This window comes from Myxocyprinus asiaticus, chromosome 15, assembly GCF_019703515.2.
Source record: "Myxocyprinus asiaticus isolate MX2 ecotype Aquarium Trade chromosome 15, UBuf_Myxa_2, whole genome shotgun sequence".
Taxonomy (NCBI): domain Eukaryota; kingdom Metazoa; phylum Chordata; class Actinopteri; order Cypriniformes; family Catostomidae; genus Myxocyprinus; species Myxocyprinus asiaticus.
The window spans coordinates 24604412-24736984 of record NC_059358.1 but is presented as its reverse complement, the minus strand read 5'-3'; the positions used below and the strand labels follow the sequence as shown (position 1 = coordinate 24736984).

General features: G+C 38.7%; 2 protein-coding genes and 2 pseudogenes across 2 annotated transcripts; 2 read left to right on the top strand and 2 right to left on the bottom strand.

The window, feature by feature from the left end:
- The first annotated feature begins 48127 nt into the window (after positions 1-48127).
- LOC127452662 (engulfment and cell motility protein 1-like) lies at positions 48128-57413 on the top strand (annotated as a pseudogene).
- Positions 57414-59823: 2410 nt separating this feature from the next.
- On the bottom strand, positions 59824-72570 carry LOC127452444 (serum paraoxonase/arylesterase 2-like; annotated as a pseudogene).
- A 3066-nt stretch (positions 72571-75636) lies between these two features.
- LOC127452457 (14-3-3 protein beta/alpha-A-like) lies at positions 75637-99613 on the top strand. Its single transcript, XM_051717905.1, has 6 exons — positions 75637-75792; positions 81493-81798; positions 91708-91831; positions 96971-97134; positions 97264-97359; positions 98510-99613. The coding sequence occupies exons 2-6, from the start codon at positions 81505-81507 to the stop codon at positions 98567-98569; spliced, it is 738 nt and encodes a 245-aa protein (XP_051573865.1). The 5' UTR covers positions 75637-75792; positions 81493-81504; the 3' UTR covers positions 98570-99613.
- A 1923-nt stretch (positions 99614-101536) lies between these two features.
- negaly6 (neuromast-expressed gpi-anchored lymphocyte antigen 6) lies at positions 101537-104510 on the bottom strand. Its single transcript, XM_051717910.1, has 5 exons — positions 104462-104510; positions 103650-103763; positions 103400-103546; positions 103102-103212; positions 101537-102083 (listed from the first exon to the last, which is right to left on the bottom strand). Exons 1-5 carry the CDS (start codon positions 104508-104510, stop codon positions 101872-101874), a joined length of 633 nt encoding a protein of 210 aa, XP_051573870.1. The 3' UTR covers positions 101537-101871.
- Between the last annotated feature and the right edge of the window lie 28063 nt (positions 104511-132573).

Sequence of the window (132573 nt, the reverse complement as noted above, 5' to 3'; positions counted from 1 at the left end):
ATCAGACCTACCACCATCGTATCATCAGCAAACTTAATGATGGCATTGGAGCTGTGTGTTGCCACACAGTCACGTGTATACAGGGAATGCAGGAGTGGGCTGAGAACACAGCCCTGCGGGTCTCCAGTGTTGAGGGTCAGTGATGAGAAGATGTTGCTGCCCATTCTAACCACCTGGCGTCTGCTTGACAGGAAGTCCAGGATCCAGCTGCACAGTGAGCTGTTTAAGCCCAGAGCCCAGAGTTTCTCATCAAGCTTAGAGGGCACTTTGGTGTTGAATGCTGAGCTGTAGTCTACAAACAGCATTCTCACCTAAGTGTTCCTTTTTTCCAGGTGGGAGAGAGCAGTGTGTACTGTAGATGCAATGGCATCATCAGTGGAGTGGTTGTTGCGGTATGCAAACTGCAATGGGTCCAGTGAGGCAGGCAGCACAGAGCAGATGTAATCTCTGATTAGCTTCTCAAAGCATTTGCTGATGATGGGGGTCAGAGCAACAGGACGCCAGTCATTTAAGCAAGTGATTTTGGATTGCTTTGGTACAGGCACAATGGTGGACATTTTGAAGCATGTGGGGACTACAGACAAGAAGAGGGAAAGGTTGAAAATGTCCGTAAAAACACCAGCCGGTTGGTTCGCGCACGCTCTGATGACGCGGCCCGGAGTGCCGTCTGGACCCGTGGCTTTACGGATATTCACCCGTCGGAAGGATCGGGTTACATCTGCTACAGAGACAGAGAGAAAACTAACCTCTGTAGCTTCGGCCGCGAGAGCTCTCTCCACGAGGGCGGTGTTATTTCCCTTGAAACGAGCATAAAAAGTATTTAGCTCATCCGGGAGAGAGGCGGTGGTGTTCACGGCGGAGTTTTTATTCCCTTTGTAGTCCGTGATGATATTAATTCCCTGTCACATGCTTCTAGAGTCGGTGGTGTTGAACTGTCCTTCAATCTTGTCCCTGTACTGGTGTTTTGCTGCTCTGATAGTTTTGCGGAGGGCGCAACTGGCTTGTTTATGCTCCTCCACGATCCCGGAATTAAAAGCGGAGTGCACATTAAGTGCCACGCGAATGTCGCTATTAACCCATGGTTTCTGGTTAGGGTAGATCCGTATTGTTTTGGTCGGAATAACGTCCTCTACGCACTTTCTGATGAAACACGTTACGCTATCAGTGTAAACCTCGATGTCGTCATCAGAGGCGGACCGGAACATCTCCCAGTCCATGTGATCAAAACAGTCTTGTAGCGTAGAATCTGATTGGTCCGACCAGCACTGGAATATTCTGAGGGTGGGTGCTTCCTGTTTCAGTTTCTGCCTGTAAGCGGGCAGAAGGAGAACGGAAGAATGGTCTGATTTGCCAAATGGTGGGCGGGGGAGGGATTTGTAGCCATTCCGGAAGGGTGAGTAGCAATGGTCCAAAACCCGGTCCCCTTGTGTGTTGAAACTGATATGTTGGTGGTATTTCGGTGCGATTGATTTGAAACTGGCTTTGTTAAAGTCCCACGGTCACAATGAACGTGGCCTCAGGGTGCACGGTTTCCTGCTCACTTATACTCCCATACAGTTCCTTGAGTGCCCGGTCTGTGTCGGCTTGTGGCGGGATGTACACAGCAGTGATAATGACCGCTGTGATTTCCCTCGGTAGCCAGAATGGTTGACACAGAAGCATGAGAAATTCCAGATCAGGAGAACAGAAAGACTTGATAGAATGTACGTTCCTCTGACCACACCAGGATTTGTTGATTATAAAACATACACCACCACCTCTGCTTTTACCTGAGAGGTCTTTCGCACTGTCCACTCGGTGCACAGAGAACCCAGTGGGTTCGATGGCTGAATCTGGAATCTCCACAGACATCCAAGTTTCTGTAAGGCAGATAATGCAGCAGTCTCTCATTGGAAAGAGATCTGCGCTCTCAGCTCTCAGAGCTTGTTGTCCAGAGACTGAAGATTTGCCAGTAGAATACTGGGTAGCGGGGGTCGATTTGCATAACGTCTTACACTGATGAGAACGCCGGCTCTATTTCCCCTTTTCCTTCTGCATTTCCGTGGCCGGGCAGCCCAGACAAAGGCCTCCGCTGGCGTGTTTGTAAACAGCAGGTCGGCACTGAGGAATTGGAAGTCCAGTTTTCGGTGTGCAATTGCAGAACCAATGTCCAAAAGTGTTTGTCTATCGTATACAATAAGGCAGACAACATCCAAGACAAAAAACAGAAGAACTGTAAACAAAACAAACAAAAAACTGCAATGTTGTGTCAGAGCTCGCAGCGGAGCAGCCATACTCGGTGCCATCTTGAGTCCAATTTTGTAGTGCAAGTAGTATGTTTACACTGAAAATGCAGCAAAAAGAAGTGTGCTTTAAGTACCCGGATGATGCACTTTTTCAACCATCAAAACGGAGTGTGGAATGTTGGACACTTCATGCACTCAGCGCACACGGCTCGCCGTACATAGTGGGAGGAGCAGAGTTACCTGGCTGTGCTGCTAGTCTGACAAAAAAATTTTAAATAATGAAGAATATAGCAGCTAGCAAAACCTCAGTGGATACAGCACCTTACAAATGTGAGTTGAATGCTTTAACATCACCCCAAGCTGTGTGAATATGTACGTTGTTTAAGATACAAGTGTTGAACTGAGGTTGGCTAATGTGCTAATGGTAGCAGCAAAACATCATGTGTGTTTGAAACGTCACTTCCGTCAGCTGTTAAACGCCGGATGCTTCAGTGTAGTAAAAGAACATTAAGTGTTCCATTTGGGATGATACTACACTTTGAAAATTCATACACTACATGACTGAATGCATAGTATATTTTGACAGCTTTTGTTTTGATTCAACTCTTTTTTCTTTTTTACTTTAATAACAAATTTTCATTGATTCATGCAGCAAATCACACAGACATAATAGAAAATACAACCTCAAACCACATGAAATAAAAAAAAAAATGTTTTCCTCCCCAAGCAATAATCCCTCCACCCCATCCCACACAAACAAACACTCTAGTGATCGAAAGTCAACTGATAAAGACTCACAAATAAACAATAAAACAGGAAATATTTAGACATAGAAATAAAAAAAAATATACAAAATTAAAAAATGAAAAATAAATAAATAAATAAAAAACTCTAATCCCTCTCCACTTCCCCTCCCTGAGAACCCTCCAAAAAGGCCAGATAACCACCCCACTTCCTAGTGAAAATATCCATGTTATCCAGCCTTCTGTACACCATCAAACGCCACCACCCTACCCAGCTCAATGCACCACTTACGAAACGAGGGCGCATCAGACGACTTCCATCCCTTGAGAATTAACCGCCTGCCAATCATCATGCCTGTCAGGACCCAAATCTCCACATATTTATCACCCACATGCAGGACCGCTCCATCCCCCAAAACACACAATCTGGGACAAAACGAAAACCGTGTGTTGACCACTTCACATACGAATCTCTGTACTTTCAACCAAAACTCTTGTATCCTAACACATCCCCAAAAAACATGGGATGTGTCCCCGTCTTCTGATTGGCATCTCCAGCAGGTGGGTGTGTCTTTAAGACCAAGCCTATACATTCTAGAGGGGGTCCAATAAAATCGATGCAAAATCTTAAATTGCATAAGGCGCACCCTTGCATCTCTAGATACAGACTTGATGTTTTTTAAAATCCCAGCCCACACCCCATCCTCCAACACCAAATTAAAATCTTTCTCCCATAATCTCTTAATAGAAGTTAAAGCTCCATCCTCCAAACTCTGAATTAGCAAAGTGTAATACACTGATGCCTCATGTCCTTTACCAAAAGCAGCAAGCACCTCTCCCAAAGTATCTGCCGCTCTAGGGGGGTGTATGCTACTCCAAAACATATTACAGAGCAGGTGGCGCAACTGTAAATGCCTAAAAAAACTGAGATCTGGGAATCCCAAAATGTTGAGTCAAATTATCAAAGGATCTCAACACTCCGTTCTCATATAGATCACCGAGTGCAGCAACCCCCCTGATAATCCACTCTGACCAGCAGAAGGGGGATTTATCAATACATAATTTGGGGTTCAACCATATGCTCGAAGCAACATTCAAATAAATGTACGAATTAAACACTCTGGACACTTTTGTCCATACTGAGTTCAAATGCGAGATGACTGGGTGTAACTTAATTTCACTGGTTAATTTGATAGACAGGCCCTGCAATGGCAAAACAGGGGCAAGAACTTCTTGTTCAATACAAAACCAAGGAGGGGCCCTTTCAGGTGGAAGCGACCAATGAGCCAAATGTCTGAGACCAAAAGCATAATAATAAAACAAAATCTTGGGTAGGCCTAGTCCACCTTTGTCAATCAGCCTATGTAATTTGTTGAAGTGCAATCTAGGACGCTTACCATTCCAAATGAAGGACTTTGCTATACTTTCAAATTGCTTAAAATAAGAGAGGGGGACATTTATAGGGAGCGACTGTAGCAGGTAGTTGAATTTTGGAATACAGTTCATTTTAATTACATTGACTTTCCCAATCATCGATAAATGTAGTGAAGCCCACCTGTCCACATCGCTCAAATCTTTTTATTAGAGGGTCAAAATTAACTTTAAGTCAGACAAATTTAAGTGGAAATAAAATACCTAAATATTTAATGCCCTGTTTGGGCCACTGGAAAGCGCCCGGCTGGAAAGCCACTACTGGACAGTGTGCTGTCAGAGCCAAAGCTTCGGATTTAGACCAATTGACTTTGAATCCTGAGAACTTGGAGAAGGAATTAATAATTCTGTGGAGGCAAGGCATAGATCTAGAAGGGTCTGAGACAAATAATAAAATATCATCTGCATAAAGCAAAAGCTTATGCGCCACACCTCCCGCAATCACCCCTGGAAAATCATCCTCTTTTCTAATCGCAGCTGCTAATGGTTCCAGGGCAAGACACCGCACAAATTCAGGGAAATTGGGCGGTAACTTTTACACTCGCTTGGATCTTTGTCATTTATAAGAATCAGACTGATCCGGGCTTGTGTCATGGTTGGGGGAAGATTTCCATTCTTTAATGCTTCTGTATAAACTTCTAGCAAAAGTGGAACCAATTCTGTTGCACAAGATCTAAAGCAACCCATTCAGCGGCAAATCCATCTGGCCCCGGAGCTTTGCCTGTAGGCAGGGACTTAATTACCTCATCAAGCTCCTCCAAGTTTATCTCAGAATCAAGAGAGTTTTTTTGCTCGGTCATCAGTTTAGGGCGTTCTAATGGATCCACAAATTTTCCAATATCTTCATCAGTAGATGAAGACGTGGAACTATAGAGATCAAAATAGAACTCCCTAAAAGCATTATTAATATCACTGGTCGAGGTAAATATTTCACCGGCAGAAGATTTTATTGAGGGAATGGTAGAAAAAGACTCTCACTGTTTTATATATCTAGCTAAAAGCTTCCCTGCTTTGTCCCCCTACTCAAAGTATGACTGTCTTGCCCTGAATAACCAAAACTCCACTTTCCGTGACAAAATAGCATTATATCTATATTTCGATTGGGTCAGTTCTCTGAGGCCATCAGACAACATACGACATTTTAGCTCTGCCTCTGCCCTTTTAATATTCCCTTCCAATTCCACAAGTTCTTGTGCTTTGGATTTTTTGAGGAATGAGGCATACTGTATGATCCGACCCCTAAGAACCGCCTTAAGTGCCTCCCAAGCCACGCCCACAGAGGATACTGAGGACCAGTTGGTCTCCATATAAACATTGATTTCAGCCTTTAACATTTGTTGGAATCCAGGATTCTGCAAAAGGGATACATTAAAGCGGCAACTATATGATTTCTTTTTCTCCGTATGTGGCAACATCTCTAAACTCACCAGGGCGTGATCTGAGACTAAGATGTTTCCAATTGAGCAATCGACTACAGATTAAATGAGGGACTTAGATATAAAAAAAATCTATTCTAGAATAAATCTTATGGACTGATGGAAAAAAATGTATAGTCTCTACCAGATGGGTTCAAAAGTCACCAGACATCTGCAAGACCAAGATTTTTACACATCCTGTGAAGTGTCACTGTTGCTCTAGGGGGCTTACACACTTTCCCTTCACTATGATCAAGAACTGAGTCCATCAAAAGATTAAAGTCTCCTCCCAATATTATATCATAAGGGGTGTCAGCGGTTTGCAACATCCCTTCAAGATCTATAAAAAAAGCCCTGGTCATCAGCATTAGGTGCATAAATATTAGCCAAAATCAGCCTTTGTCCATGAATTTCAACTAAAACAATAATGACTTTTCCTAATTTATCCTTAATCTGTTTGAGATATTTGAATTGTAGATGTTTATTTATCAGTATAATAACTCCCCTGCTTTTACTTGAGCCAGCACTAAAAATAAATGTCCACCCCATATCTTCCCATATTTTTCAGCTTCCTGTGGGGAAAGATGTGTTTCTTGAAGAAACACTATATCGTATTTCTTACGCTTAAGAAAAATAACAACCTTTGTTGTTTTTATGGCGTGCCCCAACCCATTCACATTCCATGTGGAGAGGGAGAATCCATTCATATTAACGATTAACATCTTGATATAATAGAAAGAAAATAAATGTGTATCAAAAACAAGATTATACAGACCACAATCCCCATTAGTGCAACATTCAAATCCCAAACTCCCCCCTGAACCAACCCCCCCCAAAAAAAAGAAAATGTGCGGATTAACCCCGCGCACGAGAGTGTCAACCGGCATCAATCCCTCCAAACTCAAAAGGTCCATGCACTCCTGCAAGAGCCCCCGCGACAACTTTGCCATCGGATTGCTCAATTTTGCCTCACAAATTTGTAAGGCAAAATTACATAACAGAAAATACTTTGTAAAACAAATCTCTGCCAATAGGAATCATAAACACACGTAACGTATAGATTCATTCAGAGAACTGACTCAAAGATGTGTTCTTCCACAGAACAAAATTCCAGCTGCTATAAACTGTTCAGTGTCCTCGAACAGTCAAACAGATGAACGGTGAACCGGTTGCTTATGAATGCAGTAGATGATGTAGTCATTTCAATGTCCCGCAGAAAAACTCCGCAAATCAAACCCCAGCCAACAAGAGGCATAAGAACAAAGAACATGCAGGTTCATCCACAAAATTGTCCCAAAGTAGTGTTACTCCACAAAGCAAACACCAGCCGCTAGGTGGAGCCATCATAAACAGCAGCAAAACAGGAATCCCTGTTCCTCGGGTGATCAAGAGTCAAGTTCACTCAGAGGGCACATGAAAAGAATACACCAGACATCCTTTGTGTGGGCATGTAAACATTTTGCAGTCATCCATAGTATCTAATCTCAATCTGGCCGGGAACTTCAGTTCAGAAGCAATCTTCCATCAATGCAAAAGATTCGTTAAGGAAAAGTGTTATTCCACAAAACAACGCAAAAAGAAACAAAAATGACGCCCAACTTCCTCCAACAGCAGAGTCAATGAACAGCGAGTCGATCCACTTACATGAGAAAAACCCCAATGGTTTACTCACTCATAGATTGTATAAAAGACAGTGCTTGTTTCGGACACGTGAATGCTTTGCGACCGTCCTTCATCTCTATTCTCAGTCTGGCTGGAAACATCAGTGCAAAAACGATATTTCTTTGATGCAAGAGTTTCTTACACTCCTTGAATCGCTCGCGTTTCTCTCTTGTCGAATTCGCAAAGTCCGGGAAAAAGAAAATACTGTGATTCTTCCAAGAAAGCCTTCCCTTGTTCTTCGCCTGGCGCAACACAAGATCTTTATCGGATAATCTCAGAAATTTAACCAAAATCGATCGGGGCCTGTTCCCTCAGTAGATCTACCCACCGGAACTCTGTGAGCTCACTCGATTTCCAGCCCACAGCCCGCTATGTCGAGCAGACTCGGGAAGAGTTCATCCAAGAATTTCACCATATCTCTGCCCTCCTCATGCTCAGGAATTCCAATAATTCGGACGTTATTCCTGCGATTTCTATTCTCAATATCTTAAATTTTTCCAAGAACACATTCCAAATCAACTTTGGTCACAGGTGGATTAGCGGGTAATTCCCTCTCCGATGACTCAAGACAATCGATTCTTCTCTCAACATCCGTCACTCTTGTGACTAACTCCAAGAATTTGGTTTCCATCGCCGTAATCGATCAACTTATAACAGCGAGTTCCTCCAAGTCAGCAAGAATCCTCGTCAGCATCACCGACATGTTGGACAGTTGATGCTGGATCTCCTCTCTCGTCGCACCAACCAAATCGAGTCCCTGGTCTGTAGGCCTGACGGGGCTTTCATCCTGAGCACATAAGTATCTTTTAATGTCTCCAGAGCCTGAGGATTTTGACTTCTTTGCCATATTTTACCTCAAAGAGCAAATGTGTAACTGACTGTATCGAATTTCACCAGGTTATCACAAAAAAATTATAAAAAATTTAGCAAAGTGTGCAGAGCTCGTTGCTCACATGTCTGCTCCCTGCATGACGTCACGTGACCTTCGACTCAACTCTTTGACCATACAGCTTAGTTGGTGAGTTTAAAAAATTGAAAATTCTGTTATTGTTATTTTTTAATTGGAGCCGTTTTTGAACTTATACAAAAAATCTAACAAAATAGACTTACCATCTCTTCAATGGGCTACACTGCTGTTTAAAGTGTTTTTGGATCGTTCCGCAGACAAAATATTGATAAAATATCTGTCCAAGCACATTTAGTATACAAAGAACTCCAGACATCAGGAGTTGTGGAAAATCACATGTGATCTACGAGCGTTATACCATTCTAGCTATTGAAGAGACTGTAAGTTTATCCCTCACAGCCTCATTTTCATTACTATTAAAAATCAAAGATGGCACACATTGGGGCCTTTCCCACAAGCGGTACTTTTAGGTATTTTTCCCTAGGACTAGTGCTTTTCGTCACTTTAGCACCTAAGGAACTATAGCTCCTCTAAGCCGTTTTAGGGGACATTTTTTGCGTTTTTACGTTTTGGGCGTATCCACAATATTTTCAGTGAATTTCCAGTTAGCTAGCTGAAGTTTGTGTGTAGCTGGTCACTGTTTGCTTGCGTGTCATGCGGTTGGATTCTTGCTTTTTAAATGTTGTAAGATGTCTTTAAAATTTCCCAGACAATGTGTGCAGTTAATGGTTATCCTAATAATCATGCGAAACTAAAGTTTTATCTAAAACAGCAATGTTAAGATCAGAAACCACTCAAAGCAAAGCGCTTCAGTCGCAGATGCTGCTTCTTCCATTGGCTGCCTACTAGGGGTGTGACGAGATCTCGTGCCACGAGTTCTCGCGATATTAAAACGTGACGATATTTCTCGTTGAGGTGAAAAGCTGTCTCACGATATGAGCATGATGGAGTGTGAGGGTGAAATTAGCATAGAAGATGCCCCCGCCACTTTTAAATCGTTTGTGTGGCAGCATTTTATGTACCCAGTGGAAACAATAAACGGCGACAGAGTGACAGACAAGACACAAACAAAGGCTGTGTCTCATTTGGAAGGCTGCGTCCTCCGGAGGTCGCATTTATCGGCCGCATACGTCTTTGAGGCTGTCTCGTTTCCTTTTTTTTTTTTTTTTGTCTTTCTTTTTCTTATTTTTTATCTATTGTCAATGCCTTTTATGTATATGCACTTACATTTATACAATTGTTAAAATTTTTTGCATTCCCAATAAAAAATAAAAAAATGAAACGAGACAGCCTCGATGACGTATGCGGCTGATAAATGCAACCTCCGGAGGACGCAGCCTTCCAAACGAGACACAGCCAATATGTAAGCACTGTAAGAAAATAGTGCCGTACACCACGGCTAACACAAGCACTATGCAAAGACACCAACAGAACCACCGCAGCTCTCAGCTAAAATCAACCAGGTCTGAAGAGACTCATGTGAAATCATACAGGAGAGAAGCCAGTCAGTTGAGTTTGTGGCAAAACCTTTTACAGTGCTTGCATATTGTTCTGTCTTTTACTGCATATGATAATTCATACTCAGAAAGTAGAACTGAAGTGACATTCATTACAAGATGATTAGTTAAAATATTTCAAAATGCACCTGCATTGTTTTGCATTTTGTGACTTTCAGTTGAACAAAAGACTATTTTTCCAGTCATATACACTACCAGTCAAAAGTTTTGAAACACTTGCCTGAAATGTTTCTTATGATCTCAAAAATCTTTTGATCTGAAGGCGTATGCTTAAATATTTGAAATTAGTTTTGTAGACAAAAATATAATTGGGCCACCATATTAATTTATTTCATTACAAAACTAAAATTTATTTAAAAAAAGTTTTTGAAATTGATGACTTGGACCAAATAATAAAGAAAAGCAGCCAATAAGTGCCCAACATAGATGGGAACTCCTTCAATACTGTTTAAAAAGCATCCCAGGGTGATACCTCAAGAAGTTGAGAAAATGTCAAGAGTACATGTCTGCAAATTCTAGGCAAAGGGTGACTACTTTGAAGATGCTAAAATATAACATAGTTTTGTTTAGTCACAACATAGTTCCCATAATTCCATTTCTGTTATTCCATAGTTTTGATGACTTCACTATTATTCTAAAATGTGAAGAAAAAAAAATTATAATTAAGAATGAGTAAGTGTTTCAGAACTTTTGACCGGTAGTGTATATAGTGTTAAAATATCATCTCGTCTCGTTCTCGTGAACCCAGTATCGTGTATCGTCTCGTCTCTTGAGCTAAGTGTATCGTCACACCCCTACTGCCTACAGAAGGATTGACTTAGCAGCATCTGTTTAAAAAAGTTTGGAATAATTTGTGTGCCCTTTTCACTTTATTGGCAAGAAGTCAACAGCGGGGATTACTTATTTTATCCACCGTTATGGTCCGGCTGCTAAAGACATCCAGAAACGTATCGCAATGAATTACATAAATGATAGCATTATTGTGCTAACAGGTGTGTGTACATGTGCTGAAAGTTCATTAGAAATTTTGAGAGTTTGTTCATTTCTATTCAGCCCTGGCCTTTGTGAATGCTTCATGTTTTGAAATGGCATTATTACTTTGTACAAAAAGGAACAGTGCTTTACCTGAACTGTCTGTGAGTAGTGACAATGTTTTCAACTGTTTTCAAGCTGTGATGCTAAATGGATCTATTCTACAGTGAAAGACCATAATTATTAGATGAGACGTGTACAGTAATGAGATGTTTTATCACATTTGAAATTGATTGTATTATGATTTCCCTCTTTTGCATTTTTCATTTTTCTTTTTAGTGTCTTTGCAGAATGCGCTTGGCACCGAGTATGGCTGCTGCATTGCGAGCTCCGACACAACATAGTAGTGTTTTGTTTGTTTTGTTCACAATTCTTATGTTTTTTGTCTTGGATGTTGTCTGCCTTATTGTCTACGACAGACAAACACTTTTGGACATTGGTTCAGCAATTTCACACCGTAAACCGGACTTCAAATTTCTCAATGCCGACCCGCTGTTTACAAACACGCAAGCGGAGCCCTTTGTCTGGCAGCACGGCCACGGAAATGCAAAAGGAAAAGGGGAAACAGAGCCGGCATTCTCATCAGAGTAAGACGCCGCGCAAATCGACCCCCGCTACCCACTATTCTACTGGCAAATGTTCAGTCTCTGGATAACAAGCTCTGCGAGCTGAAAGCGCGGATCTCTTTCCAACAAGATACAAGGGTCTGCTGCATTATCTGCCTTACGGAAACTTGGATGTCTGCGGAGATTCCAGACTCAGCCATTGAACCCGCGGGGTTCTCTGTGCACCAAGCGGACAGAGCCAAAGACCTCTCAGGTAAAAGCAGAGGAGGTGGTGTATGTTTTATGATCAACAAATCCTGGTGTGATCAGAGGAACGTACATTCTATCAAGTCTTTCTGCTCTCCTGATCTGGAATTTCTTATGCTTCTGTGTCGACCATTCTGGCTACCGAGGGAATTCACAGCGGTTATTATCACAGCTGTGTACATTCCCCCACAAGCCGACACAGACCGGGCACTCAAGGAACTATATGGGAGTATAAGTGAGCAGGAAACCGCGCACCCTGAGGCCGCGTTCATTGTGACCGGGGACTTTAATAAAGCCAGTTTAAAATCAGTCGCACCAAAATATCACCAGCACATTAGTTTCAACACACGAGGGGACCAGGTTTTGGACCATTGGTACTCTCCCTTCCGGGATGGCTACAAATCCCTCCCCCGCCCACCATTTGGCAAATCGGATCACTCTTCCGTTCTGCTTCTGCCCGCTTACAGGCAGAAACTGAAACAGGAAGCACCCGCCCTCAGAACGATCCAGTGCTGGTCGGACCAATCAGATTCCATGCTACAAGACTGTTTTGATCACACGGACTGGGAGATGTTCGGTCCGCCTCTGATGACGACATCGAGCTTTACGCTGATAGCGTAATGTGTTTCATCTAAAAGTGCGTGGAGGACGTGGTTCCGACCAGAACAATACGGATCTATCCGAATCAGAAACCATGGATAAATGACGATGTTCGCATGGCACTTAATGTGCGGACCTCCGCTTTTAATTCCGGGAACGCGGAGGAGCATAAACAAGCCAGTTATGCCCTCCGAAAAACTATCAGAACCGCAAAACGCCAGTACAGGAGCAAGATTGAAGGACAGTTTAACACCACCAACTCTAGAAGCATGTGGCAGGGAATTAACATCATCACGGACTTTAAAGAGAATAAAAACTCCGCCATGAACACCGCTGCCTCTCTCCCGGATGAGCTAAATGCTTTTTATGCTCGTTTTGAGGGAAATAACACCGCCCTCGCGGAGAGAGCTCTCGTGGCCGATGCTACAGAGGTTAGTTCACTCTCTGTCTCTGTAGCGGATGTAACCCGATCCTTCCGACGACGGCATTCTGGGCTGCGTCATCAGAGCGTGCGCTTACCAGCTGGCTGGTGTTTTTACGGACATTTTCAACCTTTCCCTCTCTTTGTCTGTAGTCCCCACATGCTTTAAAACATCCACCATTGTGCCTGTTCCAAAACAATCAAAAATAACTTGCTTAAATGACTGGTGTCCTGTTGCTCTGACCCCCATCATCAGCAAATGCTTTGAGAGACTAATCGGAGATTACATCTGTTTTGTGCTGCCTCTCTCTCTTGACCCGTTGCAGTTTGCTTACCGCAACAACCGCTCCACTGATGATGCCATTGCATCTACAATACACACTGCTCTCTCCCACCTGGAAAAAACACTTATGTGAGAATGCTGTTTGTAGACTACAGCTCAGCATTCAACACCATAGTGCCCTCCAAGCTAGATGAGAAACTCCGGGCTCTGAGCTTAAACAGCTCACTGTGCAGCTGGATCCTGGTCTTCCTGTCAAACAGATGCCAGGTGGTTAGAATGGGCAGCAACATCTCCTCATCACTGACTCTCAACACTGGAGCCCCGCAGGGCTGTGTTCTCAGCCCACTACTGTATTCCTTGTACACACATGTCTGTGTGGCAACACATAGCTCCAATACCATCATTAAGTTTGCTGATGACACGACGGTGGTAGGTCTGATCACTGACAATGATGAAACAGCCTACAGAGAGGAGGTGCACACTCTGACACACTGGTGTCAGGAGCACAACCTCTCCCTCAACGTCAGTAAGACAAAGGAGCTTGTGGTGGACTTCAGAAGAAAAGACAGAGAACACAGCCCCATCACCATCAATGGAGCACTGGTGGAGAGAGTCAGCAGCTTCAAGTTCCTGGGTGTCCACATCACTGAGGAACTCACATGGTCCATCCACACTGAAGTCATTGTGAAGAAGGCTCATCAGCGCCTCTTCTTCCTGAGACGGCTGAGGAAGTTTGGAATGAACCGCCACATCCTCACACGGTTCTACACCTGCACTGTAGAGAGCATCCTGACTGGCTGCATCTCCGCCTGGTATGGCAATAGCACCGCCCACAACTGCAAAGCACTGCAAAGGATGGTGCGAACTGCCAGACACATCATCGGAGGTGAGCTTCCCTCCCTCCAGGAAATAGATACAAGGCAGTGTGTGAAAAAAGCTTGGAGGATCATCAGAGACTCCAGCCACCCGAGCCATGGGCTGTTCTCACTGCTACCATCAGGTAGGCGGTATCGCAGCATCAGGACCCGCACCAGCCGACTCCATGATAGCTTCTTCCCCCAAGCAATCAGACTTCTGAACTCTTGATCTCCCATGATCCAAATACATCAGCACTGCACTTTATTACCCTTACTCTTATATCTCACACCGGCCTGTCATAAATTATATTATTATTATATTATATTCTCTCTTAACAACTGACTATCAACCGACAGCCTGAATGTCAATACAGTACAATACTGTACATTCTATATATACTATATATACTTTGTTATATATATATATATATTTTTTTTATTGAATAATGTGTATCTATATAGTGCGTATTGTATACTGTACATTGTATGTTATTATTTGTATAATGTTGAGTGTAATTATGTGTATATCAGATGTTTAAATTGTGCTGTGTTAATTAGATGTTATTGTAAATTGGTATATGTCTCATCACTGTCACGACTGCTATGTTGATCGGAACTGCACCCAAGAATTTCACGCACCATTGCACTTGTGTATATGGCTGTGTGACAATAAAGTGATTTGATTTGATTTGATTTGTCTTCCCTTAAGGGGTAAGGTGATTTGGATAACAGTGTGGACATTAACTCGGTATCAATTAAATTTATTTGTACAGTGCTTTTAATAAAACATACTGTTTTATAGTTGCTTTACAGAGAACATTGCACTTTTGTGTACAGTGTTTATAATGTATGTCCAAATAAATAAATGTTTATTTGTATTGCATGTAGTTGTTTTTGTATGGTGCAGTTTATTGTGTGGCTGCTAAGACATGGTTATTTCCTACACAAAACAATAAATTCAGTCTATCAACAGGATCAGCTGTTCAATCAAAACTAAAATATTTAATGTAAGTTATAGCATTTAGATACTGTGATTATGTAAACTAACAATCATAAGGCTAGATTGAGCTTACTACATATTCATCTCCCGCAAAATAATTTAATTTTATCCGAAAAACGGCAGCAAGTCAGTCTCATCGCCTGAGTCCTGTAATACACGAGCATCCTGCTGCCTGGACCTCCCCTGTACATAATCTCGGTACAACAGACTCTTCAGGTTCTGACTAGACTCAATATATGCTTTAAAATAACCTAATTATCTACAGTTCTCAAAACATGTCCAACTTTACAGCTGTGAAGGCGCTAATAGGCTACAAAGCTTTTCAGGTTAGTCTGCTCAGGTTCTTCAATCAATGGATAAAGACTCAATAAAATAACTAAAAAGGCATCTATTTGCCATATATTTATTTGGCCATCATACTGAAATACATAATCATTAACAGATAGGTGAGGAAGAACAATATCGCCTCGCTATAATTCTGTGAACATTTGTTCTCAAGTTTCTGTCATTTTAATGCTGCGTTTCTACATAAGATAACAATTGTTTATGCTTAGCCGGAAGTTCCACCCACATCTCCCACAAAGCGTCATGGGACTCAGGAATATTGTGGATAGGGACTTTAGGAGGTGCTGCAGCATGTGATTGGTCAAAAACCTGCATTGAGAAAGGAGAGGAGCTTCATAGCCACCACTGGTAAACAACTAGCTGCTAGCCTGCTACTCAGAGGACTGCGCTAATTTTACAATTCCCTTAACAGAAATAACAAAGTATCCAAAGAGAATCACCCGTTTCACGTGTGTGTGTGTGTGTGTGTGTGTGTGTGTGTGTGTGTGTGTGTGTGTGTGTGTGTGTGTGTGTGTGACTTCATGGGGAGACACGATGAGTTTTCATTGCATCTGTACTGTGTGACACAGAAAATAAAGTGAGATCTGGAGTACTACATCGACTTTTTCCTGGGATGACAGATAAATAATCAGATGTTTATCGAGAGTGGGTAATTGAATTTTATTGTACATTAAACGGTCATTAAATCTAGTTTACATGAGGGAAGTATTGCGTGCCTGAGACTGCATGGTTAACTTGGATCAAGACTTTTTTTTAAGTCATTGAGTAATTCGAGGGGACACCCTGGACGCCATGCAAGGAGCAGACGTGTGAGCGACGAGCTCTGCGCACTTTGCTGAATTTTCGATTATTTTCATATTATAATCTGGTGAAATTTGTTACACCCAGTTACACATTTGCCCTTTGTTGCAAAACATGGCAAAGAAGTCAAAATCCTCGGGCTCGGGAGACATTAGAAAACACTTACGTGTTCAGGATGAAAGCCCTGACAGGCCTACAGACCGGGGACTTGATTTGGATGGTGTGGCGAGAGAGGAGATCCAGCGTCAGTTGTCCAACATGTCGGTGATGTTGACGAAGATTCTTGCTGACTTGGAGGATCTCGCTGTAATACGTCGATCGATCACGGCGATGGAAATAAAATTCTCCGAGTTAGGTACAAGAGTGACTGATGTTGAAAAACGAATTGATTTTCTGGAATCTTCGGAGAGGGAATTAACCGCTAATCCACCCACGACCAAAGTTGATCTGGAACATCTCCTTGAAAAGCTTGAAGATCTTGAAAATAGAAGCCGCAGGAATAACGTTCGAATTGTTGGAATTCCTGAGCTTGAGGAGGGCAGAGATATGGTGAAATTCCTAGACGAGTTTTTCCCGAGTCTGCTCGACATAACAGGCCACAAGCTGAAAATTGAGCGAGCTCACAGAGTCCCGTCTCACAGATGAGGGAGACAGGCCCAGATCGATTCTGGCCAGATTTCTGAGATAATCTGATAAAGCTGGAGCTTGTTTTATGAATAACACTTTTCCTTAAAGAAACTTTTGCATTGATAAAAGATTACTTTTGCATTGAAGTTCCCGGACAGATTGAGAGTGGACACTATGGATGACCGCAAAATATCTACATGCTGCTCACACAAAGGATGTTTTTTATGAAGCCGACGGATTATGTAAGTCATGGTATATACTTTTATGCAGCCTCCGAGTGAATTGACTCGACCATCCGGGGAACTGGGATGCCGGTGTTGTTTCTTTTTGTATTGGTTCCGCCTAGCGGCTGGAGCTTGTTCTATTGAATAACACTCCTTGGAACAGCTGTGGATTAATCTGTTCGTTCTTCGTGCTTATTCTTCCTGCTGGCTGTAGTTTGTTTTGTTGAGTTTTTTTTTTTTTATGGGACATTGGAATGATTACGTCATCTGCTGAACTCATAACAGCTGGCTCACTGAACATTCGTTTGTCTGTCCGAGGAATATGAACGGTTTTATATCAGCTGGAATTTGTCTTGTGGAAGATCACACCTTTAAAACAGTTCTGTGAATGAATCTACACATTCTTAGTGTTCATTCTTCCTATTGACTAGGTTTATTTTACAAAGTATTTTCTGTTATGTAATTTTGCCTCACAAATTTGTGAGGCAAAATTGAGCAATCCGATGGTAAAGTTGTCATGGGGACTCGTGGGCGTTCATGGACCTTTTGAGTTTAAAGGGATTGTCGCCGGTTGGCGCTGTCGTGCGCGGGGTTAATGTGCACGTTTCTCTTTTTTCTGTTTGTTTTGTTCGGGGGTTGATTGTTTCACTATTGGGGAATAATTATAATTATAATTTATATAATTATAATTATATTTATTTATCACACATTATACATTTGCACATATACAGTGAAATTTTTTTCACATATCCCAGCTAAGCTGGGGTCAGAGTGCAGGGTCAGCCATGATATGGCGCCCCTGGAGCAGGTAGGGTCAAGGGCCTTGCTCAAGGTCTATATCATTTTGTTTTTGACACACAATATATTTTTTCTTCTATTTCAAAATGTCAAATGTTAATATGAGTGTACTATCTCTCTCCACATAAAATGTGTATGGGTTGGGTCACCCCATAAAAAGAAGAAAGGTTATTACTTTTCTTAAACGTAAGAAATATGATATAGTGTTTCATCAAGAAACACATCTCTCCCCGCAGGAAGCTGAAAAATTTGGGAAGATATGGGGTGGACATGTTTTCTTTAGTGTTGGCTCAAGTAAGAGCAAGGGAGTCATTATATTGGTAAATAAACATCTACAATTCAAATTTCTCAAACAGATTAAAGATAAATTAGGAAGAGTAATTATTGTTTTAGCTGAAATTCAAGGGCAAAGGTTGATTTTGGCTAATATTTACGCACCTAACGCTGATGATCATGGCTTTTTTATAGATCTTGAAGGGATGTTGCAAACCATTGGCACCCCTCATGATATAATATTGGGAGGAGACTTTAATCTTTTGATGGACTCATTGCTTGATCATAGTGAAGCAAAAGTGTGCAAATCCCCTAGAGCAACATTGATGCTTCACAGGATGTGTAAAAATCTTGGTCTTACAGACATTTGGAGACTTTTGAACCCATCTGGTAGGGACTATACATTTTTTTCATCAGTCCACAAGATTTATTCTAGAATAGATTTTTTTTTAATATCCAAATCCCTCATTTCATCTGTTGTTGATTGCTCAACTGGAAATATCTTAGTCTCGGATCATGCTCTGGTGAGTTTAAAGGTGATGCCACATATAGAGAAAAATAAATCTTATAGTTGGCGCCTTAATGTGTCCCTTTTGCAAAATCCTGATTTCCAACAAATGTTAAAGACTGAAATCAGTGTTTATATGGAGACCAACTGGTCCTCGGTATCCTCTGTGGGCGTGGCTTGGGAGGCACTTAAGGTGGTTCTTAGGGGTCGGATCATACAGTATGCCTCATTCATCAAAAAATCCAAAGCACAAGAACTCGTGGAGCTGGAAGGAAATATTAAAAGTGCAGAGGCAGAGCTGAAGCGCCGTATGTCATCTGATGGCCTCAGAGAATTGACTCGTTTGAAATACAGATATAATACTGTTCTGTCACAGAAAGTGGAGTTTTGGTTATTCAGGGCAAGACAGTCATACTTTGAGTCAGGAGATAAAGCAGAAAAACGTTTGGCTAGATATATAAAGCAGAGAGAGTCTTTTTCTATCATTCCCTCAGTGAAATCTGCTTGTGGTGAAATATTTACCTCGGCTATTGATATTAATAATGCTTTTAAAGAGTTCTATCTTGATCTCTATAGGTCCACGTCTTCGTCTACTGATGAAGATATTAGGAACTTTGTGGAACCATTAGATCTCCCTAAACTGACGAATGAGCAAAAAAACTCTCTTGATTCTGAGATAACCTTGGAGGAGCTTGATGAGGTAATTAAGTCCCTGCCTACAGGCAAGGCTCCGGGGCCTGACGGCTTTGCCGCTGAGTTTTTCAAATCTTATGCTACAGAACTGGCGCCACTTTTGTTAGAAGTTTATACTGATTCATTAAAGATTGGAAAGCTTCCGCCAACCATGACACAAGCCCGGATCAGTCTGATTCTAAAAAAGGATAAAGATCCAAGCGAGTGTAAAAGTTACCGCCCAATTTCACTGATCCAGTTAGATGTAAAAATGTTGTTCAAAATTCTGGCTAATCGATCAAGTAAAGTTATGACATCTCTTACCACGTTATCACCATCTATACATATAGATCAGGTGGGGTTTATTCGAGGCCGTAGTTCTTCTGATAATATTAGGCGTTTCATCAATATCATGTGGTCAGTAGCAAATGATCAATCTTCGGTTGCTGCCATCTCTATTGACGCCGAAAAGGCGTTTGATATGGTAGAATGGGATTATCTTTTCAAGATTTTGGAAAGGTATGGGTTCGGGAATACATTTATTGGTTGAATTAAGTTACTTTATAGACACCCTGTAGCAGCGGTACAAACAAATGGGTTAATTTCAGATTATTTTACTCTGGATAGGGGCACCTGGCAGGGTTGCCCTCTTTCCCCATTATTGTTCTGTCTTGCCCTGGAACCATTAGCAGCCGCGATAAGAAAGGAGGATGATTTTCCAGGGGTGACGGCAGGAGGTGTAGCACATAAGCTTCTGCTTTACGCAGATGATATTTTATTATTCGTCTCTGACCCCACTAGATCCATGCCTTGCCTCCACAAAATTATTAACTCCTTTTCCAAATTCTCAGGATACAGAGTCAATTGGTCTAAATCCGAAGCTTTGGCTTTGACAGCGTACTGTCCAGTAACGGCTTTCCAGCCGGGCACCTTCATGTGGCCCAAACAGGGAATTAAGTATTTGGGAATTTTATTCCCAGCAAATTTGTCTGATTTAGTCAGAGTTAATTTTGATCCCTTAATAAAAAGGTTTTCGAATGATGTGGACAGGTGGGCTTCATTACACTTATCGATGATTGGAAAAGTTAATGTCATTAAAATGAATTGCATTCCAAAATTTAACTATCTGCTACAATCTCTCCCTGTAGATGTCCCTCTCTCTTATTTTAAGCAATTTGATAGCATAGTGAAGTCCTTCATTTGGAATGGTAAGAGTCCCAGGTTAAATTTCAGTAAATTACATAGGCCGATTGACAAAGGTGGGTTAGGCCTACCCAAGATTTTATTTTATTATTATGCATTCAGTTTTAGACATTTGGTTCATTGGTCGCTTCCACCTGAGAGAGCTCCTCCCAGGTTTTGTATTGAAAAGGAAGTTCTTGCCCCTATCTCGCCACTGCAAAGCCTTTCGATTAAACTAGCTGGAGAGGTTAAGTCGCACCCCGTTATTTTGCATTTACACTCGATATGGACAAAAGTGTCCAGAGTGTTTAATTCTGATATTTATTTAAATGTTGCCTCGAGCATATGGCAGAACCCTAAACTATGCATTAATAAGTCCCCTTTCTGTTGGTCAGATTGGATTGTGAGGGGGTTAATGCACTTGGTGACCTATATGAGGGTGGAGTATTGAGATCTTTTGAAAATTTGGTTCAACATTTTGGGATTCCCAGATCTCAGTTTTATAAGTATTTACAGCTGCGCCACCTGCTCTGCTCTGTTTTTGGGAGTAGCATACACCCCCCTAGAGTGGCAGATACTCTGGAAGTGGTGATTGCTGCTTTTGGGAAGGGTCATGAGGCATCAGTGTATTACTCCTTGTTAATTCAGAGTCTGGGGGACCGAGCTTTAAATTCTCTTAAAAGATTATGGGAGAAAGATTTAAACTTGGTATTGGAGGAGGGAGTGTGGGCAAGGATTCTAAAAAACATAAAGTCTGCATCTAGAGATGCAAGGGTTCGCCTTATGCAATTAAGATTTTACATAGATTTTATTGGACCCCCTCTAGATTGTATAGGCTTGGTCTTAAGGACACACCCATCTGCTGGCAATGCCATACTGAAGATGGAGACACCATCCATGTTTTTTGGGGGTGCCTTAAGATCCAAGAATTTTGGCTGAAGGTGCAAAGTTTTGTGGGTGATGTGTTGGGCACTCAGGTCTTGTTCTGCCCCAGACTCTGTATTTTGGGTGATAGGGAGGTCATGGATTTAGTAGATAAGCACATGAAGGACTGGGTTTTGACCGGTGTGATGATTGGTAGACAGGTTATTTTGAGGAGTTGGAAGTCGGATGGAGCACCCTCGTTCCCGGAGTGGTGCGCGGAGATGGGGAGGATGGCTGCCTTCGAGGAGGGGTCAAGTATTAGGATGGGGGTTAGGGAAACTTACAATAAGAAATGGGGCAATTATTTAGCATTTTTGAGGGAATCTCGAGGTGGGGCGGTGGAGGGAGTAATTTAAAGTTTTATTTATTTATTTATTTATTTATTTTTATTATTATTATACTTGATTATTGTATGTTATTTTATGTTGTTGTTTTAGTTTTCTGTGTGTGTGTCTATATTCTTTTGACCACAGGGGTGTTCGTGGGGGGGTCAGGGTGGTTTGAGAGTTTGGTAGGGGGAGGGGATATAGTGGGGGTTTTATGTTGAAAGTTTTTGATTCATTATATAGATGTTGTTGTATTTCTTGTGTTAATTTATGAATCAATAAAAAATTTTAATAAAAGTCATTGAGTAATTCAGTGCAGTAATTTATGTTCAGTCATAAAATCTTTATTGTAAAAGATCTTGTTGATAAATAGGTTTATAGTGCATTTTCTTTTTTTTCTCTCTTCTTTTCTTTGGGATTTTTCTCCCCTTTTCTCCCCAATTTGGCATGCCCAATTCCCAATGCGCTCTAGGTCCTCATGGTGGCGTAGTGACTCAATCCGTGTGGCGGAGGACGAATCTCAGTTGTGTTGGGCCTCATGTATTCAGATAGAAGACAAAGGCAGGCCTAACAGTCGTAAAGCCTGACTGAGGCCCACACACAAAGTCATAAATCTTACTGATAAAAACCGTGCCAAAATCAAACAAAGGGAGTCCAAAACAGACTACAAATCCCATGAAGCCTTGCTCACTAAAGGATCGAACTCTCAACTCCTATTGGATGATGCACACGACAGAACGCCCCTCAATCATGACGTCATCAGGAGTAGAAATACCTCTGAGATCCTTCTGGGCATTGCTTCCAGCAACTTTGCTTGTCGTGTGTAGATGCAGCTCATCCCTGCTCTCAGGTGTAGCCTCGTGGCACAAGGAAGTAACGTACGACTTGAAACTGTGAACGAAATTTTGATAAAAAATGAAAAAAAAAAAAATCACATGTACATAAGTATTCACAGCCTTTGCTCAATACTTTGTTGAAGCACCTTTGGCACTAATTACAGCCTCAAGTCTTTTTGAGTATGATGCTACAAGCTTGGCACACCTATTTTTCGGCAGTTTCTCCCATTCTTCTTTGCAGGACCTCTCAAGCTCCATCAGGTTGGATGGGGCGCGTCGGTGCACAGCCATTTTCAGATCTCTCCAGAGATGTTCAATCGGGTTCAAGTCTGGGCTCTGGCTGGTCCACTCAAGGACATTCACAGAGTTGTCCTGTAGCCACTCCTTTGTTATCTTGGCTGTGTGCTTAGGGTCGTTGTCCTGTTGGAAGATGAACCTTCGTCCCAGTCTGAGGTCCAGAGCGCACTGGAGCAGGTTTTCATCAAGGATGTCTTTGTACATTGCTGCATTCATCTTTCCCTCGATCCTGACTAGTCTTCCAGTTCCTGCTGCTGAAAAACATCCCCATAGCATGATGCTGCCACCACCATGCTTCACTGTAGGGATGGTATTGGCCAGGTCTGTGTTATACAATCCTCGATACAATCCTGTCTCAGAGGTCTACAGACAATTCCTTGGACTTCATGGCTTGGTTTGTGCTCTGACATGCACTGTTAACTGTGGGACCTTATATAGACAGGTGTGTGTCTTTCCAAATCATGTCCAATCGACTGAATTTACCACAGGTGGACTCCAATCAAGTTGTAGAAACATCTCAAGGATGATCAGTGGAAACAGGATGCACCTGAGCTCAATTTTGAGTGTCATGGCAAAGGCTGTCAATACTTATGTACATGTGATTTTTTTTTTTGTTTTTTATTTTTAATAAATTTGCAAAGATTTCAAACAAACTTCTTTCATGTTGTCATGAAGGGGTATTGTTTGTAGAATTTTGAGGAAAATAATTAATTTAATCCATTTTGGAATAAGGCTGTAACATAACAAAATGTGGAAAAAGTGAAGCGCTGTGAATACTTTCCAGATGCACTGTATCAAATCATGTCACTGTTTAGTTTGTAGTTGTAAGTCGGAAGTTTATTGACTGCATTGTATTGATTATAAATTGATATTACTGCATCAATAAACTTTGTTGTATTTCAAAGAGAAGTGTTTTGGCTTGTTTTGCATACACCTGTGTCAAAGGCTGGCAGTGGATGTCAGTGCTCGGATTCAAGCCTTCATTGTTTCTTGTTGAAGGTCGATGTTCTCCGGATGTCGATTTTCCTAAGAGAACAATCTAATATTGAGACTGTTATACTGTCTGGTTATTAGTCCCTGATTCCAGGGTGGTGCCCCGGTGATATTAATCCTTATTAATATTCTATTGATTTTTGATAATTGATAATTATCTTTGATGATTGTTGAATTTGAAGGATCAATAAGCTAGTGTTAATTCTAATCAATGTTTCATTGATTTTTAATAATTAATGATTATCTTTGATAATAATTAATATTCTGTTGAATTTGATAATTGGTATAATTTGATTGTTGATTTAAAGGATTAAAAAGCTAACATTGATTCTCATCAATGTTCTATTGATTTTAATAATTAATAATTATCTTTGATAATTATTGATTATGGCTAATAACCAAACCCGCTCCTGAACGTAGCGCACAACATTAATGGTGCCCCATGTGAGGCTTTAATGAGTTAGATTCTATTATTGAATTTAAATATTAATTAATAATTATTAATTATTACTGATAGTAACACTGATCTAAACAACCAGTAGCACCTACAGTTGCCTCCGCGTCTGAGACCGTCAATCAGCCATCTTATCACGTGGCTTGTTGAACGCGTTACCACAGAGACCTAGCACGTGTGGGGCTCATGCTATACTCCGCGGCATCCACGCACAACTCACCATGCCCCACCGAGGGCGAGAACCACTTTATAGAGACCATGAGGAGGATAACCCAACGTGACTCTACCCACCCTAGCAACCGGGCCAATTGGTTGCTTAGGAGGCCTGACTGGAGTCACTAAGCACGCCCTGGATTCAAACTTGCGACTCCAGGTGTGGTAGTCAGTGTCTTTACTTGCTGAGCTACCCAGGCCCCCTATAGTGCATTTTCAACATGTCCGCTGAGTTCAGCACGGTTAAACTGTTTCACCGCCTCGTCTCATCTCTCTGGCTGCAGCACAGAGCACCGTAGGCACCCAGTTTAAACTGTAACCTGAAGACACAGGCTGTGAAAACTGGAAAGTGCTGCCTTCGGAGGCTGTATAAGGTTCAGAGAGTATTTAGCAGCGACAGGTCACTTTATTTAAATTAATGTGAGAAATTGGAATGCTGAACCAAGAAGTTCTAGCACCCAACAGGTGTAGAAAGGAAGTTCCCCCTTACAGGTAAAAGAACCAATCACCTTTAAGATCCGGACATTGCCTGTCAATGAACGTGCATGCGCATTAGCTATACAAGCCAGGAAAATTGCGTGTTTTAGCGTAATATGCGGTAAAGAAGCACAAGTTCTAATTCCAGTATTATCACATTTTTTTGCTGATTTGAAATGTTATTTGATCATAATCTTGACCAACTGTTTTTGAGATTTCTGTCTTTTTTCCATTCAAGTAGATAGGAGCTGCACTGGAATGACTGGAAATATCCTCCCAAGAGCATTCCAAAATGGCCAACAGTGGACTGACCTGCTAGAAAGACTTTGATAAGAATGAAGGTAGGATGAAATAATGTGCCTTTTAAACTGTTCAGAGAGTACCATTCATCCAAAAACATTGTTGTTTAAACCATTAACTAGGGTGACCAGACGTCCCCGTTTTTGACGATCTGTCCCCGACTTGAGCTCTCCCCGGAAATGTCCCCATTTTTACTGTGCATTAAAAACAGTAAATTCAAGAAGCCTAATGGCAACAAGGTTAATCGTGTGCTGTTTATTTTGACCAACAGAGGGGGCTGCTCCCTATAGCAGCTATAAGTCATTCATCTTCCTTTACTGATTACTTGTTCGTGCCAGTTTTGCCATTTAGAACTGGACCAGGGAGCAAACGCACTTGAAAGAATCATCATCGTCATCATCAGCATTATCAGCTTCGAGGTGAGGCACATACTAGCTATGTTATAAAGAAGTTATATTATGTATTATATAAAATTAATGCATTTAAAATAAGAATACAACATTAAAAATAAATGAAATGTATAATAAAGTATCTGCAAGGAACAACAATAAATGTAAGTCAGCACATTACAGCATAGATTACATTGTGCCTTGCTGGGAAACAAGTGACTGAAAAGAAGCATCATAATGCATAAGAGTTGATCAAAATAGAAGGTATAATTAAGAAAAACAGGTCCATAGGAGATACCATATGAGATAACTGATAGAAACAGTTAGGTGAAATAGTGTAATAATAATAATAATAATTATTATTATTATTATACAATATTGAATATTTTTGTGTCAAGACTACAAAGTGGAAAAAAAATCCCGAACAATATGAGGCATCTAAGTGGGGCAATCCCCCCTTCAGAAATGAATTTCAGGCCCTGATATTGTGCATAGTGTAAGTGTTTCATATGATTTCAGTTGTAAAGCTGAGGGAAATGGTAGTCAAGTGAGCTCATTTCAGTTTGCCAGCAAGCAAATTAGTAGTCTACCATCTTACTTTTAGGAAAGTGCCAGGTAAAGGTGAAGGAAAAGAGGAGAAGAGAATACATTTTAGAATAAAGTAAGAAGAGTGATGTAAAGAGTGTGACCAAGGGCAGGTGTCGCTGTGCTGTGGAGTCAGCTGCAATAGTTCCTATATTCAATCATTGTTTATATATTTTTGTTTAGTTCACTTTTATGCCACAATATCATCTAATGTATACAGTGTATAAAAGAATGAACTCATGTAACAGAAGGCAATTAAAAACATATCAACTTTACCTCTGTATTGGAATTTCATTGAGACATATTCAACAGAGTATGATATACCATAGTTCATCACATTACTACATTCACCATGGTCAAAATACATAACATCCGAATTGTCCCCCTTTTTTAATTCATAGATAAGTAACGTGACATTTCAATGACATATTTGCCACTGAACTAGAAATGTCCCATTTTTCATTTCAGAAATCTGGTCACCTTACCATTAACTGATAAGGCAGCTGCCTACGTCATCTGATGCAGCCAAAGATAGTATAAAACAGTCCTAACAAAAGTGTAGCTCCGATCCCGGCATCCTCCGTCGGTATTGTTGATTTTGTTGTTGTTGTTATTGAAACGCACATGCAAATAACGTCAGAATAAAAATGGGTGACACTACGGTGGTTACTTTGTGAGTGCAAATGCAACAGGGGAAAAGTCTCCTCGGTTGTCCCGTTCCTCGTAAGAATTCACATCTAGATAGTTACAAAGGGAAAAATACCAGGTCTGTAGGTGGGAAAGGGTTTAATAGTACCTAGATTTCAGACTCCCTGGACATTTTAGTGATACATTTGGGAGTTTGACCATGACATTGACAACTTCCTCTCCTTGTCTAATTGTATGATTACTACTGGATGCCGTGGAGAAAAGCGTGAGCCTCCACATGCGCTAAGTCTCCACGGTAACGCGCTCAACAAGCCATGTGATAAGATGCATGGATTGACGGCCTCAGACGCAGAGGCAACTGAGATTTGCCCTCCCCCACCCGGATTAAGGCAGGTCATTATGCCACCACGAGGACCTAGAGCACATTGGGAATTGGGCATGTCAAATTGGGGAGAAAAAAACATACAACAATGACAAACCATGGTTTACAGCAGGATTCAGGCAGCTTCATCAGGCTGACTGGCAAAGGAGATTAGAGCAGCTAAAAGAAGCTATTCTGAAAACAACTTTTCAGTTTACGACCCTGCATCAGTGTGGAGAGGCCTGATGGACATTACCAACTACAAGACACCATCCCCCAACTCTAAACAATCAACAACTGGCTGATGATCTGAATGTGTTTTACTGTAGATTTGAAAGCCCAATCTCACACCCCTCACCCACTCTGACCTTTACTTCACACAAACACCAACACCTCCTGCAACCCCCCTCCTCCCCTCTCCTGCTACTCAACCTGCACTTAGGATCTGTGAAGAGGATGCGTGCCGGGTCTTCCAGAAACAGAAGACAAGGAAAGCACAGGACCCAGATGGTGGTTCTCCCACTTGTCTAAAATCCTGTGCTAACCAGCTGGCCCCCATCTTCACACAGATCTTCAACACATCACTGGAGCAGTGTGAAGTTCCCTGCTGCTGCAAATGCTCCACCATCATCCCCGTCCCAAAGAAACCCAAAATCCCAGGACTTAATGACTACAGACCTTTTGCTCTGACCATCAACCCCGCTCTCCTATGGACTAAATTAACCCAGCTCTCTGTTCCCACCTTTATCTGTCAGTGGTTAAACAGCTTTCTGACAGACAGGCAGCAGCTAGTGAGAATGGGGAAATTCACCTCCAGCACTGCCAAGGACCCCTCTGTTAAGCTCCTGAATTTCGCAGACGACACTACTGTCATCAGCCTCATCCAAGATGACGATGAATCTGCATACAGAAGGGAGATTGAACAGCTGGCTGTCTGGTTCAGTCAAAACAACCTGGAGCTGAACATGCTCAAAACAGTGGAGATAAAGTGCACTGTGGCTGAAGTGGAGTCATTCAGGTTCCTGGGAACTACCATCTCACAGGACCTGAAGTGGGAGACCCACATTGACTCAATTCTGAAAAAGGCCCAGCAGAGGTTGTACTTTCTTCGCCAGCTGACGAAGTTCAACCTGCCACAGGCGCTGCTGAATACAGTTCTACTCAACAGTCATTGAGCCTGTCCTCTGCACTTCTATAACCATCTGGTTTGTTTCAGCTACTAAGTCAGACATCAAAAGACTTCAAAAGATGGTTCAGACTGCTGAGAGAATTATCCCACCCTGCTAGAACTGTACACATCCAGAGTGACAAAAAGCACTGGTAAAATCGCTCTTGACCCCATTCACCCAGCACACTTGCTTTTTGAACTGTTGCCCTCTGGCCAGCGCTACAGGCCATCCACCTCATGAACAGTTAAAACTGCCCCCAAATACTTTCCTTTGTCAACACAACCATGTGCAGTATTCAATCCATCCATTCCTATTTGTATCTATATTTCATTTATATTTTTTTAACATATCCTACCTCTTCTTCAATACATTACATAAACCTGCACATAACTGTATATCTGTATATAAAATATTCGAACAACATTATTGATCAATTGTATATTTCTCTTTTTATTTCTGTTATATCATTTTTTTTAATATATATTACTATGTATATACAGTTGTGCTCAAAAGTTTGCATACCCTTGGAGAATTGGTAATATATGTACCATTTTTAAAGAAAACATGAGTGAGCAGGCAAAACACATTTCTTTTATTTCTTATGGGATTCATATTCAACTGTAGGTTATAACAGAATGGCACAATCATAAAACAAAACATGGCAACAATGAAAAAAATAAAATGACCCCTGTTCAAAAGTCTGCATACCCTTAGTTCTTAATACTGTGTATTGACCCCTTTAGCATCAATGACAGCGTGCAGTCTTTTGTAATAGTTGTCTATGAGGCCCCAAATTCTTGCAGGTAGTATAGCTGCCCATTCGTCTTGGCAAAATGCCTCAAGGTCATGCAAAATCTTTGGTCGTCTTGCATGAACCGCACGTTTGAGATCTACCCAGAGTGGCTCTGATGATATTGATGTTGATGATATTAAGGTCAGGAGACTGTGATGGCCACTCCAGAACCTTCACCTTTTTCTGCTGTAACCACTGGAGGGTCAATTTGGCCTTGTGCTTATGGTCATTGTCGTGCTGGAAAGTCCAAGAGCGTCCCATGCGCAGCATTCGTGCAGAAGAATGCAAATTGTCTGCCAGTATTTTCTAATAACATGCTGCATTCATCTTGCGAATCAAGTTTATTTATTTATTTGCCTGTTTATTTATTTTTTTATTATTAATTACAAACCCAAACCCGAGTCCAACTCAAACCCATACTTGAAAAACTGACCCGAACCTCACCCGAAGCCCAACCTCTAAAGTGAGATGCTTCAAAAGTGCCTGTCTGACACCTTGGTCTGATGCACAAGTACACAGATCAACAATTAAAAATAGGGCAGACAGAATTAGGCCAATAATATGATTAAGTTCAATGATATGGAAATATAAGACAACAGCAATATTTTTACTTTTAAAGGCACTTTTTATATTGTCTAAATGCTTTACTTGTTTGCTGCCACAAAATATGTGTAATGTATTTGAATTATTTTCATTATAATATTTATGATATAGTCATTATTATAATTATCAGAGTGACTATTTTCACTAGATGTAGGCTAAATAGCACCTGCCACACAGCACGGCTATTTCCACTCCAGTAGCCTGGTGGAAATGCAGAAACTGAGGACAAACTGCACCCCTAGTGTCGCTGCAGCGGTGTGGGGTGTTACGTTGGTCTGGATGTGCTTTTTTGTGCAGAGGACCCGGGTTCAAATCCGCATTTTGTCCCACTTTTTCCCATCCTATTTCCTGTCTCCACTATTAATACTTCCTTTTGTACTACTAAAAACAATAAATAAGCATGAATATAAAGGTTGATTTCCTCGCTGTGATTTGGTCACGGAGAAGGTTGAATAGTTGAGAGAAAGGTTTGATCTGGGTAAAATTAACCATGGTTTTATCATAGGCTAGTAATATTGTAATACCCATGTTTTTCGGTGGAAGCCATAGCTTTAATTCAATTAACCATGGTGTTACTACAGTATGATGCTATTAATATAAATTAAAACATGTTTAATTTTGTGGTAACTATAATTTTACTACAAAAAACGGGGTGCAAATAGCTTGTCATACTATTTGCACTTAGTGCAAAGAATATGCTTTTTGTTGGTATTTACACTTATTGTCAATAGCCTCTATCGATATTTGCACTTCGTGCAATTAGCCTCAGCCTTTATTTAATTTGTTAAATTATCTTTATTTGGGGGCCTTTCTCAGTAAATATTGATATGCGATGAATTAATCGGAATGTCATTTTAATTTTTAAAACAATTTAATCGACTGGCTGTTGATTGACAGTCCCTTACTCTACCCCCACAGTCTTTTTTAATTGTACCCCGTTGTCCCTGTGTCATGAATCCCGCCTTTGTTGTTCCTCCCGCTCACCACCAGAGGGCTCCATCACCTGTGGATTAACTTTAACTCTCTGGACTCCATTTCCCATAATCCCCATACCTGTCAATTATTACCTGTTCACCTGTTTCCAATTCATGCAGCAATTTAAGTCTCACTCTCACTTGCTGTCATTGCAGTCTTGTTTTGCCCAGACTGACATTTCTGAGCGTTTTCTGAGTTTGTTGCAGTTTTATCCTGGACTGTTTACTCTGTTTTTGATCTGTTGCTGCCTGCCTAATATTACTGCCTTGTTTATCTGGATTTAACCTGTGATTCTCTGCTGTCTGCCCTGACCTCTTGCCTGGTTGTTGAATATCCCTCTGGACTGCCTTTGATATTACTGCTGCTGGTGATTTACCACTGCCTGTCTGTATTACTACGTTTATTGTTATTAAAAGCTGCACATGGATCTCAACTCCGTTGACTCATCATTACACCCTGTAAATCCAAGGGTAATCGAGACTTTACTGTGGTCGGTCCTAAATTCTGGAATAGTCTCCCCTTCCATGTGAGGTCAGCTTCTTCCTTAGCCATTTTAAAATCATTGAAAACTTATTTTTAATCTCTAGCTTTTGATAATGTTTACATGTGAGGCTATATTTATATCTCTGTGATTTTTTTTTTTTTCTTTGTCGATGCATTTTCATTTGATTTTGTACAACACTTTGGGCCAACTTCTGTTGTTTTTAAATGTGCTTTATAAATAAGGTTGACTTGAAGGCTGCTTTATCAAATTCAGCAATGATTCCTCAGTAAAAAGACGTGCATAACAGTAAGGCAACCATTTTTTAAATTGTATTACAAGGTCTTCTACTTAAAGAAGAGCACAGAAACTTCACCAGAAGTCAGTAGACATCTAGTACACTGCATACAACAGTATTTTATTTTTTTCAGCAAAGTTTTGATCTTGTTGATGATGTAGAGGCTTAAAGGGATATTTCATTCAAAAATGAAAATTCTCTCATCATTTACTCACCCTCATGCCATCCCAGATGTGAATGACTTACTTTCTTCTGCAGAACACAAATTATGATTTGTAGAACAATATCTCAGCTCTGTAGGTCCATACAATGCAAGTGAATGGGTAATTTGACACTCCAAAAAGCACAAAGGCATCATAAAAGTAATCCATATGACTCCAGTATTTTAATCCATATCTTCAGAAGTGATATGATAGGTATGAGTGTGAGAGAGATTAATATTAAGTCCTTTTTTTTTTTTTGCTAGAAATTCTCCTCCCTGCCCAGTAGGATGGCGATATGCATGAAGAATGTGAATCACCAAAAACATAAGAAGAATGTCAAAATAAAGTGAAAGTAAAAGTGGAGATTGATTGAGCAGGGAGGAGAATTTATAGTAAAAAAGGACTTAAAGTCACCATGAATTCAACTCGACAATTCTTATTTTCTTATTGGATGTTGCTGTTTTTATTATAAACGATTTATCAGTGCATGTAATTTTTTTGAATAAATTTTTTATTATTTGTCCTCCTTAATCTTTAATAAAAAACAATAACTTGCCCCCACCCCCACTCACAATGAATTCTCTTCTCAGATGACTATGTCATGGCCAAGGGCTTGGCAGTAAGGTTGACTAATAGCCAGATGAGTCTCAACCCTTCCTCTCCAGCCACCTGACAATCACATGAACGATCGCAGCAATTAGCAAACAGCATGGTGATAAGGTATATTTTATGTTGTTCCCCTCCCCGAACCCTCTTCGCGATCTGCAAACTTCCCTGTTTGCGTGCCCTCAGTCTTGAGTTTTTACATTTCGAAGAAAGAAGTATATCAGAGAATTCGGGTTTGTGTTGCGAGGACAAGTGGCTGGAGTTTATTTATATTTTTTGTGCAGCTGGAGATTTCTTGGGAAGAACAGTTTGAGTAACTGTTCTTTATTCATTATGTTTGGTGTATTGTGATTAAAAAAATTTATATATTGTTTTTTTTACTCACTTGTTTCTCATTAATCTGTATTGGCACAACAGCTCTCATCTCATCATAAGCAAAGGCTGTGATGTGCTGTGTGCGTTTGTGGGCTGGTTATGTTATAATGTTGACAGTTAGATAATTCCATTCTCAAAACTTCTGAAAAGCTGGCCGGTATTGCAATCACTTTTCAAGTCTTCCCACCGGTAAGTGACTCTGACATGAGCAGCACAGTGGAAAGGGGTGTGCATGCGTGTGTGTGTGAGGCTGTAAACTAAAGCCTATTGCCTATTTTTAAAAGTGGGACGAGTCATTTGACATGTTCTGCCCCCCAATTCCTGTTTCAGTAGGTAATATGCCAAAACAGCGAATCGAACAGCACTCATCAAGGCACTTCAGTGCAACTTTAAATATTGATCTGTTTCTCACCCACACCTATCATATCGCTTTTGAAGACATTAATTAACCACTGGAGTCACATGGATTACTTTTTGGAGGGGGATTTCTCCCCTTTTCTCCCCTGGTCTCTATTCTCATAATGTCATTTTTGAAAGCTGTTATAAACTCAGCAAAAAAAGAAACGTCCTCTCACTTTCAACTGCTTAACATGTTTTATTTTCAGCAAACTTAACATGTGTAAATATTTGTATGAACATAAAAAGATTCAACAACTAAGACATAAACTGAACAAGTTTCACAAACATGTGACTAACAGAAATTGAATAATGTGGAGGGGGGTGGACAAAATCAAAAGTAACAGTCAGTATCTGGTGTGGCCACCAGCTGCATTAAGTACTGCAGTGCATCTCCTCCTCATGGACTGCACCAGATTTGCCAGTTCTCGCTGTGAGGGTTACCCCACTCTTCCACCAAGGCACTTATATAGCAAGTTCCCAGACATTTCTGGAGGAGTGGCCCTAGCCCTCACCCTCCAATCCAACAGGTCCCAGATGTGCTCAATGGGATTGAGATCCAGGCTCTTTGCTGGCCATGGCAGAACACTGACATTCCTGGCTTGCATGAAATCACGCACAGACCGAGCAGTATGGCTGGTGGCATTGTCATGCTGGAGGGTCATGTCAGGTGAGCCTGCAGGAAGGGTACCACAAGGGAGGAGGATGTCTTCCCTGTAACGCACAGCGTTGAGATTATCTGCAATGACAGCAAGCTCAGTCCGATGATGCTGTGACACACCGCCCCAGACCATAACGGACCCTCCACCTTCAAATCGATCCTGCTCCAGAGTACAGGCCTCGGTGTAACACTCATTCCTTTGACGATAAACGCAAATCCAACCATCACCCCTGGTAAGACAAAACCGTGACTCATCAGTGAAGATCACTTTTTGCCAGACCTGTCTGGTCCAGCGAAGGTGGGTTTGTGCCCATAGGCGACATTGTTGCCAGTGATGTCTGGAAAGGACCTGCCTTACAACAGGCCTACAAGCCCTCAGTCCAGCCTCTCTCTGCTTATTGCAGAGCAATAAACAGGAGTGCTCTTGTCAGATGCTGGGTCATTGTTGTAACAGCCTCCTATGTTTGTGTGTCTCTTTGAGAATGTCACAGATGAGGCTGCTGGAAATGACTTTCCATCTCACTCCAATACCGAGGTCCACTAGAGTGAGACGGGGGGCAAAAACTGCCCACCAATTTCTCGAAAGGGTCAGAATAAAAACAAAAATGCACAGCAGCACAAAAGCAAACATCATACAAAGTTCCATGATACACTGAACCTGACCCATGTAAATTAGTTCTTAAACAGATATTAAATTCTACTTTGGTCACTGTCTGCTCTGTAGGAGAAAAGACTGACAGGATACATGTACATCATGATGGCGCTGCGGATGGCCGTCTCGGTGTGGAGCGCTTCTCTTGTTTTGTTGTTTTTGTTTGTTTGTCCTGTGGTTAGTAATCTTTTTCCAGTCAGTTTTACCAGAGATGAACGGCTGAACATTCGACAGCATATACCAGTCAATCTTTTCCCGGATTTTGAATATTCGGACGTTTTGTTTGACATTTTATTTGGAGGCATGGCTGTGTTATTTAAACGCGTTAGGCGAGAGAGATGAGCAGACGCGCTGGTCAAACTCCGTCGGCGGGGCTTTCGAACAACGCTGCCGAGCGTTCATGTAGCGAATCTCCGCTTTCTCCCTAACAAAACAGACGAACTACATCTCCTCACCCACACAAACAAGGACTTTGTAACCTCTGCTGCCTTGTGCTTCACAGAAACCTGGCTGAGTGAAGCCATTCCAGACAGTGGGTTACATCTGCCGGGTTTTCAGCTGTTCAGAGCGGATCGCATCGCGGAGTTAATGGGGAAAACGAGAGGTGATGGAGCATGCTTTTACATCAATGAAAGTTGGTGTACAGATGTAACAACATTAAAGAGGATGTGCTGTCCTAATTTGGAAGCGCTCTTTATTAACTGTAAGCCTTTCTACTCACCACGTGAGCTTTCCTCGTTTATTCTGGTGAGTGTGTATATCGCGCCAAACGCGTGTTTGAATGCCGCGCAGCAACAGCTGGCTGATCAAATCACAGACACAGAACAACAATACCCGGATTCAGTTATTATTATTCTTGGGGATTTTAACAAAGCAAACCTCACACATGAACTGCCCAAATACAAACAGCACATTACATGCCCAACCAGAGACAGAAATATACTGGATCACTGCTACACAACAATACAGGATGCATATCGCTCTGTTCCTAGAACAGCTTTGGGACTATCTGATCACTATCTGGTTCATCTTCTTCCAACCAGACGGAAATTAAAATCTGATAAACCTGTAGAAAGGACTGTAAAGAGATGGACCAATGAAGCAGAGCTGGAACTACAAGCCTGCTTTGACTGCACTGATTGGAGTGTTTTTGAGGCTGCAGCCACAGACCTGGACTAGCTCACAGATACTGTTAGATCATATATCCGTTTCTTTGAGGATATGTGCATTCCTACTAGGACTTATTTAAAGTTCAACAACGACAAACCATGGTTTACAGCAGAGCTCAGGCAGCGTCGTCAGGCCAAAGAGGATGCTTACAGAGTTGGGGATAAAGATTTGTACAATCAGGCCAGGAACACACTGAATAAGGGAATCAGAGTGGTTAAAAGAAGATATTCTGAGAAGCTGAAAAACAAGTTTTCAGCTAACGACCCTGCATCAGTGTGGAGTGGCATGAAACAACTTACGAATTACAGGGCACCTACCCCCAACCCTGTGGTGGACCAACAACTGGCTGACAACCTGAATGTGTTCTACTGCAGATTTGAAAGGCCCAATCTCACACCTCACACCCACTCTGACCTTCACTTCACACAAACACCAACACCTCCTGCAACCCCCCTCCTCCCCCTCCTGCTACTCAACCTTCACTTAAGATCTGTGAAGATGATGTGAGCCGCGGCTTTCGAAAACAAAGGATAAGGAAAGCACAGGGACCAGATGGTGTTTCACCTGCATGTCTTAGATCCTGTGCTAACCAGCAGGCCCCCATCTTCACACAGATCTTCAATAAATCACTGGAGCAGTGTGAAGTCCCATGCTGCTTCAAACGTTCCACTATCATCCCCATCCCAAAGAAACCAAAAATCACAGGACTTAATGACTACAGACCCGTCGCCCTGACGTCTGTGGTCATGAAGTCATTTGAGAGACTGGTGTTGGCCCACCTGAAGGACATCACTGGACCCTTTCTAGATCCCCTTCAATTTTCTTATGGAGCAAACAGGTCTGTGGATGATACAGTCAACATGGGATTGCATCATATCCTGCAACATCTGGACAGACCAGGGACATATACAAGGATCCTTTTTGTGGACTTTTTTTCTTTTTTTTTCCCCCCACTACTCTTCTCCCTCTACACCAATGACTGCATCGCCAAGGACCCCTCTGTCAAGCTCCTGAAGTTTGCAGACGACACCACTGTCATCGGCCTCATCCGAGATGACGATGAGTCTGCATACAGAAGGGAGGTTAAACAGCTGGCTGTCTGGTGCAGTCAAAACAACCTTGAGCTGAACACACTCAAAACGGTGGAAATGATTGTGGACTTTAGGAGGAACCCCCCCCCCAACACTGTCCCCCCTCACCATTGTAAACAGCACTGTGGCAGCAGTGGAGTCATTCAGGTTCCTGGGCACTACCATCTCACAGGACCTGAAGTGGGAGACCCACATTGACTCCATTGCGAAAAAGGCCCAGCAGAGGTTGTACTTCCTTCACCTGCCACAGGCGCTGCTGATACAGTTCTACCCAGCGGTCATTGAGTCTGTCCTCTGCACTTCAATAACTGTCTGGTTTGGTTCAGCTACGAAATCAGACATCAGAAGACTACAAAGGACAGTTCGGACTGCTGAGAGGATTATTGGTTGCCCCCTGCCCCACCTTCAAGAACTATACACTTCCAGAGTGAGGAAAAAGGCTGGAAAAATCACTCTGGACCCCACTCACCCTGCCCACTACCTTTTTGAACTGTTGCCTTCTAGCCGACGCTTCAGAGCTCTGAGCACCAGAACCATCAGGCACAGGAACAGTTTTTTCCCCCAGGCTATCCATCTCATGAACAGTTAAAACTGCCCCTTTGAGCAATAATTAATGTGCAATACACAGCTTAGTCTTTTTATATTATCCAACAGCTCCTACCTCTTCTGCCATTACATTCCTTGCACTGTACATAACCGATTTGTATTTAGATTTGCACTACATATGTGTGTGTGTATGTATGCATGTGTATGTATGTATGTATGTATATATATATATATATATATATATGTATGTATATATGTATGTATATGTGTATGTGTGTGTGTGTGTGTGTGTGTATGTATGTATATATATATATATATATATATATATAGTCTATTGTGTATTCTATATATACTTTTTTCTTTTCAACATTTATCTATTTTTTATTCAATTTTAATTATTTTTTAAAAGTCTTGTTGCTGTTTTTGTATTGTTGTGTACTGGAAGCTCCTGTCACCAAGACAAATTCCTTGTATGTGTAAGCGTACTTGGCAATAAAGTTCATTCTGATTCTGATTCTTCTGATTCTGATACAACAATGTGATGCTTCAGTTTAAAGAAGAGGAGCAGAGAGACTCGGATGCATGTGTGTAGTGACCAGAAGTAATGGGACTTATGTAACCTGGGATGCAAAACAGACAGTACTGCGTCATGGATAAAGAATCCCCAGAAGACCTTTTCTGTTTTCCAAGCTACAGAGCAAACAGTTAGGAATCACCATTTACGTATAGGGGGATGAAAATGGCAAAACCCGTTGACTTTTCACCACATCAAAACATTATTTTACTACTGAAACAACCAGTATTTTAAAAGAAACATTATTATTTCAGTACCACACACAGTCACAGACACTCTACTTGTTAGTTTGCCCTAATTAACATGAAGAACATTCCATCAAATACACACAAAAAAATTATATCTATTCAGATTAGTAATTTCACTGAAGCTTTGCAGAAATTATTTGGCTGTCACAAAATATCTCTATTAATATTGTGTGGTTAGCATGCTTGATTTTACATTTTCATTTCATCATTTAGCAGCTGTTGGGGCTCTGGATGGTTTAATACTCAAATCCTCACCGCATTCCTTGATCCTTAACAGTGAAATTGCTCCCTGCATCCCTGAAAATGTCTGAATTATTGAACATAAATCCACAAGTCATTAAAGCGACAGGACACATTCAGCCCCCAAGACAGCAGCGAAACCAAAGTATTGAATATTTTACCAAGCCCTGAAATCAGTCAATTTCAATTTCATCGCTACAATGACAAGGAACCTTGGCAGCATGTGTGTAAACTCTCATTCTGAAAATCCACAAATGAGCAAATCCATAGATATCAGGTTTGATTTGGTTATCAGGACAAAAGTTATTGAAGCTATGTTTTGGGTTATGGGTTTTTGGTAGTTGTGGGTTAAGAAAGTCTTGCAGTAAACATTCAGATTAGTTTAACTTCCAGGATTGTTAGTGTAGCTGGGGGACCTTCCATCACCTGAAGCAAGAATGCAATTTTTTTGCAATGTCTCTTACTGTTAAAACAAAGATCTCGGAGTTACAACAACTGTTAAATAGTGACAGGTTTGTTCTCACATTTACAGATGTGAAATAGAGGTGGTCGGGTGCTCTGTTTGGGAAATGTCAGCATTCTTAAATAACATTTTTCCTGTTATGAGTCTTGAGACTATAGCTAATTAGAAGGGAGAATTAATTAGTGCTGCTGCAATGGGATTTTCTGCATTGTAGATTAATCTAATTAGATATGGCATATTTCAAAGCACATTTAAGACAGGCCAGTCAGACATTTGAGGTTGTTTGAAGTTTTTAATTAATGGTACTGGTTTATACAGCAGCACTCAAATTGCTTCTTACAGGGTTATTTATATGTAGGATTACACCAATATAGAATGTGTTAATAAAAATGTATTAGTAATAAAACATGTATTAGCACATGTTGAAATTATCATTAAGCAAGATTAATCAGTTCTGTAAAGGTATTGGTCATTGTAAATTCATGTTAACTAATGTGGTTAACTAATGATAACAAATGGAAATTTGTAAAGTGTTACCATTAAAATCTTAATCTGGACTTTTACATTCCATTTCTAACAGTGAATTCAGAAATCAAATCATAATGGAAAACTGCTTATTCCTTTCATAATCTGGTACAGAATAAAAAAATACAAAAAATAATATTTAAAAAAAGTACTACACCCGATTATTAATTTATGGTTTGAAAAAAAAAGCCCTCAAATTTATTGGCTTTGATATTAAACAAATGGCAAATTTTAAAGGAATATTCTGGGTTCAATACAAGTTAAACTCAATCGAAAGCATTTTTGGCATAATGTTGATTACCACAAAAACATAATTTCAACTTGTCCCTTTTCTTGAAAAAAACAAAACAAAACAAAAAAACCATTGAGGTTATAGTGAGGCTCTTACAATGGAAGTGAATGGGACCCATTTTTGGAGGATTTAAATTGCAGAAATGTAAAGCTTATAATTTTATAAAAGCAGTTATAAAGTTTAGGGTTTATGGCGTTGTATCGTCATGGCAATGAAATTGTCAAATTGGCTATAACTTAACACAGAAAAGAGCTGCTTTTCCACCATTGGACCAACAAGTTCTCATCACAAAACTGTAACGTTCCATGCCGATCCATGCCAGTTGCCATGATTTCACTTTCTTTTTCCACTGTGGTGAATGTACGTAACAGATCCGTCTTTTGGCGATGGCGTGAGAGTTAAACATTAGAAGAAAGAGCGCTATTGAGGATGATCGAATGTTCCAGTTTTTAGGACTGCTTTTTTCCTTGGTTTTACTCAGCTAATACACATAAAAGACACGGCCCATGTCACAAAAGGAAAGCAAAGATAAAAAAGCAAGAGGTTTTCCATTTGCTGAGGCTTGTATGCCACCGGACATGAACACACAAAGGTTAAAGTTCCCAGACTAGCTAAAAAAGAAAATGTATTGATAAATTATAAAATAAGTATTATATGAAAATATTATATTAGAATATATTGATACGTTAAGTTTTAATGAGCTAGTAATCTACTGTCCTGACGAAAAAGGCTTGTCGAAAATAAATGTAGGCTACAATACTAGTTAAACCATCATCATAAAATCATGAAGATACACTAAACATACACTTTTTAATTTTATTAACTTTTATTAACTTCAGCCAAATATTAGCAAACTTGGCAAGCTAGAAACAACTAAAAGCATTATTAGTTACTTTGGCATTGACAAATTGACAATCATGAGTCAGCATGTACTAATGCCATTCCACCATTATTGTTGAGCACAGTTGAGTACAGTTAGCTAACCATGCCGAGAATTCCGGGCCGAGAACAGTTTATAATCGTGCCATGCCAAACCTTGTCTAAGTGGAAATGCTACTGTAACCGTTTCGTACTGTGCTCAGAACCATTCGGCCCGGCAATGGAAAAGCTGCTATTGTTAGTGATTTTTATCACATTTAAATCATGTTAACACACATATTGTTAATGTCTTGTGGCTATACTTTTGAAACAGTGAGTTTTTAAACATTTACAGATTGGCCCTCTTAACTTCCATTGTAAGTACCTCACTAGAACCCAGATTTTAGCTTTTTTTAAAAGGAGGGGCAAGTCAAAATTAATATTTTTGGTAATCAGTATTATGCCACAAATGCTGTCAATTGAACTTAACTTGTATTGAACCCTGAATATTCCTTTAAGTCACTAATAATGACTGACACACTCATGTTTACTTATTGTAAAAGATGAGGCGAGGAGCAGTTTTTCCTTCTTCAGGTGAGGCTTTATTTTCCCCTCTTGGCGACACCACTTTACAGTTCACCTTCACACACTAAACTGACACTAACACACACTGCTTTCATAAATAAACTTTCACTACTAGAAAAATCCTTGCTCTGGCTCGGCTCTGTCGTATCCAGTCTCTCTCTCGACTGAGTGTTGTGTCGCTCTATTTATGCCGCTCTCCCCGTGCTCACTGAAATTAGAGACAGGTGTTAGACATAATTTAGCTCAGGTGTAAGCGCCCTTACTGCTTTCTCTCTCTGGAGAGATGCTTGACCACGCCCCCACTGCCACACTTATATATTGTGCTTTTTAATTATTAAGAGTTTTGAGATTACATTATTATATACTTTTGTTGTCTAAAACAGAAACGGATTGATAGCTGTTTTTGAGGAACTGAATCTACCAGAAAACACTCATGCCTGTGTTCAGGGTAGTACTGTTACATTATAAAAGTAATGAACAGAACGATAAATCAGCTGGGGAGGATTTTACAAAGACTGTTGACATTAAACATACTGATGCTGCAAAGAATGGCCTGCAATGCGGTGAAAACGTGTATGGATTTGTAGTAATGGGCAAATTGGTGAGTTTGTGTTTTCTTCTTGAATAGCAAGAGGCATATCATTGCACATGATGCCTTCCCTACTTCAGCAACTGCGAAAGAATGCAAGGAAAGTTTTTCCTTGCTAGATATTTCCATTTTTAAAATATTTATTTCACACATCTGCCAGGATTTCAGACATCAGTCGTTTTGATGCTGTGTATATATACATTAATGATCAGGTTGCATAATGATTTTATTGTATTATTTTTTGCATAACTTTTTATTTAAAATTGCATAAAATATTGGTCTATGTGGTCCCACCCTCATGTTATGTGTTTCTTGTAAATAGATTCTGAAATTAGATTTGTGGTATTAAAGATACTATACAAAGTCTACATGGCATTTAATCAGACTAATTAAAGCCCCCCACACACTTAAAGATAAAACACTAGTAGCCTATCTGGTTTCTACAACTGCGACAATTAAGATTACAGAGTTTTGTTGAGAACTATACAATCTATTTTTTTCACTGTGTGTATCATTTCATTTTTCTCTATTTAGCAATGGGGCCTTTCAGCAAACTACAGAATAATTCCTTGCTTATAAGGGAACATACAGTGGACAGTAAAAGAACAGAATAGAAAAAAATACAATAATAACAAACAAAAAAACTTCACCTCTATACTAACCCTCATGCCATCCCAGATGTGAATGACTTTGTCTTCAGCAGAAAACAAATGAAGACTTTTAGAAGAATATTTCAGCTCTGTAGCTCCATACAATGAAAGTGAACGGTGATCAGACCTTTATAGTTCCAAATATCACATAAAGGAAACATAAAAGTAATCCAGTTGTTCAGTATTCAATTGTCTAAATTCATATCTTCAGAAGCAATATAATAGGTGTGGGTGAGTCCTTTTTTTAAATTCTATATCTCCATCTTCACTTTTACATCTGAAAGTCACACATGATGCTTGTTTAGTTTCACTTTCACATGTGAAAGTTAAAGTTGAGATTTAAAGTAAAAAAAAAAATAAAAAAAAAACAGGACTTAAATATTGTTCTGTTTCTCACCCACACCTATTATATTGCTTCTGGAGATATTAATTTAGACACCTGAATACTGGACAACTGGATTACTTTTATGTTTCCTTTATGTGATTTTTGGAGCTACAAAGGTCTGATCACCATTCACTTGCATTGTATGGACCTAAAGAGCTGAGATATTCTTCTAAAAGTCTTAATTTGTGTTCTGCTGAAGAAAGAAAGTCATACACATCTGGGATGGCATGAGGTTGAATAAATAAGATAATTTTAATTTTTGGGTGAACTATCAAGTATTTAATGTCCATTTTTAGTTTCATAACGCCATTGTTTTCCAAAGTATGCATTTATGGAGAGTGTTTTCGAAAGTCTCCGTTTTCAGTGCTGTGTGAATGAGAGCCATAAAAGTATTAATGTGTATGTGGCCAAAAGCAATAGTGTTGTCTTCTTTTAGATTTACTCAATGTCATGTCATTCAAAACCTGTATGACTTTGACCTCCTGTGTGAGGAGAAATTTAGCCAAATGTTCATGCTGCTCTTTCCCATACAATGAAAGTGAATGGCAAGTCAACTGTCATGAGAGCACTCGACCAAGATCGCATGAAGAGTTTCCTGCAGTCAAACATGTCCAGTTCATATACTGTATTTTTTTTACTGATGGACCTAAAGGAATTGCCTCCCACAAAACAATTAAATAATTTCATGTGCCAAGGTAAGTAGACATCTCTCTGAAAAGAAGCAACAAAGAATTGGGTGTAAATTCAGTCCAAGCACTCAATGCACTCAGCCCTGCGGTGACCACCAGGCCATTTGACTACAGTAGTGTCTCACCGTACATGAATGTTGATCAAAAGGCAAGATTTTCAATGAATAACGACTTAATTTTTGGAAAGCTATTGTATGGCCTTAAGACCTGGAATATTGTGCACACGTCATATGGGCTACTTTTATGGTGACCCTTTTAGGCCAGGGTGGGGAACGTGTTCCTATTAAAGGCCATTCGAGTATTTACAAAATAATTTGTGGGCCATACAATTGCTTGCAATTTCTGATTGTGGGTTGAAATTAATGTACACATTCCGTCACATGCTCACGCAGCAAGAAAAAATAATAAAAAGGTCTTTCTATCATTCAATATTATGTGTTTTATGCATATGTTTTGTATTTTCAATTATTTTTAATCATTATTTAATTTTTTTCCGACAGTTAAATGTAAACAAGGCCCTTTGTTTGCTTTTCAAATTATTTCTCCAATGGCCTTGTGGGTGTTATACGGCCCTGAGGCCGGACTTTCCCCACCACTGTTTTAGGCACATGACAGCCCCGTTCCCATTTATTTTCAGAGCAGCTTGAACATCTCGTTTGTCTGCCACAGAAGAAAGAAAATCATACAGATTTTGAACAACATGAAAGTGGATGGATGAAAGAACTTTCATTTTTGGGTGAACTATTCCTTTAAGCATACATTTGTTATATTTTACACCTTTATTGAAGCACAGAGTGCGTATCTGATATAATAATCCAAAAAACCTGCAACGTGTCGCTTCAAACCTGTATGACTTCTTCCATGAGACACAAAAGGAGACATTTCAAAGGGTTTACTTGCCATAAAATGAAAGTGAAAAGTGACTCCAGTCTGTCAAATAAAATAAAAATAATAATAATAATCTTCTGAAGCCATTCAATCACTTTGTGTGATGAACAGAAAAAAATAAAGTCAATATCACTTTAAAATCAAATCATTAATGAAGCATGGAAATCAAAGATGGAAGGTATGTCGATAACATCGAACCTCATTAGTTCTTGCGATCATGTGTTATGACGTTTGGTGAAACACGATGGGAAGCAATGAGGTTTGATGTTATCGACTTTGCCGCTATTTTTATTTCAATGCTTCATCAGTAGTTTGATTTGAGTGAATAATGACTTAAATTTCACTTTTCAAGCTTGAACCATGGAAAGAAAAATTATATGGGTTTGGAGTGACAGGGTAAGTAAATTTAATTTATTTGGGTGAACTATTCCTTTAAGCTAAACATCTTTTACCACTACAAACAGTATGACACTGGTATAATGTTGTGTAGACTCTAATGCATCATGGAAGGCAAGAGTAAATGAAAATGCTCATCCCTAACCTGGTGCCATCATAATCCAAAAACAACTGCAGCAAATGCTAGTCTGTCCTCATACAAACATTTCCTTCAGAGCATACAATGAATAGCAACGTGTCTGCACACAGGGCTGATCTGGACTTGACAAGCTTTCTTACATACTACATATAAAAAGAACAGAGAGATTGAGAGACTGTGAGGAAGAGCTTACGAGGCTCTTATTGTGTAAGGCAGAGGTAGTCATTGAGTCCCGCCACCAGACCAACAGGCCACACTGAACCGGTTTCCATGACAACAAAATTCTATTGACTACTTCTGCTTTGACGAATAGGGATTGATGCTATTGAATCCTGATGTTTTTACACTTCAACACACTTTTTCCCTTCACAAACATTGTAGAGCTCTGCTCTTATCAGGACCTCTCTTGAATCTCTCTAAGGTCCCAATATAAAGAGGCACAACTCCACCGCAATTTAACCAGACAGACGGTCTCTTAAGCCATCATCTTTTGGTCCTTTCCTTCCCCCATCCCTCCATCCAACCTGGTTTTCTCCCTCTGTAATCTACCCATGGTGACCACAACCAGCAATTTATTGGCTGGCACCACAAGGGCATCTGTCCAATCAGTGCCGTTCACTCACATAAACATAAGCAAAGCAGCGTTCTTATGATTCAGAAATTATTCTTTCATTCAATGGGAAATACTACACTGGGTTCTACTACTTTCATTCACCCATTTCACACAGTTTGTGAGATAATTATTCTTGCTGTAAGACCATCTGCTGTTGCCTGCACTTGCCCTCACCCTATTGCCACTGTAAGCAGCTAACAGTGTCTTTATGATTCACCTCTCTTCACAGCACTAACATGTAAGTACAGTAAGCCTTTACCATAGCTGACTCTAATAGTAACCCAAGAAATACAAGAACAGTGGAAGTCCTGAATGATCATATAATGTTAAGTTATTGTAAACATTGCTGAGCGTGTACATTAGAATGGAAATTGCTGGCAGGTTAAATGCAATTTGTTGATTTAAAATAATATTTCATTTCAAATATTTCAATTTGAAACATCAAGTTATCATTTTGTAATGCTTCAGGGCAAATATAGCATCTTTATATCATGAATGGAGCTAATATTAGATCTGAGCTTTACAATACAAACCCCTGATATTTGGTCTACTTGCAATTACCACTTTCTGCTGTGAACTTCAAATAAACAAACCAACTTTTATGGTCAGTGGGATCAATTTATTGCTCTTCAATACTATTTTGCTTTCTATGTCAAAGTGGAGGAAAAGCATTATTGCTCATTGCGTAGTTTGATGTTGTGAAATGCTCCTTTCCTTTTTTTACCCTAGTGACTGATCTAAATATCACACACATACAGATATATATGTGTGTGTGTGTGTGTGTGTATATATATATACATATATATATATATATATATATACACATACATACATACACACACACACACACACACACACACAGAGAGAGAGAAAAAACAGGTTAGAAATATACATTTTATATAAATGTTAATATATGGCGACAAAATGTTTTCAATTATATAATTGTTGTTTTATGACCTTGTAATTGTAATCACCATAATAATTCAGTATGAAAAGCATAAAATTTATATTAGCAATGCAGAGTATAGGCAAAGCTGACCTAAGCAGAGAAGTTCCAAGTAACATCACTTTCCAGACATATCTTGTGTGTATTGAGGAACAGTGTAACAATATTTAACAATAACACCAATTATTAATTGACTGAGTACAAGTGCTCATTACTCAAAAATGGTTGTTATACTCACTATACGTGATATGACAAATTTAATTTGTACATTTCATATTGCAAATACAGCATTGTCTTATTACAACAAAAAAAACAGAAATTTCTGGAAAATATTGTACATTAGCTTGTATAAAAATGTGTAAAAAAAACAGCTTACAAAATATAAAATTCTGTTATATGGTATATTTGGTCAATTTGTTCTTTATAAAAACTTCCAAACATGTTTAGACCCTTTTATTCTCCTTGGTTTTTGTTTTATTAAAGTGTAGCCTAAGTGTATAATCATAAATAACAAAAACTTATCGCCATTTACTCACCCTTGTGTTGTTCCAAACCCATATGACCTTTTCCTTCCATGTCACACAAAAGGAGATGTAAAGAAAAAAATCCTTTTATGATTTGAAACAACATGTGTGTGTAAAATGACAATTTTCATTATTGGATGAACTGTTCTTTTAAATTGAAAATACTGACTGGATGACTGGATTACTAGGAAAACGATTATTTTGGTACCCAAGCAATTAGTGTTTCAAACAATATTATACACAATATTATTTTATACACACAGTCTGATTCCAGATGGGCAATAACCCCCTCAGAACGTTACTTCCCTCCTGTCACCCAAATCCAAGTTCACAGTCCAAATATCGGTATAGCATATCTATTTGGGTTTAAAGATCTCAGAGACTCAAATGAGTCACTAAAACACATTTCCAGATTGCCATCCAAATGCTTTCCGGAGTACACTCCTTGCCCATTGCTGTGGGAAAAAGTTGCTTTTTATGTATTTCATAAGTCAGTGCAATATGACAAAACACATGGCAACCATTAAACTACCATAACAAATGTGTACTCTATACAGACATTATCTGGCCTACTCTCTTTAGTGTACTGTCAGCATGTTTCTACCCAGGCTCTGACTGTGTCACTGCACTGCTGGAGATTTGACTAACAGTGCCTTAATCCCACAGAACTCCTCAGTTCCCCCGCCAACCCACAATGTGCCAGGCCTGGTGGTACCCTTTGTTACCACATAGCTAATCTCACCCTCAGACAGCATGCCTACAGTCCATTCACTAACAGTGTGACACACATGATTGGAAACAAACTGAAAAGAACTTTCTTGATCTCATAAGATTTGGGCAACTGCCACAAGTGAGGCCGCATAAAAAGCCTGTGAAATAGTTAGCTGCATTGTACTTACTGTACTTAGAGTCTCTGCGTGTTTTTTTTTTTTTTTTATATTTTTCTGTGCGTTTTCTGTATAATTGTTCACAAAGACCAATGTACCATTTACATTTTTCCACACTGGTCTATTAATGCAAGATAATAATTTATCTCAGATTTAATTCTTCTCTAAACAAACAAACTCTTGATTCCGTCACATGTCAGTCAGATGCCTTTTCCAGTCTTAGTGGGCAGTTCATGGCCAGAATAAGCTTCAGTACAGACTAGCCCTTTTGCCATTTTGTCAAAGGTCTGGATATGCAAGACTACACCATGGCCAAACAAGTCACACATAGGGAAGCAAAGTCTAAGACTGATATCTGAAATACAGAACGACTCCATTAAGTCCAAGTTAAGAGTCATAGACAATGAAATTGCAATGTGGCCAACAGCACTCACACGATATGACAGAAAACACCAAAGTGGACATTGGAAAGGACTCACATGCCCACACTGAAGTCAGAGATGATGAGCCAGGATGACCCAAAGTCACGCCTAACGCTGTAAGCACATCCTCTTGTAGCCCAAAAAACACATTCAAGACTTCATAAACGAACCAGATCATTGCGGGTTCTCAGTGTCCCATTGGTTTCTCTCAGGAATTATTCATTTTCACATGCAGAAGGGCTATACCTACTGTAAGGTTTTGAGTCTGTAGGTTGGTTTGAAATTAAGAAATATTTCTGTGAATTCTATCCTCCAAACTCAAATTGTAGTATCATATTTTTGCTATAGCTGTAAGTGAACACAATAAAACTACACTAGCATATACAGTAAGGATTTACTATGTAAGGAAGATTTCAACTTAAAGGTTGAACTATATTTTTTTCCCTAAGAAACAACAGTGGAAATGTATAAAAGATTTTTGTAGCTAAGACTTTAAGGTATGTGCCCATGCAGAAATGGACAAAAGGAAAAAACTACACCCTAAGAAATATTTACTGGTGTAAAAAATGTGACAACTAGCTCCAATATTCTGTAGTCATGTATCTCTCTGTCTCTTTGCATGTGTGTGTGTGTGTGTTTAGGGATCTACGAGAGAAGCTCCAGCCAGAGGTGAGTGAGCTGATTAAACAGCAGAGGTTGAACCACCTCTGTGACTAGATCTGCTTTAGGAAAATTAGCACCTGTCACAGACAAGGTCAGTTACTCACCCACAACAATCATGCTCCCACAACTACATGTGGGTGAACAACATCCACAACTGTGGTCTACTCCACTTACACAAAAGCATCTGACTGTGTGATTCCGAGGACAACAAAAACTAAAGCTGTTACAATCAGCACACAAAGATCAAATGAGATCAGATAAGATAAATGAATTGAAAAGAATGTGATATACAGTTATGGTGTACTGCACTAACAATGACATTATTTACAATCGTATTGGATGTACGAGTGCTAAAGGCAGTCACTGTATTAGAACTCCCTTACTATGGCTTGACATACACAACTACTCAGCTCTCTCCCTTTCTCTCACCTAGACAAGTCCTTGTATTGTCATTCATCATCAAACCACAAAGTGTTACAATATGGGGATGTAGGGGAGTTCTCTCAAGGACAAATACTGAATGACTCTCTTCAGGAGAAAGGTTAGTTGTCTAAGCAATACATTTTGATTATAAATGACAAAATAAAAAATAAAAATTAAATATGAAAATGGCATATAATGGTTTGTAGTTTGTGATGGTGCAAGTAATATAGCATGGCCACCATTAAGTTGGGGGCACAACTCACATTAACTTCTACATTTACAATTCAGATATTTAACACATTTTCTTTTCGACTAACAAAAGTGTATTATTTTCAGTTATTCAGTCTGGCTCTTTTGTTGTTTATTGATGCACACCGTCTTGACCCACAAACTTAAAGGAAAAGTTCATCCAAAAATGAAAGCTCTCTCATAATTTACTCACCCTCATGACATCCCAGATGTGTATGACTTTCTTCTGCTGAACACAAACAAAGACTTTTAGAAAAATATTTCAGCTCTGTAGGTCCTCACAATGCAAGTGAATGGTGGCCAGAACTTTGAAGCTCCAAAAGCACATAAAGGCAGCATAAAAGTAATCCATATGACTCCAGTGGTTAAATCCATGTCTTCAGAAGTGATTTGATTGGTGTGGGTTAAAAACAGATCAATATGTAAGTCCTTTTTTACTATCAATCTCCACTTTCACCTTCACATTCTTCTTCTTTTATTTTGGTAGGGCTGGAAATCAGTTCCAAAAAGGATTGATTCTTCAAATCCGAGGCACTGGGAAAGAGAATCAACTCAAAAGCTTGGAACCGACTCTGCTCAGGGCGTGATATTTTCAGACTGTGTTTATATCCTCAACCACTAAAATACTACACATTCCAGAAGCCTTAAAATCACTAATTCAAATTACAGATTATTAAATGACTGCAGCTACACAATCATAGTTTCTCGACTGATCAGCCCACTCTTTTGTAGTCAGTCAGCCATCAGTAAATCCACTCCATTTTTTTCATTTGTATGAAGCAATCTCACAAGCCGTTCAACACATCAGACAGCTGCTTTCCAGGCCAAAATAGTCTGCCTGTATTTTACTTTATATTAAATAAATAATCAAGTAAAATGCCAAATTTGTGACAGAATTTAAATGGAATACAGTACAACTTTCCGGCTGTTACCTGTCCACAACCAGGAGATAACAGAGGAGGATCAAGAAACAGTGAGTTAGCTCCCCAGTTCACATTAAGAAACCTAATGGGTTAAAGTTTAAATGATAAATGGACTGCACTCATAAACACTTCTTTACTCAGTCTAGCGCAGCACTCAACATTTGTACAGTACATTTTAAAACCATTTGCTTATTTTTTTTCCTTAGCCTACATTTCACACAATTTTTACATAAAAATTATTCTATGAAATCAAATTACATTTAAATACACATTATGAAAAATATAACTATTAAATATTTAAAACATTATTGGCTATGTGAATGAGTTGCAGAAGAACCTGGATTTTAAATAGCTAATATCATAAAGTGATAAAGTGTTATTGTTTGGTGGTTGTTTTTTTTCCATGGACAAAAGGTAGTGGACAATTATGTACTATTATAAACCTCTTTCTAAACAAGAACAACAGATGAGTGATAGCAGGCAGTTTCACTGAAGGCAAAATGGTGCTTTTAACATTACTGTAGTAGTTCTTTGAAATACTGTGTATCTGCTCAGCCAACTTTCCCTGAAATTCATACCATGTTCATATAGGCACATATTTATTTTTTAGAATAGATTGCCACCTTCTGGACAGAGAGGATAATTTATAGTAATAAAGGACTTAAATATTGATCTGTTTCTCACCCACACCTATCATATCGCTTCTGAATATATAGATTTAAATCTGGAGTCTTATGGATTACATTTATGCCGCATTTCTGTTCTTTCTGAGCTTCAAATGAAATGTTGTAACCCATTCACTTTCATTGTGAGGACCTACAGTGCTGAGATATTCTTCTAAAAATCATTGTTTGTGTTCTGCAGAAGAAAGAAAGTCATACACATCTGGGATGGCATGAGGGTGAGTAAATTAAGAGACAATTTTCATTTTTGGGTGAACTATCCCTTTAAGGCAGACTGGTGGCTCGAAATGGGTTCATCTTTAAAAGAAAGTAAAGCAGAATATATATTGTTGTATTCTAAATGTCAACAAAAAAAAATCTCTCATCTTCTCTTCATTCAGTGACAGTAGCAGATATCAAAGCAGTGGTAACAGGTAAAGACTGCCAACACATGAGGGAGAAAGGAGCACTTAAGCAGAACAAGGTAAGAATTAGATAAAAAAAAAAAAAAATTGCTTGTAACAATGAGGTCATAACTCAAGAAATTTAATGAGAAACTTGGCAACTAACCTAGGTTTTGTGGGGGTCCAAACTCAGAACAGGCAAAACGGGATGACTTTACATAAAGAACATTGTTGAACCAAGCTTCAGGAAGATAAACTATGGTGGTAATAATAGTAATAATATAAATTATGGTAGACAGATGAAAGAGTACAACTCAAACGGATACTTATAGGCGAAGACATTAACCAGGTGCACGTGCAGCAATTACGATAAACGACCAAAAAAATTTATATAATAATAATAATTGTCCAATGGCCCCATCTAGTGGCTAAAAGAGTTAATGTCATTAGTCTTCTAAATAATTTTTTAGAATGCTTATTGATACTCTAGATAATAATAAACAGATGTATCTCTGGTCTGAAAGAGAAGAATACGTTTTAAGTAATAAGGGTAAACGGTATTTTGAGGTCTAGTTACATTACTGTTTTGACCTTTAAAATATAATGTGTGCATAAAGCGCAGCAGCGTCACAGGAGCAGATGCATGCTGCAAAATACACAGAATTTCACTATTGCTCCACAACTTTTATGAAAATGTTTTATTAAAAAAACGTGTATGACCATTTGTGTACAGTTGGCAGCTATGCTATCTGCAGGGCATTAGAAGAGTCACTCTGTGACTCATGCTTGACTAACTTACAAAATCACAGGCCTAAAATCAGAGTCAGAAATAAGCCAAAGGCTCAGGTCAGAATTCTCATTAAAAGTGACAAAAATTATTTTTAAATATTTTTCAGTATTTGAAATCAGAAATCATTATCAGTACTTTAAAGTTCTAATTTGACCTTGTAGAAAACTCAGCACTCCAGCTGACTGACTTAGGGGGGCAGGTAAGGTGACAGAAGCCATCTGGCATACATTGGCACCTTGCTGAAAAGTGCAAATGGGAATTATGGGAGAGGAAGAGAAGTCTCTATGTGACTTCCCTTCTGGGATTGTAGATCACTCTTTTTATTTTTCAGGAGCTGCTGGAGCTGGCTTTTTCCGTTCTCCATAGCTCTGATGAATTTCTCAATTTCATTGCTCCTGACAAGCATGAGGTAAGTAGTTTCACTGCATATACAATACAGTTCATATATGTTCTTATCTCATTGAAAGATACCAACATCTCCTTATGATGTGGACTGGTTATCTTATGAACAGAGCCTTTAAGAATAATCTTGTCATATCAGTTTTCTCTCGTATATACGGTTCCTACCTGAATTCCAAATTAATTTATCATTTTTTCAATATATCATTTATCAAGAGCCCAGCACTTATGACTTTGTGTATGACGTCACACAACAACTGGCTTGAGGCTGGAATAAAGTCCTTGCTCATGCTGATAATCAGGGGTGTTCAATTTCCTCTTGTATGGACAGCACTATGTTCAGATCCTAAACTCTCCTCTAGAAGTCTAGATTGTGACTATGATGTGATGTTTTAGTTTTCTATTTCCTTTATAAGAACACTCAACTTGGAATAATGTACAGAATTTTGTGTAAGTAAAGAACAAATTTACATAAAATGCTGAGAACTGATCACATTTGCTCTTTAGACTTGGAAGCTGTTTTCAGCAACAAACGCATAAGAAACAATGTAACAACACAAAATCAATAATCAGTCACAGGACTATTACAAAAGTCCATGTGCTAGTCATTCATGGATGGATACATTCCATAGCACTGGATTCTATTGGTTAAATACAGAAAAATTATGTAAAATTACATGTAATTAACCCTATATAAAAGTGTATGGTTAGTGTGTTCACAGATCTAAGCTTTTATTTTATGTGATCATTCAATATATTCACAGAAATTCATAGACAATTTTAAATTTCTAAAATCAAATAATACATTAAATATGCAACACTTTCCAATTCATTTACAGTGCTTGGGATGTAATAACATTTTAAGTTTGTTAAAAACACCTTAAGGTCTACCAATTTTACAAAATATTCCTATAAGTATACATATATTTGTGGTTCTTTTGTTCTTCAAATTACAGGTTTTATACAGGAATCAATATGCTTAATTGTGAACATTTTACTTAAAAGAATGGTGTACTTTAATTTTACATAAATACATACCAACTAATACACTATTGCTCTTTTAAAACAATGTGAAGTTATTGGCCAGAACAATAAAAGCGCAACAACAATACATGCTTTCAGTCTTTTATTTTGACAGTTGAAATTCAACAGTCATGACAACTGAACCTACCATTCAAACTAAACACCAAATGGAAGCAAATAAATGGTTACTGTGGATCTTTACAATAATGCTTCTAAGGTTTTAAAGATTTATAATAATGTGTATCTAAAATATAAACAATAATGTGAACAACGGCACTAATTACCTTCTATATAATTCTCAATTTATCTGTAGTATGGACTGTATCAGTATACATTTATTAAAAGATTCAGATTAGGATTGCATGGGGAAAATATTATTTGGACATGGTGGTACTGCCATGTAGGGGTGGGAATTTGGGGCAATCTCACGATTCAGTTTGATTCCGATTCTTGGTGTTATAATTAGATTTAAATCGATTCTTAATTCACGACTCAAAACAATTTTGATTCAATAAAAAGAGCACTGTGTGTCAAACCCGACTCCCTCTGCCAACTGAGCTGCAAATGAAGCATTAAGCTGCTCGATGAGAGACACTGTCTGACTAACAGAAAAATAATTGCGTAGTTACATACATACATACACATATAAATATATATATATATATATATATATATATATATATATATATATATATATATATACATACATACATACACACATACATTCACACACACACACACACACACACACACACACACACACATATACACAGTTGTGCTCAAAAGTTTGCATACCCTGGCAGAAATTGTGACATTTTGGCATTGATTTTGAAAATATGACTGATCATGCAAAAACATTTTTTATTCTATTCTATAGTTTTTATTTAAGGATAGTGATCATATGAAGCCATTTATTATCACATAGTTGTTTGGCTCCTTTTTAAATCATAATGGTAACAGAAATCCCCCAAATGGCCCTGATCAAAAGTTTACATACCCTTGAATGTTTGGCCTTGTTACAGACACACAAGGTGACACACACAGGTTTAAATGACAATTAAAGGTTAATTTCCCACACCTGTGGCTTTTTAAATTGCAATTAGTGTCTGTGTATAAATAGTCAATGAGTTTGTTAGCTTTCACGTGGATGCACTGAGCAGGCTAGATATTGAGCCATGGGGAGCAGAAAAGAACTGTCAAAAACCTGCGTAACAAGGTAATGGAAGTTTATAAAGATGGAAAAGGATATAAAAAGATATCCAAAGCCTTGAAAATCCCAGTCAGTACTGTTCAATCACTTATTAAGAAGTGGAAAATTCGGGGATCTCTTGATACCAAGCCACTGTCAGGTAGACCAAGAAAGATTTCAGCCACAACTGCCAGAAGAATTGTTCAGGATACAAAGAAAAACCCACAGGTAACCTCAGGAGAAATACAGGCTGCTCTGGAAAAAGACGGTGTGGTTGTTTCAAGGAGCACAATACGACGATACTTGAACAAAAATGAGCTGCATGGTTGAGTTGCCAGAAAGAAGCCTTTACTGCGCCAATGCCACAAAAAAGTCCAGTTACAATATGCCTGACAACACCTTGACATGCCTCACAGCTTCTGGCACACTGTAATTTGGAGTGAGGAGACCAAAATAGAGCTTTATGGTCACAACCATAAGCATTATGTTTGGAGAGGGGTCAACAAGTCCTATAATGAAAAGAATACCATCCCCAGTGTGAAGCATGGTGGTGGCTCACTTATGTTTTTTTGTGGGGGGGGGGGTTTGTGACCTCTAAAGGCACGGGGAATCTTGTGAAAATGGATGGCAAGATGAATGCAGCATGTTATCAGAAAATACTGGCAGACAATTTGCATTCTTCTGCACAAAGCTGCACATAGGACGCTCTTGGACTTTCCAGCATGACAATGACCCTAAGCACAAGGACAAGTTGACCCTCCAGTGCTTACAGCAGAAAATGATGAAGGTTCTGGAGTGGCCATCACAGTCTCCTGACCTTAATATCATCGAGCCACTCTGGGGAGATCTCAAACGTGCGGTTCATGCAAGACGACCAAAGACTTTGCATGACCTGGAGGCATTTTGCCAAGACGAATGGGCAGTTATACCACCTGCAAGAATTTGGGGCCTCATAGACAACTATTACAAAAGACTGCACGCTTTCATTGATGCTAAAGGGGGCAATACACAGTATTAAGAACTAAGGGTATGCAGACTTTTGAACAGGGGTCATTTCATTTTTTTCTTTGTTGCCATGTTTTGTTTTATGGTTGTGCCATTCTGTTATAACCTACAGTTGAATATGAATCCCATAAGAAATAAAAGAAATGTGTTTTGCCTGCTCACTCATGTTTTCTTTAAAAATGGTACATATATTACCAATTCTCCAAGGGTATGCAAACTTTTGAGCACAACTGTATATACATATATACACATACACATACATATATACACTACCGGTCAAAATTTTTCTTTATTATAATTTTTTTCTTCACATTTTAGAATAATAGTAAAGTCATCAAAACTATGGAATAACATAAATTCATCAATTTAAAAAAAATAAAAAAAATATTTTAATTAATTTTAGTTTTATAATGACAAATTAATATGGTGGCACAGTTATATTTTTGTCTACAAAACTCATTTCAAACATTTAAGCATACACCTTCATATATATCTATATATCTATATATCATATATATATATATATATATATATATATATATATATACACACACACACACACACACACATATACACACATACATACAAATAATTAAGAATTAAGTAGAATTAAAATGGTGAAATAATAGGGTAAAGTGTTCTTAATATTTTTACATATATAACCCCCCTAATACAAAGCACAAGGGCCAATCACAGAACCTAATACTGAAACAGTTGTTACAGTCCTTAAAATGGGCCTACACACAGTTGTTTAGTGCATTTTCAACAGTAACAGTAAGATGGAAAGTGTGCTGAAAAAATTTAAAGGACTGGGACTTTGAAGGTTGGGTATGCGATTCTAATCCAATACACGTCTTTTTGTCAAATTCAGCAAATATCTCCTCACAGTATGCTAGCTGTCCGTTCAGTGTGTGCGCTGAAAAAATACTCCGGTGTTTGTACACAGCCCTGGCTCTGTAAATGGGAAATAAACAAAGTGGCTCGGAACGAGCCACACAACATTAGTCCAGCCATGATTTGTGTGACAGGGAACGTTACATTACTTGCCCACGGACATTCAGCTTAATTTCTAGCTTGCCAAGATATGCTGTTGTTGTGATGTTAGCTATAGTAGCAGGAGAGTTGTGAGTATCGTTGTCTGGAGCTGGTTTGCTGGCTCCGGGAAACCGTCTCATCCTCTCTGGCTGTTAGCTTCGCAGCAGCAACTGTAGAGACAGTTTGCTAACCGCAACCTAGCTAAGCTAACCCACAACCTAGCTAACGTTAGTTACAATACTTGCTGTGTTGTTGTTCGCTCTATATCATGGTATTTGTCATGGTATTGTCATGGAATCGCATACCCCACCTTTAACTATATGAAATGTTCACATCAAATATCTCATAGAATGACATGTCACTGTTCATTATCACTGTGCACTTTAGTTTTCTTCAGTCTCAATTCACTCACCCTTAGCCGTCACTACATAACAGTTTTAACATTAACTCTGAGAGAGATGTCAGTCGTCTTAGGAGGAATATACAAGGAAGAAAATTCCATAACTCCAGGCTTTGGACACTGTGGGCGGCTTCTCTCAATGATCTTGTTAGCCATCATTAAACTAGTGGCCACCGCCTCGTCTGTGAAAAGATCAAATCAAATATTTATCTGTTTGAACCTGCAACCTGTGTACAGTAATTCTGACACATCCTGTGCACTTTTTAGATCAATTTAGCATGCATACAATTGTAATGTAAAATGTAAAAATCTGAAATCATTATAACTGTTATTGTTATCATCAGTAATTGTAGTATTAGTATCTGAATTAGCTGATCAGCTGGAAGTTACTGAATTTTGATGACTGATTTTCTAATTTTCTCTGCTCTGTCATTGTAACTCTAACACTTAAGAGTGTGTTGTCTGGCATAATAAGCAGTTTGATGATATAACCTGCTGGCAAATTCATAAAAAAGAAAAAAGAAAAAAATCTTGAATCATATTATGTGTACATTGTAGCACTAACACTAACATTCCAGCCTTAATACTGCATCAATTTGGTTATTCCATTTTCTAATGTTGTGTGAACACAACCAAAAAACATACCTTGGTCACGTCCGTTTGCTTGTAGGAATCTTCTGAAGACATGTGGGAACACAGCGAAATATGGTCCTGATGACTGGGTTGAACTGAGGTTTTCTGACATATCAGGGACAGAAGTGACAAAAAAACAGAAAAAAAAACACAGAAATAAGATAAGGGTTAAAATCCACTATTCACTATAAGGGTTCATTGTAATTACTATTTATGTACGGTTCCCACACATTTTCTGTGTCAAAATGCCACACAAATTTAACAAGGTTTTCATTATTACCTTATTAATAACAGATTTATAACAATAATCACATGTAACATTAGCTCTTTGGACTTCTATCAAGAGCTAACTGCATCTTTCACTTTTACTGCCAAGTTAGCGCATTAAAAATAAGCTCAATAATACAACAACGACCACTACAAACTAAGTAACGTTTGTTTGCCTGTACTGAACTTAACAGATGCATCATCAAATTAAATTTCTAAGACATACGTCCCTCAGCTCGTTAAAGGGGTTAAAACTTCAGCTCTGGTATTGTTTTGATAGCTTAAATCTGTACATTTTGACAACTTAGCTTAACCTTGCACTAGCATGACATCAGAACGCCACTATTCATAATAAAGTAACTAAAAACAAAGTACACCGTTTTCACTCCCAGCAAAGCAGCGGATATTTGACAAAAATAAAACCAAGACATTACCTTTAGTTGATGCTAAACATTAACACTTGGCGTGAACACGGACTTCTGTGCCGCCAGGCTGTCTCTTCCTTCTTCAGACAGACAGCTCTCCCGCACACAGCTGACGCTCAGATTCAAACAGCTGATTCTCGGGCATTCATTGGCTGAACAGTTCTGGCAACGACGATTTTGTCCAATCACAACACAGAACTGTTTGCTGACCTCATTTTCTGTGGTTTACAATAAAGTTGTATTCTGCCAAATATAAGATGATATTACAATTTACCACATTTTTTAAAGAGAGGGGTAACGAATTACTTAAAGCTAGGGTGTGTAATCCAGAGAGGCTAGCAGTTAGCAAGCTAGCTTTTAAAGCATAGAGCCCGCCCTCGCTTCAGAGGTGTCTCCAAAGCCACGCCTCCTCGATCACACACACACACACACACACACACACACACACACACACACACACACACACACACACACACACAAAAAAAAAAACACACACAGAGCAGAGTCTAAGCGCCAGGAGGAGAGACGTGTTGGTGGAATCGATCGCAACGGTTTCAGATTACCTCATGTAAAAAAAAAAAAATTTAAAAAAAATTAAATAAAATTCATTTTACACCGTTGCTGCTGTTAGCGTTGAGATAATTCGTAAATGTACACAAACTATATGAGCTAATTACTTCATTACATTAACAAAATATATCAAAAACAAATCAAACCATGTAATTACCTGTCCAAAAGAAAAACAGCAACCAATTGCCTCCAGCGTGGAAAAGCAACGCCAATGTTAATTCTGCTTTTAGCACGCTCTTGATCCAGACGTTTTTTCGTTGTAGAAGTTTCTAACAAGGTCTTTCTTTTCTTGCTTCCTTTTACTGGTGGTTCGCCTTTCATTCTCGTGCTCGCTCTGCACAGCGTCAAGGAACCCGCGCTGATGACGTGTGATTGTCTTAAATAAATTTACCATGCATTTCATGTTAGAAAACGGAAAATTCCTGTTAAGTTGCAGTTGTCGTATTTTTGTATTACATTGTATTGGAAATAATTTTATAGAACAGTTCTGTAAAATTGTTTTTCATTAGGTTTTATTATGTGTTTATTACTTAAAATGTACAGCAAACATGCATAAAAAACAAAAATTCTGTGTTTTTAAATAAATGCGCACAGAGCAGGAATAATGTAAAAAAAAAAAATTTATTGGTCTGTTTTTACACTGATATCTACTAAATTAAAATTCAAAACCGTAAAAAAAATTGTACAGTCGTGTTATAAAACGGTGGATTCTTATAATTTAAAGTTACAGACTTTGACTGTATTTTTACAGCAGATTTATTGAAAAACATGGTTTTTCTGTATTTTACAGGTATATTCTCTTATTATGAAAAAGACAGAAAAAATCTGTAATTATTTATGGTAAATGTCAGTAAAAAAATATATATATATATATATATTTTACAGTGTTGCAGTGTTAGTAAAACTAATGTGCTTTTAACTCTAGCAGATATTGCTTAAACCATCTTACACTTGTCTTCATCTTGTAACAATAAAAAATGCTTGTTCAAAGCTGAAGTGTGTGATTTCTGTGCCACTAGCGACACCAAACGAAATTGCAAAAATAATCACTGTTTTCAAACTGATTCATTAACACCCCTCCACCTCAATTGGTTGTACAAACAGATAGTCTGACCCCAAACTCACACCATTGGTCAAGCCAGTATTGCTGTATCAGGCTTGATGGGTTGCTCAAACAAAGAGGAATGTTTTATATTGCCACAGTGTTACAATTTTAGGTAAAAACAGATGGCTTGTATTTGACTGCAAATTAGGGTAAGAAATTCAAAAGAATTTTGACATTGAAACAATTACACACATCAGCTTTAAGTAGAGTATATTATTCGATTCCCAATTTGTTCATACACTTGAAAGTAAATATAAATAGCCAGTCTTCAGTTTGCCTGTTGCAAAAGCCAGTCTTTGAAATTCAAACAAACTCTTCCAAACACCTGTGCCAAGCTTTATTCAGTCTTCCCTGTAAGTACAGTAGATGCCCTACTTAAGGTCACAGATCAGAGCTTTCTGATAAACTGTTCCAATGAGTAGTTTTCCTCTAAATGGGGCTGCCACAGAAGAACCAATGATCACACTTCCATCATCTGCATATACCTGAGTCATCTGTGGCTTTTCAGAGAGGACGTTTTGAATCTTGATAACCTAAAGGATAACATGGAAATATTATAGATTTTTTGTTTTCTTTTCTTTTGGGGCTTTTGCCACTTTTTAATTTAGAGACAGTTGAGAGCAGACAGCAATCATGGGGAGAGAGAGGGGGGAAGGGATGGAAACATGACAAAGGCTGGACTTATGGAGAATGGGCACTAAATGCTAGACCGTGGCTCCAACAGTATTATAAAATAATACTGAAACAAATAGAAGTGTGTCAAATTATTAAATTATTAAAATTAACATACATTCAGTTTTAAAGGTATTTACAATTGCGCTACCTGCTTTGTACTATTTTTGGGAGTAGCATACCACACCCCCCCCCCAAGGAGGCAGATGCTTTGGGAGTGGTGATTACTGCTTTTGGAAAAGGTCATGCGGCATCAGTGTACTACTCCCTGTTAATTCAGAGTATGGGGGATGGAGCTTTAACTTCTATTAAGAGATTATGGGAGAAAGATTTGAATTTGGTATTGGAGGATTGAGTGTGGACTAAGATTCTGAAAAATGTCAAGTCTACATCTAGAGATGCAAGGTTCGCCTTATGCAATTTAAGATTTTACAAAGATTTTATTGGACCCCCTCTAGATTATATAGACTTGGTCTTAAAGACACACCCACCTGCTGGCGATGCCAATCAGAAGTTGGAGACACAGCCCATGTTTTTTGGGGATGCGTTAAGATCCAAGATTTTTGGTTAAAGATTCAGAATTATTTGCATGATAATCTGGGCACTCAAATTTTACTTTGCCCCAGACTTTGCATTTTGGGCGATGGGGAAGTTATAAATCCGGAGGACAAATATATAAAAAAATTGGGTTCTGACTGGCATGATGATTGGCAGACAAATTATTTTAAAGGGATGGAAGTCAGATGGAGCGCCACCATTTCCGGAGTGGTGTGCGGAGATGGGCTTATGAGAAGATGATAGATGGAAGGCTGGGGCTGGAGGACATATTTTTCAGGAAGCGGGGTAGGTATTTGGCAGTTTTGGAGGACTCTAGGGGAAGGGATGAGGAGGGAGAAGTTTAGTTTAATTATGAATGTTTATTATATATTTTATTTATTTTATTTTTTTTATTTTTTATTTTATTGTTTGTGTGTGTGTATTATTTTATGTGACCACAGGGGCGTTCTTTGTGGTAGGGTGGGGTTGGTGTTTGGGGAGGGATGTTAATGAGGGTTAAAAGTTAAATGTTGTTTCGGTGTGTATATGTTGCATTTTTCTCTGTTGTGTTTTTTCATTGAATCAATAAAAAATGTTAATTACAAAAAAAATTAACATACGTAACACAAATTGACAAAACAGTAGTCATACTTCATGATTTTTTTATGAATACTCAAACACTTACCTCAGTGCCAGGTGGATCATTAGGATCATATATGCATAAATTTGAGACCGTTTGGGTGACAGCCCAGCCACAGATCACCAGATTCACGGTCCACCACAATGTTGTCACAAATTGACCCCACATCAACTTCCTGGGTAAAAAGATTCAGTAATATCAACAAATTATAAGCAAAGTGTTCTGTTTCATACAAAATAATGTAAGCAACAATGCAATGTTAGCCATTCTGTTGCAACTGACATACAGCACTTTCTTGGTTTTTCCATTTAAAGTTAACAATGAAAAAAGTTAAAACTTTAAAACTGTAAACAAATAAATATTCTATACTGGAAGAAAATGAGCTGAGGAAAACTAATGTAATTTTGTGGTTACCTTTACATGTGACAATACGGTGTTCTTCTGTATTTCCATGAGCACAATTTTGTGCTTCAGAATATCTGACACATGTCTGAAACAGGGAAAATAATGAAATGAACGACATTATTCCAAAGAAATACTTAACAGTAATTTCACAATATGCTGTCTACTTGTGTTTTAAACCTTACATTTTTTCTAAAACTTGTCTTTTGTTGGGGGATATATGTATGCCATTGGCAGAAGAGAATCCCTCTGCCACAACCTGCACTGTGTCAGGATTGTAGTAGATGACATTACACCAGGCCAAAGAGAGCAATGGATCCAGAGACTTGAGAATCCCATTAGTGAAGTAGTGATCATTGGTGGCATAAAAGATTTCGGCACCCATAGCAACAATATCATTCACACTTACACATGACAAAAAAATAAATAAACTTACATTTATTCTCCGATTAGGCTCAGGTACATTACCACAATACTGGGATTTAATGAAGTACATACATATGTACGTACATATTGTGCAGGAGTTCATGCCCAGTTGTCTTGATGTATTGGGAGAGTTTTCTTCCTCAACAAATCTGAAAATTTCTACATGACTTTTGCTTTGAGGATGATTAACAAAAATAGGTATATGGCACCATCTGCAGCAAGAGAACAGGATTTAAAACCATTAGATTTTATTAAAAAATAAAACATAAATCTGGCCACAGGCATTCTTGCAGTGAAGATCACATCTGTGACCAAATGTAAAATTACAAAAGTTTTACCACTGGGTGGCTAGTTTGCTTTTCTATCATTTTACAGAACACAGTTTTAACATTTCACAAGAAAACTTTAAACTAGTCCTCTGTATGTGTGGGGCTATTATGCATAATACAGTAATCCAAGAAACAGGTAACATACAGTGCATTCATTAAGTATTCAGACCCCTTAATTTTTTTCACATTTTGTTAGGTTGCAGCTTTATGATAAAATGCTTTAAATTATTTCTTTTCTTTTTTTTTCACATCAATCTACACTCCATACCCCATAATGACAAGGCAAAAAACTGATTTTTGATAACTGCAAATTTATTAAAAATAAAAAACTGAAATATCACATTGACATAAGTATTCAGACCCTTAACTCAATACTTAGTTGAAGCACCTTTGGCAGCGATTATAGACTCAAGTCTTTTTGGGTATGATGCGACAAGCTTTGCACACCTGGATTTGGGGATTTTCTGACATTCTTCTCTGCAGATCATCTCAAGCTCTATCAGGTTGGATGACAGAGATGTTCGATTGGGTTCAAGTCCGGGCTCTAGCTAGGCCACTCAAGAACATTCACAGAGTTGTCCCTAAGCCACTTTTGCATTGTCTTGGCTGTGTGCTTAGGGTCATTGTCCTGTTGGAAGGTGAACCTTTGGCCCAGTCTAAGGTCCTGAGCACTCTGGACCAGGTTTTCATTAAGGATATCTCTGTATTTTGCTGCATTCAGTTTTCCTTCAACCCTGACCAGTCCCCTAGTCCCTGCCGCTGAATAACACCCCCACAGCATGATGCTACCACCACCATGCTTCACAGTTGGGATGGTATTGCGCAGGTGACGGGCGGTGCCTGGTTTCCTCCAGACATGATTCTTGGAATTGAGACCAAACAGTTCAATCTTCATTTCATCAGACCAGAGAATCTTGTTTCTCACAGTCTGAGAGTCATTTAGGTGCTTTTTTGCAAATTCCAAGCAGGCTTTCTCTTGTCTTGCACTGAGGAGAGGCTTCTGTCTGGCCACTCTGCTATAAAGCCCAGATCGGTGGAGTGTTGCAGTGATGGTTGTCCTACTGCAAGTTTATCCCATCTCCACACATGATCTCTGGAGCTCAACCAGAGTGACCATCAGGTTCTTGGTCACCTCTCTTACCAAGGCCCTTCTCCTACGATTGCTCAGTCTGGCCAGGCAACCAGCTCTAGGAAGAGTACTGGTTGTTCCAAACTTCTTCCATTTAAGAATTATGGAGGCCACTGTGCTCTTGGGAACCTTCAATGCAGCCGAAATTTTTTGTAGCCTTCCCCAGATCTGTGCCTCACCACAATCCTGTCTCTGAGCTCTGCAGGCAGTTCCTTTGACCTCATGGCTTGGTTTTTGCTCTGATATACATTTTCAGCTGTGAGACTGTATATAGGCAGGTGTGTGCCTTTATAAATCATGTCCAATCAATTGAATTTGCCACAGGTGGACTCCAATCAAAGTGTAGAAACATCTCAAAGATGATCCAGAGAAATGGGATGCACCTGAGCTAAATTTCAAATCAAATCAAATCAAATCACTTTATTGTCACACAGCCATATACACAAGTGCATTGGTGTGTGAAATTCTTGGGTGCAGTTCCGATCAACATAGCAGTCGTGACAGTGATGAGACATGTACCAATTTACAATAACATCAAATTAACACAACACAATTTAAACATCTGTTATACATAATTACACTCAACTTAAAACATCACATTAACACAACACAATTTAAGCATCTGTTATACACATAATTACACTCAACTTAAAACATCAAATTAACACAACACAATTTAAACATCTGTTATACATAATTACACAACTTAAAACATCAAATTAACACAACACAATTTAAACATCTGTTATACACATAATTACACTCAACAATATACAAATAATAACATACACTGTACAGTATACAATATGCTGTTTTTTTTTTTTTTTTTTACTATATAGATACACATTATTCAATAAAAATTAAAAATTAAAATATATATAAAAAAAGTATATATATATATATATATATATATATATATATATAGAATGTACAGTATTGTACTGTATTGACATTCAGGCTGTCGGTTGATAGTCAGTTGTTAAGAGAGACATAATATAATAACAGTAATATAATTTATGACAGTCCGGTGTGAGATAAAAGAGTAATAAAGTGCAGGGCTGATGTATTTTGATCGTGGGAGATCAAGAGTTCAGAAGTCTGATTGCTTGGGGGAAGAAGCTATCATGGAGTCGGCTGGTGCGGGTCCTGATGCTGCGATACCGCCTACCTGATGGTAGCAGTGAGAACAGCCCATGGCTCGGGTGGCTGGAGTCTCTGATGATCCTCCGAGCTTTTTTCACACACCGCCTTGTATATATTTCCTGGAGGGAGGGAAGCTCACCTCCGATGATGTGTTTGGCAGTTCGCACCACCCTTTGCAGTGCTTTGCGGTTGTGGGCGGTGCTATTGCCGTACCAGGCGGAGATACAGCCAGTCAGGATGCTCTCCACAGTGCAGGTGTAGAACCGTGTGAGGATGTGGCGGTTCATTCCAAACTTCCTCAGCCGTCTCAGGAAGAAGAGGCGCTGATGAGCCTTCTTCACAACGACTTCAGTGTGGACGGACCATGTGAGTTCCTCAGTGATGTGGACACCCAGGAACTTGAAGCTGCTGACTCTCTCCACTGGTGCTCCATTGATGGTGATGGGACTGTGTTCTCTGTCTTTTCTTCTGAAGTCCACCACAAGCTCCTTTGTCTTACTGACGTTGAGGGAGAGGTTGTGCTCCTGACACCAGTGTGTCAGAGTGTGCACCTCCTCTCTGTAGGCTGTTTCATCATTGTCAGTGATCAGACCTACCACCGTCGTGTCATCAGCAAACTTAATGATGGCATTGGAGTTATGTGTTGCCACACAGTCATGTGTGTACAGGGAATACAGTAGTGGGCTGAGAACACAGCCCTGCGGGGCTCCAGTGTTGAGGGTCAGTGATGAGGAGATGTTGCTGCCTATTCTAACCACCTGGCGTCTGCTTGACAGGAAGTCCAGGATCCAGCTGCACAGCGAGCTGTTTAAGCCCAGAGCCCGGAGTTTCTCATCTAGCTTGGAGGGCACTATGGTGTTGAATGCTGAGCTGTAGTCTACAAACAACATTCTCACATAAGTGTTCTTTTTTTCCAGGTGGGAGAGAGCAGTGTGTATTGTAGATGCAATGGCATCATCAGTGGAGTGGTTGTTGCGGTATGCAAACTGCAGCGGGTCAAGATTGAGTGGTAATACAGAGCAGATGTAATCTCTGATTAGTCTCTCAAAACATTTGCTGATGATGGGGGTCAGAGCAACAGGACGCCAGTCATTTAAACACGTTATTTTTGATTGTTTTGGAACAGGCACAATGGTGGATGTTTTAAAGCATGTGGGGACTACAGACAAAGAGAGGGAAAGGTTGAAAATGTCCGTAAAAACACCAGCCAGCTGGTTCGCGCACGCTCTGATGACGCGGCCCGGAATGCCGTCTGGACCCGCGGCTTTGCGGATATTCACCCGTCGGAAGGATCGGGTTACATCCGCTACAGAGACAGAGAGTGAACTAACCTCTGTAGCTTCAGCCACGAGAGCTCTCTCCGCGAGGGCGGTGTTATTTCCCTCGAAACGAGCATAAAAAGTATTTAGCTCATCCGGCAGAGAGGCAGCGGTGTTCATGGCGGAGTTTTTATTCCCTTTAAAGTCCGTGATGATGTTAATTCCCTGCCACATGCTTCTAGAGTTGGTGGTGTTAAACTGTCCTTCAATCTTGCTCCTGTACTGGCGTTTTGCTGTTTTTCGGAGGGCATAACTGGCTTGTTTATGCTCCTCCGCGTTCCCGGAATTAAAAGCGGAGGTCCGCACATTAAGTGCCGCGCGAACATCGCTATTGATCCACGGCTTCTGATTCGGATAGATTCGCACAGTTCTGGTCGGAATCACTTCCTCTACGCACGTTCTGATGAAACACATTACGCTATCAGCGTAAAGCTCGATGTCGTCATCAGAGGCGGACCAGAACATCTCCCAGTCCGTGCGATCAAAACAGTCTTGTAGCGTAGAGTCTGATTGGTCCAACCAGCACTGGATCGTTCTGAGGGTGGGTGCTTCCTGTTTCAATTTCTGCCTGTAAGCGGGCAGAAGCAGAATGGAAGAGTGGTCCGATTTGCCAAATGGTGGGCGGGGGAGGGATTTGTAGCCATCCCGGAACGGAGAGTAGCAATGGTCCAAAACCCGGTCCCCTCGTGTGTTGAAACTAATGTGCTGGTGATATTTTGGTGCGACTGATTTTAAACTGGCTTTATTAAAGTCCCCGGTCACAATGAACGCGGCCTCAGGGTGCGCGGTTTCCTGCTCACTTATACTCCCATACAGTTCCTTGAGTGCCCGGTCTGTGTCGGCTTGTGGGGGAAAGTACACAGCAGTGATAATGACCGCTGTGAATTCCCTCGGTAGCCAGAATGGTCGACACAGAAGCATAAGAAATTCCAGATCAGGAGAACAGAAAGACTTGATGGAATGTACGTTCCTCTGATCACACCAGGATTTGTTGATCATAAAACATACACCACCTCCTCTAGTTTTACCTGAGAGGTCTTTCGCTCTGTCCACTCGGAGCATGGAGAACCCCGCGGGTTCAATGGCTGAGTCTGGAATCTCCGCAGACATCCAAGTTTCCGTAAGGCAGATAATGCAGCAGTCTCTCGTCTCTCGTTGGAAAGAGATCCGCGCTTTCAGCTCGTAGAGCTTGTTATCCAGAGACTGAACATTTGCCAGTAGAATAGTGGGTAGCGGGGGTCGATTTGCGCGGCGTCTTACTCTGATGAGAACGCCGGCTCTGTTTCCCCTTTTCCTCCTGCGTTTCCGCGGCCGTGCTGCCCAGACAAAGGGCTCCGCTTGCGTGTTTGTAAACAGCGGGTCGGCATTGAGGAATGTGAAGAGATCGCTGAACCAATGTCCAAAAGTGTTTGTCTGTCGTAGACAATAAGGCAGACAACATCCAAGACAAAAAACATAAGAATTGTAAACAAAACAAACAAACCATTGCTATGTTGTGTCGGAGCTCGCAACGCAGCAGCCATACTCGGCGCCATCTTGAGTCCGTATTCTCAAGTGTCATAGCAAAGGGTCTGAATACTTATGTCAATGTGATATTTCAGTTTTTTCTTTTTAATAAATTTGCAAAGTTATAAAAAATCTGGTTTTTGCTTTGTCATGATGGAGTATGGAGTGTAGATTTACGTGATTTTTTTAAAAGCATTTCAGCATTAGGCTGCAACATAACAAAATGTGAAAGAAATGAAGGTGTCTGAATTAGTGATATACCAATATGGGTTTTTAAATGGCTGATGCCGATATCCAGAGAGCAGGGTGGCTGATAGGCCGATGCAATGCTGATATATCACACAATTCAATATAGTAAATAACAAACATTAAATTGCAAAATAATAATAATAATAATAATAAAACTCTAATTTAGCACTGTATTTACTCAATTTCACACAAAACTAACAAATAATATTGTATTTTAAATGGTAGATAGCAGTTCCTTCTGATTTCTGTTTAGTCATCAAATTTTAGTAATTTATTTGCACATGAACAAATTGTTAATATATTAGGAAGAAGGAAATAACAGTACACACGGTAGTTCAGCAACCATGGATGGCATGTCCATGTTAGCAATCACATTTACTCAAAAAATATCAAATCAAACCAATTGTACATACAGTGCATAGTGAATAATAAATTTACTTATAGCACACGTGAAGCGCTTTTACCTTGGGCTGCATCCAAAAACGTAGGCAGCTGACTTGCTACCTTGTGACTAATCTGTTAATGGCTTAACTGACAGCTGTTTTGAAAGAATGGAACTCTTATGGAAACTGATCTCCGAACAGTTTGAAAAGCACCTTATTTTCATCATACCTCCATATACAGTCTCTGGAGGCAGCATTTTCCTGGTTTCGGACGCAGCCTTGAAGTTGCACTCACGCTCTCGTGCGGATCCAGCGAGCAGCAGCAATCTCCTGACAGTTTAAACAGCGTGGATCACCTACTTGGATTGTCATGGAGTGACCGTCATGAATTGTGAATCAGAGGAACTTTTGATCCTGATCCTGAAGTTTTTGATTCTGGCTGATAGAATATCTTCTGAGGAAGATATTAGATGAGCACTCGACGGGAAGAAAACGCTGGATTTTCGTGAATTACAACTGTTTAAATGAGATTTCTGCATATTTGCAAATGGTATACAATAGAAGTTTTGTTGATATTTGCCTTTTGTCATTAGAAAAGTTACAGGGAACTGTTGAGGAGAGGCTGTTAGAATAAATGCTTTAGAGGTAAATAAATTAGCGTTCCACGGGACGCTGAATCTGCTGAAGTTGTGTAAGGTTGGTTTATCCTGTTTAAACGAGATATGCGCATATTTGCAGACGGTATATGATATTAGTTTTATTGATAATTGCCTTTTTCTCAATAAACAAGACTTTTTTGGCACCCTCAAGAAAAAAATCGGCCAAACAGGGAAATGTATTGGCCCACGTGATAATGTCAAACTCAAAATATCTGCCGATTTATCGGCCTCAGCGGATAAATGCTCAATAAATGTTATGCTAAATAAACCAGTATGAAAATATGGTTATAATTATTGCATAAAATTCACCAAACCTTTTTCATCTGTGTAAGCACTGATTCCATGTGGATTGAAGGAGTCTTTATCAAATTCCCCTTTGATGCTCAGTGCTTCAATATTCAGTCCAGAATCCAACGGATTCAGGGTATAAATCTTTCCAGGGTCTTCTGAATAGAATGGTAAGCCTGGATACTTTAAGCCCTGTGTTTAATTATCTGTTCTTTTTTAAAAACATAGTTACATTGAATAGTTGAATTTACATTTAAAGGGGTCATGACATTTGAATACTATGTTCCTTGAGGTTAACTTATAATTTTAGTAATGTTTTTTTTTTTTTTTATTTTATTTTTTTTTTTGCACAAATATTTGTCATATATTCACCCTCATTCTTACTCTCTGTCAGAAACGCTCAGTTTTGGTGCTGCTTCTCCTTTAAGACTTGACAGTAAACACCCACTGTTATGATTGGCTCTGTGCTCATTACTGACCTGCCATCTGCTTACTGCTCACCGCTACAGGGCGGGGCTCCAGAAGTAATAAGGTAAAGTAGGCATTTATGTGTTGTTGTGGAGGCAATCAGATGCAAATAGGTGTGTTCGACTTTAACTGCTTCTTGATTTGCCAATCGGCGAGATTTGCCGGTTGCAGTTGGGGTAGGAGTTGAAAAGAGAGCCATCAAGCCAGACATTTTGCACATCCCGTCGCATGCAGAACCTACACCAGTCATGGAAAAATATGCACTGTTTCAAGTCCGGCACTGATTGGTCTGCACAGTGCTGTATGAAGTCAAATACACCTATTATCTACCACAGTATGACATCACAATGGCTGTGTATTGTTTGGAAGGATGCGTCCTGCGGAGGTCGCATTTGTCAGCCGCATACGTCATCGAGGCTGTCTCGTTTCAGAAAAGCAAGTAGGACACTTCGAATGCAACCTTCGAATGCCACCTTCTTTCAAGGGAATTCGGAGGATGCATGAGGTGTATCCTTCATGGGCACTCACAACCCACAATTCTTTGCTTCAACAGAAATGTCTAAAAAAAATTAAATATGACGTTTAAATGCAAGGAATGTTAATTTCCAAGTTGAAGTACCTCAGTAGATGGGTGCAGAGTATATAATATGTATAATTATATTAATATATAAATAAAACAAAGTATTAGACTAAAAGTACAACTGTAAAATCTAATTTCTTTTCTCTTTACATCATTATAACTCTCCTAAAATGTGCCTCATACATTCCCTTCCAGAGGGACTTTGTTCCCTTCTCACTCAAAGCGCTCACGCTTGTTAAAGAGTGGCGTGCTGTCATAGCAACCATGTTCCGTTCCCTTTCCGTTTGTCCTACAAAGGCCGTCTCGTTTAAACGAGGCTTGTTTAAAGGAGGACACTCGGTATACTGCAGCCTTCAAAGGACACGTCCTACCAAGCACGCAGCCCTCCAAACGAGACACAGCCAATGTCATTTTGGCAGCTTGGTTTCAACAAATGCTCTTTTTGTAGTGAGGAGGACGTTTTGAGTTCTCAAATTTACAGTATGTTTTTATAGTACAATGACCTCTTATGTTAAAAGATCAAGGAAAATGTTATTTCTCATGTCATGACTCCTTTAAAAAAAAGTTTGGCACAGGTCTATGTAACACAACAGCCACATGTTTTAATAAAATTTTGCTAACACAAGATTAAATGAAAGGTTTTAAAGAGACATTGGCAATGCTTGCACTGTGCAAAAGGATTTGAATATATTTGATTGATTATAAGTTGAAAAAAATGCTTATTCATGTTTTTGTTGTTTTGACATACAGAGCTCAGAAAGGCCAATGCATCCTCAAGTATGGTGGTATCTTCAGCCCCAAACACTGTTAAAACACAGAAATAACATCACGGCACCCACTGATGTCCTCCTCATTTGCAGTTTCAGAATGCATTACAATTTTAGAATTCAACTATGTAATGTATGGCAGTCGCTCCAGGCTGGCAAATTCTAGACTTGTATCTCTGCAGAACAAAAATGGTCTTTTCCCAATCAGTGGGCGTTTTCAAACCATTGAGATTCCATACTTTCGTTGGTTAGTTTAGAAAAGCCCATCCTGGTTTGCAAACGCCCACTGATTTCTACACTGAGATTCCCTACTTTCATTGGATAGTTTAGAAACCCCCATCCCGGTTTGAAAATGCCCACAGATTTGAAAACACCATTACTGCTATTTAGAGACCTATACTTCGCAAATTCAGTCCAGCATATGAAACTCGACCAATGCAGCATGTTGTTTAACTTACCTATGCCCTCTATTATGTAACAGTTAGGTAGGTAGTTCTGGATTAATTCTCTGGTAGAAAGTGCTGCATGCCTGTGGAGAAGATCATAATAGCACCGTTAATAGATACTGATATGACTGTTATCATGTGCAATAAATATAAACATTTCACCTAATGATTAACACACAGCTATGACCACACGGCTCATTAAAATGGAGTTTCCTGCGTGGTCTTATAACAGCACCCAGTCAGAAAAGCTTTTCAAACAAAGGCATCGATTCGTAAGCCTACGTTATATATCGTGCAATTTGACAAATCGACCAACCTTAGTGCAATGAGCCTTTCTCGATCAAAGCTGCAAGAGCTATAACAAAAAGCGAGAGTACTGTTAACTTCCACATATTTTCAAACTCTTGGCGCAGGCTTTTCAGCGGCCAATAGAGATAAACATTAACCCTTTAAAAGCTGACGTTGTGTTTCTTTCAAAGCGTGTACGGTGAAAAATAATGAGAAATGCAAAACCAAAATTATAGAAATTAATTTAGTCTCGTTTATCATTTCTATAATTTAAATCATATGCAAATCACTCAAACATTGCAGAACAGGAGTAAAAAACAAACAAAAAAATTCACCCCAAAATGAAAATGATGTCATTATTTACTCGCTCATGTGATCCCTAACACGAAGGACTTTATTTCTCCTGTGGAACATAAAGGGAGATGTTATAGGCAGAATGTTTTAGATACTGACAGTCTCAGACACCATTTACATTCATTTAATCTATTTTCCATAGAATGAGAGGGAATGGTGACTGAGGCTGTCATTTTGCCTGACTTCTAGGGTTTAATAGCTTTTTAGTGTTTCTGAATATGTTCTGGAGGTCCAAAAGTGCTTTTTCAGAATAACAATAACTCCAAGACCCTTCAGAGCTCTTGCACTGTCATCCTAAACCTACAATTAGAGGTGAACAGAGACAGCACAAAAATTTAAAACAACCACTTGTTTTTATATTAACAGTCTTTACTCTGTTAATTCCAACAAGTGACCCAATTTCATTTTTCCTCATTTACATTTACTTTCCTTTGCAGTGACCCCATTCAGGGACATTGTTCTTAATTGTGCTTTCCCCCTCTGCCCTCATTACACAGTAATATGCAAATCAACATTTAGATGTTTCTTTTCATGCAGGATATATTTTATGTATTATTTCTCAGGGTTGGTCCTTCTTAAAAGGTTGCTTTTTGAAACTGAACCCATCACACATTTAGTTGGAGAAACACCACCACAAGGCAGTACTTTGGTTCTTTTTCCATTCTTTCTCTTCAGTTTTGTGTTTTAGGTAAGTAATAGTAAATAATGGCCTGTGGGCAACAAGAAGATACAATCTAAATGGAAGAATGGCAAGAAACATATATATGTGATTACTCAAAAATATGCAGTTCATATTTAGTGTTAGATTGCAAGTCCCACTCAGTCCCAGTGAATGTGAACGGTGCTCTTTATCATCAAATGGCTCTTGTGAATGCATTCAAGAACCTTGTGTTTATATTGTAAAAATACATGATTTTGAGCTGATTTACATCTGTAAAACAAAAGATCATACTTACAGCTCTGTGTTGTAAGTGTCCTATAATGGAGGATTATTCAAACCAAATAAGGGAAATTCTGGCTCAACATGATTGAGAATAAGGCTAGCTTATCCTTTGCATTATAACTGTAATGGACAGCTAGATATTATTTTGCATACTAATTAGCTTACATTCCACTGTAGTAGCATACAGTACATGATCTGAATATAAGGTTTTGAGTTATTTATCTTTGATATAAGTGATGTCAGCATACTATGCAACTATACTGCAATAAGTACAGTAATATTCATAAGTACATAAAGTCATACTCTATAAGTTATGTCAAGTTATACCAGTAATGCAGAATATACAGTATTATTTATCAGTAATAGAATTTATTGAATGAGAGATGTAAAGGAATTTGAAAGCAGTTACTACCATGTGCACTTCCAGAGGACATTGTATAATTAGTCAGAGCTATTTAAATTACATAAACAGTATCTTGCAAAACCTAGAAATGCATATCTGCAGCTTGGTATGTGATGGAAAAAATGATAGGCAGTAATATCATTGAGCATGTGAAAATGAATAAATTAAATGAGTAAATAATACATTTTTGATACACCACATAGTAATGGTTAGGTGGCTTTGTTTAAAATGTACTCTTGTCATCAAGTTATTATAATGTGTGCATAGTGTGAAATCCTTTTAAGTAATCTACTGTAATGTTTGACATTGACATGCAGGAAGATGAGACTATTCTTCTTGAAATAGAAAGCGGCATCTCTACACACCCTTTGCAAAGACTACGACTGACATATTGTCTGATTTACTAACATTCACTGCTTACTCCGTATGCTCAGTACATTGACATAGCTATACTGGGAGTGTACGAACCATAGTATGGGATGGGGCCATAGATTACCTAAGCGAGTGACTCTCGCTTTACTCTGATCTGCCATGCTTTGAGTGCTGTACTGGGGTGTGGCTTTAAGTAAACTGAAAAACCTGCCCTACTAGTCATACCACAAACTCTGTCTGTGATCACTGTTCACATTCACATTGGAGTGAAACAGTACAGTTTAATAGTCCTCACTACAGTAGTTGCACACTGATAATACAGAATTTGCCCTGAAATAGGTTACCGAATTCATATCAGATGGGAGGACATGTGACTATGTAAAAAATAGACTCATTTCCCCATGGAAACAAAGTGGAGTAGTGCAGAAATAGCTCATCTTCTACCAAGCAAGCTCTGTATGCCCTGTGTTCTAGTTTTGCCTGTGATGGGCTCTTCACAGTCCTGATAATGTCATGATTCTATTCCATGATTTTCACAGGATAACCCAATCCAGTATGTTCTGTCTGTAAATTAAAATATCTATATATAGTTCAAATAATGCCACAATAGGGACATTTTAATGCCAGAAGCGGTTGACAGAGGACTCTGGGAATGTTTCATACATTCTATTTGAGTAGCACAATGTAATGCATTGAACTAAATGAGGGCCCTTGTTACATAACTTTCAAAGTGCAAGAAAAAAATAAGCAGATGCGAAACCGTTTTCATATTTGCCTCTTATAAGAGATCCACTCATCCATCTTATTCAGGTGAACACTGTTGGTGTTTACTAACAGGGATCAAGCTAATATTTCATCATATTAAACAGCTAAAATAATATATCTCATGCTTCTTTTTGGTGGTACTCAAAACACATTATAATGATCCTTTTAGTCCACAGATGAAACAACCATTACTATACAGTGATATTCACTTAGACATTTATGTCTAGGGTGTGAGGACATGGAAGGAAAGTGGAGGGAAAATGGTGCACCCACTGAATCACGAACTGGCTCTCGTGCAATCACGGGCAACGTGAAGTCAGCCGTCTCCTTGGTTACCTTTGACGTCACATGGCCCAGCCTTGTCTCGGCTCCTGGGGCTGGTCTGATTGGAGGGAAACCCCGTGGATTAGCCCTACTGCCCGTGAGAATCAGCTGTGAGCCGCGGTTAGCTTAGCTCCGACAGGACCATCGTTATTGCCCGACACTCAGGTAAGAGATTTACACCAGATCCGGATAAATCGTCCGGTCCGGGGAGGCACAGACTGCGTTTTATTCACAGAAATTCAAATGGCAATGGCCGAAAGACGGCACGAGACTGAGTAGCTGAAGACGCTAACGTGCTGAAAATGAACAATAAGCTTTTTGCTTGGCAGATCTAGGCCGCCCCTTTTTGTTTCCTGCTTCTGGTGGGTTATCTAGTGTGTTCGAGCTTACAATGGAAATGCATCACTTTTGCCAAAAATCTCTGGACATACCTTTGTTTGATCGTCAATAGTAGCCTTCTACGGGCGACCTTATTTAAAATATGGTTAGCGATCATTTCAGTGTATTTTTAGTTAAACGGATCGTGGTGCTGAAACAAGCCCTTTTGCCTGTCTGTTCTCTATACTATTAATTCAACTAGCTTTGCTTAGTCCTCTCATTGTTAACATATTTAACGTTACTCTAAGGAAGCTTTATTTATCTTTGTTTCGGGTTGTTTCGACCCGCTTGACAATCCGTCCATTTGCTTATCGTCCTGTACTATCACTGCACAGAACTTGTGTAAATGGTTATTGAACGCGCTGGTGGTGTTTTGACATTACAGATAGTAGCGAGCAGCCGCAGGCTTCTTTGCTGTGAGGTCAGTCGGCCATGGAGATGGGCAGGGCAGAACTGTCTTCACCTTCTGGATTTTAGCCGTCAAGCTAACTTCGTTTTAACGTCAAAGCAGGGTAATGACTTTTTAGCGTTGCCTTATTGCGTGATCGTGTTTAATTGGCAGCATTGTTATTTGTATGTACTGCAGAAAGTCTCAAGCAAGCCACCGACTGTCTAATGCACTTAAGCGATCCTCGGAGTAGGCGACAAGAACTAATGTTTTGGTATTTTTCTGTCCTGGCACGTTGAAGCAACTTAAATATTAATATGAAAAGCGCGTGAATGGGTAACTATGGGAACTGGGCGTGGTTGGCGAGAAATGCACATCCGCATATTTCCTCGCACTGTAATGCCACCCAGGAGGGCAAATACTTCTAGCATAACCGATTTTTTTTGCTTTGTGCAAGACTGACACCTGGGAATTCTTTGATCAACTTGTAGAATCTGGGTAATTTTTTTATATTACCCTAAATTCTTTCCATATTTTAGATGGAAATAAGGTTGCTCAGAGATAGCATGGTCTGATTAATAAAACTTGTTTTACACTAGTCTTGTATAAATTATGTCTGTCTATATGAAAACAGTAGAACACATTAAGCAATAAGGTTCCCACGGTCATGGAAAACCTGAAAATATCAGGGAATTTTTAAATTGGGATTTCCAGACCTGGAAAGTCATTGAAATTGCTGAAATCTTTAAAGTCATGGCAGTTTCTGATAAAGTGAATATTATTTTTTTTTCTAGTTTCAGTATTATATTTCGATATTAAATATACCGAATCAGCAAACATTTGCTGTTTTGTAGAGTAAAACTTGCTCACTAATAGAGGTCGACCAATAGTGGTTTATGCAGATACCGATAACTAAGGTGGTGGAAAATGTAGATAACTGATTAATCAGCTGATAGTTTAAAAAAAAATCGATTTCTAGAATGTTACAAAATGTTCTTAGTCTTTTCTTATGAGCACAGACATAGGGCACAGCAAGAGTCCAAAAGAATAAAATCCCACATGCAGTTTATTTTTCAACCAAAATCCTAATAACCAGAAAAAAATAATAATCATTTGGTGGATAATTCAGGACTTTTAACTAGAGCCCGACCAATATGGGATTTTTGAGACGATACTGATTTTAGAGGGGGAAATTCACCGATTACTGATATGGTGGCTGATATAGTTAATTTTTGAGCTGGAAAGAAAACAGACTTTTTCTATGTGGATTTTGCACTGATATGACTATGCAAAGGTACTCAGAAGGCTGCTTTCTTAAAAAAAAAAAAAATTATCAAAGAATATTTGACATTATTATTATTATACATTGTCAACAAATTCTAGAAATGAACACTGAGAAAATAAAGAATAAATAAAAATGCAACAGTTAGCTAAATAAACATCAGTATTGTATGTTCAGTATCAGTCAGTTGCTGACCATTTAAATAAAGATTAAATTACAATTATAGCTAAATAAAAATCAGTACTGTATGTTTAGTATCAGTCAATGGCTGACTATTTAAATAAAGAATAAATTTAAATTAAATAAATAGCTAACTAAACATCAGTACTGTTTAGTATCAGTCAAATGCTGACTATTTTAACTCTGTCAGTCAGTTAGGGGCAGGTTGTAAAACAAGAAGCATTTACACCTGCCGAGTCAAGAGATAAACAGCAGCAGCAGTGTTACACCTTATTCTGCTATACAAGTTCAGGGGAAACTTTCAACGGTGGAAAACCATACTTTTAAATAGTACATTTTGTTAATGAAACGACTGGAATTGTTTGGTTTGAAGGGGGTACCAAACGACGAATCCTGAACAAAACAGTTTGCTGAATACATGTTTACACATTCGTTTCCACTCAGCTGATAAGGTATGAAAGTAGCTACGTGGTTAGCTAATTAGCCATAAGCTTGTTGTCAAGGAGAGTAAAAGATGGACATTGTTTATTTACTTTAATGCATTGCGTCTCACCAACTAGGTAACAACGTAGCGTGAAATCAACACTCAACAGACACAATCCACCACTGCACCATTGTCTGCTGAGCTGCAAAAAGTTGCCGTGATGCTGACCTTTCAATCTGCTACACTACTGACTGCACTGACAAACTATAGCTGGCTTACATAGCAAACAGATGTGATTAAAATAAGTGACGTGGTTGTTAGGGACAGGGTTAAAGTTATATTAGTTATATTGAAAATGGAAAATGATGGGGTCATTGTTTAATAACTTTCCAGTATGTATTTCTTAAACTAGTTAGCAACTTACCATGAAGACACCACTTAACACCGTACTGTCTGCAGAATCACCGTCAGCTCAGCTCTGTAAACAGTGGAGTCAGAGAGCACTCTGCTGGACAAACTACCTTATGACACCAATTGAAAATCACCCCAAGCATTGTTTTCTGCATTATATGTTCTGACAAAAAAAAAAAGTTTTCATATCCGCACGTATCGGAAAACATATATTCCGATACGATATATCTGTGAAAGGCTAATATCGGCTGATAATATCGGCATACCTATAAATCGGTCGGGCACTACTTTTAACAAGTCTGAAACACACCCGTGACTCTTATGTTGAAATGACGGGGACTTGGCTCTGTTAAAATGCTCTATAGTTAAATAGGCTATTTACCAAATTAAACTTTTTATAGCCATTTAGCAAGTAAATGGATTTGTATACAGATTTTGAGGCCGCTGTTATACTGTAGAACCAAGCCGTTCTAGCTGTAGAATCCATCAGCACCGGCCACAGAGGAACAAGTAGGAATACAAATAATAATAATAAAAAAAACTCATCAACTATCAGCATAGATTTTTGCAGAAAACCAATAGTTCCAAAAAGCAACTATCAGCACCGATTAATCGGTAAAACTGATATATCAGTCTAGCTCTACTTGCAAGCATAGTGATCTCTGATTTGTGATTTTATCATTCTTTCGAGTCAGTGAATAGGTCAAAACTAGGGATGCACTGATCCGATACATGGATCGATATACTGACGTTTTTAGATGGATCGGGTATCGGTCCGACGAGCCCAATCCAAATCCGATACTGTGTGTTAGTCATGTTCGTTTCTGTCAAGCTCCAAAAATGACATAAAAGAATCATAAAAACACCATTGAAGTAGTTAATGACTCATGCATTTTATTCAAAACCACTTGAAGATGTGCCATAGCTCTGTGAATCACAAAAGGCTGTGTTTAATAAGTAAATATATAATATGCACGTGCAGCGCCAGCGCATTATTGAATGGCACTGCACTGTTTACACACACACTTGCGGCTATTTTTAGCCTTCGCGTTGCGCAACGTTTGATCATAGACATTTGATCAACATCACGAACAACATCTCAGATGTAGATGCTCAGTAGTTCGGTTCACTTATAATATGCATTTATAATGGTGCCGGAGGTGTATTTTAAACTACTGTGAACTTGCTTACAAACAGACAAATACAGGATTTCCTGGAGAGTTCAGAATGTCAAAATAAAAGCCAGAGGGTTTTAAAGTTAAAGGTGCACGATTGAAATATATTACTGTTGTATTTAAAATTCTAAAAATCAATAATAATAATAATAATGTAATTATTATTATTATTATTATTGTTTACAAATTATAACAATATTTAAGTTTAATGGGTTCCAAAAAATAACTGTGAATGAAATGTGAACTGATATCTTACAACTAAATTGAACAAAAAAGAGATCTGAATCCTTTAAAGTCCAGATACAAGTTGAATGTTGAATGAAAAACTGCCTTTTCTACTGAACACTTAGACTGGAATTACTGTTAATTTTGCTGCAGCATTATGCAGTAGACTAGATAACAATAAAGTTTTTCTTAATAGTTTGTACATTTATATTGAAATAATGTGTAGTTAGAGGTTTGTGTTTCTTTACATATAATTAGCATCACTCAGTGAGGTATAAATATTCTAAACTGATTATGAAAAAAACAACACTGGGATTGGATCGGTATCAGCCGATACTGAGATTTCAGATATCGGAAGAGAAAAAGTGGTATCGGTGCATCCCTAGTCAAAACAGTTCACAGATCGGTTTAAAAGATTAATTAACAAATTGGTCTGAATCCAAATGATTTTTAAAAATCTGTATCAACTAATTACAAATTATTGGAAATAGAATGGAAAAGTCATGGAATTTAATTGGTCAAAAAAGAGTGGAAACACTGAAGCAATTGATAATTACAGTCAGAAGAGTGCCACTGCAGCATTTAAACATTCTGCATGATGGCTGCGGATGACTATATTCATTGATTTATTGGTGTGGATTTTTTTTCATCACTTCTGCAAGGATGATTGTCCAGTTTTGTTTTGTTTCTGTTCTATTCAGTGGTGGACTTGCTTATAATCAGTAGTCTCCCTCATATAGTATCATGACACCACACAAATGTCCAGAGGAAGACTGATCTGAAACAAGAGAAATACAGTGCGAATTATGATGAACTTGACCATACCTGGTGATTTAGTTTTTTTCTTTTTTTAAAAAACTTGGACACTAGACTAAGATCATGGAAAGCTGTTTATTACTTTAAATCTGTTTTGGAAATGCAGTTTGATAGAAAAGTATTCCTATTGCAATATCCAGGAATTTTTAAAGTATGGTTTTCCAGGCCTCGAATATATATTATTCTCCTGAAAATGAGTTAAATTTCAAAAAGTTATGGAAATTTCTTTTGTGAATAGACATTTTTCTTGTTTAGTATTTCATTATATTAAATTGTTCTTTAAGTGCAAACTCTATAAACTTATTTAAAAAAAATGCTTATCAGGTAATCTGAAGGACTGAAAAAATATAATGGAAATGAAAATGAATTGGTTGAAATGTGTGGGAACCCTGGAGACAGTAGATAGATGGCTTGGTTGGCTAAATTTAAAAGGAAAAGGAATTTATTTTTGTAGTCCTGATGCCTTGCATGACTTTTTGTGACATTAAAACTCTGTAAGCGGGTTACTAGTTTAACCCATTATAATAAATCAAAATGAGTGTCTAATTGAACTCTGTAACCCTGAAATCCAACTCATCCTTTTCAGCACTGAGCAGCCATGGACAAGAGCGAGCTAGTGCAGAAAGCCAAGCTGGCCGAGCAGGCAGAGCGCTATGATGACATGGCTGCCGCTATGAAGGCTGTCACTGAGGGTGACATTGAACTGTCTAACGAAGAACGCAACCTGCTCTCAGTGGCTTACAAGAATGTGGTGGGTGCCCGCCGCTCCTCCTGGAGAGTGGTCTCCAGCATCGAGCAGAAGACGGAGGGCAGTGACAAGAAGCAGCAAATGGTCAAGGAATATCGGGAAAAGATCGAGAAAGAGTTGAAGGAGATCTGCAATGACGTACTGGTAAGAATCTCCATTTTATACATGGATGAATTCCAGTCTGATGGGCAAAGCATTTGGATTCCATATCTTGCGTTGTAACCCAGAGATACGGTGTGTATGCTGGGACATCAGTCCCTGAAGGTCATTCGTTGTTCAACACCTGAATAAATATGAGCATAAAGCTCAACACCGATGGATAACTGAAAGCTGAAATCCTCTGCTCTTGTCCCCGTTTCTTTATTCCTAGGGCTAGTGGGTAACGTAGGTTGATAATCCTGCTTGCGTTAATTACTCATCATGAGCAAGGCCCTTTTTTAGCCAAGCCTATTAGTCCAGGCTTGATCTCATTTGTTCCAATGCATGCGCAGGTATCCTCTCACTGGGACAGTTATTGTAGGTGAGAGCCCTTGGATGATGACAGTCTTAAGGGGTCAGGGTCTATTTAACCTCAGTTTCCATCTTCATTTCAACCTGTAGAATGGCAGTTTGTCAAATATTGATTCGACTTGACAGAATGTGTGTTAGTACTGTGTTTCCTAACCATTAAGTACCCCCACAGTACCATCAGTGAGGCTCAAGTACCCCTTCATTGACACAACCAAAGATGTGTACCAAAGGCTAAATATCTTAAATAAGTATAATTTATGACGTTTTTCATCAATGCATAAATACACGTGAAATAATGTACATTAAAATTAACAGGTATATAAAATATACACCAATGATAAATGGACCAGGTAAATGATAAAATATAAGTAATCAGCACATTACATAAATATTCTAAAAATGAAAAAATATGTTTACAGCTTCTACATTATTTACTGCATTATGGCATTTAATTTAGTGTTTTTTGTGAGACAATACATGCACATATTATAAGCCGGGCGGGGGGTGTCAGCTCCACGTCCAATGCCAGTGTTTTCCAGTTGATTAATTCCACCAACGTGCTGGTTTAAGCAGCTGCAGCCACTGTGGAAAAATGACAAAAAGCTCTCATCTTATTGGTCAGTGAGTATTCATTGGAGGGGAAAAAATTTGACTGCTCTCCATCAAAAAACCCATCGGATTCTCGAATGATGGTTTCTAGGACCTGATGAGAATAGCGCCATAGGAATCCATTGTTCCAATTCAAAAACTTGTTCGGAATGAACAATCGCACCGGAAAAATCTACTTGGTGTGAATAGACCTTTAGTAGAGAACTGAAAGGAAATTAAAAGAGACATTATAAATGAAAAATGGATTGCGTGGACCTTGTCTTTGGATACTCTTTTTCTTCAAACTTTTACTCTCATAAAAAGCTAAAGGATCTCGGTGCTAAAGTTCATAAAAGATCAACCTTGGGATTTTAAGAAGGGATATCGAGATTGTACATAAAGTTTGCCATTAATCAGAAAATATATAGTTTTACCCAGCCCTAATCCCTGATATGTTTATTTTAAATTCATCATCCAATTCTTTTTCATACCCCCTGGAACCTGCTTACATTCACTGTATTAGTAGACTTCTGCCTCGTCATAATTTCAGTGCAGAATGTCCTTACATTTTTTACTTCAAGACACCATGTTGTTATCAGCAATACATTCATGTTACATATAGAGAATGTGAAAATGAGGTCAACCAAACCAGAAGTTACTTTTTATTCCTTAGATATAAATTCGGTATGGTCTAAGGTCTGTTAAAAACTTTAGTGTAAGTTGGAGGTCATACAAAGTGAGTTTGCAGCAAGCTGTGATATTTGAATTTAGGGTGAACTATTTATATGTTTAAATACAAGCAATTTTTTTCATCTGTTCATGTCTAACTGTATCATGTATTGTATAACGTTTATAGTGATGGTTTTTTTTCTTCTTTTTTTTTTTTCTTCAAGTTAACATTTATTTACTAAACTTTTTTGGCTACACTGTTAACTAAATTAAACCATTATGTTCAACCAGTGAAAGCCTTTTACTGGCAGCATCACAAGAGACATGAATTCCACTTATGTTAATCCAGCCAAAAGTCAACATATCGTGCCTCCTCTGAGTAATACACTCATTCTGAAGCTTCAACCAGAGTTTGAGGAAGTGAGAGAGGGAGCTAATTAGCTTCTAGCAGCTGCTTGGGTGGGAGAGTGGAGTCTATGTAATGAGGTGGAGGAAGTGAAGAGGCCTCCAGAGAATATAAGGATGACTGAACTCCACAGTGTGGCTGTGAACCATATATTGGAAAAGTAGATTGTTTGGCTACAGCTGGTTGTGGATGCATTCCATAGTATACCCTAATTCTACCTGTTTATTTGTGATATGACCCAGTGGGGACTTTGTGGGTGTGTAAATTCCTCGCCACAAGAGAAAGGTGCCAATTTCTTCCTGAACCCATTATGTGCTTGTCTAGCTAACGTTCGTTCGGTTACAACACACTCAAGAGCAAATGCCGTTTTGTGATCAGTGTTGTTGCCGCACCATTTTTTAATTTAGACGCGAGCTTTGGTGGATATCTGAGTGTGTTTAAATGCAAGTTTTACAGCGATAAAGTTGACAACGTGTGTGGCGGAATGACCCGCCTCTCCCTCTCGTCATCGTCTCCCTGCCTCTTAGGGACATCCTTCAGCCAGGTTCACAACGGGAGTGGGCTGGAGAGTGAGAAGATGTGCATAGTTCATAAGCCTCATTCTGACAGTGGTAGATGAAGCACACCTGATGTGAATAATGCTTCGTCACCCCTGTCTTTAAAACGCAGAGTGCACCTTCAAATCTCCATGTGTGCACACACTGGCATCCTCGAACGTCCTGGACCAGAGCGGGGAGTGTTCGTCCGAATTATATGCGACACCGGACCCGTTCCTCTAACCCCCAGCACAAGTTAGATGTGTCACTGTGGGAGAACAGCACACGTCGCGACCGATGGGCTAGAGGTTGGGCCGCTTCCCCTCACACCTACCACGGGCCTGGGAGGACAGGCCGCTGATGCCGCTGCCCCACACGCCACGGATCTAGGAGGGGAGCGCATGCGGCCGTTGGATCCTGCTCAAGCCTGGGCCACTACATGGACACACCTCCGACCTTCACTGAGTAACTGTTTCACCGCGAGGATGCCAGATCCCCTTTTGTTTTGGACACTTTCCTCCTTGGACACTTTGCCCCATTTATGAACATTTTATGTTTATTATTATTTTCTAATAAATGCCTCTCCGAGGCTTGATGCCACACCCACTGTGTCTGTCGCTTGCTCACCCTGCCACATCATGTAAATGCCTTAACCACTTTTCTTTAAGCATAAACCATAAGCATAAAATTTTTCTCCATTATCCCTTATTCGCAGTGCATGTGAACACCTTTACCTGCATTCTTACTATCTTATCTAATTTGCCCCAATGAATAACAAAGAATAACACGATTTTCTCAGATTTTTTGTCAGATTTTTCGAATAAGCTGATTTTTGGTTGTTATCAGCATATTGGTATGCATGTAAATGCACTTACTGATAGAACATTGCTGGACTGTCCAATATGCATGTGCAAACTCTAAACAAATGGCAAAAATAAAGAATTTTACCTAATCTCACAGGTGTTTCACTGTGGTGTCAGACCTATTCATTTGGACTGAATTTGTTGTCTTATCTATCTTTGTCACCATGTCACCAGTAGAAGAGCTCAAGCCAAAGTAGTGCCCAACTGTGACCAGGGCAACCTGGGACAAACTGATTTTGTGTTTGAAGGGAGGGAAAAAATTCAGTTTGTGTGCCTGTAGCATGAAAGTAGCAACTGCATGGTGCTCTGTCTTACTGCACAGGTTGAGTCACTTCTGTAATCCCATGATGACAGCTGCTGTGCTCTTGTTTTTTGGGCCACTGACTTCCAGATCTCCTCATTACAGCCAAAGAATCTGAGAATTTTTACCTTCAACAATTTAGCATGAGAATGAAATGAGAGTAAGATGCAATGGGGTAAATTCCAATGTATTATGTAACCTAATGTTCAACTACATTGAAATACAGTATTTAATGCCCTTAGATCTGCAGTTCCCAACAATGTTCACTGTTTATTAATGTTAAATTCCCACAACATCTAAGTGGCTTTTTATTAAATAGTACATTAAAGGGTTAGTTCACCCTAAAATGATAATTTACATAATTTACCCATTCTCATTTTGTTTTGAACCTGTATGACTGACTTTGTTCCATGCAGTGCTAAAGGAGGCTGATAGATTCAGTCACCATTCACTTTCATGTAATGGAAAAAAAGGTGCAATGAAAGTGAATGTGGACTGACGCTGTCAGTACATTCTGCCTAACATCTCCTTTGGTTTTCGATGGACGAAAAAAGTCATACATGTTTGGAACAACATTAGGGTAAATAAATGAGGATAAAATTGTTATATATAATGAGCTATCCCTTTATGAAATTGACCTTGCATAGTTTTACATTGTGTCATTTTTTTTCACATGACACTACACTGCATGCACAATTATTAGGCAAATGTGTATTCTGATCTTATCATTATTTCCATGTACATTTTCCAACTCCAAACCATATAAACTTGAATGCTTATTGGATTCAATCATTTTCAGGTGAAATGTATTTGTGTAATGAGGCAGGGTGTGGCGAAAGTGACTAACACCTTATATCAAGGTGTGCATAATTATTAGGCAGCTTCATTACCTCAGGTAAAATGGGCCAAAAAATAGATTTAACTGACACAAAGTCAAAAATTTTAAAATGCCTTTCAGACGGATGCAGCACTCTTGAAATAGCTAAACTATTGATGTGTGACCACCGGACAATCAAACGTTTTGTTGCGAATAGTCAACTGTGGCGCAAATTAACTCCAAAAGACTTGGAGAATTAAACGTGAAGCTACCAGGAACCCATTATCCTCCAGTGCCACCATATTCCAGAACTGCAACCTACCTGGAGTGTCCAGAAGTAGAAGGTGTCCAGTGCTCAGAGACATGGCCAAGGTCAAGAAGGCTGAAACACGACCACCATTGAATAAGATGAAGCATCAAGATTGGGCAAAGAAATACCTGAAGACAGATTTTTCAAAGGTTTTATGGACAGATGAAATGAGAGTGACTCTTGATGGACCAGATGGATGGGCCAATGGCTGGATCACTAATGGACTCAGAATCAGCTTTATTGCCAAGTATGATTACACATACAAGGAATAATCCTCTCAGCAGTCCAAATTGTCCTTTGTAGTCTTCTGATGTCTGATTTCGTAGCTGAACCAAACCAGACAGTTACTGAAGTGCAGAGGACAGACTCAATGACCGCTGAGTAGAACTGTATCAGCAGCGCCTGTGGCAGGTTGAACTTCCTCAGCTGGCAAAGGAAGTACCACCTCTGCTGGGCCTTTTTCACAATGGAGTCAATGTGTCTCCCACTTCAGGTCCTGTGAGATGTAGTGCCCAGGAACCTGAATGACTCCACTGCTGCCACAGTGCTGTTTTGAATTGTGAGGGGGTCAGTGTTGTGGTGTTCCTCCTAAAGTCCACAATCATCTCCACCGTTTTGAGCGTGTTCAGCTCAAGGTTATTTTGACTGCACCAGACAGCCAGCTGTTCAACCTCCCTTCTTTATGCAGACTCATCGTCATCTTGGATGAGGCCGATGACAGTGGTGTCGTCTGCAAACTTCAGGAGCTTGACAGAGGGGTCCTTGGCGATGCAGTCATTGGTGTAGAGGGAGAAGAGTAGTAGGGAGAGCACACATCCCTGGGGGGCACCAGTGCTGATTGTACAGGTGCTGGAAGTGAGTTTCCCCTGTCTCACAAGCTGCTGCCTGTCCGTCAGAAAGCTGGTAATCCAATGACAGATAGACATTGGAACAGAGAGTTGGTGTAATTTATTCTGGAGTATAGCTGGGATGATGGTGTTGAAAGCCGAACTGAAGTCCACAAAAAGGATCCTTGCATATGTCCCTGGTCTGTCCAGATGTTGCAGTATATGATGCAATCCCATGTTGACTGCATCATCCACAGACGTGTTTGCTCGATAAGCAAATTGAAGGGATCTAGAAAGGGTCCAGTGATTTTCTTCAGGTGTGCCAACACCAGTCTCTCAAATGATTTCATGACCACAGACTTCAGGGCGACAGGTCTGTAGTCATTAAGTCCTGTGATTTTTGGTTTCTTTGGGACAGGAATAATGATTGAGCATTTGAAGCAGCATGGGACTTCACACTGCTCCAGTGATCTATTGAAGATCTGTGTGAAGATGGGGGCCAGCTGGTTAGCACAGGATCGAAGACACGCTGGTGAGACGCCATCTGGGCTTGAAGCTTTCCTCGTCTTTTGTTTCTGAAAGACGCGGCTCACATCATCTTCACAGATCTTAAGTGCAGGTTGAGTAGCAGGAGTGGGGAGGAGGGGGGGGTTGCAGGAGGTGTTTGTGTGAAGTGAAGGTCAGAGTGGGTGTGGGGTGTGAGATTGGGCCTTTCAAATCTGCAGTAGAACACATTCAGGTCATCAGACAGTTGTTGGTCCACCACAGGGTTGGTGGTAGGAGTCCTATAAGTTGTGAGTTGTTTCATGCCACTCCACACTGATGCAGGGTCGTTAGCTGAAAACTTGTTTTTCAGCTTCTCAGAGTATCTTTTAGCCACTCTGATTCCCTTATTCAGTGTGTTCCTGGCCTGATTGTACAAGACTTTATCCCCACCCCTCTAAGCATCCTCTTTGGCCTGACGAAGCTGCCTGAGCTCTGCTGTAAACCACAGTTTGTCATTGTTGAACTTTAAATATGTCCTTGTAGGAATGCACATATCCTCACAGAAACTGATATATGATGTAACAGTATATGTGAGCTCGTCCAGGTCTGTGGCTGCAGCCTCAAAAACGCTCCAATCCGTGCAATCGAAGCAGTCTTGTAGTTCCCGCTCTGCTTCATTGGTCCATCTCTTTACATTCCTTACTACTGGCTTGGTTGATTTTAATTTCTGCCTGTAGGTTGGAAGAAGATGAACCAGACAGTGATCAGAGAGTCCCAAAGCTGCTCTAGGGACAGAGCGATATGCATCCTTTATTGTTGTGTAGCAATGATCCAGTATGTTCCTGTCTCTGGTGGAGCATGTAATGTACTGTTTGTATTTGGGCAGTTCACGTGTGAGATTTGCTTTGTTAAAATCCCCAAGAATAATAATAACTGAGTCCGGGTATTGTTGTTACATGTCTGTGATTTGATCAGCCAGCTGTTGCAGCTCGGCATTCAAACACTCGTTTGGCGCTATATACACACTCGCCAGAATAAACGAGGAAAACTCCCGCGGTGAGTAGAGAGGCTTACAGTAAATAAAGAGCGCTTCCAAATTAGGACAGCACATCCTCTTTAAAGTTGTTACATCTGTACACCAACATTCACTGATGTAAAAGCATGTTCCACCGCCTCTTGTTTTCCCCGTTAACTCCGCGATATGATCCGCTCTGAACAGCTGGAAGCCGGCAGATGTAACGCGCTGTCCGGAATGGCTTCACTCAGCCAGGTTTCTGTGAAGCACAAGGCAGCAGAGGTTGAAAAGTCCTTGTTTGTGCGGGTGAGATGTAGTTCGTCTGTTTTGTTAGGAAGAGAGTGGAGATTCGCAAGATGAATGCTCGGCAGCGTTGTTCAAAAGCCCCGCCGACGGAGTTTGACCAGCGCACCGGCTCGTCTTCCTCGCCTTCATCTCCTGAACAACAAAGTCGCACCTCCAACTAAAATGTCTAGCAAAACGTCTGAATATTCAAAAACCGGGAAAAGACTATCTGGTATAAGCTGTCGAATGTTCAGCAGTTCGTCTCTGGTAAAACTGACTGGAAAAAGATTACTAAACACAGGATAAACAAACAAAAACAACAAAACAATAGGAGCGCTCCACACCGAGGTGGCCATCCGCGGCGCCATCATGATGTATATAAGCACTACTTCGAGTCAGGTGCCAGCAAGGTGAAGGAGGGGGTACTGGTATGGGCTGCTATCATTAAGGATGAGGTAGTTGGACCTTTTTGAGTTGAAGATGGACTGAAACTCAACTCCCAAACCTACTTCCTGTTTCTGGAAAGTACTTTCTTCAAGCATTGGTACAGGAAGAAGTCCTCAGCATTCAAGAAGGCCATGATCTTTATGCTGGCAGTGCTCCATCACATGCATCCAAGTACTCCACTGCTTGGCTAGCCAGCAAGGGCCTCAAATATGCCCAAATAATTATTTGGCCCCATCCTCACCTGACTTCAATCCTACTGAGAACATGTGGGCCCTTCTCAAATGTGAGATTTATAGTGAGGGAAGACAATACACCTCTTTGAACAGCATTTGGGAGGCTGTGGTTGCTGTTTCAGCAAAAGTTGATCGTGAACAGATCAAGAAACTGACAGACTCCATGGATGGAAGGCTCATGGCAGTTATTGAAAAGAAGGGTGGCTATACTGGTCACTGAATATTTTTGAAAGGCCAAAAATGTTATTTAATTGTCATTTTGCGTTACTTATTTGTTGCACTTACTCTAAAAATTTAGAATAAAAATTGAGTTGGGAGAAATTCTTTTTGTAATTTAGTTGCCTAATAATTGTGCACATTTATCCAATTGAGAAAGACAAAACTCACTTTCCTTTTTTTTAAACATTCAGGTTTGAGGTTCAATAACATTTTGGATTGACTGAGAGCATTGTGTTTGTTCAACAATAAAATTAATCCTGAGGAATGCAGTTTGCCTAATAATTGTGAACGCAGTGTAATTGACAGGGGGACATCAGTGGAAATTGGAAAAAGTCACACTTTACTATCACTCTGTCTGCAAATGCAAAGTTGAAAACAGGTCACCCCACACAAGCTGCTATGATCTCCCATCTACAAGTCTTCACTTGTAACAAAGAGGATGGGGAGGCAGATGGTTATGCAAACCCATAACTGTCTATCTGTCAGCTAACAGTTGCTTTATGAAAAAGTGATCTCATGCAGTGCCTTGCTCCCCATTGCAAGCACAAGTAGGTCATTGGTTCATCAAGTGGCATGTGGTTTAACAAGGTTAAAGGACTAATGTGCAGTGGAATGCCTAAACTGTTCTCTTGGTTATGGAGCATGCATCTTTTGCACCTAAAAAGTCAAACATTTTTTTTTACTTTTAATAATATTAAGAAGCTCACAGACAAATGAGTAAATGAAACATTTGCTCCTGAACAATGCCTGTTAGAGAGACCTCAACAGTTATTTTCATTGAAAGGAATAATTCACCAAAAACCTCAGTCACCATTCGCTTTCATTTTATGGGAAGTCATACAGGTTTGCAATGACATGAGGTTGAGTACATGTTGACAGAAGATTCGTCAAGCATACTATCTCTTTTATAAGAATTAGTTTAATTTGTCATCTTTCCACTTTTAAAGAATATGTGGTTTGATAGGAAATCATTGGAGAGTTTAGAGATGCTTGTATTGCCATGACGACCACACGACTGTGGTTCTGTTCAGTGTGGTGGCAATCAGGCCAGTCTAGCTGTGAACGGAACCAGCAAGCTTAATGACCTAGTTCCAAAAGCACTGGCTCACACGGCGTAGTCCGTTTTCCCACTCTCCCCTTCCCTCCCCCTCCCTGCAATAGAAAGTCTCAGAAGCATCTGTGGAACTGCAGTCCTGCCACAAGCTATCAGGCTTCTGTCAACCCCAAAGGCAATCCAAGGTTGTTGTCTAAAAATTAATAGAATGCTGAAATTCTAGAAACTAGGCACACAACGGGTTCAGTAGGGACAAAATGAGAAGGGCTCTTTTGTTTACTGTAAATGGCATCTCAGTGTCTTTTCTTGACATCATTGTAGCCAAACAAGTTTTACGGAACCCTGTATCTTATCTCTTCATCTTTACTACTGTTGACTTTCTGTCCAACTCATGACTACTTCCCACTTCATACTGGAACCAGGATATGAAACAGTTTGACAAACCGCTAGTATCTGTTATTCTCTTTTGTGTGTATGTGTGTCACAGGTTCTTCTGGACAAGTATCTCATCCCCAAGGCGACCCCAGCTGAAAGTAAAGTCTTCTATCTGAAAATGAAAGGCGATTACTATCGCTACTTAGCAGAGGTGGCTGTGGGAGAGGAGAAAGCCTGTAAGCCATTTCTTTAAGTCATGATATGGAAGGTTGTCTGGGTTAAAGGGATAGTTCATCCGAAAATAAAAATTCTGTCACTTTATTTACCCTGTTGTTGTTCCAAATCTGTATGGCTGAATTCCATGGAACACAAAAGGAGATGGAAGCCACCATTCACTTTCATTGCATCTTTTTTCCATACAATTTTGACAGACTAACATTCTTCAAACATCTCCTTATGTGTTCCACTGTAGAAAGAAAGTCATACAGGTTTGTAACAACATAAGGGTGAGTAAATAAAGGCAGAATTTTGATTTTTGGGTGAACTATGCCTTTCTGTTTTGTGAGATTGAGATGGTGTCAGTCCAGCCTACACTGAAAACCCTAATAAGTTGACTTTACTCAATTGGTTGAGTAGGTCTGTGGCAATTTTTAACTAATCATTTGATCTAACTGTGGTTATTTGAGAACTGCGATTATTGTTCACTTCAAATGGCAATCAAATTTTAATGCCTAAATAAGGGAATTTTAAGCGAATATGTAAATGCTTGTGGGTTTAATCAAAGCATAACAAAGTGAAGAAATTAGAACAAATATCATACTATTAATTATATAAATTGTATAAAAAATACAAAAAAAAAAAAAAAAATATATATATATATATATATATATATATATATATATATATATATATATATATATATATATATAAAATATGTGTTCCAAAAACAACAGTGTATATGTAAAATTGCCATACTAAAGTTGACCAAATAGAGAGACATTTTAAGTATTTAGAAATATTTTGATATTTAAAACGTTTCATGTCATTCATACGTTTTGAAATATACCCCTATTTTATTATTTTAGGCTATAATTTAATTTAAAAAAATAGCTTCTTAAGGTGTATGAAGCACACATGCACCTTAAGAAATATGACAATTTATATGACATTTAATCGTGGAAGCCCTAAAGGAGACAGTTAATCTGCATAATCGCAATTATTTGTTTGTCAATTAATCGCCAGCCAGATTTCATAATCGTGACAGCACTATGATTAAGTAAACTCATTCCCTCAATTAAATGAAGTAATAGGTAGTGGCATCTCTTTTAGATTCAATTTAGATCATACTACACACACAATAACAGCAAAAAGAAAGAAGATTCAAGGTCAATCATTAAATAAATAAAATTTTCCACAAAAGTACATACAAACCTGCACTTCAGTTGCACATGCACAAGGAGAACTGAAATAAGCCAATAGTGAACAGGGTCTGACTCATAACCAAATTGGATACATATCACCCTAATGGTGACATCACACGAAACAACTATTTGCAACAAACAACATCAAAACCTCTAAGAATTCTTAACAACTATTTAAATGCCCCCATAAGTTCCCTTTGACCAAGGAAATATTATTAAAGGTGCGTTCCAATCTACCGTTAGGGTCCTCCGAAGTGGACTTCACAGGGTATTCATCCATCTTAAGGGAGATTCCAATCCAAAGGGAACATTTATGTTCAGTTGGAAGGGCACTTCAAACGACATGGGGAATAAGTGATCATTGATACATCACTTCACAGGAAGTGGAGAGGGAAATGTACCCATCAGTCATTGCGAACCAGCAGAGTACAAATATAGTGTGGCTTAAATAAACGCTAAAATACAATGAACGAAAGGGGTTTGAGACGCTGTCGTTTTGATTCAGCTTACACGTGGATGTATTATATTAATTTATATATATGGATGTAAGATTATTTATTGTAAGTTTAAATGTATTTACAAGAGTATATTGTATAATCTTACTTGAACCACGTGTCTGTGTTTGATGACATTGTAGGGTATTCCAAATGAACGAATTTTGTCAAGTGAAGTGAACTTCAACAGATATCCCGTGCTCAGTGAATAGGGTGCAGTGAACACTGCGCAGGGAGTTATAAGTATTCCCCACAGCTTCAATTTTTTTACTTGATTGTTTGAGTTATTAACACACAGTATTAAGTCAAACATATAAAAAAGGTGAAGGAACATAGATATTTAAGTTATGAGCCCAAAATTTGACACTAAAAGGAGAACTTAGAATACTTAAAAAAAAAAAATAATAAAAATAAAAAAAAAATAAAAAATGACAAGTTATGACAACTTTAGGCTTTACAGTGTAGACTAGCACCCTTAGGAGCTGTTTTTATGGTTAAATCTGGTTAACTATGTAGGCTTAAGTCAGCTGGTTAATCATGTAGGCATTTGGGCCATTTTGCATTGCTCTCAGCTGTTGTAGTGACTAATGATATCTCCGCCACCTGCCCATAAACATAGGAACTTCTGCTAAAAATTTAACCACTTCCACAAACTGTTGACATGGAGCCAAACTTGAAAGGAAGTAGTGGGGTGGAAATCTCTAAAGAGGATCTATTTTTGGGGGCGGGAGTTGTGCATTTGAGTTCCATTCATAAAAGCCTTGACTCCCTCAATGACTAATTCAGCAGTAAATGTACCACATTTTTTGCCACAAATTAGGTAACAATTGGAGTCTTGAGCAATACAGTAAATACCATATCAGCTTGCTCTGTTTACAGGCTTTTACGACATAGCTGATTCAGTCCATTAATGTGATGGGTAATAATTATTTGTAGTTCTAATTCTGTTTAAGACCCTGAAATGGTTTGCTCTCCATTGTTAGTCATGGTAGAGTCAGAAAGGAACCGGGCTGCAGTATACATAACAGGAAGAATCTTGTGGCTGCCTTCCTGTGCCAGGAGGTTGACAAGCTTTCAGGGCATGGCCCTAGGATTCTGTTGTGGGAAAGGGAGAGAGAGAAAAAAGAAAAGGAGTTCTACATTCTTCAGTTGTACAGAGGAAACGGTTAACAGTTTGATTTCCTTCCTACATTGGAACAGGTGCAGACATGTGAGTCCACCCACCTTACAGCATGAGTGAGAGCCCATGTGTGGGTGGAGCTCCAATGCTGCTTACCTGATTCCTGTTCCATCTTGTTGAGAATGAAGTGTATAATTTAATTCTTCCTTTTTATCCCCCCAAAATTGGATCCCTTTATCCAAATTTCAGCAAAAAACAAAGTTTAGTTTTTTTGTTTAACTTTTTGTAAGTCTTTTACTGACACCATTTAACTCCAGTCCTTTCATAGTCTATTACTCACCAATATTGCTTAGCTTTCAGTTTAAATTTTATGGAACCAAAAGCTCCTACATCAGTCAGACAGAGTGAAATAATTTATGTCTGCCAAAGTGTTCAAAGAGATTGAACATTGGTCTTCTACATACAAGAGTAGTGGTTAGCTGATACCAATATCTAGGCCATCAGGATGGCTGATTGCCTGTATTATGTAAATATCTGAATTATACAATTTAAACAAAAACTTGTTACACAAAATTTACTCAGAATTCACACAAATTCAGAAAATTAACTATAACAACAGAAATTATTTTGTCTATTGATGAGGCTTTTAGAGCTAAAATATGGGGAAGGATACATTTCTGTACATTATCGGCTTTGGCAAATAACAATGTCCATTTGACAGATTAAGTCAAATGGACATGGTTATTGGCCAAAGTTGATAATCTCAAAATGGCCAAATATCACTAAAGAAGATGCAATCATATCACAGCTCTTGCCATGTCACAACTACAATATATAAAATTGGTATTTTTACAAACCAGTTTGTTGCCTAACAACACTTCCATCCCAACTCATCATTCAATCACTTTGAGTTCAGGCTTAATTGAGAACATTTGCAGGTACAGTCAGGTGCAGTCAAAACAGTGATAGCCCTTTAAAGGTGCACTCAGTGATTTAAAAAAAAAAAAATGAAGTATGTCATCTTGGACTTACACTGACCCCTAGGGGCCTGGATGCAGCATTATTCAAACACAAACTTTTTCAGTTATCAATGCCATTGTAGAAATTCACTGTCCACAGTCAGCCATGATTAATTTAATCCATAAATGAAAGTGTCCAAAAACAGGGCAGTTAATGAGATTAACCAAGTAGTAGTCAAGTAGGTATAGCTGCAGGCCGGAGATCTACAAATGGGGGTTGCGCCAACTCCAAAAGGGGTCATCACTTCCACTCACGGATAAGGTTGGGGAAAGGGTTATTTAAGGGGCTCCCTATATCTTTAATGGCGATTTGGAGCGACCGCCCCTTTGCAATGCCTGCAGCTAAACCCCTCTCGTAGTAGTTTGCTGGTCTTGTGATCCTAACATGGCCACCCACATGAGGGGACCCTCTTAATGTAGAATAAACAGCATGTATAAGGTTACAAATATGACTGAAGTCTTCATATCATGTGTGGCCATGATTGTACACATATATGTTTCAAAATTAATGTTAAATACTCAAAAACTTTTTTTAATGTGGAAAAATCTACTGAGTGCACCTTAAAGGAAACAGTTTAGGTTCTAATGTGGTCTTTCCAGTCATTGGCAAACGCATACTGAAAGCGAGGCAGGGATTTGCCTTCTAGCTTGGCATGGATCTAAAAATGCCTTGTGCATTACTAATCTAAAAGCCTCATGGTTCAAAAATGTTTTTGTCTTGACTGTCACTTTGGACTCCATTCAACAATAGCTCTGCATGTTGACTCAAGTGAAATAGCAATTGCATTCATTGCAGTGGTCAGGATGACAGCAAAAGGGAGTTAGAAAATCAGTTCAACGTTGTTCCCAAGTCAGCTTTTGAAGGATTATTTTAAGACACATTCTTGAAAGTAAAGATTAAATTGCCATTAGTTGGGTAGAATGGCAAGATGCTGACAGAATTGACAGTTGTCTGTCTTAAATGTGGAACAGTTGATAGTTTATCATCATTTATGTGCTTTAGCTTCGCCCTTAAAGGCCTGGTGCTCAGCTTTGTAACAGACTTCCTCACTAAAGCCATACTCATCGCATGCTCAGGTTTATGCTTTAACGCCCCCTTCTGGAAAATTTAAAGCGGTGGAAGTGTTCAACCACGGCAGCTCAACCAGTCAATCAAGAAGACTTGGCATTTGCTGAGCTCTCTTTATGTCTCTGTTGTGGCTTGTGTCTTTGTTAAATATCATGTTGAATTTTGCTATATTTCACAATATTCTCATCTATATTTATCAAATCCTGAAAAAATTAAATTGTATTCTAACACATGTTCTCTTTCTGTCTTCAGCTATCATTGGCAATTCACAGGAGGCCTACAAGGACGCCTTTGAAATCAGTAAGTCAGAGATGCAGCCCACACACCCCATTCGTCTGGGCCTGGCTCTCAACTTCTCTGTATTCTACTACGAGATTCTCAATTCACCCGAGCAGGCCTGTAAGCTTGCCAAAACGGTAAGGATAACACACCCACACAAACGGGCTCTTTTGATAATGAACAAAATACAAGAGCACTACCCACAATTACAATATGAATAGTTAATACTGTCAAAACCCTAACATTTTTGTTACTTTTTCACCTAGGCTTTTGATGAGGCCATTGCAGAGCTTGATTCACTGAATGAAGAATCATACAAAGACAGCACATTGATCATGCAGCTACTGCGGGACAACTTGACAGTGAGTTATCTCTTTCATAGCAGTTTAAATGAAAGTGTTGAAGCCCTTTTTGATATCAGTTTTCTCACTCGCATTCAAAAAATAAAAACACTCAATTAACTTAAATAATTTGAAACTCGAACACTGCATTAGAAGTATTACCACACTGAATAACTACATAATACTATTACACATAAAAAAAAAAAGATATATATATATATATATATATATATATATATATATATATATATATATATATATATATACACACACACGCACACACACCAATAAGCCACATCATTAAAACCACCTGCCTAATGTTGTGTAGGTCAATCATCCATGTGATTATCTAATCAGCCAAGTGCAGTGCATAAAATCATGCAGATACGGGTCAGGAGCTTCAGTTAAAGTTCACATCAACTATCAGAATGGGGAAAAAATGTGATCTCAGTGATTTGGACCGTGGCATGATTGTTGGTGCCAGATGGGCTGGTTTCAGTATTTCTGTAACTGCTCATCTCCTGGGATTTTCACACACAACAGTCTCTAGAATTTACCCAGAATGGTGCCAAAAACAAAAAACATCCAGTGAGCAGCAGTTCTGTGGATGGAAATGGCTTTTTGATGAGAGAGGTCAACAGAGAATGGCCAGAATGGTTCGAACTGACAAAGTCTATGGTAACTCAGATAGCCACTCAATTGTGGTGAGAAGAAAAACATCTCAGAATGCTATTCTGAGATGCGGGTTGGCGCTGTTTTGGCGGCACAAGGGGGACCGACACAATATTAGGCTGGTGGTTTTAGTGTGTGCGTGTATGTATGTATGTGTGTGTGTGTGTGTGTGTGTGTGTGTATATATATATATATATATATATATATATATACACACATACAAAATGCTTGGACCCATTTCTAACTCTGGCTCTGGAGCTGAATGTCTGTACATCCGGTTATGGCCAACTAAAAGTAATTATGTAGTTTATACTCAAATGAATTAAATAATGTTCCATTTTACAAATTTAAATGTTTGAATGCACTGCCATGAAGTTGAGTCCAAATTTCAAGAATTGTTTCACTACATTTGTTTTATTCAACTAAATTAAGCAGCTAAAATTAAATGAATAAGAGCAGGCCATTCAGTGTTTTACTCTCCAGTCCTCTCCTTTTACAGCTGTGGACGTCAGATAACCAGGGAGACGGAGAGGACACCGAGGAGGGGCGGGAAAACTAAGTCCTGCTTTAGCCGTCCTTCCCCTGTTATTCACCTGCCATCATTCCAGCTCACCATCAACACTGAGACCACCTCATCTGCAACTTCTGTCTCTTTTAGTTATTTTACTCTCGCGCCTTCCTCGCTTTCTTCGTTCCCTGTCATTGTGGGGTTTTTTTTTCTTTTTTCTAAGGATTCGTGTAATGGGAGGTGGGTGGGAGGGGTTAAATGAAGGGTGGGAGGGATTTTGGATCTGTTTGGGGCGGGGAATGGGAGGGGAGGAGGTTTGTGTGCTGTTAAACTTGTTTTCTCCTTGGGGAGCTCTAGGTTGTCGCATTAGCGTGGAAGAATGCGGGTAAGGGCAAGTACTCAGCTCATGCAAAGTTGCAAGTTAAATCCTTTGTTATTCGTATGCTGTGTGTAAATCTCTGTCAGGAAGTCTGTGCATTTGCCATAGTCATGATGTACACCTTCAGTTTAGCGTCTACATTATAAGCAGCCCTTGTCTTAGGGAGGTGGGGATAGCAGTGCTAGTATATAGGTAGGAAAGACGCAACAGCAGCATCACACGCATCATACAGGGAACTGCTCATTAGCACTTCCTGTAAAATGATGTGCAAAAAAATGAAAAGGTTACATTCCATGTATTGTCACTTTTAAGTTTTCTTATTCCAGGCATTTGGTAACCTGCAAATTACATTTACTTATTCCCTATTAATTACGAGGTATAGAGGACCCTAAGAACAAAGAGCACATACGTTTGATGCTGTTACCGTATGACTGTACAAGCAGAGTGGTAGGAAATACCAGTGTGATTTAGTTATTACTTTCTCCAGTAATGGTTTGTTTTTGTTTATTTCCAATTTCCTTTTTCTTTTGATACTTGCCTAAATTGCATGTGGCTATGAAGTAGTTAATATGGGGAGGAAAGGGAGTATACTGTCGGGCTGGCTAGCTTTGTGTCATGTCTCTGGAATTTTCATACAGAACACCCAAGCATAAATGTTGTTTGGAGGGAAAATATGTAATTTCATGTAAGTGGAATAAAAAAATAATTTAACAATGTTATGTTTTTTTTCTTCTTCTTTGTTTCTAACTAACATCCTAACAGTTGAGGGTTATGTGTGTCCACATTAGAGTATGGTGTGATATTTTAACCTTCAGAAAAGAAACCATAACAAATCAGCAGAATAGAATGTGTCAGGGAAAGAACCAAGGCTTGCGGATTGGGTTCTTTTAAGAAGAGTTGCGAACCCAGAAGTCTGTTTTGAGAACCCAAAGATCAATAATGTCAGCAACAATTTATCTTTATCATTGGAAAGCATCACACACTTTTTTTGTGATTTTTACTTCTATTACAAAATCTTACATTTGTAATTATATTGTAATTTGTCATTAAATTGCATCTGAAGACATGGATTTAACCACTGGAGTCTTGTGGGCTACTTTTATGCTGCCTTTGTGATTTTGTAGCTTCAAAGTTCTAACCAACATTTACTTGCATTGTATGGACCTACAAAGCTGAGTGAAGAAAACTGAGAAATGGCCAATTTGACTGTTTTACAGTAAGTTGGAGAGAGTTGCTGACAAGATTTGTTTTTTTTTTTTTCTGTGAAAACGTATTAAAAAGAAGTGTAACTCAACGAGAGATACTTTGAGATGGATTCTTAGAGATTGCTATTGCGTTTCCTTTGTCCAAGACAATTCATGGCCCTTAGGTATGTAGGATTTGTGAAACAATGTTAGTGTCTTGAAACTTGATTCCGTTTAGTAACCTTAATCCTCGTACTCTTGGAAGGTAAATAAAAATCAACATGTGTACACTTATTCACCAGTTTCAGGGAAACTTGAGTGGTATAGATGCGTTTATTGTAAATATTCATGATTTTAATGATGTAATAAAACAAAACAATCTGGTGATTGGAATTTAGCAGAAAGCAAAGCACAGTAACTGTCCATTGTATGCACAAAGCCTAACAAAAACTCAAAATTCTGTCATCATATACATATCCTTATGTTGTTACAAACCCATATGACTTTCTTCTACTGAACACAAAGTCAATGTTAGGCAGAATGTTAGCCTTAGATACCATCATTTGCAGAGTTGGGAAGTAACGGTATACATGTAACGGGATTACGTACTTAAACACAAAATATAAGTAACTGTATTACACTACAATTACAATTTAAATCATTGGTAATTAGAATACAGTTACATTCAAAAAGTATTTTGATTACTGAAGAGATTACTTTGCATTTTATTGTCATTTATTTTGTTTAATATTTAGTCCTTTCAGATGGAAAACATTTATACATATAAATGATGCGATCCAAAGTGCATTTGAACAGCGGTGAAACACTTTCTTATGATGTGTTACATTCATACGAGCAGACAGAGAAGTAAGTGTGAAGTAAGTTTGGAGCAGAAGAAATAGAAATAAACCTTGTGTAAATTGTCAGCTTTACGCTAAGCTAAAATGCTATTTCTAGCCATTTTACATGCATGTTACCAGTCACGATCATATTTTTTTAACAAGAAAATTCTCGTTGGATCATAATTTCTTTTTTTCTAGTAAGACCTTTGATATTAGGGCAAAAATCATATTCTTGATAATAATTTTTGTATTGTTTTCCTGTAAAAATATCTACAAATCCTTAAAACAAGATCAATTTGATTTATCTTGTTTTAGAAACAACACTGCATAAGATATTTAGGTGTTTCAGAGAATGTATTTTTAACATGTGTATTTTGTCTTACTGTACTGGCAGAGTTTTTATAGTCAAAACAAGTGAAAAATCTACCAGTGCTGAAGAAGAAATCCAAAGAATTTAGAATACGTTACGGAGTAATCTAATGGAATACATTACAAATGACATTTTACAGCATGTATTCTGTAATCTGTAGTGGAATACATTTCAAAAGTAACCCTCCCAACCCTGATCATTTGTAATTGCTTCTTATTTTATAGAATGAAAGTGGATGGAGTCTAACATTCTGCCAAACATCACCTTTTGTGTACCACAGAAAGAATGTCATACAGATATTTCATCTTTAGGTGGGCTGTTCCATTAATCTCTGTTCAGAATGACAGATACATTTAGTAAATAGTCCAAGGGAGAGGCAAAAATGTATATTACACTTTCTGTATATACAAAAACCTAATGAGCACATAATGAAACAACAATACTCACACATTCTATACATTAATTTGCAGAAGCAGGTATTTAGAAACCGTGCATAAACCTATTTAACATGCTGGATTATGAAAGTAATTTGGTAAAATTAGTTTAAGCCTTAAGAAGGATCATAAGGAACACAAAGCTCAAAATGATGTTTGTACAATGGTACAGAGCAGGAGCCCCAGTTGAAACAAGTGACTCTGGGTGACGGTCTTTGCACTGTTACAAAGATTTCCTTTACAACAGGTCAGGTCAACAGCTACACTGGACTGACCAATCTGTGTGGACAGGTCACCCTTGCAAAAACTTTCAGTGGCACACCCTTGCATTATCCTCATCTGGCCATCAGTTTCGACTGTTGGTAGTAAAAACAAGAGACAAGCAGGTAAGGGTGAGTTCAGGTGTTGTATTTATTACTGGGAAAATTAACAGGATAGCCATTCTGTTTTGAAAGGGTAAGAATGTTGTGCAATGATATAGCCTTTCATCAACAATGACACAAAGAGAGCCATATTTGGGGCAATAAGCCTTTGAAATAGAAAACTGTTTCATTGCCTGGAGTGGTGTGCAAAGGCAGGACTCCAGTGACATGTTCATAATGCCAAAAACTGTCTTTAGGCTCATATTATATGTCATAGTTAACCAACCTATATTATAACAAAAGCAAATACATGAGCTAGAGTGTTTCACAGCAACGCTGATATTCAACAGCATAAGTTTGATATTGTTAGGCCTATTGTACAACAGTTCAACAAACAAGAAAATAATATTTAACAACTTACATTTCAGATAAAAATTGACCAGTGAGTTTCTTCCATACTCTTGTTTCGAACTAGTGCTGCTTCCTTTATAAACTAAGCAGTGTTTTTGAATCAGTTTTTTTTTATCGTTCTCGTTCACTTCCATTGTTTTGGTCATAAACAACTCAGTGTTTAGTTTTTTTAACCAATCTACAGTCAGCCGGTCATTATCACATATTAAACCCTGACAGGGTGGTCAGTACCCACATGCAGAGAAATTACACTTTTTTTTTTTTTTTTGGTGAGAAAAAGAGACAGTGGAGTCTCTAGAAAAAACGTACTGTAAATTAAACCAGATTTGTTGGTGTTTATATTGTGAAAATGTCCGTCTGACTCCTCATTCTCTTGCTTATTACACAAACACTTGCCGAATAAATAAATAACTGGATACTTTAGTTGTGGATGTGTGGTCATTATTCTGAAATATCAAATTGCTGGATGGCAAAACTGACCAAACAGAATCAAGTATTCCAGAGAGCCATGTAATAAAATAAATGATGATTAACAGTGAAATGCTTTCTCTGTAATTCAGGCCATCTTTCTGAATTGGCTCTTGTCTTGTGTGTACATTACCTGTTGCCTTGATACAATGATCTTCACCATCAATACAAGCTAAAGTAGATGCGCAGTCCTGCCCATTACAGGTGTAGCACTTCATGCCATTTGGGACACTTTTGGGTGGTTCTATGAAATATACATAACAAAATGATGATGAGCACCTGCTGTACTGTTGCCCAGTGCAAGTACAGTAGCTTCTGGTGTAAATGGTTTGAATAAATAATGTACTGATCTGCTGTATATATATATATATATTCAATTTATTGTCACATAATATTGTCACATTTTACACTCCTGTGTAAAATGTATGTACCTATTTCACTCTGGTTATTGCACAGGTCAGTATTACAGCACTTATTGCTAATCACTGTTTTTGTAACTCCAAAGTTTACAGATGCAGTCACACACTGTTGAGTTGTAGAGCAGTTCTTCATAATCATGTCAGCCAACTTGTTGTTTCCTATAATGCAAATTTACATCGAAAGACTCATTCTTATAAACACAACAAACAGCGTAGTTATACAAAATTTCAGTGCAAATATTTCACCTGCCCTAATTCTTACCCGTGTAAGATGTGGTTCTCATGGTGCCACACTGACCGACAGGACAATCCACTTTAGTTGCAGTACATGTTAATGATGTCTCAGGTATGCATTGATAGCAGGTCAGTGAATTTACTGGAATTAAGAAAAATCAAAATAACGTTTTTAGCATTTCAATTATTTATTTATTTTTTGTTCAATTACTTTATATAATTTGCAATGCAGCTTTAGATAATCTATATTAGTTTAAATTGCTTTGAATTGCATTAACAAGGCATAGCACTTTAGAGAGTATACAGTATTACAAAAGTAGAGTGTCATCTAAACTAAATCAATACACTAAAATTGAAAAAGTACATTTCATTGCTGCCTTTAATTTTAAAATTAAATCTGTTTAAATTTGTCTTAAATTTGCCTTCAATTTGTAAACTCAAAGTGGTGCCAAGTTTCAACATTCTCATAAAATAAATGAGAAATGACATAATTGTGACAATTGTGACAATGATATAATTGTGACAAGTTATGTAAATGAATGGAAAGAAAGATGTTACCATTTTTTTTACAGTGTTACCATACCACATTCTACCACATTCTATATTGTCATTCATATGTCTTGGTTGGTAGTTTGAAGAAAATTTAACAGACCACCAATTCTTCCATATTTAGCACAACAACAGTTGTTCAACCATCCATTTCATTTAAACAGTCCCTGATTTACCTCAGTTCTCCCAGTTATGCTTAGTACAGAGTATAGCTGAGCATACGTGAGTTTATCACGTATTGACAAAACATTTGATTTCAGAATGTGTGTAAAGAAAAAATCCAGCAATTACCTTTGTAGAAAAGTGTACTCATCAGAAAAAAGAGCATAAACTGCGCCATTTTTATTTTACTTCAGACTGAGATGAGTAGGGAGGGACAGCAGACTATATAGCCCTCAGTCTGTACAGAATCAATGCAATGAAACATAAAACATACTGAAACTTATACCCCCAAAAGGTGTTGCCAATGTGTCACAGAAATGTCTGTGTTTAATACTTCAGCTTTCACAGCGTGAAAACTAAATGAAATGCCCATATTTAAATGCTACTCTTACATTTATAGTTTCTATTAATAAAATATGCCTTTTCATAATAATAATAAGCTAATAATAATAATTATTATTATTATTATAATACAACAATTATTTAAAAACCATTATTTTATTCTCTTTTTTTTTCTTACCAGATGAAGCTGAATTTGTAGGCTACATTAGCTGTGGAATATGTTGTTAACTGTAGTTTCTCCTGGTATTTCTGATATTAACATCTCCCAGAGGTGGAAGGTAATGAATTACAACTACTCTCGTTACAGTATTTGAGTAAATGTTTCAAATTTTGTAATGTTTTTTTTTTTTATAAGTATAATGAATAATAGTACTTTTACTTGAGTTGATTAAAAATAAAGTATTCAACTTCGTTACAGTAATTTTTCACCACAATTACAAAGTACAAAAAAACCCCAAAACAAAACAACAACAACAACAAAAAAAAAACATAATATTTCTGAATTTTTGGTTAGCTAAATCTGTTTATAAACTAAAGCGCGGTGCGCGGCACGGCAGGGCACAGGTGTAGAAACTGCTGCAGGTGTCCTCTCTTCTTTAGCTTCTCCAAGACTTTCTACCCTGTAACTAACCAACAGGGCTAGTCAACTGGCGGCCCGCGGACCAAATCCGGCCCACCAAATATCTTTGTCTGGCCCTTCAATTGATTTTTGATCAAAATGTCTCATCTGAAATACCAGAGTGCTCTCTGTGCAAAACTCAGCATTCATAGGCGCGAGCATCAGCAATCAGCGGTGAGTAAAACAACGCTCCTTGGCACGTGCAACAGCATTCAGCCGTCATCAGTTTTCCATACCAGAGCGCGCGTTTAAGCTTTTCTGGCGATAGTTTAGTTACACTGATTTGCTAAAGACGGATCGCACCGATTAGGTGAGCATTTGATAGCGTCTTTTTCAATCAAATGTATTTATATACAATTGTTTGGTTGTGTGAATTGCGGTCAAATCTACAGATGTAAAAAATGATCACTGCAGTTGTGACTGCAATGTTGTCAGCACATATGCACATTAAGCAACAAAAGCAATTGATTATGAAAACTGAACGTTCAAAGAAAATGTTTGCTTTTATTAACTATTCTTGGTGTCAAAAGATCGTGTCTCATCTGTTCAGGGTCTCTAGGGCTTGGAAAACAATTTATAATGTGAAACAGAACCTGCAGATAATCTCCTGATAATATTTTGTTCTATACAGCTGTGAATCAGCCCTCTCAATCACGAACAGCATCAACTCAGTTTGTTCTTCTTTTGCCAATTATTATCTACACAAAATCTGACACCTGCACTGGATATTGTGTGCAAATTCACAATATTTGCAGGACTAATTTTTCCTCACTGAATAGGATGATACTTTATAGATACTTTTTTTTTTTCTCAGCCACTTTCTCTTCTGCTATGCTATGCATTCCATACAAGAGACATTGCAGGTCATGATAGCTACTGTACAACACTCATGTCAAAACAACATAGTAAACAAACAGATATTTAGAATGTCTTCACGCCATATTTATAATAATCAATAACATGAATATACATGATTTGTTTTTCCCTCAACAGGGCAACCAATATGAATAATGAAGAATAACCACTGTCTTACCTAAAGCAGCAAAGTCCAACACTTGAACCTGCATCATATATGTCATCATATGCGGTGTCCATCGACAATGCCAAAGTCAAATTAAGATGTTTTTCAGAAGTCAGGATAAAATTCAGTGGGGAATGCCAGTCTAATATGTTCAAGGAATAAGTAAATAAATGAATATTTTTCACTTAAGTCATCTCAGTGCACGCTTGTTTTGAGTTGATCCATGGTGAGTACAGACGCCACAACTTCAAAGGAGCATGTTGATACAACTAGAATGGAATCAATTTTAATGCTACCAAAATGTCATATAAACAGTTTGTTTCATGAATCAAACTACTTGTTTATTATAAAACAAAAGTTTAGAATATTTTTAGAATATTAGAAGACATTTACTCTACATACACAAACCACAAAAGTCACTGATCCAATGTCAGCTTTTCTCATCCCATTCTCCCAGTTAAAGGAATAGTTCACCCAAAAATGAAAATTTGCTGATAATTTACTCACCCTCAGGCCATCCAAGTTGTATTTGAGTTTCTTTCTTCATCAAAACAGAATTTAAGACTTTTAGGATTTCATTTCAGGCCTCCTCCTCTAAACAATGCAAGTGAATGTCCTCCATTTCTTGATGGTCCAAAATGCATATTTAGGGTGCATCAAAATAATCCACACAACTCAAGTTCTTCTGAACCCAAACGATTGATTATTTTTAGAAACATCATCCCTCTCATGAGCTCACATCACAGAGATGTACGGAAGCGAACATTTGTAGTTAAAAAAGTATATAAGTATTGTTTTGTTTCTCAAAATAATCAATCGTTTGGGTTCAGAAGAACTTTATTTGTCGACTGGAGTCTTGTGGATTATTTTGATGTATCCTAATTATGCATTTTGGACCGTCAAAAAATGGAGTACATTCACTTGAATTGTTTTGAGGAGGAGGCCTGAAATGAAATCCTAAAAATCTTAAATTCTGTTTTGATGAAGAAAGAAACTCAGATACATCTTGGATGGCCTGAGGGTGAGTAAATTATCAGCAAATGTTCATTTTTGGGTGAAATATTCCTATAAGGGGAGCTGTAACTCGGAGCAGTTCGGCTGCATAAGTGCGTGAATTAAGTGAGTATTTCACCCTGTGTATCATGTCATGGCCAGTGGAAGACTATTCTTATAATCCCTCTGCCTAAATGCATTTACTGATATTTTTAATGCAGTGTGTATTAACACATGAATCAGTCGCATTTTACTCAACTGAATGTTGTTGACCTCGCATCACGCTAAAAACACGAAATGCGCATGTGCATTAGCGAGTTGATTGACAGGCGATGTCTGTATCTAAAAGGTGATTGGCACTTTTACCTGCAAGGCGGGACTTCCTTTCTACATCCATTGACTCTTGGGTGCTAGAGCTTCTTGGTTGGGCGTTCCAATTTCTCCCATTCATTTAAATTGAAGTGACTCATCTCTCTCTGCTAAATAGTCTCTGGCCTCACACTCTACAGAACTACAATGCCCATTATGCACTACGTCTTATCCCCGAAGTTTGCACACTTTTACTCTTGATTTCTCACAATATAGGGACAGTAGAGGTGTACAAAAGCAACACATTACTTTATTTAAAAAGTAACTCAGATGTAATGGTCTTCAATATAAAATATAGCGTTAATTACTTGTTACTCGTAAAAGTGATCTGATTACATAACGCGAGTTACATTTATCGCGTTACCCCCAACACTGGTTAAGTAATGTTTGTTCTTCAACCAGATCTTTTGAAGGAATTTATGGCCAGACCTTAAAAAATTATAATTCAATATACAGTATACCCTGTGACTATTTTAATATGAATAAATGCACAGTATTAAGGGTGTTTTTTAGGTAACATGTTACTTGCGATGAAAGTGTTAGCTAAGATAAATACGGAAAACAATGTGGACACCGCCAAGTTTTCATCTGGATAATCTGGCTCTGCAAGAAAATAGTTGAAGAGCCCTGCTATACAAGAACGGTCATACGGATATTTAATTTTATTCTGGAAAGGAGCTGTTCATTCAGGTACAAGGGAACCGTCTGAACACGTTTAACCACTGATCAAACTTCACTTGTTTTTAGGGTAGGCTGTGTTTTAACTGTCAAACATTAACACAATGTAGTTTACTTGTTAATATATGTCTAAAACAAACCTTTTAAATACCTTAGAAAGATACAGTGCCAATAGTGTTGTAAATTAATGGGGTCTTGGAGCAAAAATGCCACCGAAATTGACAAAAATATCCCAGAAATTCCAAATATGGGGGCAAAAAATGCCCACACAACGAGTTCCCGTGTTTTATTAACAATATCTGATATAGTTACAGTAACCGTTTGCCCCTCTTGTTCAAAATATACTGTCCTAGCGGGTAACACTCTCACTTATGGTGCTATACTGTATTTACCTGCCCTGTCTAACCTGCTAGAGGCCAAAAGTATGAAAGGGATGGATGTTATATAAAGAAGGTATGAGAAATCACAAAACATAATGTATGTTAAATAACCATAATGTTAATTAACACTTTATTACAACAATAATACATATACAGAACAACCACTTTTAGTGTTTGAATCAATCATATCTCTCACTAAACACTTTGTGAATTTTTTCTTTTTGCCTTATTCAGTTGGCATGTAGGAGTTGATTGCAGTTTGCTTAATAATCTCATTCCATATCTGGATAATTGCTGCAATATCATAGAGGATAAATTTCCTCCTCTATGATATTGCATTATATTAGTATTGTACAGAATGCTAACTTAATAGCCAAAATACTTGGACATACCTGAATGAGAATAAACATGAAATAGGAACGTGTTTCATCACAATGGACATTATGTAGTTTATGTCAGGAATTTGGAGGAAGGACCCAAGATGCAGCATGGCAATGAAAGGTGTTTTATTAAAACAAAACATAACCAACAAAATACAAACAAAACTCTCACGAGGGAGAAAATGATAAAACAAGACAACAAAATAAACTAAGAACAACACCGACTAGAAAACTGGACAAAACAGAAAAAACAAAACTCTCACAAGAGAGAAACTAAAATAACAGGAAGAGAAAAAACAAACCGACTGGGCAAACTAGACCAGAACTGACCCGACTGTACAAAGCAAAACAAGCTGACAAGGAAGACAAGTCAAAGGAGAGAATATAAGGGAAAGTAAGGATTGAAACCAGGTGATGCCCATAAGCTGCCATGGCAACACTGATTGCGCTGCTGAGCAGCACCTGGGGAAACAGAGGGAGAGAAGAAAACACAAGCACATGGGATACGACCCTGCCACAACAAGAATAAAACAAGATAAAAATGGCAGGACCATGACAGTTTAGAGATGATTTATAGACATTTAGAATGTTACAAATGGCTATTTCTATTTAAATAAATGTTGTATTCTTCACATTTTCTTTTTGTCCAAGAATCCTCTTGCAGAAATGCAAGTCTTTGGCATTTAGAAGCTGCTAGTTTAGGACCTGTGAGGAGTCTGTTTCTCAAACTAGAGACTGTGATTTACTTGTCTTTTTGTTGTGTATCTGGCTGTCCACTTCCCTCTCTATCCTAGTTAGAGATTCTTTTTTCAAAACAGTAATGCATGGAATAGCCTTCGTCTCTCTAAAACAATAGATTTTAGGAGAAAATAGAATTTCAGGAGAAATGTGTTTCTTTTTGCCTATTTTTAAAACCAAAATTTGACTTGCAAGTGTAAAGCAACTTGTAAGAACTCAATACCTCAGCAAATGGGGAAAAAACCCACTGTATTGTGATTTCCGCATGGTAGTACAACCATTTTCGATTAACAATTATTATTGATTCACATATATGTACCTCATAAGACAAAACATATATACGTAGAATCAAACTTAACCCCAACTACTACCCCTCCCCCTCCAAATCCCACCCTAACCCCAACAACATAACAGTGGTCCCAAATGACCTAGACACACACATGCACAATAAAAAACAAACCAAATAAATAAACAAATCAAAAAACACAACAACAATAATCACACATCCACAAATGACAAATAATCTGAATAATCTATGCCCCATTTCTCCACGAACACTTTATACCTCCCCGTTCCTCTGAACGTTACTTCCTCAAAGGCCGCCACCCTTCCCATCTCCGAGAACCACTCCTGAAAAGAGGGCGATCCAGCTAACCTCCAGCCCCTCAAAATAATCTGCCTGGCGATCATGACACTGGTTAAGACCCAACTCTTTATGTGTCTACTTTCAATGTCAATGACCGCCCCATCACCCAAGATACAGAGTCTGGGGCAGAATGATACCTGAATGCCTAACACATCGCACACCAGACTCTGCACCTTTAACCAAAATTTCTGTATCTCAACACACCCCCAAAAGACATGGGTTATATCTCCGTCCTCTGATTGGCATCGCCAGCAGGTGGGTGTGTCTTTAAGACCAAGCCTATACAATTTAGAGGGGGTCCAATAGAACCAATGTAAAATCTTGAATTGTGTAAGGCACACCCTTGCATTTCTACATGCAGTTTTTATGTTTTTTTAAATCCTAACCCGTTCTCCCTCCTCCAATTCCAAGTTTAAATCTTTCTCCCATAATCTATTAAGAGTGGTTGAGACTCCGTCCCCCAGACTCTGAATTAATAAGGAGTAATACACTGATGCCTCATGGCCTTTTCCAAAAGCAGAAATCACCTCTCCTAGAGCATCTGCTGCTTTAGGGGGTGTATGCTATTCCCAAAAATATTACAGAGCAAGTGGCATAGCTGAAGATACCTAAAAAATTTAGATCTGAGGATCCCAAAATATTGAACCAAATTTTCAAAGGATCTCATCACACCACTCTCATAAAGATCACAGAGTGTATTAACCCCCCTCGCAATCCACTCTGACCAACAAAAAGGGACTTATTAATGCATAGTTTGGGGTTTAGCCATAGGCTCGAGGCAACATTTAGATAAATATCTGAATTAAACACTCTGGTCACTTTTGTCCATGTGAAATAACAGGGTGTGATTTAACTTCTCTGGTTAAATTGGTAGAAAGGCTTTGCAATGGCAAAATAGGGGCAAGAACTTCTTGTTAAATGCAGAACCAGGGAGGGGCTCTTTCAGGTGGAAGCGACCAATGAGCCAAATGTCTGAGACCGAATGCATAATAATAAAACAAAATCTTGGGTAGACCTATCCCACCTTTGTCAATCGGCCTATGTAACTTATTGAAATGTAATCTGGGGCGCTTACCACTCCAAATGAAAGACTTTGCTATGCTCTCAAATTGCTTGAAATAAGAGAGGGGGACATCTACCGGGAGAGACTGTAGCAGGTAGTTACATTTTGGAATACAGTTCATTTTAATAACATTAACCTTCCCAATCATCAAAAAATGTAATGAAGCCCACCTGCCCACATCTCTCGAAAACCTTTTTATTAAGGGGTCAAAGTTAACTCTAACTAAATCAGACAAATTTGTTGGGAATAAAATACTCAAATACTTAATGCCCTGTTTGGGCCACTGGACGGCAACTGGCTGGAAGGCCGTTACTCGACAGTACACTGTCAGAGCCAAAGCTTCGGATTTAGACCAGTTGATTTTGTATCCAGAGAATTTGGAAAAGGAATTAATAATTCTGTGGAGGCAAGGCAAAGATTTAGTAGGGTCAGAGACGAATAATAAATGATCATCTGCATAAAGCAGAAGCTTATGCGCCACGCCTCCCGCCACCACCCCTGGAAAATCATCTTCCCTTCTTATCGTGGCTGCTAATGGTTCCAGGGCAAGACAGAACAATAATGGAGAAAGAGGGCAACCCTTACAGGTGCCCCTATCCAGAATAAAATAATCTGAAATTAATCCATTTGTTTGTACCGCTGCTACAGGTAGTCTATAAATTAACTTGATCCAACCAATAAACATACTCCCGAACCCATACATTTCCAAAATCTTAAAAAGATAATCCCATTCTACCATATCAAACGCCTTTTTGGCATCAAGTGAGATGGCAGCGACCGGAGTCTGATCATTCGCCACTGACCACATGATATTGATGAAACACCTAATATTATCAGAAGAGCTATGACCCCGAATAAACACTACCTGATCAATATGTATAAGAGATGTCATAACTTTACTTAATTGGTTAGCCAGAATTGTAGCCAATATTTTTACATCTAGCTGGATCAGTGAAATTGGACGGTAACTTTTACACTCGCTTGGATCTTTGTCTTTTTTAAGAATCAGACTGATCTGGGCTTGCGTCATGGTTGGCGGAAGCTTCACATTCTTTAATGATTTCACTGAGGGAATGGTATAAAAAGACTCTCTCTGCTTTATATATATCTAGCCAAAAGCTTCCTTGCTTTGTCCCCTGACTCAAAATATGACTGTCTTGCCCTGAATAACCAAAACTCCACTTTCCGTGACAAAATAGTATTATATCTGTATTTCAAACGGTTCAATTCTCTGAGGCCATTAGACGACATTTGGTGCTTCAGCTCTGCCTCTGCACTTTTAATATTCCCTTCCAACTCCACTAGTTCTCGTGCTTTGGATTTTTTGGTGAATGATGCATACTGTATGATCCTGCCCCTAAGAACTGCTTTAAATGCCTCCCAAGCCACACCCACAGAGGATACTGAGGACCAGTTGGTCTCCATATAGACATTGATTTCAGTCTTTAGCATTTGTTGGAAATCAGGATTTTGCAAAAGGGATACATTAAAGTGCCAGTTATATGATTTCTTTTTCTCGATATGTGGCAACACCTCTAAACTCACCAGGGCATGATCTGAGACTAAAATGTTTCCAATTGAGCAATCAGCAACAGATGAAATGAGGGACTTAGATAAAAAAAAAAAATTAAAAAAAAATCTATTCTAGAATAAATCTTATGAATTGATGAAACAAAATTATAGTCTCTACCAGATGGGTAAACACAAACTTGGCAAGACCAAGATATTTACACATCCTGTGAAGCATCAATGTTGCTCTAAGGGGCTTACACACATTTGCTTCACTATGATCAAGGACTGAGTCCATCAAAAGATTAAAGTCTCCTCCCAATATTATATCATGAGGGGTGCCAGCGGCTTGCAACATCCCTTCAAGATCTATAAAAAAGCCCTGATCATCAGTATTAGGTGCATAAATATTAGCCAAATTCAACCTTTGCCCCTGAATTTCTGCTAGAACAACAATGACTCTTCCTGATTTATCTTTAATCCGTATGTGGCATTTGAATTGTAGATGTTTACTTATCAATATAATGACTCCCCTGCTTTTACTTGAGCCAGCATTAAAGAAAATATGTCCACCCCATATCTTCCCAAGTTTTTCAGCTTCCTGTGGGGAAAGATGTGTTTCTTGAAGAAACACTATTTCATATTTCTTATGCTTAAGAAAAGAAATAACCTTCCTTCTTTTTATGGGTTGCCCCAACCCATTCACATTCCACGTGGAGAAAGATAACCCACTCATATTAACATTTGACATTTTATATAATAGAAAAAATAAATTGTGCTTCAAAAACAAGATTATAAAGATCACATTTCAACATCAATGCAACAGTCAAACCCCAAACTTTCCCCAGAACAAAACAAACAGAAAAAAGAAAAACGTGCGCATTAACGACAGCGCAAACCGGCGTCAATCCCTCTAAACTCAAAGAGTCCATGTACGTATGCGAGAGCCCCCGCGACAGCTTTGCCGTCGGATTGCTCAAGTCCGGTGCTTCTATACAGATTTTGTGAGGCAAAATTACATAACAGAAAATACTTTGTAAAACAGACCACAGCCAACAGGCAGAATAAACAGAAAGATTGGGTAGATTCATTCACAGAACTGTCCTGATGGTGTGTTCCTCCACAAAACAAATTCCAGCTGATATAAAGCCGTTCAGTTTCCTCGGACAGACAAACAAGTGTTACAAGTGTTCAGTGAACCAGCTGTTATGAGAGCAGCAGATGACGTAATCATTCCAATGTCCCATGAAAATACTCCACAAAAACTAACTCCAGCCAACAGGAGGCATAAGCACAAAGACCGAACAGATTCATCCACAACTGTCCCGAAGCAGTGTTATTCCACAAAAAAAGCTCCAGCCAGCCTCTAGGCGGAACCAGCACAAAAAGAAGCAAAACGGGCATCCCGGTTCCTCGGATGATCAAGAGTCAAATTCAGTCGGAGGCCGTATAAAAAAAATACATCATGACTTACTCAGTCCGTCAGTTTTATAAAAGACATCCTTTGTGTGGGCATGTGGATATTTTGCGGTCATCTATAGTGTCCTTACTCAATCTGGCGGGAACTTCAGTGTAAAAGCGATCTTCCATCAATGCAAAAGTATCTTGAAGGAAGTGATATTCCACAAAACAAAGTGGCGGAGCCAATGCAGAAAGAAACAAAAATGACTCCCAGCTTCCTTATACAGTTGAGTTATGTCAGTCCACTCACATAAGTAACATGCAATGGTTTACTCACCCATAGTTTCTATAAAGGACATTGCTTTTTTGGGGCATAAAAATACTTTGCGGCCGTCTTTGGTGTCTATCCTCAGTTTGGCCAGAAACATCAGTGCAAAAGCGATCTTCCATTGATGTGAGAATTTCTTACATTCCTTGAACCGATCGTGTTTCTCTCTTGTCAAATTCGCAAAGTCCGGGTACAAGAAAATATTGTGATTCTTCCAAGAAAGCTTTCCTTTGCTCCTCGCCTGGCACAACACGAGATCTTTATCGGATGATCTCAGAAATGTGGCCAGAATTGATCGGGGCTTGTCTCCCTCAGCAGACCTGTGAGCCGGGACTCTGTGAGCTCGCTCGATTTCCAGTTTATGGCCTGTTATGTTGAGCAGACTCGGGAAGAGCTCATCCAGAAATGTCACCATATCTTGACCTTCTTCATGCTCAGAAATTCCAACAATCCGTATATTGTTCCTTTGATTCCTATTTTCGAGATCTTCCAAATTTTCCAAAATGCGTTCCAAGTCTGTTTTGGACACGGGCGGATTAGTGGATAATTCCCTTTCCGATTACTCCAGATAATCGATCCGTTTCTCAACATCTGACACTCTTGTCACAATTTTGTTTCCATCGAGATCCTCCAAGTCAGCAACAACCTTCATCAGCATCACCGAGATGTTGGACAGTTGACGCTGAATTTCTTCTCCCGACGTGCCTTCCAACTCGAGTCCCTGGCTCGCAGGGCCGCCAGAGGTTTCAGCTAGAGCACGTAAGTGTCTTTTAATGTCTCCAGATTCTGAGGATTTTGACTTCTTTGCCATGTTTACCTCAAAGAGCAAATATGTAACTGGGTGTATCGAATCTCTCCGGATTATAACATGACAATAATTAAAAACTAGCAAAGTGCGCAGAGCTAGTCACTCACATGTCTGCTTCTCGCATGGCATCCACTTACTCAGCGTAACCATTTTCAATTGTTCTAATAATAAGAAAATTTTCTTGAGTACCAAGTTAGCACTTTATAATGCTTTTGTAAGGAATAGGTGACACAGTATATGTTTGCCATCACGGGTAAAGAAGAAATGGAATAAATATCACTTAAAACAATTATTTCAAACCGTAATAATATTGACAATTAATGATTTTGACAGTATTTTTTGATAAATTGAATGCATCCTTGGTAAAAGGAAGCATAAGTTTCTTTCAAGAACAAAAATGTCTTTGTGTTCTAAAAATGGAAGTGTATATACTATATATAATATAATTTTCATAAAGTAACTTGTAACATAATTATGGCAAGCTACTAATTTACTCTTACTTGAGTCATAATATTTATTAGGGCTTCTACGTACTCAAGTGAATTATTTCTTCAGTAGCAGTACTTTTACTCAAGTAAAAAAATCAGTACTCTTTCCACCACTGATATCTGCATGAAACAAAATTTTTGTTTCTCTGTGCATGCATAACAACATTATTCTGGAGGCAGGAAGTGTCAAACAAAATGTGAAATATCAAGCACAAATTTTTCAGTGAATAAAAAATTCAAATTCAAACATTAAAATAAATTAAAATCAGGAATTTTTATAAGATACCATTATTTAGTTAAATAATAATAATAATAATAATAATAATAATAATAATAATAATAATAAATAATAATAATAATAATAATAATAATAATAATGTTAAATTTATATAGTGCCTTACCAGAGGTAGCACACTTTAAAGAAGAAGAAAAAAAGACGGAGAATGTTTCTTCGTTTTACATTAGGAGGAATATTCCTAATAGATAAGTACTCTATGGAGCATTTAAAACCTTTTTCTGAATAAAGTCTTAACCAGATAATTTTCTTAATCACTGATGTCGACATATATGTGGTCAACTTTAAAAGACAGATAGACAGAGGGCCTGGGTAGCTCAGCAAGTAAAGACACTGACTACCACACCTGGAGTCGCAAGTTCAAATCCAGGGCATGCATAGTCAGGCTTCCTGAGCAACCAATTAGCCCGGCTGCTAGGGTGGGTAGAGTCATGTTGGGTTAACCTCCTCGTGGTCGCTATAATGTGGTTCTTGCTTTCGGTGGTGAGTTGTGCGTGGATGCTTTGGAGAATAGCATGGGCCTCCACATGCGCTATGCATCCACAGTAACATCCTCAACAAGCCACGTGATAAGATGTGTGGATTGAAGGTCTCAGACACAGAGGCAACTGAGATTTGTCCTCCACTACCCAGATTGAGGCAAGTCAATAAATTTTGCCAAAGGTGTGTATTTTGGGGGGAATTTTGATATTTCAACCTCAGTTTGGTAGTTATGATCAGGACTGATGTTGGTTAAAAAATTTAACTAATTGAAAGTGGAAAATAATATTAATAAATAATATTATCATGCCAGTATTTTGACGCGGACATTTTTTGTCCTGTATTGGCTGCACAGATTCATAAATTCTTTGTAATTTTGTATATGTTTATTTAAAATTTCGCTTTATCCTTGTGCCTCTTGGATAATCAGTCATATGAATATTTTTATATTATTCAGATGAATCCTTTATTCATTTTGAAGACATTATTCATGCCTATCCGAATAAGGTATTCAGCTTCGGGCACATCCCTATAGTTATGACACAGTTTGTGTTGTAGTACTTATGGCCAGCAGCTTATCACTGGTACAGACTGTTAAACTGGAGAAGAGTTTTATTATTTAAAGTGATCTTACATACAGTGCATCTGGAAAGTATTCACAGCGCTTCACATTTTCCACATTTTGTTATGTTACAGCCTTATTCCAAAATGGATTAAATTCATTATTTTCCCCAAAATTCTACAAACAATACCCCATAATGACAACATGACATAAGTTTGTTTGAAATCTTAGCAAATTTATAAAAAAAAAAAAAAACACGTACATAACTATTCACAGCCTTTGCTCAATACTTTGTTGAAGCACCTTTGGCACTAATTACAGCCTCAAGTCTTTTTGAGTATGATGCTACAAGCTTGGCACACCTATTTTTGGGCAGTTTCTCCCATTCTTCTTTGCAGGACCTCTCAAGCTCCATCAGGTTGGATGGGGAGCGTCGGTGCACAGCCATTTTCAGATCTTTCCAGAGATGTTCAATCGGGTTCAAGTCTGGGCTCTGGCTGGGCCGCTCAAGGACATTCACAGAGTTGTCCCGTAGCCAATCCTTTGTTATCTTGGCCTTGTGCTTAGGGTCGTTGTCCTGTTGGAAGATGAACATTTGCCCCAGTCTGAGGTCCAGAGCGCACTGGAGCAGGTTTTCATCAAGGATGTCTCTGTACATTGCTGCATTCATCTTTCCCTCAATCCTGACTAGTCTCCCAGTTCCTGCCGCTGAAAAAATCCCCACAGCATGATGCTGCCACCACCATACTTCACTGTAGAGATGGTATTGGCCAGGTGATGAGCGGTGCCTGGTTTCCTCCAGACATGACGCTTGCCATTCAGGCCAAAGAGTTCAATCTTTGTTTCATCAGACCAGAGAATTTTGTTTCTCAAGGTCTGAGAGTCCTTCAGGTGCCTTTTGGCAAACTCCAGGCGGGATGTCATGTGCCTTTTACTGAGGAGTGGCTTCCGTCTGGCCACTCTACCATACAGGCCTGATTGGTGGAGTGCTGCAGAGATGGTTGTTCTTATGGAAGGTTCTCCTCTCTCCACAGAGAAACACTGGAGCTCTGTCAGAGTGACCATCGGGTTCTTGGTCACCTCCCTGACTAAGGCCCTTCTCCCCCGATCGCTCAATTTGGCCGGGCGGCCAGCTCTAGGAAGAGTCCTGGTGGTTCCAAACTTCTTCCATTTACGGATGATGGAGGCCACTGTGCCCATTGGGACCTTCAATACTGCAGAAATGTTTCTGTACCCTTCCCCAGATCTGTGCCTCGATACAATCCTGTCTCGGAGGTCTACAGACAATTCCTTGGACTTCATGGCTTGGTTTGTGCTCAGACATGCACTGTTAATTGTGGGACCTTATATAGACAGGTGTGTGCCTTTCCAAATCATGTCCAATCAACTGAATTTACCACAGGTGGACTCCAATCAAGTTGTAGAAACATCTCAAGGATGATCAGTGGAAACAGGATGCACCTGAGCTCAATTTTGAGTGTCATGGCAAAGGCTGTGGATCCTTATGTACATGTGATTTTTTTTTATTTTTTTTTTTTTAATAAATTTGCAAAGATTTCAAACAAACTTCTTTCACGTAGTCATTATGGGGTATTGTTTATAGAATTTTGAGGAAAATAATGAATTAAATCCATTTTGGAATAAGGCTGTAACATAACAAAATGTGGAAAAAGTGAAGCGCTGTGAATACTTTCCGGATGCACTGTATGCTAGAGGTGCACTAAGGAAAATGTGTGTTTATGTTTCTGACACCAAATAGCAATGCAACATATAAAACAGAAGCTCTCAGTCACCAAGGTCATTGTAAAAATGCGCTATTGTCAGTCAGCCATAATACATTTATTCTGTGAGTGAAGGCAGCCAATTACTAGGCATTATTGAAATTCAAGTGATTGAGTCGTAATTTGAGGATAGTGGTGGAAAAACAAAAAACAAAAAAAAACAAAGACACAAATATTTAACTTCTCTTATACTCTTCACTACTCAAATATTCCAGGCCTGCATTTAAATCCTTCTACATCGAAGAATATTGGTGCTTATTTCACAGCAATGTAACAGGGCTATAATGTAACTATTGACCCACTACAACCAGATGAATTTGTCATTTACACACGTTCAATAATGGAACAAAGGAATAATAACTTTAATAATAATTCCTTACATTTTTATAGTGCTTTTATAGGCACTCAAAGTGCTTTGTAGTAGCAGGGGCATCTCCTCAACACCAGTGCAGCATCCACCTGGATGATGCAACGGCAGCCATAGTGTGCCAGTGCACCCATCACACACCAGCTATTGGTGGAGAGGAGAGTACAGTGATGTAGCCAATTCATATGTATAGGGGATTATTAGGAAGCCATGATGGATAGAGGCCAATGAGGGAATTTGGACAAGACACCGGGGTTACCTGCTACTGTTTTCGCGAAATGCCCTGGGATTTTTAATGACTACAGAGTGTCAAGACCTCGGTTTAAGGTCTCATCCAAAAGATGGTGCCTTTTTATAGTATAGTGTCCCTGTCACTACACTGTGGTGTTAGGACTCACACAGACTGCAGGGTGAGCACCCCTTGCTGGCCTCACTAATACCTCTTCCTGCAGCAACCATAGTGTTCCTCAGAAAGTCTCCCATAACATACAGGTGCATCTCAATAAATTAGAATGTCGTGGAAAAGTTCATTTATTTCAGTAATTCAACTCAAAATGTGAAAATCGTGTATTAAATAAATTCAATGCACACAGACTGAAGTAGTTTAAGTCTTTGGTTCTTTTAATTGTGATGATTTTGGCTCACATTTAACAAAAACCCACCAATTCACTATCTCAAAAAATTAGAATACATCATAAGACCAAAAAAAAAAAAAACATTTTTAGTGAATTGTTGGCCTTCTGGAAAGTATGTTCATTTACTGTATATGTACTCAATACTTGGTAGGGGCTCCTTTTGCTTTAATTACTGCCTCAATTCGGCGTGGCATGGAGGTGATCAGTTTGTGGCACTGCTGAGGTGGGATGGAAGCCCAGGTTTCTTTGACAGTGGCCTTCAGCTCATCTGCATTTTTTGGTCTCTTATTTCTCATTTTCCTCTTGACAATACCCTATAGATTCTCTATGGGGTTCAGGTCTGGCGAGTTTGCTGGCCAGTCAAGCACACCAACACCATGGTCATTTAACCAACTTTTGGTGCTTTTGGCAGTGTGGGCAGGTGCCAAATCCTGCTGGGAAATGAAATCAGTATCTTTAAAAAGCTGGTCAGCAGAAGGAAGCATGAAGTGCTTCAAAATTTCTTGGTAAACGGGTGCAGTGACTTTGGTTTTCAAAAAACACAATGGACCAACACCAGCAGATGACATTGCACCCCAAATCATCACAGACTGTGGAAACTTAACACTGGACTTCAAGCAACTTGGGCTATGAGCTTCTCCACCCTTCCTTCAGACTCTAGGACCTTGGTTTCCAAATGAAATACAAAACTTGCGCTCATCTGAAAAGAGGACTTTGGACCACTGGGCAACAGTCCAGTTCTTCTTCTCCTTAGCCCAGGTAAGACTCTGACGTTGTCTGTGGTTCAGGAGTGGCTTAACAAGAGGAATACGACAACTGTAGCCAAATTCCTTGACACGTCTGTGTGTGGTGGCTCTTGATGCCTTGACCCCAGCCTCAGTCCATTCCTTGTGAAGTTCCTCCAAATTCTTGAATCGATTTTTCTTGACAATCCTCATAAGGCTGCGGTTCTCTCGGTTGGTTGTGCATCTTTTTCTTCCACACTTTTTCCTTCCACTCAACTTCCTGTTAACATTCTTGGATACAGCACTCTGTGAACAGCCAGCTTCTTTGGCAATTAATGTTTGTGGCTTACCCTCCTTGTGAAGGGTGTTAATGATTGTCTTCTGGACAACTGTCAGTTCAGCAGTCTTCCCCATGATTGTGTAGCCTAGTGAACCAAACTGAGAGACCATTTTGAAGGCTCAGGAAACCTTTGCAGGTGTTTTGAGTTGATTAGCTGATTGGCATGTCACCATATTCTAATTTTTTGAGATAGTGAATTGGTGGGTTTTTGTTAAATGTGAGCCAAAATCATCACAATTAAAAGAACCAAAGACTTAAACTACTTCAGTCTGTGTGCATTGAATTTATTTAATACACGAGTTTCACAATTTGAGTTGAATTACTGAAATAAATGAACTTTTCCACGACATTCTAATTTATTGAGATGCACCTGTATATTATGGTATATTAATAATTTTTGCAGCATTTTCCCACATGAAGTTGACTTATGATGTTCATAAAGGGTTTTCTTTGTCATAATTTAGTTTTTCATAATTTTCCACCCTCTATCTTACTATTAGTCATTTTGTGCTGCTGTGCCAACTTCTGTGTAAATATAATAAAAAGAGCTACCATGCTTTTCTTCGCTTGCACACTGAACATTTTTAATTTGTAAAATGTGTAAATCTGGTGGCCAAAAGCTTGGAATAATGTACAGTTTTTGCTGTTTCGGAAGGAAATTGGTACTTTAATTCACCAAAGTGGCATTCAACTGATCACAAAGTATAGTAGGACATTACTGATGTAAATAAACAGCACCATCACTATTTGAAAAAAGTAATTTTCGATCAAATCTAGACAGGCCCCATTTCCAGCAGCCATCACTCCAACACCTTATCCTTGAGTAATCGTGCTAAATTGCTAATTTGGTGCTACTTGCCATTATATCAAACACAGTTGAAAGCTATTTGATTTGTTAAATGAAGCTTAACATTGTCTTTGTGTTTGTTTTTGAGTTGCCACAGTATGCAAAAGACTGGCATGTCTTAAGGTCAAAATTAGGTCAAAAATGGCAAAAAAGAAACAGCTTTCTCTAGAAACTCGTCAGTCAATCATTGTTTTGAGGAATGAAGGCTAAACAATGCTTGAAATTGCCCCCCCAAAAAACTGAAGATTTCATACAAAGCTGTACACTACAGTCTTGAAAGACAAAGGACAAATGGCTCTAACAAGGACAGAAAGAGATTTGGAAGACCCAGATACAACTAAACAAGAAGATAAGTACATCAGAGTCTCTAGTTTGAGAAATAGATGCCTAACATGTCCTCAGCTGACAGCTTCATTGAATTCTTCCCGCTCAACACCAGTTTCATGTACAACAGTAAAGAGAAGACTCAGGGGTGAAGGCCTTATGGGAAGAATTGCAAAGAAAAAGCCACTTTTGAAATAAAAAGAAAAGGTTAGAGTGGGCAAAGAAACACAGACATTGGACAACAGATAACTGAAAAAGAGTGTTATGGATCTTAACCCCATTGAGCTTTTGTTGGATCAGCTAGACTGTAAGGTGCTTGAAAAGGAAGCATGGGTTGAAATGTCAGCTAGAATGCCTAGCATTTTTTTTTTTTTTTTTTTTTTTAAGTAACAGACTTTCACAAGTCAGATTTTTGACTATTGGCATAAAGTCTGATGCATATTTTTTGCTTATTCTGCAACAACTTGGCTCAATTACAGTAAATAATGGACAAATCCATATTGTTTTTCAGTTTAAATTGTCACACAAATTGTTATGCTGATGATAGAATTTTGTAATTGGAAAAAATATTTTAATTGTGCAACATGCAAAATAGAAGCATTTTCACTAGTGGTTTCAGACTTTTGGACCCTACTGTATGTAGTGCATTTTGAAATACAGGATGGTATGTAGACATTTACATAAACCAGAATAAACATGCTCAATTGGAAAACAAGAAAATACCCAAAATGAGCCACACACTTTGAAGAGTAAATTACCTCATTCAGTACACTCATTTTACCACCAGATGTCACAATTTTCTGCCTACCCTTTATGGACTGATTCGCATAATTACATTCAGTTACTCTCACCTCTTTCTAAGCCATTTGCACTTGCACAAGACCAATAATAATTATAATAATAATAATCATAATAATATATATATATATATATATATATATATATATATATATATATATATATATATATATATACGTTTTTAATAGAGCTCTAAATAAATATTAATAATTAATCATTTATGATAATAATTTTTTTAAGCCGCTGTTTCTTTTACATGATAATGTAATATAAGTGTACCCTTGTATTATTAATGTAGTTTATTAAAGAATGATTATCATTTAACCAAAAAATTTATTATTTAAGCTGCATTACAATAACTAAGAAGTTCTTGGTATCTAAAAGAGCCTTAAAACCTCCTGAAATGGAACACATCTCAGAGGAAATGTAAAAAGAAGTGGTATCAGCAGCAGGAAAAAGACACTCATGCTTTTGTGCTGCCCACTTCAGCCTGTCAGAGGGGGATTATGCTGTAGCGCATGCTCTTAAAGGCACCTCTGCTTAAATCTCCCCTCGACCAAAAGGGCACCTTTAGATTTGTGAATGAAAGGGGCAGGGGCTTGCACCCCTGTAGCCCCCGTTCTGTGCATGTCAGTGATCTCTCATGTCATAACTAACGTTATGGCTCAGTATGTATGATGCATCGTTCCCACACAAAAACTTGCTTGAACATCCTTTCTGAGTCACCTTGTTGCCATCTATGTCAACTAAGAGAGAATGGAGAAATGTGGAATTATAAGCAATATAATGAGTCCTAAATATTAAACAAGCAAACTGTCATCCGTTTGCATTATGAAGCAACAATTTTGTCAATGTATAGTAGAGTATCAGTTTAGAATTTAAGTAGAAATTGACCATTAATCACCTGTTGAAGTGAATCATTGATCCTCGGTACCTTCTCAAGGCAAGTTTTTGAGCAGTAGGTGTAACATTTCTTCCCATTAAGGGACTGTCGTGGTGAGTCTGTATAAGTTGAGAAATGTAGAGATGAAATTAAATGATTTTTATAATAAACTTTTACATACAACCTTGGGTACCGTACATTGAAATGCTACTTCCAAAGATGCAGTAGCATGCATTCATAAAGAGGTAACAAATGGAGAATCTCATGGTCAGTAATATGCTTATAGGACAAGTGCCCCCCCCCCAATAATCAGATATGGCCAGATCCCCCCCAATAATTGATATCCTTGTTGCTGTTCTGCTGCATTCCATTATGCACAGCTGTCTAATTATCATTAAGTTAATGCAGGAATAGCATAATTGTTTAAAAAAGTAAATTTTTTCCATGCTCAGTAGTCTAACACCGCTCGTCAGTGTCATATGAGATAGCCAATCAAATCGATGAAGTCGGGACTCAAGTTTAAGACACTAAATGGGAACCTCGTGGATTTTTTATTCCAGCGCCATGCACCATCATGCAGTTCAGGTTAAGAATGTTTGTGTCATGTGAGATGTAAGTATCTAACTAAACATGCAATATTTGACCACTGTTTTATGATTGGAATGTTGTACCGACCGACAGTAATTTCCAAGGGTGCAAGCATTTTGAATTTAAAATATGTCATTACAGTACGTGATTTGTATGTTATTCATAACTGTGAATGTGAAAACATTAACAGAGCAGTTTTCAGCATATCAAGCTTAAGACAAAAAGCGAATGTGTGTATATTGTAAAGGTATTGAATGAATGTGGTAATCTGGAAGGTATTTGAAGTGTCTTTTTAGAAAATTCTCGTAACATTGTCTAGAGAAAATGATCTATAATAAAACACAGAGTAGAGCGTTATCACCCAGATCAGAACTAGAACATTAGACCTGCAACTTGTGACTTCTATTGTGGTTTTAGGTTTTGGCAAGGACAGTGTCATATATTCTTAATGCAAATATTATTAGGTAATAATTTAGTCAATTTAAGATTTTCTAAATAATTTCTTTATGTCTTTAAATAATTCTGAATTTTGAATATGTCTTGTCAGGTTTGTGCTAAAAAAAAATTAGCCACCAGTTAAAGTAGTTCACCTCAAAATGGAAAATGTACTTTTACTCATTCATTTACTCACCCTTATGTTGTTCAGAACCCATATGCTGGGTTTTTTCTTGGAACATAAAAATAGATATTTTAAGCAGCTCTATTCCATAGAATAACAGTTTATAGTGAGCAGGAGTGGTCAAGCTTCATAAAGGACAAATACTATAAATCATTATTAAAGGTTCAGTATAAAGACATCATAACAGTGTGGCGGTGGTGGTGTGGTGGTGGCATAGTGGGGTGTGGTGGGCTAAAACACATAACTGGTAATCAGAAGGTCACTAGTCCACTAAATGCAGAACTGGAAGAATATAACAAAAAACAATAATCGGTGACATATTTTGTCAGAGACATAAGCTCTCAGTGGTTTAGGATGCTTTGTGTTTGGTTTAGGCACACCCTTGTGGTTAAAATTCAAGTCACAAACATGTACATCACTTCACATAGTTCATGATTTAAAGAGTCATAGAGTCTCAGATCAGACAGTGTGTTATTATGCAGAGGGAGGAACAATGGTCTGTGAACAAAAGAGAATCTTTAATGAAACTAAAGTGAAAAAACAAGATTTATAAAACTATAATCAAAAATGTAAACCTGGTAGCACTTAAATGATGACAGAACGCAAGGTGATTATGCATAAGCAGCTCTGACTAACCAATGATAAATTTACATTGGAGGTAAGTTAGCTATACTGCAAAATCTTACTAAAGGCATTTGGGAAATTAGCAGTCTTACCCAGGGTAGGGGAGTAACGAAATACATGTAACGGGATTGCGTATTTAAAATACAAAACATAAGTAACTGTATTCCACTACAGTTACAATTTAAATCATTGATAATTAGAATACAGTTACATTCAAAAAGTATTTTGATTACTGAAGAGATTACTTTGCATTTTTTTTTTTATTTGTTTCATTTAATATTTAGTCCTTTCAGATGGAAAACATTTATACATATAAATGATGCGATCCAAAGTGCATTTGAACAGCGGTGAAACACTTTCTTATGATGTGTTACATTCATACGAGCAGACAGAGAAGTAAGTTTGAAGTAAGTTTGGAGCAGAAGAAATAGAAATAAACCTTGTGTAAATTGTCAGCTTTACGCTAAGCTAAAATGCTATTTCTAGCCATTTTACATGCACATGTTACCAGACACGATCATATTTTTTTATCAAGAAAATTCACGTTGGATCATAATTTCTTTTTTCTAGTAAGACCTTTGATATTAGGGCAAAAATCTTATTCTTGATAATAATTTTTGTATTGTTTCCTGTAAATATATCTAAAAATCCTTAAAACAAGATCAGTTTGATTTATCTTGTTTTAGAAACAACATTGCATAAGATATTTAGGCTTTTCAGAGACTGTATTTTTAACATGTTTATTTTGTCTTTGTGAGAGTTTTTATAGTCAAAACAAGTGAAAAAATCTACCAGTGCTGAAGAAGTAATCCAAAGTATTTAGAATACTGACCTTGAGTAATCTAATGGAATACGTTACAAATGACATTTTACAGCATGTATTCTGTAATCTGTAGTGGAATACACTTCAAAAGTAACCCTCCCAACCCTGGTCTTACCATCAGTCATTTTTCATCACCTAGTTTTTCCTACATTTGCATGTTTCTGTTGCTGACATTTTCAAACCAAATTTTTCACCTTGGAATAGACACTTGTCTGGACAATGACATGCATGTCTTCTGCTGAGTCTTAGTTTCAGTGTGTGAGAGTGTCTTTTCCTGAAGGCTTCCCTTGGTCACAAAGATGTCTGTTTGTGCATTTAGTGTTTTACTTCTAAAGTTTTCTAATATAAAATCATGAAAATTAATGTTTGAAGATGACAATGTTTGACTATTATTACAGATACAGTATACTTACAACCAAATAACTTGCCAAAATAGACTTGTTTAAAATGTATAATACAAATTTTAAAGGAAATAGAAAAATATAGGGGAGAAAATAACGCTTCTGTGTAATGCTTTTTTACTGTTTAGTTTCAAGCTTCTGTTCTCATTGTTGTAGAATAATACATAATTCTGACAAATACAGGATATGTAGGATATAATGTAAGTTAGGCACTCACTGAACCAGTCATTCAGCAAACCATACCTAAAAATACCGTTCATGAAAAACAATGGGAAAATGGAAGGCCTACTAGGACACAAACGGTTTATGATGCACATGCATACTATTTGATCTAAAGATTGTTTGAATACTTTCATTAACAATATTCTTTATTATCGTTTACTTTTCTACATGAGACTACACATCTCTCATTACATAATTTTTGTAAAAACAACACATCTACAGCAAAACAAAGGGAATTTCTATAATTGATGTTCCAAATGCTGTCACTCATGTTAATGAAGCAACGGGTCCAACTAATATTTGTAAGGCAAGTAGATATTAGGCCTATGTGTAACTTTGAATACTTTACACCATTGAATCATGGGAGAAAAACACAGCACATCTTCAACAGGTAGGTTGGCCAGGTAAGCCCTCAAAGAAAATGTAATGGCCATCTACTACTTTGGTGGAAAATGTTGTCATGCACTTTAATCAAGAAAGAAGTTTTGCTACAATTTAGAAAAAAAAAAAAGAAAAAAAGTGTATGACTACTGATTGGTAATACGTATGTCACTCCTTCAAAATGTGCTTGAGTAGAGATTTTTCAATTTTTAAAGTAATAATAAAAATAAAAAACAATCACTTTGATACGCTTATAAAAGCAGTAATTTATGCATTATTTTTATTACTTTTATATTGATGACTGCATTTTTTTTTTTACATTTCTGTATATAATTATTTTAATATCTCCTTTATCTTATATTTTATCAAAGAAAGAAAGAAAGAGGAGTTGAGCTGAATGGCATACTACCATACTAGTACTACTATTACTACTTCTGCCTTATCTTTATATATGCGTGTCCTGCTATACTGCTATGTCCTGTTATCCTCCTTCCCTGAACATGGCAACACACTTGTGGTTCTTAGTGATTTCAAAATACACCTAGACAAGCCCCAGGCCGCTGAACTTTGCATTCTTCTGGCCTCGTTTGGCCTGAAATGGCTATCCACTACTGCAACAAACAGATTGGGCAACCAGCTGGATCTCATATTTACAGGTAATTGTACCACAAACTGTGTTGTTACCCCTTTACATGTTTCTGATCACTATACTCTTTAAGAAAAATTATTTTAAATAGTACCAGACAAGGGTTCTTTGGCTTATAACAAAAGCAGAACCCTTTAGGTCCCATAAAGAACCATTCATTGAAGTGCTACTGTATATAGAACCTCAATAGTGCTATAAAGAACCTTTTTGATGCAAGGTATCCTTTAAGGTAGAGAAAATCCTTTAAGGTAGAGCAAAGTCCCATGGGAACACAAAATAGATGTAATGAAGGCTAAATTTCAATAAAATATCTGCACAAACCTCTATGATATCTTCACTGTCCATTACTGTGTATTTTGGTGTAACAAACTGTTAAACAAGACAAATTACTCATAACAGACAGATCAAACAATTCACACAAACTTAAATCTAAAAAAAATTATAAGAAACTTAATATCATAAGAGTAAATATTAAACATATCCAAATACAAAACAAAAATATCAAAATACAAATCAAATAACTTTATTCACAAAAACACCAACATGCATTCCATCTTTCAACAGATGCAATGAGAATTAAGAAAACCTCAGCCTATGGAAAGAGCTCAAACTAATCAATGGTTCATTAATTAAGGTAAATAAATAGCCAATTTCATGCTGAGGAGAAGGACGAGGGCCAAGCGTCTGGGACTGTGGAGGAGGCCGCAGGCTTTGCTGGCTTCTCTGTGCCAGCAAGAACTAAGGCATTAGCAGCTGGCTACCACCAGAAGGCAAGGTAGGGACTGTAGCAGCACTGACAGTTGGCTACCACTATAGGGCAAAGGGACAAAAGGCTGCCCTGGCAGTCTGCTACCACCAGAGGGCAAGGAAGGGCTTTAAGGCTGCAGTAGTACTTGCTCACCAGCAGAGGGTAAGGCCTGGATGGGTAAGGAAATGATCAAGGACAAAGGCTGCACCAGCATCTGACCACCAGCAGAGGGTAAGGCCTGGATCAAGTGCTGAGGCTGCACCGGCATATGACCACCAGCAGAGAGCAAGGCATGAACCCAAGGCTGAGGCTGCACGGGCATCTGACTGCCAGCAGAGGAGAGGGCATCCACTAGCCAAGGTGGGGACTGAGGGTTAATGTGCTGCAGATTGGTGCAAAAAGGAGGATGCATGAACAGGGTAGCTACCACTTCTGGTGCGTGAGTGAGAAAATGAACACCCAGCGATATGCTCAGGTCTCCCACTTCTTCATTAAGATCCAGCAAAATCTGCTTTACTGCCTCAACTCCTCTCTCAAAATGTTTCCAGGCCATCTATTGTATTGGCTCTTTCCAGCTCGAAGGACCATGTAAAATATTGGATGCACTGGTAAGGAGGTTAGGTTGCTAACACAATGGGGTGTCTATTAAAACACAAGATCTGAAATCCTTCAGAAATCTTTTTGCCAGTTGTTTGTTGGTTTCTATAAACACAACCAAAGGGAAATATTAATCAAACATTGTAAACCATTAATATAACAAACTGTTAAACAAAACAAATTACTCAGACAGATCACACAATTCACAAATTTCTAAACAAATTTAGAACTCAATATCACAGGGAAAAATATTTTTGTCCACACAACATACACCAACTTGCTTTCAATTTTGTGATAGATGTGCAGAGAATTGCACAAACCACAGTCTTAAATACTCAATGGAAAGAGTTCAAACCAATCAATGGTTGATTAAATAATTTAGGTAATTGTGTAGCCAATATCATGCCACACACCCCTACATTGGAAAGGGAAACAGGAACCTCAAATCTTGTGCTGAATTTCTACAGAGCTAATGGGATATGTTGTCCCTGATTACTTTCCTGCTAAAATTACTGTAACAGATAAAGGTTGGGCAAGGAGGAGGCAGGAGCCGGCCGAACAGTCAATATTAACTTTAAAGATATAAATTAATTTAAAACAACATAAAACATAAGGATACAGACACACATGCAGCGCGGCCGCGTGCGTCTCTCTCTCTCCCAAACCGCCATCTCTGGCTCCCCTTTATCTCGATCTCCCGCTGATCAGCTGATTCAGCATGAACTGTGCACCCTCATGGCCTAGCCATGCTCTCCTCCTCGTCACAACTACTAATTGTTAAAATGATTTAGCGACATATTGAAAAAAGTTTACCTATCGAGAGTGCTGAGTCTGTTTATCAGTCGGTCGAGCTGCCAGGGCTCCAGTGCTGCGATGCTTTCATCTACACTACTTCATACTCCTCTGGTTTCCTTTTGTTGGAACCTCTATTCTCACTCATGCACCCGCCTCTCCACTGCTGTCTCTACCTCTCTTCCTTTGCAAAATCTATTTTCTTCTCTCTGGTGGAAACACTCTATGCTCCACTTTAACAACTTGTCTAGACAGCATCTGCCAGCTCGTGTGACAACCCCCAACCCCTGGCTTACTGACGTCCTTCGTAAACATCGGACTGACCTCAGGGAGGCTGAAAGGAAAAAATCTAAAGATCCTGCACATCTGAGTAAGTATCAGTCTCTGCTTTCTTCCTTCTTGGCTAACGTCTCATCTGCAAAATCTTCCTGAAAGTTAGGACTTCAACCAGCCAAGCACAGTTCCTGTGATGCCCAGAGTAGAGAGGGTGACCAGGAGGATCAAAGGCTGCAGATAAGTCCAGCGGGGGGAGGATGGATGATCTGGAGCCAGCTCTAGTCTGTGTCAGGTATTCGGTGACAGACAGCAGGGCAGTCTCTGTGGAAAGCCCACTTTTGAAACTTGACTGATTATCGTCTAGCAGATTGTTCTGAGAGAGAAAGGCAGAGATCTGATTGAAAACAACCATTTGAGAAACCGGTCTATAATTATCTACTTGTGTGGGGATAAGTGCAGGTTTTTTGAGCAGTGGAGTTACTCGAGCCTGCTAAAATGCAGTGGGTAGAGTGCCTGTAAGTAGCGATGTGTTAATTATGTGTGTGAGTGCAGTTAGGATGGACAGAGAAATGGCTTTGAGAAGGTGTGAAGGAATAGGGTCGAGGGGGCAGGTGGTTGGAGAGGAGTTTAGAGACCTCAGCGTGCATACAGGAGGTGGGTGTTTGAGATGGTGTGGTGCTGAGAAAAGTGCCGAAGACATCTGCTGTCAGTGAGGTGGCGGGGGTGGAGGGGGAGGACAGAGTAGTGTGTTAAATGTTCTAAATAAGCTGCGAGCATCTCTAATGTTGATGATCTTGTCCTGATAATAGGTAGGTCTTTAATGGTAGCCTAGAGAGGAGGTGTGTCCAAGTCACATTAGCTACTTACTGGGGTACCTCAGGGCTCTTTGCTTGGGCCACTTCTATTCTCCATTTACACAACATCACTGGGATCCGTCATTCAGGCACACAGGTTTTCCTGTATTTGTCTTTCCAGCCTGACGACACCACTGTGACTACTCGGATCTCGGACTACCTGGAAGACATCTCGACCTGGATGAAGGTACACCACCTTCATCTCAACCTAGCAAAGACTGAGCTCCACGTTTTTCCAGCCAATCCTGATGCTGAGCACAATATCCCCGTTCAGCTGGGTTCATCAACTATAACGCCATTCAAAACAGTCAGAAACTTGGGGGTAACCATCGACGGCCAACTTAACTTCAACAACCACATCTCAAAAACAGCCCAATCATGTATATTTGCACTCCACAACATTAGGAAGATAAGATCCTTCCTCTCTGAACATGCTACACAAGTCCTTGTTCAGTCTCTTGTCTTATTCAGACAGGGTTGGGGAGAAACAAAATACGTGTAATGGGATTACATATTTAAAATACAAAATATAAGTAACTGTATTCCACTACAGTTACAATTTAAATCATTGGTATTTAGAATATAGTTACATTCAATAGGTATTTTGATTACTGAAGAGATTACTTTGCATTTTATTGTCATTTATTTCATTTAATATTTAGTCCTTTCAGATGGAAAACATTTATACATATAAATGATGCGATCCAAAGTGCATTTGAGCTGCGGTGAAACACTTTCTTATGATGTTTTACATTCATACGAGCAGACAGAGAAGTACTTTTGAAGTAAGTTTGCAGCAGAAGAAATAGAAATAAACCTTGTGTAAATTGTCAGCTTTACGCTAAGCTAAAATACTATTTCTAGCCATTT

Excerpts from the sequence above, each read along its gene's own strand:
- LOC127452457 (XM_051717905.1), top strand. The coding sequence starts at position 81,505 with ATGGACAAGAGCGAGCTAGTGCAGAAAGCCAAGCTGGCCGAGCAGGCA. Across the intron at positions 81,799-91,707 it reads AGATCTGCAATGACGTACTG|GTTCTTCTGGACAAGTATCT; the intron begins GTAAGAATCTCC and ends TGTGTGTCACAG. Across the intron at positions 97,135-97,263 it reads CCTGTAAGCTTGCCAAAACG|GCTTTTGATGAGGCCATTGC; the intron begins GTAAGGATAACA and ends TTTTTCACCTAG.
- negaly6 (XM_051717910.1), bottom strand. The coding sequence starts at position 104,510 with ATGGCGCAGTTTATGCTCTTTTTTCTGATGAGTACACTTTTCTACAAA. Across the intron at positions 103,547-103,649 it reads GAGAACCACATCTTACACGG|GAAACAACAAGTTGGCTGAC; the intron begins GTAAGAATTAGG and ends TTTGCATTATAG. Across the intron at positions 102,084-103,101 it reads TCATTGTATCAAGGCAACAG|TCGAAACTGATGGCCAGATG; the intron begins GTAATGTACACA and ends TACTACCAACAG.